Source organism: Chionomys nivalis, chromosome 7 (genome assembly GCF_950005125.1).
Source record: "Chionomys nivalis chromosome 7, mChiNiv1.1, whole genome shotgun sequence".
NCBI lineage: Eukaryota > Metazoa > Chordata > Mammalia > Rodentia > Cricetidae > Chionomys > Chionomys nivalis.
The window spans coordinates 59,121,709-59,251,859 of record NC_080092.1 but is presented as its reverse complement, the minus strand read 5'-3'; the positions used below and the strand labels follow the sequence as shown (position 1 = coordinate 59,251,859).

The window sequence follows — 130,151 nt, the reverse complement described above, 5'->3', positions numbered from 1 at the left end:
GCAGACAGGATTCTGCTTACCTTGCCAATGACCTCATAGGGAAATAATTGAATTCCCAGGAAACATCAAGACTTTTTGCTTTATTTTGTATTTCCCTTCAAGGGAGGGTCTCAGTGTAAAGCTCAAGCTGCCTGCAAACCCAGAATCCTCCTGCCTCAGCTTTCTGAGCCCTGGGATCATAGACATGCACCAACTTGCCAGCTTAGCATGTGCTTGTGTCCCTGGAGAAGCCTGTATCCACCCTGCACTGGCCTGAGAAGCAAACAGCCTGGCAGATCCTCTCCATTGCATGGCTAGTTCCTCTGACAGCATACCTTGGGTGTGGTAGGCGAGAGCTCTTCTTTGAGTGGCATCCCCAGTCCTCCAATCTTGCCTCTGACACTGTCAACTTCCTCCCTGCTTTTCAGAGACAGAGTGGAAACCCGGAAGGCTGACTTGACAGAGTAACGCTAGGCTTACTCGGACAAGCCTGCTCGATCCTGAAGCTCTGCTATTCCCTCGGCGATGAGTGCTGGACGAATGAGTAATGGAGTGAGGGACTGCGTGGAAGCATATAAAGCAGGGACAGAGTCAGGCTCAGACCCAGAGACGGAAAGGCGGCATCGGCAGTGTAAGTCCATCTGGCTCCATGGCCTTTTCATTGTAGTAAGCTTGGTGAAATTAGGTAAAGATTAGCCTCAAAGGCAAGTTGAAATGCTAAAACAGGTCTCAAAAGAGCGGGGCAGGTGCACCTAAGGAAACAATGAACAGAGGGAGAAGCCCCCTGCAGAAGTGAAGGAAACGCGAGATGTGCCCACGCACGCCTGTGATCCCGACACTCAGAAGGGGAGCAAGGCAGGAGGACTGAGAGTTGGGGCTAGCCTGGCCTCTACAGTAAGAACCTGTCAAAGGAAGGAAAAGAGAGGGGAAATCTAAGTCTGTGTCTGAGAAGAGGTCAATACCTCTATGTGAAGAACTACAGTTCAACACTAGCAACAGGAATCTCTATGGACTTCAGCAACATTTCTCCAAAGAAGATATGCAGAATGTCTGCACAGATATATGGAAGATTGCTCAACAATGCTACTAATTAGAGAAATTCGAAGATTCACAATGAAATATTTCTCCATACTGATTAGGAAGGATCCTTTAAAAAAAAAAAAAGTCAAATGGCGGGCTGGACAGGTTAAGAGGACTTGCTGCTTTTCCAGAAGACCCAAGTCAAGTCGTTCAGAACTGCCGGTAACTCTAGCTCCAGGGGATCCGAAACCCTCTTCTGACCCCATAGGCACCTAACACACAAGTGACACACACTCACATACACACAAATAAAATTGTTTAAATCTAAATCTAACAAAAATGTTTTAAAATCAAATAATGAGGATGCTGTGTTGGTGAGAACGTGGAGGTTTGGAACCCTTCTGTGCTGCTAAAGGGAGCATAAAGGGTCACAATCACTGTGAAAAACAGCACTGTGCATCTCCTAAAAGTAAACAAACAGCTGGGTGTGCTGGGCACACCTTTAATCCCAGCAATAGGGAGGCAGAGGCAGGAGGATCTCTGCGAGTTTGAGGCCAGCCTGGTCTACAGAGTGAACTCTAGGCCAGTCATGGATACAATGAGATCCTGTGTCAGGTAAATAAATATCTGGGATGCTGGCACATGCCTTTATTCATAGAACATAGTGGACAGAGGCAAGCGGATCTCTGTGAGTTCAAAGCCAGCCTGAACTACATAGTGAATTTGAGGCCAACCAAGGCTACATAAGCAGAACTTGTCTCAAAACAAAAATAAAAAATAAATAAAAGTAACAATGAGAGCTGGGTGTGGTGATGCTTGTAATTTCAGCATTTAGGAGACTGAGGCAGGAGGATTGCTGTGAGTTTAAGCCAGCCTGAACTACATAGTGAGTTCTAGGACAGCCAGGGCTACATAGGAAGACTCTCAACAGCAAAACAAAACATAGAAATAAAATTCCTGTGATATCCAACCGTAATACTGTGTGTATGTATTAGTTATTTTCTCATTGCTGTGGCCAAATACTTGATAAGAAGAGACTTAAGGGAAGACGGCTTGGTCCATTATGATGAGAAAGGCATGGAGCTGGTAGTGGCTGAAGCAGCCTGCTCACACTCAGAGGGACTGAAACCCAGCACTCAGACTGTTCCAACCCTCCAGGCACACATAGATAGTTCTATGTCTAGCAGCTAGACATATCCAAAAGGCCACCCAATCTCCCCAAACAGTCCTCTGGGCTAAAGATGGAACATTCAAGCGCATGAACCTGTAGGGGCATCCCACATTCAAACGACAGCCTTCTGCCGCTGGCCCCCACCGGCTTGTGGCCATTCCATTATGCAAAAGGTGTCCAGTCCCATTTCAAAAGTCCCCATAGTCTCACGGTCCCAACACTGTTCCAAAGTCTAAAGCTGAAAGTCTCCTCTAAGACTCCAGACAGTCTCTTAACTGTGAGCCCCTACAAAATCAAAATACAAATGACATGCTTTTAAATGGAAGATTTTCAGATAAGATACACCCAGGAGCTTTCAGTTTCTGTTACCCCAGGATCGACTACAAGGTTTCTCTTTAAGGGCACTAATCTTTTTAACATTTTAGCCCCTGTTCACATTCCCTGTCTGTAGGAGGAACAGTGTAAAGAAAACGCTGGAGGAATCAGGCTTGTTAAACAGTTGGGCCCATTTTCTTCAAAAAAAGGGGGGGGATGATTGGTGCCTGCCCCCCCGGAAGGCTAGAGTGAATGTTGTCTGGCAACCTGCTGATCTTTTTGCTCTTCTCTGGAGCCAGTCTTCTTGAATCCCCAATATCCTGAGCTTAGTCTCTCGGTGAACAGAAACTCATCTAATGAAAGTGGTCCCATGCACTTTGTATCCTCCATCAGTAGAATCTTACCCACAAACCTTCCTCCACAGGCCCTTATCCTCAGCCAATAGAACTCACTCTTTCTGTGAAGGAGCTCGGCCACTTTGCTAGAGAGTTTCTAGGTAGCGATGCCTACAGCTTTGCCGTGATAACTGTCACATGAAATCCCTTTCCCAAAGTTCTATGGGATCTAAATGTGTAAGAGAAACAAGCCCTGAGGTCAAACTCCGGAAGTCTTGTCTCTCACCTTGTGAATTTGGGTCGTTTTTCCTGTACGGTTTCCGGAGTCCATCACCTGTCTACAGCATTAGGCAGGTTAACCAGGTTCCGGTTCCTTTCCTTACCAAACTGCACCCTTTTCACACCTTTCTGTTTCTTTTTGTTTTGTTTTTTTCTTTTCTTTTTGAAGACAGGGTCTTACTATGTAGCCCTTTACCGTCCTGGAACTCACTTTGTAGACCAGGCTGGCCTCAAACTCACAGAGATCCACCTGCCTCTGCCTCCTGAGTGCTGGAATTAAAGGCTTGTTCTACTATATTTGGCCTCTTTCTGTTTCATTTCTCTCTCTCTCTCTCTCCTCTCTCTCTCTGTAAATCTGGCTAAACACAGTGAGTAATAACTATCCCACAGTCTGAATGCTATATCATCTTGAAATTTCTTCTGCTAGACAATTGAGTCTGGTACTTTTGGATTTAACCTCACTCAGATTTTTAGGATATGAGCAGAATGTAGACAGATTCTTTGCTGGTCTGGGTCCTTGTCAGGACCTAGCTAGAGTTCTTGTTACCCTTCTAAAACCCTGCGAGCTGACTCTTCACTGTCTACATGCTGTCGGTATCCTGCTCCTCTAAACTCCTACCAGAACTGCTCACTTACACCCTCCCTACAGAATCCCGGACTTCTCCAGACTCTTCCTTATTCCTCCCAAGGCTGAGAATCCACCAAGCAGGGCTTCTCACATCAGCAACCCCACTTCTTGGCACCGATTTTCTCTATCAGTTATCTTTCTCGGTATCGTTACTAATCACCCAGCAAGGAACAGATAGAGATAAAGGATTTATTTTGGCTCACGGATTGAGGGGATACAGTTCATGGTGAAGGCATGGCGGCAGGTGATTCTGTGGTGACAGGAGCACAAGACACCTTAGTCTTATCTTGGTGACCGATCAGGAACAGACAGTACATACAGAAAGTGGCCTGCTTGAGGTCCAGAGTAAATTCAAATCCAGTCTGGGCAACTTACTGAGACTCTGTCTCAAAAAATAAAAATAAAAAGGCTGGGGTGTCGCTGTTTTTCAGTGTGTGACAGCATGTACAAGGCCTAGGGATCATTCTCTAGCATGATAAACCCTCTGGCCTCACCCCTGCACCCTTACATTTGCCAGCTGGATCCCATGTCTAAAAGATCCTACAACAGTGCCACCCGCAGGAGACCAAGTGTTCAAACACCCGAGAATCTGCAGAGGACACTTTGCATTTAAATCCTGTCAGCACATAGCCTGACATGTTGAAAACAAACTCTTAGAGACGTCTGCACACTCACTGGGGCCGTCACACTGCTCACAATAGCCCGGAGGTGAAAACAGCTGAAGACTCATTGGCAGATAGACGGATTTGTAGACATGGTGCGGATCTACAACGGGGCATCATTTGACCTTCTGAGGGAAGGCATTCTGAGACCTAACACATTATAGATGGACCTGGAGTCGTCATGCTGAGGGCAATAAGCTGCTCAGCTAAAGAGAGCCCCTGTATGATTGCCTTTCTAGGAAGTGTCCAGAGCCATCAAACTCACAGAAACCAAAAGCAGAATGGCAGTTGCCTGGAAATGGGGGAAGAAGGCGTGGGAGTTGATTAATAAGTATAGAGTGTTGTGTTTGCAAAATGGAAAGGTTCTGAAGTCAGTTGCGCAACTGTGAGTGCACTGAACACCTCTGCCCTGTTGGCAGAGAAAGGTGCCTAAGATAATAGCTTATATTATGTTTATTTTATCAGAGGGTCAAGAACAGCCTGGCATGGCGGACCTGGTAGTACAGGACTCTCAGATCTTCAGGAGGCAGAGGCAGGACGATCAGAAGCTCAGCCCTACCTAGGCTACAGAGTGAGTCCAGACAAGCCTGAGCAACATAACGAGAACCTGACGGGATCAGATCTCAAACTAAAACAAAACAAAGAAGTGAAGACAGGGGAGGACGTAGGCGAGAGGCAGTGTCGCCTTGAGTGTGGAAGGCCCTGAGCTGGATCCCCAAAACTCGGCCCCGAAAAGAAAAAAAGAGCTGGGCGTTGAGGCTTAAATGAGAAGCAGCAGCTGAGAAGATGGCTCAGACAGCGAAATGCTTACTGTCCAAACATGAGGACTGGGTTCAGGGCCCCAGCACCCACACAAAAAGCTAAATGTGGAGACAAGCATTGTTCTCCAAGTGTCGGGGAGACAGAGACAGGAGGATCCCTGGGGTTTGCTGACCACCTAGTTTAACCAAATCAGAGTTCCAGGTTCAGTGAGAGACCCTGTCTCAAAAAATACTGAGGAGAGTAACTGAGGACGAGAACTGGCCTCTACCTCTGGCCTCTACACAAGACATGGAAAGATGATGACTTGAGGCTGGCTTCCTCGTGATGCAGGGAGGTGCTTCTCGGGCTGGTTGTAGGTAGATGAGCCTCAGGTCTCTGAGGAATGAACCCAGGATCACTGTCTTGCTTCTAGAAACTAATTCCTCACTCTCCATGGGGATTTTGACAGAGATAAAAATCTACTCACTTCTTTTCTCTGTTGTGTGACCAATGATTCCCACATCCCCTACCCAAGCTCCAGTATGTGCCAGAAAGAGGGCTGAGTCCTCCAGCTCCAACCTTAGGGATTATCTCATGGGAATACTATTTTCTCTAGCTATTATCTCCCCATGCGTTCAGTCAACTCCCAGCTGTTGGGAACCGACTTCTGGTGAAGCATGGCCTAGCAGAGGACCCTCACAGCACTCAAGAGAATGTGGGGTGCGGTGTGACACCTACCTTGAGAGAGCTGATCTGGAGCACTGAGCAGGGGCCTCACCTACCTGGGCTGACAGTACACAAAGCAGGTTCAGTGTTTATCTGAGACTTGAAAGATCAACAAGACCGAGCCAGTAAAGTAGGGAGGAGGAGACAGGGACAAGGGGCCTAAGCGACACAGAGCATGGGAACTTCCTGGAGACCTGAAAACACAGAGCCCAGCTAGGCATCTGAAAACAGAATCTGGTTTATGGAAGGAAAGGCAGGAATGAGGAGGACCAAGCCAAGGGGGAAAGCCAGCAATAGGTTCCATAGGGCTGTTTAATCACCTTCTGAGCACTTTGTCGGGTGTGGGATAGGGGTGGGTACACACACACACACACACACACACACACACATATTTAAGTTGCGTGGACCCAGTGGGAGAGGCAGAATAAGATGTGAAGATGGTCAAGGGTTCTCAGAGCTATAAGCTGGACACCCACTCCTCTCCTCTCTCGCTACCATCTCAGCTGGTCTGTGGGAAGATGCTTCTTTTGGTGAGGAAGTGGTTTTTTGACAACAGCCCCATGCATCTACCCAACCTCCCGAATCCATGGTCCATTCTTGGCCCTTGAGAACATCCTTGCCCTCTTCTTTCAAGATATGGCATCTTCATCTGGCCACCTCTGCTCTGGGCTGCACAGTTCCATGTCCGACAAATCATTCCAGATGCTGGCATATCTGCCTTCCCTGTCATTCTCGGGGTTGCACTGGGGCCTCTGAATGACCTCCCTTCACCTGTCCAGGTATGAACTTGCCAAGAGTCACCTTTGCCCCCTTAGCCCAGATCTACCTCCAGCTTATCAGCGATTTAAGGGCAAGCTGACTCTCGCAATCTGTGCACATGTTCCATCCGCTGAGACTTTCAGCTGTCTCTGAAGGCCCTCTCCAGGAAGGTCACTGGGCAAAGCACAAGGCAGGTGTCTTCTGATCTGGTTTTCCCCTAAGATAGGACACAGGGCCCCCAGGAAAGGTCCCCAGCAAAGACTGAAGAGGGCTGGTCTCCTACTTGTATTGCCCATAGCCCATCAGGAGTCATACAGAGCATTAACTGAAGAAAGACATGGTGTTAGGCCTTGCAGAGTGGGGCCCTGGCTTGGTTGCTAAGCAAGGAGAAAGTTCTTGTGTTGTGTGTAACAGCCGAAGACTTCTCAATACCCTCGGGACACTGACTTCGAGATAAATCAATCATCGGTCAAGGTGCCTACATGCTTCTGATTCAATCATTTCCAGGACTGAGCCTCAAAAGAGCATCAGAGGAGGGGGCTGGAGAGATGGCTCAGTAGGTAAGAGCACTGACTGCTCTTGCAGAGTGCTAAGGTTCACAACCATCCATAACTCCAGTTCTAGGAAACCTGATAATTCCCTTCGGAAGACCAGGCATGAACATGGTGCGCAGACACACATGCAATAAAACACTCACATGCCTGAAATAAATAAATCTGTCTTTAAAAGAACAGCAACAGTAAGGCTGGGGAGATGGCTTGGTCACTAAAGTGCTTGCCACACAACTATGAGGACCTGAGTTCATCCCAGGCACCCCTTTAAATAATAATAGTAACCCGGGTTACACACCTGTAACCCCAGTGCTGGAGTAGAGACAGAAGGATCTCACAGACTTACTGGCCAGTCAGACTAGCCTAGTCATGAGCTCCAGACCAGCGAGAGAGCCTGTCTCTGAAATCAAGGTTGAACGGCTGCTAAGGCATGACATCTTAGGTTGCTCTCGGGTTACACGTGTATCTATTCACACACTCACATGTCTATACACACACGCATGAATAACCTCCCCACGTGCATACACACACCAAAAGAAGAGGAGGAGGAAGAGGAGGAGAAGGAAGTAGATAAGCCAAAGCCTCCAAAGTCCATGGCATGGAAGAGGGTTATTGGGAGAAATCAAAAGCAGTAGCTGACTAATTTGGAAATACTGAGTTCTGTCCCAGTCCCATCAAAGTAGTCCAGAGCAATCGAGATAACTGAACCAAGGGCATGGGTGATATCGGAAAAATGAACCTGACTTCACTAACTCATGTGTTGTGTGACCCTAGACATTTGACCCCACTGCTCCGAGCCTACGCTGGTATGAAGGAGAATTAGGATACAGATTTTACAAGTTGTAAATGTTGTCCTTGGGAGAAGAGAGCCCAGCCTGGAGGTTGTGGTGGCTCCTCCAGAGCCCTGGGCCATGGGAGAGGCTTCCTTCTGGGGAACTAGAATGGGTTATTGTCCTGCGCATCTGAAAGTCTTTGTCTGACATCTTCCTGCCTCTTGCTCACCTGGTAGCTCTGCAGGAGTAGCCAGGGCTGGGAGTTGGCTGTTGTTTGTGTTATTGTAACTCCCATCCTGCCTGGCTCTGTAACCTGGGCCCATTCGTACCTCAGTACAGATGGTTGTGAGCCACCATGTGGTTGCTGGGAATTGAACTCAGGACCTTTGGAAGAGCAGGCAATGCTCTTAACCACTGAGCCATCTCTCCAGCGCCCTGGGGGTGTCTCTTGCACAGACCCCCACTGGGTACAGGGGTGCCTTAGTGGCCTAACAGCCTGAAAACATGTCTGACAGCTGACAATCCCACCCTCTGCGGTGCACCATGTGGTTTATCTACGCCCCCACCTAAAGCAGTCTTTCTAGCATCCTACCTTTTTAACCTGGTCACCTACAGGTCACCACACTGTGATATTATCAGAAACACCCATCAAACACCTATTGTGTGCAGTATGGGGCCAGGAGGGATAAGGGCACCCGAGAGATAGCGTTTCCAACTAGATTCCCGACACCACAGTATGTACCCCGCCTGACCCCCAGCACACCACAGTATGTACCCCGCCCGACCCCCAGCACACCCACTGGCCTTCTCCCTACCCTCTAAGTCCCACTTTGCCTTTCCGTGCTGTGTCCTATGCCCAACCTCCTCCTGCCTTGTGACTCCACTCTAGAGCCTGGACCCACACAGGTCCTCTTCCAGACATCCTTGTTGGGGTGTCTCCAGCGCTCACTCTTTCCCCAAGCTCCCACGGTGGGTTGGCACCTCCCCTGGGGCACTCACTGAACACATTTGAAATCTGCCTGGCTCTGTGTCTTCAGGCCTAGTATCCCCACTTATAAAACAGAACAGTAACACCCAGTGGTTTTGAAGCTGCTGAAACAGTTCATCGGCCAGCCTGAACTAACGCTGGGGACATCATGCCCTCGTGTGCAGCGTTTTAATCGCTGTATCCTTAGCAGCAAACAGTGCCCATGACTGGTGCCAAAGGCTTTGCTGAGTAACAGGCTGATGTGTAGAATGGCTGAATGTGTAAATAGAAGCAATATTTTCTGTTTTCCCCTAGCAGTCAGGGGGCGGGGACCAGGAAGATTCTGAAAGAAACTAATCTTTACTGTCTATCTATCACACATCAATGTTCAACATACACAAGGAAAGATTTCTGCAGAATGAGGAAGCGGCTCGTGGCTAGGATAAGCCAGCGGGCCAGTCTCCTGCAAAGGGGATGAAGACAGACTCCTAGGAGGAGGAAGCATGCTTGTTTGCTGGCTAGCCAGATGCCCCGGGCCTCCCAGTCCTGATCTTAGGCTTTGAAACTCCTGAGGAAGGGATGCCTGGGTAGGCAGGGTAGGGGCAACACCCAGCTCCAAGGGTCATGTGTCAATTGCTCAGCTGAGAACTTGGCTTGGGGGATTCAAAGGCTAGAGGTGGGCTGGGCTGGAAGGAGCGCTTGGCTCCTGCCCTGTACAGCCCTGACTGAGGGCTCTACCAGCCCAGTGCCCCAGCAGCTTCTGTGCCCAGCAGGAGTGAAGTCCGGGCTTTCCTTCAGTAACCTGAAGCTTTTCTTTCTCATCTTCGCCCTCCCTGGCCCCACTAAGTCTTCCTGGTTGTTACTCCTCCTGCGGTCCCTCCTCCTTACTCCCACCTCCTGATTCCAAAAACACTCTGATTGCCAGGGTGGGTCAATGGTTAACACTCAGCTGACTTTATATAAGCTGCTCTGGGCCACCTGCTGTGCACAGTCTCCTCGGTCCTTCAGGTCCTTCAGTTTCGTGGCTCCTGCAGGCGGCTGCTCTGACAGCCTCAGCCCCGGCTAGCTAGTCCTCACCATGGCCACCTGCTGGCAGGTCCTATGGGCCTATCGTTCCTACTTGATTGCGCTATGTCTGCCCATTTTCCTGTTGCCTCTGCCAATCATTGTCCGAACTAAGGTAAGGATTGTGGGTCTCCCTCAGCATAGATAACTCTAGGGGTGGCAAGGGAGAGATCACTGGGGCCAAAGGGGGGCATCTTTAATTTCCTCTTCACTTCCCCTCCCCTGAAAGTGAAGCCACCACTTCCTGTCTCCCTGGGAGCCAAGGGTGGTTTCATTCAGCACTCAATCCCTGTGCAAAGTGCTCAGGTACATTGGAGCCTGCGGTTTGAGGGACAGAAACAGTTGCATAAAGGAAACGCAGGAACAGGCAGATGAGTTTCTCTGTGAGATGACAGGCTGTGTGTCCACTCAGCCCTGAACTTAGTGCCAACCAGGGACAGAAGAGGCAAGTGCATAGCTAGTTTCTGAGAGGGAGGGCGGGAGAAAGCTGGCCTCAGGCAGTTGTACCAACCCAGGCAGAAACAGAATAAGTGCTGACCTATAGTCTCCAGGTGGGCCACTGAGGAAGAGCCCTTTCTGTGGCTCCTGCCTTCTTCCCTACTTCAGAAAGTCATGCATAATCCTGCTCTTATTCATTTGAACCCCACCACCTGTCTCCTGCCTATACTGTGTGCACCTAGGAGCCCTGTTCCCCATCCTATGAGACAGGTCCCCCTGTACCATCTACAAAAGGGGGAAAAGTGAGGGTAGAACTCAGTTCTGTGGAGTTTGGGTCATACGCCCTCTTGGGTTCCTCTATAAGAAAATGAACATTAAATAATAAATCTCAAATTAGTCTGGGAGCCTGGGGATATAGTTCAGTAGCAAGGCTCTTTCTTTCCTGCCACATGCAAGACCCCAGGGTTTGGCCCCTAGCAATACCAAAACTAACAAGAAATCCCTAAATTTTAGCGAAATTATCCTGGAGCTTTGGGAAGGAAGCCCCTAAGAGGGTCTCAAACCTTAACTTTGCAGTCTAGCTACTTGTGCAAATGGTATGACTTGAAAGAGACAGAGCTGAAGGTGTGGCCAGGTCCCTAAAGCTGATACTGAATCTTGGCCCTGGACCATCCCACACCCCCAGGACTGCCCAATGAGCCACTACTTGTTGCTACAGATAGGGAAATCAAGAAAGGCCTTTGGTTATGTTATCTCTGAGGGAGGAGGCCCAGAATATGGCCCCTAACACCTGCTTAGGAATAAAGCCTTACTGATTTTTGAGATGACCTTCTCGGGCCAAAACTGGTGGCGTCTCTATGCCGGGAATCTATCAGAGAGATTCCAAACAGGCTGGAACCTGTGTGACACCACCGCCACCATCCTGGGAGAAGCACACACAGTGCAGAAAGATTCCCTGTTTTGCCCCAGGGTAGGGAAAGCCTGAGTTGGTGCGGGAAGCTGTGCCTCTTGGTGGGAAGGAACTGTGTTAGGAACCATGGGCTTCATTCCATTGTATGTGGTCCTGCTACTTGCCTCTGGCACACAGCCTCTGCTTACCTTCTCCTGTCTCAACCAACTATCCTGAGAGGCCAGGCCGACCTCTGGACCTTGGGTTCCCACCCCACACAGGAATTCTAACCCTAAATATGATCAATTTCGTCTTCCCTGCTTGGCCGCGCCCATCAGTATATAAACAAGCTATTATGTGTCTCACGTCAAACAAACAAGCTTCCTTCAGCTCATATTCATTCCTTCTCTGAGATGCCCGCCCCCAAGAGCAAGCCTCAGAGTGTGCCTGCCTGCACACACACCCATATTCTTTCTCTCAGCACCTCGTACTCTGCTATCTAAATTCCCATCAGCTTCCAGGGTCCCAACCCAAGGCCCGTGCTCACCTTCCTCAGCCCCGCAGCAGGATTTGTCCCAGCTGGTCACATCCTCTTTGCTGTGTTGTCTTCACTTGACTTTGGCGACACCTAGTTTTGCCCCCCCCTCCCTTCCATGCCATTCCCAGACTCCTTCTTCATCAGACTCTGCAGGTTTCCCTGCAACCCTCCCGTGCCCCCACACCCCTCCCAACTTCTGGCCAAGTAATTGTATGTTGTCTTATGATCTGAAAAGCATCCTCTAGCCGGGTGTGGTAGTGCCCACCTCTAATCTCAGCATTCGGAAGGTTGAAGTAGCAGGATCATGAGCTCAGCACCAGCCTGGGCTGAGTTGTGAGAACTTGCCTCAAAATCAAAACAAGAACCCCACCCACCACCCCCAAGTGTCTCAATGCCCACAAATCCTCAGTCTGGGATCCGACTGTAAACCCCTACAGCTGTATGAGCCAGCTAACTTGGTCACGTGGCCCACAATATTTCTCTATATGAAACCTTTGCTTCTCCCCAACCAGCTTGAAGCTCAGACCACCATTGCAGAAAGCTCTTCCCACAGTCTTGCTGAGACACGTTTCAACTTACCATCTTTCAATGCTAGCCTTAACTTAGGTCGTTCTGGTTGGTTCAGCTTCCTCCACCTGCTCACACAACCAACAGCAGGACCTGTGTGCTCACTGTCCCCTCCACACGCTACACATGTTTCCGGTTTATGATCAGATCAAATGCCAGTAAATTCATTCTAAGTCAAGACTTTTACAAACGGAAAACACACTGAGTGTACCCACTAACACCCACCCACTAATCACAGCCTTGCAACGCAGCTTGGGGCAAGGCATGGTTTGTTCCTTTTCCTTACTCTGTCCAGGAGTTGTGGCTTGCTACCAACACCCCTTATCACCTCAGATGATCTTACCACAATTCTCCAGCCTGGGGAAAGATCAGTTTGTCACCTTTCCACCTTCCTAAAACCAGGAACTGTCAGAAGTTAGGGACATCTGTATTCTGAAAGACATCGTCTCCACCTGGGCAGTCTCTCTACCCTGTCTTGTTTCACCTGGCCCTGACTTCCTGCCATCACTTTCCACCCTACTGTCAGGGAATCCCCAAGACCTCCTGCCAACCCCATACAGCCTTCCCAGTACAGTTAGAAATCAATTTGAACTTAAGAAGCCCGAGGCCCCAAGACTCCACACGGGCAAGCCTTCTGCTCAGACTCCATTCCCACCATCTCACCTCTGCTCCCGGCGGCTTCTCTCTGCTCCTGTCTGGGCTCTTCTCCTCCCAGATCTGTCCTCCTCCCATTCCTCTTGCATGTATCTCAGAAGCCCTCTGTGCTACTAGTTGCTCTGGTGTTCTATTTGCAGAGAAGTCCCTGTTTAAGAGTGTGTCCAGGGCTGGGGTTACGGCTCCGTGGATAGAGAGTGCTTGCCTAACATACATGAAACCCTGGGTTTAGACCTCAGCGCTGAAGAAACTAAGCATGGTGGCACACTCCTGTAATCACAACAGCTGGGACGTGGAGGCAGAAGAATCAGAAGTTCAGAGCCATCCTTAGCTACACAGTGGGTTTGAAGCTAGCCTGAGATAGACAAGATTCTGTCTCAAAAAAAAAAGTGTATATTTGTTTACTTTCTTCCTAATTTTTGAAGCAAGGACTTTGCCATACTCTCTGCAGACTCCCATGGTCAGGTGTATCAGAGATGTTGGGTAAATAAATGAAGGAATATGGCAAAGGAGGAACATTTCCTGAATTCCTATTGAATCTGCTCTCTGTAATTAGCCCCCAAACGTAAAACTGAGCCTCCTAGCTCTGGCCCTTAGCACGAGAAGGAGAGCCCCCACTGAAGTTCAACCCTCTGTAATAAAATAGCTAACATTCATTGGATGTATTTTATGCACTCGGCATCGGGCCAAGCACCTCGAAGCCTTAGCTCACTTGTTTCCCACGGAAGCCTCTGCTCAGCTGTGGTGTTACTGGTGCTGTCTCCATTCCACAGTCATGTAAACTGAGGTCCAGAGGGATGAGGTAACTTGTTTTCAATGTCATCTGTAAGAAAAGAAAAATTGGAGGCAGTCATCTGGTCTTGGGGTCTCTGCCTGAAGCTGTCTGGAGAGGCAAAGAGGCTTCCATTCAGCCCCTCTCAGGCCTGCCTCGTTCACGGCCACCCAGCCAAGAGTTCCACATTCATTCCGTCACCAATGTGAGGGACAACCTCTCTTTTTCCCAGGGGTAATGGGACAAAAATACAGATATTTTGCCCCCAACCTTGTTAGGGTCCAAAGGAGGAGACACGTGTTTGTGCCACACAGACGGAGCGAGGGAGCCGATGAGCTTAGAGTAGGCAGTGACCTCTCCTAAGGAGTCCAAGTGTGCTGAGTAGCCACAAAGGGGCGGGTATAGCCACAGCAGCTAGAGGCCCTCTGAGGGCAGGAATGGGGGAGCATGGGACCAGAAGAGCCATTAAGTGAAAAGAACGACCACGAGCCTCTTGAACTGCTGTCACCTTTGACAGCTGACAGGGCCTGCAGTGTGGCATTTGCTCAGCCCTGCAAGCAGAAGCATCCCTGTCCAGAGACCTCCTCCCCACTCTTCTCTTCCCTTACGGGTAAACCTCGTACACAGTGCTGTGAGTGGCAGGCACCATTCATGTGTTCTGGAGAGAGGGTGTGGAGGAGCCGTCTTTCCTATAGGGTGACATGGGACACACACACACGCAAATATACTGCCCAAGCTGTGGAAGCAATATGGCAGGTATCGCCATATATGGCCCGGGGAGGAGCTGCCCTCAGTACAGGGCTCAAGTAGGGCCCCCCAGGGAGTGAACAGTTACCCTAAGACCAGAGTGGCAGTAAGAGCCAGATCAACCCAGCTCTGGGTGAAGAATTGTCCAGGCAGAACCTGTAGCAGGTGCAAAGGGCCAATGCAGGGGTGAGCTTGGCAAGCTGACTGGGCAAACAACAGTGCTGAGCTAGGGGCCTGCGCCATTACAATGTTGGGATGATCAAGTTTAGAAAGGAGAGGAGAAGGCAGCCTATGGCAGGCCTGTGAGGCTGGGGAAGAAGTGGGGACTTTGTTCTTCAGGCAATAAGGAGTAAATAGAATGCTCACATCTCTATAAATGTCAGTCAAAAATGCAAAAGCCTCTTGGAACCCAAAAAGATCATCTGCCAAAAACAGTAATGGCGAGGCAGGCGGATCTCTGTGAGTTCGAGACCAGCCTGGTCTACAAGAGCTAGTTCCAGGACAGGCTCCTAAACCACAGAGAAACCCTGTCTCGAAAAACCAAAAAAAAAAAAACAGTAATGGCACCATGTTGGTCAGAGATTGACTGAGACAAATATGTCTCTGCTAAGAACAGAAGAGGGCAGCGTCTTTAATCGTGGGCACAGAATGCACTTTAGAATTGGTAATAAGCATCCTCAGGACAAGCCGAGGCCCAACGGCAGAGGATATCTGTGCAAGGAATTTAGACCCTCTATCAAGCTCTGAGGAAGCAGGATGCAGAGAATAGAACACAACTTTTGGAGCCAGGTAGATAACCGAGGGCACTTGAGGCCGTGTGTGGAGTATATGCTATCGTTTATCCACAGATCAGAACACCACGGCTAGGAGGAGATGCTACAGCCAGCATCAATCAGGGTGTCCCATCTCCAGGGCTCTGGAAACTCCATGAACTTCCTGTCTGCTGCTCCTTCCTGGAGGCACAGAAGGCCTTGGGCCCTGTGTGGACGGCCCACTTTCCCACAGCTGCTCAGATGAGCTGTGGCTCCACCAGGGCCTCAGACCCTCCTGTCTGTGAAGCAGGGAGGCGTGTCTGTGAGCTGTGGTCCCCAGGAGCGGCAGAGAGTGGCCCCTGGGATGGATGGAGATAAGTTTTGCCTGGAAGATTGAAAAGAGGAGCCACCCCCTCCCCAAAGCCGGGAGGTCCCTGAAGTAAAGACAGAAAGTATTCTGACATAGACTTTACCCCCTGATAACTAAAACTTGACCTGGCTCATCAGCGTCCCTAGGAACATTGTGGGAAGGAAGGTAGAGTCTTCAATGGTAAAACCTGATCCAGTGTGGGTGGTGGCCCTGGGCTTCTGTGAGGACCATATTCGCTGAGGGCTGTGGGATTGCCAGTTCACTCAACTTGACTGAGTCCACTCAGACACAGCAAGCCTGGCTCCAGGCACAAACCGTGATGTCAGGAGTTGTCCCCAAAGCTTTGTTAAAAACCCTGTGACAGTTGGTTGTGGAAGACAGAAGCAGGAGGATGTTTGTGAGTTCAAGGTCAGCCTGGTCTACAGAGCGAGTTATGGGGTAGGCTCCAAAAGCTACACAGGGAAGCCCTGTCTCAAAAAAACAAAAACAAAAAGCCTGTGACATTGTGAGCCCACTGTTTCAATCTGATGTGCTGGAAGCCCCATCTACTTGGTAGAAGGAGGCAGTTATTTGAGTCTAGAAGTTCAAGGCCATCTTGAGCGATACAGTGAGACCTGGACAAGGAGAAAGGGAAAGAGAGAGGGGGGTGGGAAGCAGAGCTGACAAAGGCACAGCTGTCTTTAAGATTTTTCAAGTGATTGGCTAAAACTCTGTGACTGTGAAGAGTTGGAATGTGGCCGATCAAGAATTACAGAATTACCTTCAGTTCCCATAGTGACCATTCGCTACTCAGCTCAGTATCTACCCTAACATCGTCTCAATAGCGAGGTAAGGCTGATAGAATCCTTAGGATCCTAGGAGCCTCTGCTGAGCCTGGAGCTGAGAAAGCCGTCAGCTAGCATGTGAGTGAGACCCATAGAAGAGACCTTCCAGCTTGGCTGTGGCTTCTCGTTGCCTGTCAGGAAATGATTTGGTATCGGACTTTCTTCTGCTCTGCAATCAAAATTGTGCATGTACCCAGGTGTGGTGGTACTGCCAGGCGGTGGTGGTGCACACCTTTAATCCCAGCACTCGGGAGACAGAGGTGGGAGGATCTCTGTGAGTTCGAGGCCAGCCTAGTCTACTGATCAAGTTCCTGGACAGTCAGGGCTACGTACTGAAGCCCTGCCTCAAAAACATCAAGAAAAATATAAGTGCACATGACCTTTCCCAGACCTTTCAAGGATGTTCACACCTGCCAAGGATGTTCACGCCTGCCAAGGATGCTTACACTTGGACCAACAGACCCTTCTTTTTGAAAGAGCTTTGTTTTGGAAGTGGAAGGGTTGGAGAGAGAGAAGATGGATGCTGACTTTCTCTAGTTCCAGGAAGACAGAGTGAAGAAGCCAAGAGGAACAAAGTAAATGGCACACACCCCAACGAGAACAAAGCTGTAGCCGCCATCACTGTGCTTGGCAGAGCCTCAAAGGCAGGCAGGGGCACGGGAGGCTTTTGTGGGGATGGTGGCTTCCGGTGCCCCTCAGGGAGGCTGCTGGGGAAGGCCTAGAAGAGGGTCACACAGGGCCATTGCTTGGTGGGGTGATACTTGGCTGTTTCTGGCTAGCCTGGAGTTGGAATTGGGAGACAGGAAAAGGACACACTCCTGTTGAGAGTTAAAGATGCTGGATGTAAGGATAGGGCTCTGAGCCAGGTGCTTCAGAGACTTGGAGACTAATTCTCATAGCTGAACTGGCCACTGTCTCCTTTGTGATATTCATCTATTCGGTCATCAAAGGTATTCGGCATTTAACATCTGCCTGTTATTCCTGGGAAGGATCACACACATACACACACACACACTCACACACCCGAGTTCTCTCTTCATTTCAGTGTAGCTCATTTTCTTCAAAGTTCTGTGTTGTTTTACTTTGTAAATTTTAAAAGCTTAGTCTGAGGAAATGCAAGGCTCCTTCAGGTATGAAGGGGTCCTGGTTCCCTCCAGGGTAAGAAACCCTCCGAGGTCCCTCATGTGTGTACAAATGGTGGGCTCTCACATGCCCACCATAGCACCCATGCGGCCTTCCTCCTTTCTCTTCTCCTTTCCTTCATTATTCTTTTTCTTCTTGGGCTGAGACGGAGCCCAGAACCTCTCGTGCTAAGCAAAGTCTCTGCTGCCAAAGTTTTCCCAGCCTTTGTACAATCAGGTAATTAAAAGACCAGGCTGGCACCCTACTGTCCCTGCTTCAGCCCTTCAAAGGCCTCCCATTTCCATGATCCTGTCTTCTAGATAAAGTTCTCGATCTCTCTCAAGGCAGACAGAACTCTTTTCAAGTACATACATCTTCAGGATCCTGACCCAGGCCTATCTCAACCCCTGGAAGTCTTCTCCAATCTAGCAGTAGGGGCTCAGGAAAGGTCATTTCCCCTTGGACTCTCACTCTTCTGGTCTCTCCTTTGCAGCAGTGCCTGTCAGGTTACAGCCTAAATGCCCCAGCTTCCTCCAGGCCCTGGGAATGTCCCTGCACCCTACCAGTAGCATCCATGTTCTAGAGTCCAGGGACAGTGGAAATGCCCCGCTGTAAGCCACCCATCCCCACCCCAAGTTAACCTTCAATCCCCAGCAGGCACAAGCAGGGACACATTTGAGACTGTGGGCGTTTGCTCCCGCCTCGGAGCCATGTGCTGCATGCGCTGTGTCTGTGATAGGTAAAGGCCATGTCATCCACAGCCCTTCCCTTCCCTGCCTTTTCTATTCCCCAGGGTCCAGAGTCTGCCCTGGCTTCTCTGGCACCCTCATTTCCATGTGTGCCTCATATAGTCACCTGGTTCTCTAAAAGTTCAAAGCTACTCTCCAGTGAACCCTGCCCCCTGTGTCCTAGGTGCACCCCACCTCCACCCCTCCCTTCCTGCTCCCCACTTCCTCCCTATCCTATCCTATCCCCACCAGAAAAACTGTCCCTTCACTTCCTATAAAGGAGACACATGCATGTATGGCTGGAAACACTTCGTAGTGTTTTTTAGGAAAAAAAAAAAAAAAACTCCAGAGAGGTTAAGTGACTTGTTCAAAGATATACAACAATAAATCTGGGTCTGGGTTCTTAGGTTTGCTGAATAGATTTTTTTTTCACTGTGAAAGAAGCCTCCAACCTATACCTGGAGGATCCTCTAAGGAGCTAATCTTCCTGTCCACTACTGACTTTGCAGGCCAGCCCACAGAGACTCCCTGAAGACCAAACTGGTTATATCACGCCTTTTTTTTTTCCCGAGACAGGGTTCTGTGCAACAGCCCTAGCTGTCCTGGAACTCACTCTGTAGACCAGGCTGGCCTCGAACTCACAAACATCCCCCTGCCTCTGCCTCTGCCTCTTGAGTTCTGGGATTAAAGGTGTGCGCCACCACCACCTGTTTTCATTGCCTTTTAATGCTGTGCATTGGTTCACTCTTTCGGCAGAAACAGGATTGGACAGTTTATGGTCCAGTGACAAAAATTAATACCCATTTATTTCATAAAGCTAAATGCTGCCAAGCAAGGCAGCACACACATATGACCCCAGCATCTGGGAGGCAGAGACCAAGAGATCCCATCCATGACCCATAGAGTGAGCCTCGCTCTAAAAAAAGATGGGGAGGAATACCCAGCTAAGATCTAGGAATGAATTGATGTCAACGAGGCAAAATGGGAAGGAAAAGGAAGTCTAAAGAGAGGGACCTCTGCAAAGACCTCTGTGGCCAGACAGAGGACGGAGTGCTCGAGGAAATCGAGGGAGACCGATGTCTGCTGAACTGGAGCAGAGTAGGCAAGATCAGAGTGTTGTGAGTAAGGCACCCAAACCCAGCTGTGGGACTCAGTGGTAGAGCATACCCCTCAGCTCTGAGACCCCTAAACAACAAAAAATAGTTACTATGACAAGAATTAATTGCTTTAGTGTTACAGAGAGGACCAGAACTGGAAACAGCTCCCCTCCTGGGCCTAGGAAGCAGAAGGCAGAAAGGCTCAGTACAAAACTCTCTGCTGTTTACTGAGCCCTGGACCCGTGACACCCCTGGCACAGTCTCTGCCTTCGCTCCAAATGGGAGCCTGTGCCCCTGGGATCTGGACCACACAGTCGTCCTATGGTGCTAGGGGGCTGCCAGAGGCTAGACGTAAGCCACTGGGGCTTCGTGTCAGGGCTTCCAGTCCACAGGGCTGTACATCAGTGAGCCCCAGTGTGGCTTGGAATCCCTGGATTCCCCATTCCTAGAGCTGGGGATGCCAACCTGGAATCAGACATATTGTGGGACAGAGGAAAAAGTCCCACCAGTGCCTCTAGCAGTGCCCAAAGGGTGGCATCTAACCACAGAGCCTTGCAGAACGCTAGCAGCACACCAGCTCCAAGCTGGACCGTCCCACCTTCAACAAGTGCATCACTTCTATTTTTCCCAGAATATTACTTGCAAAGGAAAGCAGTTAGGAATCCTGGTTTCCAGGAAAACCCTGTTGCAGTTTTAAAATACACATTCCATTGTTGGTGCCTTAGAGAAAAATATGGTGTAGAAACTACTGCATTTCCAAACAGTGACAGTGTAAACAGCATGCTGACTAGATTGGGAGGTAGCTGCTGGAACTGATGTGGGCAGGCGTCCAGTGTCTGATAGCTACAATCCAATGTCTGTAACAGAGCCAGGCCTGGTGGCACATGCCTATAGTCCCAGCTACTTGGGAAGCTGAAGTCACTTGAGTCCCAGAGTTTGAGGCCAACATGGATAACTTAGTGAGACTCTGTCTCAGAAGCAAAATATCTGTAACAAAGTCCCCCAAAATAATGATGACAAGGAGCTGGGGAGACAGCTCAGTGCGTAAAGGGATCGTTGGGAAAAATGAGTCACAGATCCCCAGTGCCTGAGTTTAAAAACAAGTGCAGGGGCTGGAGAGATGGCTCAGAGGTTAAGAGCACTGACTATTCTTCCAGAGGTCCTGAGTTCAATTCCCAGCAACCACATGGTGGCTCACAGCCATCTGTAATGAGATCTGGTGCCCTGTGATCCCAACTGTGTGGTGCTGGAGACAGGAGAATCCCTGAGATCCTTAAGGCTTGCACATGAAACATGAAAACCATACAGATAAGCCTCAGCTTCATAATCCTGTTTTTCTTTTGTTGGTGTTGTTTTGTTTTGAAACAGAATTTCTCTGTAGCCCGAGCTGTACTGGACTCATTCTGTAGACCAGGCTGGCCTCGAACTCACAGAGATTCGCCTGCCTCTGCCTCCTGAGTTCTGGGATTAAAGGTGTGTGCCACCACCGCCCGGCCATGAACCTGTTTTAAGTTCAGATACTTCTAAGCTAAAGCAGACAACTGCCTTGCCCGCTCAGACATCCTCAGAACGCTTCACTTGTCTATGTGGGCAAACTCATCCAGCACAAACCTACATTTTTGTTTTTGGATTTTGAGTTATTTTATACATATATCTCTGTTTATATATTGTGTGTATGCACACATGTGTGTTGTACATGTATGTGGAGGTCAGAGAACAACTTGAGATTTGGCTCTCTCTTTCCACCATATGAATTCTAAGTTTTGAACTCAGGTTATAGGACTTGACAGCAAGTTTCTCTACACACTGGGCCATCTTTCTGGCCGTTTCTTTTTCTTTTTTTTCTTTTTTCTTTCTTTCTTTTTTTCTTTTTCTTTGAGTAAAGGTCTCATATAGCCCTGAGTATGGCCTTGAAATCCGACCCTTCTGCCTACCATGCCAATACTAGGCACCACCACACTGGCACAAGCACCGCCATGCTGGCACAAAGCCTACTTTATAATGAAGTGTTGAATGCCTCTTTTTATTTATTGAACACTGAATTCAAAGTTAAAGACAGAGTGGTCATACATTGAGAAGAAGGTATAGCAAGATATGGAAGGCTGTGGAAAGGTGTGTTGGTATGGGAAGGCGTGATAAGGCGTGGTAAGGCATGGTAAGTATGATAAGATGTGGCAAAGTATGGTAAGGTGTGGCAAAGTATGGTAAGGTGTGGTAAGGTATGGTATAGTATGGTAAAGCTTGGCAAAGTATGGTAAGGTACAATAAGGTATAGTAAGATGTGGTAATGGATGTACAGGGTTGGTAAAATATGGTAAGACATGTTAAAACATGGTAAAGTATGGTAAGGCATGGCAAAATATGGTGAGATGTGATAATGCATGGTATGAGATGGTAAGATGTGGCAAGGTATGGTGATGTCTGGAAAAGTATGGTAAGGTGTTCATGGTAAGGTAAGTCACTTCACGGTAAGGTGTAGCAAGGTATGGTTCCTAGCGAGTGCTTATCAGTTTGAACATTACGGTGTAGAAGACTCACAGTGGAGCCATGTGTGAGCCAGGACAATCTCTGCTGACTTTGTCAGCTATGCTCATAGTCTTCACAAGATGCTCCCAAAGAGAGAGCATAGTTCTTCCATAGAAGTTCATGGGTCCTCAGGATTCCATGTCCCAGCTGAGAATCCATAATCCAGGAAGAACAAGCTTTGGCAGTTTTTTGTTTTGTTTTGTTTTTTGCATTTATTTTGTTTTGGTTTTGGTTTTTGAGCCAGGGTCCCTGTGTAGCCCTGTCTGGGGACTCACTCTGAAGACCAGGTTGGCCTAGAACTCAGAGATCTGCCTATCTCTGCCTCCCGGGTGCTGGGATTAAGCACTACCACCCAACTGTGTCTTTCTCTTTTCATCTGTGAACTGGGGAGAGCATTTGGGACCTCAAGGAACAGCTGAAATGTTACTGAAAAGCATTTCAAACCCACTGGTCATGGGACTTGGCAGGGAGACGGCTTGGGATGCTCAGCAGGGCAGTTTTTCTGGAATCAGCAGTGTTGACCCCTAACCTCCTTCTGTCTCTGGTCAGACAGCACGAGGGTCCAGAGGTGATGGCCTGTCCTTAGTCTGAGGGGTGGGTAAGCAGTTGTCTGTCCAACCAGGGCAAGTACAGAGGAGCAAGGAAAAACTGGCATCAGCAGAAACCAGCTGGTCGAGGAAAGAGGTGGATCAAGGGTCATGGGGGCCCTACCCCTGAGCTAATGAGTTCAGGTTCAATGCTAGAAGGGGTAGAGGTTGAGTGTGTTCAATCAATTCCTGGCATCGCTAAACAAACGAGAGCTTGCCTAGAGACAGCCAAGAGCGTGGCACCCAGTGCAGCTCCAAGAGCGCCTTCCTATGTGTTTCTGAGGGTGTGTTCTCTGGAACCCTCGGCCTTACGCAATCCTGCCACTCAACCCGAGTGCCTGTTCTAATGCCTGTCCTAACTCAGCCACTCCTCAGCTGTCCTGAGACCTTGAGCAAGGCACTTGATCTCCAGACACCTCCATAAAGTGAGACCACCACACCCACCTTAATGGCGCTTATGTTTTTAACAGAAGTCCTAAAAGTTGCTCAATAACAGCTTCCTCTTCCCCCAGGCCTCTCCTCCTCACTCCCCGAGGGAGAAACTCTCCCCAGCATCAGAGTACTAAGGCTGCAAGGCTGCAGGTGCTGAGGGTGAGCCTAGTGGTAAAAGAAGGCAAACAATTGGATGGATAAGGGAGGAGAGTCCCAGTCCATAGCTTATAAACACCCCCTCACCCCACCACCAACCCTCCCTACACCCCCCCCCGACTCCACCCCTGCCCTGTTCCTTTCTCAGCCAACAGTCTGGGCCCGTGTCTCCCTCTGGCTAATCATTCTTTGGCCCTGGGAGAGGCTTTGACAAGGAGGCTGGACCCCTGATGTCTTGGGCCCATGTCTGGCCTCCATCTAGCCTAGGCTTAAGATCAGGATCTGTGGGCCTAAAGAAGGAAAGGGGGGATTTCTGGCAAAATCTATGCCTCGGAGTGACCCCAAATTCTTTGCATAATGCAAAGATGGGAGACGCTCTCACCTTGTCTGAAAAAGTGAACCGCGCCTTGGTTTCTGTGCTGAGCAACCCCAACAGGAGGCAGATGTTCAGCCTCCCAAAACTTCAGGAGATCCTTTCCCTTGGACAAGATTAGCTTCACTAGGACTCCCCTTTAATCCCAGCACTCGGGAGGCAGAGGCAGGCGGATCTCTGTGAGTTCGAGACCAGCCTGGTCTACAAGAGCTAGTTCCAGGACAGGCTCCAAAACCACAGAGAAACCCTGTCTCGAAAAAACAAAAAAAAAAAACAAAAACAACAACAAAAAAAAAAACTAGGGCTCCACGGATCCAGATGTCACCAAGCTGTCCTGGGGTAGAGCTCAGAGGCAGAAGGCTTGCCAGCATGCACAAGTTTGACTCCCACCAAGAATCACTTAGTAAAGAAACAAGCAGGAGTTGAAGAGGATCAAGGTCCTGGGCCATGCTTTCCACCCCCTCCTCTCGCTGCCTCCCCTGGAGGCTTCTTGAACTATGTGAGGCCTCTTATAATGCCCAGCCCCAAGGTCAAAGACAAGAGGAGGACACTGTTTTGTTTTGTTTGGGATGGGGTCTCATTGGTGGTATACACCTTTAATCCCAGCTCTTAGGAAGCAGAAGCAGGTGGATCTCTGTGAGCTTAAGACAAGCTTGGTCTACATAGTGAGCCTGGAGCTAGCCAGTGCTACACAGTGAGATTTTATTTCAAAACAAATACAACAACAAAATGAATGAACCCAAACCTGAGATAGTGTCTTATGTCTAATCCAGGCTGTCCCTAACCTTGCTATGTCGCCAAGGATAAGTTTGAACTCCTGAACGGCTCGCCTCTACCTCCTGAATGCTGAGGCTTACAGGTTATGTGGTGCTTGGGATTACACACAATGCACTATACATGCTAGAACATGCTACCAAGTGAGCCATGTTTCTAGCTCTTTCTTCTTTGTTTCTTTCCATTTTGAGATAAGAACCTTGAACTTGGGAATCAAGTATTCTCGGACTCTCCTCATGCTGGCACAAATGGCCTGGTTTCTCCTGAGGGCAGAAGGGAAGGTAGCTATACCTTCTAAGCCCTCTGTCTGCTTCTCTCCTCCTGCCCACAGGAAGCCTACTGCGGTTACACCATTATTCTCATGGCACTGATGTGGTGTACCGAGTCCCTGCCCCTGGCTGTCACTGGCCTGTTTCCCATCGTCCTCTTCCCCCTGATGGGTATAATGGATGCCTCTGAGGTAAGCAGGAAAGGCTACAGGGGAGGGGTGGGGGTCTTACCTAGAGCCTTGGAACCAAGGACACCACTTCACAAAGTTGTGGAAGAAGGCAGAGGGTGTGGGAGACAGCCAGCTAGGAGGCAGAGAGTATCCTAGAAGCACGCATGGCTGTTGTGCGAGTTCATTCACAAAAGGAGGAATGAGCTCTGCCGGAGACGTGCAAGGCCTGCAACTGGAGGGGGGCGATGAACGCCAACTGGAGGGGGGCGATGAACGCCAACTGAAGAACTCCCCCAGCAGCAGGTCCTGCTAGCACATTGCTGCAAGTCGGGCACTGAGAGGCCGACCATGAGGATCTTAAGTTCAAGACCAACCTGAACTACCCAGGTAGACCCTGCCAAAAACAAACAAAAAGATAAACTGTCACCTGTCTCTGTATCCACAGAGCCAAAGTGAGGATTTTTTGTTTGTTTGTTTGTTTTTCGTTTTGTTTTTCGAGACAGGGTTTCTCTGTGGTTTTGGAGCCTGTCCTGGAACTAGCTCTTGTAGACCAGGCTGGCCTCGAACTCCCAGAGATCTGCCGGCCTCTGCCTCCCGAGTGCTGGGATTAAAGGCGTGCGCTACCACCGCCCGACTCAAAGTGAGGATTTTTATATAAGACACCCTTTGGATGTCCCAGGATGCTCAATTCCCTTACTTAAGATGTGTAGTGTTTCCATAGAGACTCACACACCTTCCTTGTGATACCCGATATGAGTACATAGTTGCCATAATGTATTGTTTAGAACATAGGGCTGAGGAGATGGCTCAGCAGATAAAGGCACTTGCTGCCTAGCCTCACACAGTGATCCACTTAGTGGGAGAAGGGACCGACTTCTACAAGTTGTCTTCAGACCTCCACACTCTAGCCATGGAACATACACACACACAAACACACACACACACACAAGTAAATGTAAAACAAATTTTAAAGACAATCATGTAGAGGCAAGCATGTACCCCTTTGGCACAGATGCAGTTTCTGCCGAAGTATTTTCCGTATAGGGGTTGCCTCATCCATGAATGCAGACCCCACATACAAAGGCCTAAGAGAGGACTGGCTGTATACACTTTTTAAAAGGTGTATGTGCTAGATGTGTGTATTAAGTCTGTGTGGATGTATGTATATGCATCACATTTGTGCCTGGTACCCTCGGAGATCAGAAGAGGGCATTGGGTCCCCTGAAACTGGGGGTTAAAGATGGTTGTGAGCTGCCATGTGGGCACTGAGAACCGAACCCAGGTCCTCTGGAAGAGCAACAAGTGCTCTTAACTGCTGAGCCATCTCTCCAGCCCCCGACTCTATATTTCTAATATAATGGCTCTTCGGTTTGAACCGTACCAGAACCACCTGCACTGAGAAGCAGAACAGATAGACGGGCCTCCCTCTGACCTGATTCCGATGGAGCTAAAAAGGGGATCTCATCTCAACCTCATTTTCCTTCTCTTCATTCCTCTTCCCCCTTCATTTTAACACTGGGTCTTGCTGTTCAGCCCAGGCTGGACCAGTCACACTCTTCCTGCTCCTGGGGTTCAGCAGAGCTACCAGGCCTGGCTGAGCGTTTTGTTTGTAACAAGTCTCAGGTGATGGTGATGATACCGGTGGAGACCGCACGTACTCTTCAGAAAGAGCCAGGGAGTTATCTTCTGTGCTCTGCTTGAAGCACATCTGTCCAGGCTACAGTCTCTTAGTCTCTCAGAGAGAAGAAAAGCAGTGAGTGTGGCAGGAGCCTGGTTCCTGTAGAATGGCTGATTGCCCAAAGGCCATTTCCTTTTGGTTCTGAGGTCTCAGAGGAATACCAGTTTGCGAGGCTGTCATGACCGGTCCCCATAAGTATCAGGAGGAGACACCAGAGTCTCAGGTCCATCCCCACTCCCCAGGTCGGCATAGAGTACTTCAATGACACCAACATACTGTTCACCGGGGGGATGATGGTGGCCATGGCTGTGGAACACTGGAAACTGCACAAGCGCATTGCCCTCCGTGTGCTCCTCCTCATCGGAGTGCGGCCTGCCCTGTGAGTCTGTGTGGGATCCAGGGCGGGAGAAACATACGGGCATCCCATGTCTGGAAGGAAGCCGGAATGGCGGAGTGTCTGTCTGTTTGCCTGTAGGTTGCTTCTGGGCTTCATGTTGGTCACAGCCTTCCTCTCCATGTGGATTAGCAACACAGCCACCACAGCCATGATGGTGCCCATTGGGCATGCGGTCCTGGAGCAGCTTCAGGGCTCACGAAAGGACGTGGAGCAAGGCAGCGATAACCCTGCCTTTGAGCTCCAAGAAGCAAGTCCCCAGAAGGAGGCTACCAAACTCGGTAAGAGACCTGAAGCAGACTCTGTCCCTAGACCTAAAGCAGATCCTGCCCCCCAGAGATGGCTTCTATTCTGAAAGGCCCATGGAAAAAGAGACAGGTGAGTGACTGACCTGACCAGGTCTTCCTGAGGTTTTCCCGGATGTAAAATGCCAGTGGAGACTGCTGAGATAACAACTCAAGAGGTGAAGGTGCCTGCCACCAAGCCTAAAGACATGAGTTTGATCCCCAGGACCCACATAATAGAAAGAGAAAACTGACTCCTGCAAGGTGTCCTCTGACTTCCATATGTGCACTGTGGCATGTGTGCATGTACATGTTTGTATGTAAAAATAATAATGTCCCAAAAATATTAAATGCCAACATCCGAGGATGCTCGCCTGGCATGTGCAAGGCCCTGGGTCCATCAAAACAGCAACAACAACAATAATAAACACTGAGCACAAAGCTAAGCGGCCTGGGCTAGCACATCTTAGCAATCCAAGAGTTTGGTGAGAAGTGAGCTGCAGTCTGGGGAACAAGAAGTGCTCTGGGCTTCATCCCTCCTACTTGGTCTAGGTAACCCTTTTCACTTCTCTGTGACTGTTTCCGGAGAGAAGTTGAACCGGATTGTGTCTGAGAACATCCCAACCCAAAGCTCCAGAGAATGCTGGAACCTGGGCACAGTCTCTGTCCCCCCTGGAAACTCAAGTCCAGCTGTCCATCACCAAGGGGCCCTGGAGGCGCCAGAACCCAGCCAAGATTCCTGCAACTCATCTTGCACCTGTCCCCATGAGCTTTCTTTCCCTTGTTGACAGATAATGGACAGGCTGTCTCAGCCTCTTCAGAGCCCAGCACACAGAAGACTCAGGAGCATAGCCGCTTCCACAAGGGCCTGAGTCTGTGCATTTGCTACTCGGCCAGCATCGGGGGCATCGCCACTTTGACAGGCACTACCCCCAACCTGGTGCTCCAAGGCCAGATGAACTCGTGAGTGCCAGGGGAGAGGGGGGCATGATGAATGGGGATTTGCACTCTTGCTGTGGTGAAAATGGGACCAGGTAGTTTCAGGGACAATGTCACACAATCGCTCATGTCCCCTTCATCAGGCTCTTCCCCCAAAATGGCAACGTGATAAACTTTGCTTCCTGGTTTGGTTTTGCCTTCCCCACCATGATCATCTTGCTGATGTTGGCTTGGATATGGCTGCAGATCCTCTTCCTGGGTTTCAAGTAAGTGGTGCCATAGGTAAGAGAAACCCAGCTTCCTACCTGTACCCCAGGAGCCTCTGATTCATCCAAACAAGGTGGGAGACCATACCATGAGAAGCCCTCTTCTCCTCTAAGTGACTGGTCTCCCATGCGATGGAATGAGCAAGCTGAGTCTGGAGGAATGGTGAATCCTGGGATTGAAAGCCATATCTTGTGTGTGTGTGTATGTTCATATGTATGCGCAGGTGCACATGTTTATATAAATGTGTATGAAGACCAGAGTTTGACATTAGATATCTTCCTCAACCATTTTCCCCTTATTTTTTGAGACAGGGTCTCCCAGTGAACCCAGAACTCCAGGGAGCCTTTGGTCTCTGCATCCCTAGCTCCATCTTTTATGTACAAGTGCTGGGGCCAGAACTCAGATCTTGATGCTTACATGGCAAGCATCTTACTTAGTCAGTAACCATCTCTCCAGCCCTGAAAACCACATCTCCTGGTACTCTCACCCCATCCCCACCAGTCATACACCTTCCCATAATGCTCCATGGTCTTTGGATGAGCACTTGGGGATTCCACACGGAGCAGTAAGTTAGAGAAGCATTTGAGGTGGTCCTTCTGTTTGCCTGCCCATGTACTGAACACGAGGACTCTTGCACCTTAGGCAAAGTCTCTATCCTTGCCATTCTCCATCTGATGAGTGATGATATAGTGGGGACCACAAGAGAGGAGAGCATAGGGAGTGGGCATTCCAGAAAGTTCCTGGACATGAAATCTCAGTTGATTCCTGCAGGACTGATAGTTAGCCAGGGTTAGAAGTGGGGAAAGGTATTCAAGCAGGAGAGGCGAGAAGCACAGAGGCCAGGAAGCCCTGGGAGTGTCTGAAAACACTGCTTCCCAAGGGCTGAAGTGCATGAGGCTGTCAGAGAACAATCGCAGAGGACTTTGTGTGCCACATAGAGTTGGGACCTTGTCCTTGAGGCTAAGATGAGGAGGTAGATTTTATCTTCATGCAACGCTGAGTTACTCCTCCTTTCAGTTTAGAGACCTATGTTGAGAAGTATTGGGCATGGTGGTATACACTTGTCATCTCAATACCTGGGGAGCTGAGGCAGGAGGATCATGAGTTGAAGGCCAGCCTGGGTTACATGATATCCTGTCTTAAAAACCCAAAGTGAAGTAAAATAGTCAGAGACCCTGCTAAGACTCAGATGAACTCAAGTCTGCAATCAGTTAGTGATGTCAACGAGCACACTGACCAGAGTGGTGATCTGAGTATTACTGGGGTGTGAGCCATTATTCATCCATTCCTTCCAGGCAGAGAGGAACCACAACAAGTTGTTAAGCTGTACTTTGAACAAATCACTTAAGCAGCTGCAAGGAGGCAGGCTTAAGGCTGGGAGCTGGTGTGAGGCAAGGCAGTAGTTGATGAAGTCAGCATAGTGTTGGATACTGGAGGAGCCAGAGATGTGTGAGACATGGTCTTTGCCCTGAGAAACTCACAGACCAGCAGATGATAAGATTTACCCAAGTGTAAAGCGAAATGCCAGCACATGGTAAAGAGACAGCATAACGGGGCAGGCAAACCTTCTGAATGGCTAAGGACTATGAAGGTATTGCTGAGGCTGGCAGTGACAGCCGGGGTAGGCGTGAGGGAAGGGAGCAGTTCCTGGACCGTTAACAGAAAGGGGAGCTCAGAATCAGAACCAAAGGACACTCGGAATCTGGGTCACTCCTCCCTCTCACTCTGGGCGCCAAAGGCTCAGCACAAGAGACCCTCAGAGGAAGGGCGACAACGGGGAAGACAAAGACGATACAGCTTTCTTGTTGAAGAAAAACCACAATCCCAAGCCAGGCCTGGTGGTACACACCCATAACCCCAACACTCAGAAGGCGGAGGCAGGAGGATCAGGAGATCAACTTGAACTAAAAATGAAACAAGGGGTTAAAAACGTAAGACAGAAGAGAGTTTACCTAGCATCATGAAACCTGGGTTTGGTTCCCAATCCCACATATTCTGGGCATGATAACGTATGCCTAGAATTCAAGGTCAGTCTGGGTTATATAAGACCCTGTCTGAGGGGAAGGGGGGGACTATGCCAAGATGCCCCTCTGGGTCTTGGACTCTCTTCTAGCTGTGAAGCCAGGACCTAAGGGTTTTGCCCCATGCCTGGTACAGACCGTTCACACATTGCCCCTGCCTCTGCCTGCAGCTTCCGGAAGAACTTTGGCTTTGGGGAAGGGGAAGAAGAACAAAAGCAGGCAGCCTTCCAGGTCATCAAGAACCAGCACACGCTGCTTGGCCCCATGAATTTTGCAGAAAAGACTGTCACCGTCCTCTTTATTTTCCTGGTGGTACTCTGGTTCACCAGAGAGCCAGGCTTCTTCCCAGGCTGGGGTGACACGCTTTTTGCCAATGAAAATGGCCAAAGGTGAGACCTGCCAGAGGGGGGGAGACTGCGGGGGACTCTGAACTAGAAAGGAAGAAAGGCAGAGGGAGGGAAGGGAGTTGAGGCGGGGACAGGATGCCACCAGGCATGTTGATGGTGGGGTCCCTTCTCCGTCCCTTCCTCAGCCTTCCCCTCCTGCCCCTCCCACAGCTTTGCATCAGATGGAACAGTGGCCATCTTCATCGGCCTCATTATGTTCTTCATCCCCTCCAAGATCCCAGGACTGACCCAGAACCCAAGTAAGCACCTGGCCTGGGACTGGGAAGGGTCTCCAGAGGGCCCCGCCTGCAGGTGTATAGCCTACTGCCTTCTACCACATCCAGCAGCAGCTAACAAAGCTTAGAGGGGTTGGAGTGACCTGCCAAGGACACAGGGACTCAGGGACAGAGATGGGACACGACAGGGATGGAGACTGAGGGACTCCCTTCTACCTAGCTTACTAGGAACACACTTAATAGGAACCCACTCAGGAAGGCCTCAAGTGGAGGGGAGGGAAGGCCTATTGACTTTTGGTGACCATCCTTGTCTGCTTGGGGAGCAGACAAACCAGGGAAGCTGAAGGCTCCTCCTGCCATCCTCACCTGGAAGACAATGAACGATAAGATGCCTTGGAATATCCTGATCTTGCTGGGTGGGGGCTTTGCCCTGGCCAAAGGCAGTGAGGTGAGAGCCTGTTTGAGGGAAACCCTGGGATAGTCCCTCACCAGCCTTAGGTACCTCTCCCCAGTTGGGTTCTTGAAGCCCAAAGGAAAGTAGGCCTCTCTCAGCGATGCGCCCCACCCACACACAGCCAATGCAATAGGCCTGAGCACCCACAAAGCTAGTATCGGCTTGATGCCATACCAGATGAAGCCTCCAGGGGGCGACAGATAACAGTCTTCCAAGGACCAGAGCGTCTTTTTCTTGACCTTCCATCCAAAAGAGCAGAAAGATTCGGGATACTGCAGCCCTAGACCTGGGTCCTGGCTGATGTAGGAGATTCCTGGGTCTGTGGTTAGTATATCCACAGACTGTGCCAGACACTTTGCTTGATGTGGAGGAGACAGGAACTCAGCGCAGGGCATAGCATCAGGTCCCACAGCCTGGCATGACAATGGACGGGGACAGACCCTGGGAACTGTCCATTTTCCAAGTAGCCTCTTCCAGCCTCTTCAAGCTCCATCACCACCACCAAAAGCAAGATCCCTTCAGGCCTAACGCTTGTGTGTGGGGGGGTGCGGGGGGAACAGACTCAGATGATCTAGGAGCTTCAAGAGAGCCAGGAAAGCAAGGTACTCACACTCACAAATCGCAGGTTTCCCACTAGAACCTTCTCCCCTCATCCCACTGGTCCCAAGGAGCAGCAGGGAGCCCCCTTGGTCCTAACTGGGCACCAACTTCCTTCAGAGTTGTTTGACTTGAAGGCCATGGAGGTGTGGGCAGGGCCAGGGCCACCCAGAGTTCCAGCTGGGGACCCGGGAGCTTTTCTGTCTCCTGTCACCTCCTTCTGCCATCAGCAATCAGGTTTGTCTGCGTGGCTGGGAGAAAAGCTGACCCCGCTGGAGCACATGCCGCCAGCAGCCACGGCCTTCATCCTCTGCCTATTGATTGCCATCTTCACCGAGTGCACCAGTAATGTGGCTACCACTACGCTCTTCCTGCCCATCCTGGCCTCCATGGTGAGCTGACACAGCAGCCTCTTCCAGGCAGCCCTCCTGCCTGTTCTCTACCCCACAGCTACTCAGGGGGCTGGTCCAAACCCCCTCTTCTGCACGGAGAGAACCACCTCCCAGGCTTCCCCCAGCTCCAGATGCTGAACTTCTAGGTCCCAAGGTCGTCTGGCCCCTGAGTCACCTATCCCAAGTGACATCACTCTTTGAGTATCCCAGTGGGGCTGACTGGAGGCCTCACCCACCTCCCCACCCAATCCCTGTTCTGGTCATTCCAGAAGTGATGGGGGTAAAATTGCTCCCTGGAGCGTCCCCAGCCCCTTCCTCCTTAGGCGTGTTCCCACAGCCTTTGATGACACCTCTTGAGCCCCTTTGAGATCGGTTTTATGGGCCCCTCCCCTCACTACACCCCACAGGGCAGGGCAGCACATTCATCTCCTCCAAGAGGTCAAGGGGCCCTCTCCAGGTCACCCAGAGCACTCTGCCCAGGAATCGGGTTCATGACCAGAGGGGGGAGGGGCGGGGTGGCCTCCCCACTGAGCCAGGACCAGGACCAACTGTGCCCACTGCCATCCTCCAGGCACAGGCCATCTGCCTTCACCCCCTCTATGTCATGCTCCCCTGCACCCTGGCTTCCTCCTTGGCTTTCATGCTACCTGTGGCCACTCCGCCCAACGCCATTGCCTTCTCCTTCGGAGGCCTCAAAGTGTCGGATATGGTGAGTGGCTAGGAGATGGGAATGCCTCAGCCCGCACCTGCCCTGCCTCTCCTTCTCATGGCACCATAACGCAGCTGAGGGACACTGAGGTTCCCAGAGAAGAGCTGGCCCTGGGGCTGGGGGACGGCAGAAACTCTGGTATCTTTGTGCTCTACAGTCCCAGGTCGCAAATAAAGGGAGGGGACATTCGGAAGTTCCAGGGGTGGCGGCATCCCCACTTAACGAAATGGCCTAAGAGAAAACAAGGCTCAGAGCCCCAGAAGCTTATAAGGAACCCCCACCTTCCCTGTTAGGATGGGCAGTCAAATAAGTGACAAAGACATTGCCTAATACTGCAGTTTAGACCGAAGGCAGGATTTCCCAAGGGCTTTGCTGATGAAAGGGGTCCTAAGCACCCCTGAGAGCTGAGGAGTGTGTTTCTGATTCACATTGGCTTGCCTCACTCTAGGCCCGGGCCGGATTTCTGCTCAACATCATCGGGGTGCTGACTATCACACTGTCCATCAACAGCTGGAGTTTCCCCATCTTCAACCTAGACAAATTCCCATCCTGGGCCAACTCCAACACAAGTCAATGTTTTCCCAGCCTGCCCAATTCCACCGAACCAGGCCTTTAGACTAGAATACCACCTAGTTCTGATGGGGAAAGCCCACTGGTGCCACTCCTCACAGCCAGGAGAGGGCGCTCCAAACGCCAAGTCCAGGGCCAGTGTTGGAGAGTCGGCCGGCGCATGTGCAATCGTGTATTCCTGTGTCTGCAAAGTTCGTGTGTCTGCTGTTTCTCTGGGGTACAAAGGAAGATGCTCGTGTTTCCGTACACTGTGCGGGGACGCGCGTGTGTAGTATGGCCTAAGGGCACCTGGGTGGCTTTATGTAAGGTGAACAGCGCCCGCCCTCTGTCTTCCAGCTAGACCTCCAGACCTATTTGCACTGTATTTATTGAAACTCTGGGCTGGAGGCGCCTGGGAGCGGGAACTCCAAAGTTCATTAAAGATGTTTTCAATAGAGTCCGGGTCATTTTCCCTTCGCGCTCAGGGCCTGGAAGCAGAGGTCGCTCACCCTGCCAGGCCGTTTGGAGTGGGCGCAGCCACCCAGCAAAGCTGCAGTGACTTCACCAGCGGCTAATTGGGAGCTGCCAGTCTCTGCGTGCCTTTGGGAAAACCGGCCTCCCCGTTCCCAGAGCACTCCCTGGACATTTACATAAAACCCTCTGCCCCTGCCAATTCCTCACCGACCCTTCCTCCAGCTGGAAAAACCGGTCCCGCTAGACTGGAGGAGACAGGCTGACCCATGCCAGGGTGCTCAGAAAGATGGACCCTCATCCAAAATGGCAGCCCACAGGAAGATAGATAAGACACCTAGATAGGCACACAGGAACAGGCTCAAACCTGCTGTGGCCTTCAGAGTCCAGAGCCAGACAGTATACAGCAATCTGCCTCCTTACCCATCCCACACGACACTCTCATAGACCCCAGATACCAGCGTCTGGCAAGGTGGGAATGGATGGTACATCACCATCCATTCTAGCTTCAACACCTAACCCCGTTTGGAAGTCCATCGCTGCATCTGTGTGTCTGTCCTAAGTCTCTCAGTGTGGATGGTGCCCTGCAAGCCTGGGATTCATTTGTGGAGTTTCCTAAGTCTTATCCAATTCCCTTCTGCAGCAGAGGGAAAGAGAAAAAGATAATAACGGGGGGGGGGTACCAGCTGTGAAGACAAAAAAGAGTTCATCCTGTTCACCATCTTTACAGAGCTGGGGACCGGTAGGGAGAGCAGCCAGGAAAGAATATGGCTGTCTCCGGGGGACATGGATCCCGACAGAAGATGCCAAGTATCCAGGGGGAGTGAGGTGTATTAAGAAAGTAACTCTGCCCTTACCCCCATCTCCCCCCGCAAGCTGGCATTCCTCACACATGAAGTACAGTCACAAACCACGTGAGCCCACCCCCAAGGCCTCAGGGGACTGTCCCCCAACAATGCAGTGGGCTCCCAGGAGGGTGGCGAGAAGGGTCTTCTCTGCTGCTACGGGTACCTGAAGCCCAGCTCTGGCTGGGGACGGCTTCACAGGGCACAAGCAACTGCCTGCCCATTTGTTGTTCTGAGTTTTTGAGACATAGTTTCCTCCTGTAGCCCAGGCTGGCCTAGAACTCATGGTGTAGACTAAGCTGGCCTTGAAAGTAATCTTCCTTCCTCAGTTGAGTGCCGCCAAATCCAGCTGGTGCCCACTCAACTCTAGACCCTGTTAGGGGCAGGTGGGCTTCCTGGTCCTGCCCTTTTCAGGACCGATGGACACCAGCCAGGCTAAGGCCAGAGTTGGTGGGCCATGCAGGTACTGTCCAAGCCTCCCTCGACTGCTCAGACATTCCCCTCCTCAGCAAGCTGGATCCAGGAGGGCTAGGCTGCAGGCGGCCCTTCGGCCTAGTCCCCATCATTAGCTGAGCCATAAAGCACAAGGACTGGTCTGGCCTTTGCAGGAAAGGCCTGTCAGCCTGGGTCAGGGCCTCACAGCGGCCTAGATGCTCCAGGCTGCAGCAGGTAGATCAGGCCTGCTAGCCTAGAATCCCAGGGCACCCCGCTAGGCACACATGTCCCATCGCTGCTGCCTTCGGGGACAGGGTAGCAAGGAGGCTAGGGTGTCTCCTGGCCGGTGGGATTCAAGAACTCAAGACATGAGTTCCCCAATTCTGTGGAAAATCAAGAAGTCAAAATGCTTCACCACAGCCTGCCAGCTGGAGCCGTGTGCCCAGTTCCTTCCTGCGGCCTGGCACAGGGACTATCATATGAGCAGTGGGTGCCCAGGAGCCCAGCAGTACATACGCCTTCCCGTGGAGGCCAGCAGGACTCCCTGTCCTCAAAGCCCTTTCCAGTTGCCTTATGGGCCACACTTGACCTCTCAGGCCTAACCTCACTTTAGCCTCAGCAAAGAGGTCCAGATTTCTGGGCCAACTTTAGATGTTTCCCCATTGCTGTGTCCTGAGGCCCCGGGTGGAGGTGGTCCCCATTTCCTACTCTCCCCCTGCCAGCTAGCTTCAGTCTATATGGGCAGCCATAGCAATCATACCTCAGAGGCTGCTGCTACCACGGCTGTGAGAGAGAGACACCTACCAGACAGAAAAGAGCTTGTCAGGTAGATAGGAACAAGTCAGGTCACCCCCATTGTCATGTTCATCTTCGCCGGAGGTACTCTAGGGTTCAGCCCCTCCAATTAGGACCCCTTTGGGGGGGGTCTCTGCCTCCCAGTCTCTGAGGGAGGGAGGGGCTGGGCAGCTACCTAAAGCTGGCTGGAAACAGGAGGCCAAGGCAAAGCCAGTCTTAACCTGCAGCACAGATGTGTTGAAAGGAACAAGGGAAGGGGGTGTAAGACTGTGACAGAGTGGATGACCCTTTAAGGGTGGGTGACCCTGAGCCCAGAGCCCTGGAGGAACTCAGCACCATTCTCAAGCACATTCCTGTACCCTCACAACCCCTTCACACCCACAGTCACAGACACCCAGACACACACAGTGGCTCCATATCCCACCATAGCCATGGACAAGCCTGAGAGAGCGGGTACCCATGCACTGGGCAGCAGAAAAACTCACTGTTCTCACCTCCTCTGATCCCAGTGGGGAGGGATTATTAGGACCTGAGTTACAGCAGCCATCCTGCCTGAAGGACTGGGGGGGGGGCCCACTCCTCCCCCTTCAGACCCTCCCCACCAAGCTTGGAAACTCCCTGCGCTTCCCAAGGGTCAGCCAACCAGAACAAGGCGGACCTCTCTAGCCAGTTCCCCTGAGGCTCTGATCCAGTTGTTTCACCACCCAACCAAGGAGCCACCGCCCCCAGTATGCCCACCCTGTAACGAGATCCCTCTGCTGTGAAGCCTAGCCTGCAGTATTTCATGCCTGCAGTGACTGGGCTGGGGTCTGCAGGGGGCGGTGTGCTGGGGCCTCAAGTATACTAAGTGGGAGTTTAACCTGGAGGCTGGCTCCAGGACCCTTCTGCAGACATTCCTCTGGGTCTTCTACCGATGCAGGGAGAGGGAGAGTCTGGAAGGGCAGGCTCAACTCACTTTGAAAAGTAGAAGTCAGCCTACAAAAGCTGAGATGGACAGACATGCTCAGCATGGTGGACTCTGCCTATAACCCTGCTCAGGGGAAATGCTGCAAATTCAAGCTGACCTGGTCTACATAAAGAGATAGAGGCCAGCCAGGGCCACAGAATGACCTGTGTCTAAATTGAAGGAGAGAGAGGGAGAGAAAGAGAGAAGGGGACCAAGAGTGATAAGAAGGTTCAGAGGGTAAATTGCTCATCTCACGAGCACAAAGGCCTGAGGTCAAGTCTCAGAATCCTTATAAAAGCCCACAGCTTGGCACCGAACTCCAGTACAAGTGGGTCTCTGGAGCACCCCAGCCAGCCAGTGTAGCCAAAGAAACTCTAGATTCTGTAAGAAACTGTCTCAGAAAATAAGGTGAGGAGAGAGTGAGGAAGACGTCATACATTGACCTCTGGCCTCCACGCACCCAGACACACCCACACAAACACAAGCGTAAACCCCACCCCACCCAATCCCTCACACACATGCATAACTTGACACACGGTGGCCCGTTCTGATGGAAGGTGAGGATGGCCCTAGCCTAATCCACATCACAGGTGCTCCACACATGGAAATCGTTCCTCCTGCTTGGGTCTCCACAGTCTTTCTCTCAACTGGAATCTAGAGACCCCACACGGAGGATTTCCACCCTTGGCCAGCACTGGGCAGAGCTTGGTTAGCAGGTCACAGTTCTAACTTGGCTTCTCAGGCCTGTTCAAACACTACTGGGACCAATGTCAAGCTCAACTCTGTCTGCTGGAGGTTGGGAGTGTTATCTGAGCCAACACTGCAGATGCTAGAATTGAGGTGAATGCTGGGATAGGGCTTCTGGGCCAAGGAGAGAAGCTGAGGGCCTGGCTTGAAGAAAGGAGCCAACCGTCCTATCTAGCATCAGGAGAAAGATTCTTGATTCTAACTCTGCATTTTTTTTTTCAGTTTTTCAAGACAGAGTTTCTCTGTGTAGCTTTGACTGTCCTGGAACTCACTCTGTAGACCAAGCTGCCCTTGAACTCACAGAGATCCACCTACCTCTGCCTCCAGAGTACTGGGATTAAAGGTGTGTGTCACCACCACCTGGATTTATTGTCTATTTTCCTGAGAGACGGCTTTTTATTTATTTGGAGGAGTTCTTTATATTTTGAGTACTGATCCTTTATCCTATGTGGTACAACAGTTTCTTCTAGGCCTTACTTTTGTCTTTTAGCTGTTTATATTTTAATATAAATAAATTTTGAATTTTTAGATAGTAAAATCTGTCAATATAATCGTATATGGCTTTCTGATTTGATGTCAGGCATCAGGGTGTCTTTTCTATTTCATAATTTAATAAAATAATTTCTGTATTTTTTTATTGATTTGTATGATCTCCACTTTTTAGTCTTGTATGGGTTTTGGAAGGTATGCGGTTGGCCTGCTCATTTTGTTTGAATCTCACTGTAGCTCAGGCTGATATGGAACTCACTATGTAATTCAGTCTAGTCTGAGCTCCGGCAGTCTCCTGCCTCAGTCTCCCAAGTGCTAGGATTTGTTGGTTTGTTCTGTTTGAGACAGACGTTCCTGTAACCACAAGCACTTGCCCTTCCTGCCTCCAGACTCCGGCACTGTTAACATGAAGCAGGGCTTGACTGTCTTAACTGTTTCAAGTCCAGTAGCTCAGCCCCATTACTGTGCTTTTACATCCCCCCTGCTTGTGTGTCATCTTCTCATTACACGCCCAGTTCTCGGAAATCGTTGACTGTATCCTCGACTCTTTCCCATTAACTAATTCATTTGTTTATTTTGATGCCAAAATCACATTTAGGGTTTTTTTGAGAGAGGTAGATTTTTTTTTTTTGCATCATTTCTATGTCCTGTTGGGGGACCCACGTGTCCCATGGCACATTTGTGGAGCTCAGAAGACATTTATATGGAGTTGGTTTTATCTGTCTTCCTTCATGTGGGTCCTGGGGACCAAACTCAGATGGTAGGCACCTTTATCCCGTGAGTCACCTCACCAGGCTAGTATTGTTTTCATTTAGTTTTGAGTCAAAGTCTTGCTATGTAGCCCAGGATAGCCTCAAACTGAAGCTCCCCCTAAGTGCTCGGATTCTCCACCTGCAGCACCGTCCCTGATTCCACCATTCCCCTGAGGCCTCACTGGGAATCTAAAGATTATCAAGGCAAATTTCGAAAACTCTAAGCCATTTGCATGTACTGATTCTTCTCCTAGACCTTAGACTCTATCTGCCAAGTTCTAAGGGCCAAGGAAGTTAGGTTTTGAATTTGGCATTCTGTTTGGAGGTTATTTGGACAAGAACCGACTTCCGTAAGACGCCATGTTCATCTTTCTCGTTCCCTGACAAGACACGTATTTCCACTTCTGTGGTCCTTCTTTTTGTGTCAGCCAGTAAAAGCCTATCGTTTTCCTTGTGTGGATTCCTGATTGTTTTTGTTTGTTTGTGTGTTGTTTGTTTGTTTGTTTGAGACAGGGTTTCTCTGTGTATCTTTTGCTATCCTGGAACTCACTCTGTAGACCAGGCTGGCCTTGAACTCACAGAGATCCACCTGCCTCTGCTTCCTGAATGCTGAGATTAAAGGTGTGCGCCACCATGCCTGACTAGATTCCTGATTTTCACGGCCATTCTGCAATGTTGTTATTGTGGATGCATGGGTCTTCTGTGTCCGTGTCCAATCCTGATGTGAGGTGTGGCTGTGTAGCCCAGGCTGGTCTTGAATTCAGGTCTCAGGTTTTTAGACTGAGGCTACAGGTGTGCAGCGCCATGTGTGGATGCCGTTTTCCAGTTCATTTTCAGCGCACAGAAATGATTTTGACTCCTACAGACATAACTGCTATTCGGCTACCCAACAGAATTCACTCAACTCCTCTCATGGTCTTTCCTCTGACTCTCTTTAGTTTGTTAAAGAGCTCTATCATTTGTAGCTTTTTGAAAAATTTATATCCTCCATTTACGTATACCTTTTCCTCCCTTCCTCCTTCCCTTTCTTCCTTTTTCCCTCCTTCTCCTTTCCTCTCCCTTCCTTCTTTCCTCCCCATCCCTTCCTTCTTCCCTTCTCCTCCCTTTCCCTCTCTTCCTTTTCTCTCCTCCCTTTCTTCCTTTTTCTCTCCCCTCCCTTCCCCTCTCTTCCTTCTTCCCTCCCCCTTCCTTCTTTCCCTTTTTTTGTTAAAAAAATCTTTTATTACATTTAGTTATTTGTTTGGAGAAGGGAAGAGGACAATTTCAGAAGTCAGTCAGCTGTCTCCTTTCACAATGCAGGTGCCAGGGATTGAGCTCAGGTCTCGGGGTTTGTTTGGCTGCGGTGTCTTTGCTGGCTTTTGTCGGTGCCCCCCCCCCCCACTTCCCCTGCTTATCTTACTGCACTGGATGGCCATGGTGGTAGAGCTCCACCCACAACTTTCCTGGTTCTCTATTTCTAAAATATCTATACAGAAATACTTTGCGAGTCTAGAAAAGGCGATCAACCCTGAACACATCAGACAAAGCAAACAATTCCCAAACACACAAGACAGTCTCCTTCACCATTAGCTGTAAGGGAACAGGACTCCCCTTAAAATAGTTCCCTTTAAGGAGAAGGCACTCTTTTCCCTAGAGAAAGGTGAATTGACTCAACTCCTCCAGCCTAACCCCAGAAAGCAAATCGTCTTCCCAAGCTTGTGTGCAAGCATGCTCAGGGCTTAGCGTAGGGAAGGGAGATGCATATTTATTGGCCGTCAGCTCTCAACGTGGGTCGTCCTGGGAACTGAGAGCATACACCTTTGTAATCCTTCCAATCCTCGTGTTCACAGATGAGGAAAGTGAGACTTGAGGGCCAAGTGTGGAAGAACACACAGCTAAGCATCATGTACAAATGGGTCCATTGAGTGACAAAGTAGAGAATGCCTGTGATGCCACAGCTCAGGGAGCTGAGGTAGGAGAATTACAGAGAATTTTTAGGGTACAGTGTGAGACCATCTCAAAAAACCACCAGAAGGCCATGCAGTCAGCCACTGACAGCACCCTTCTACTGAGCTCTGCACGGCCTCCACTGAGACCAAGATATCTCCAGATGTGTTATCTGTTGGTGTGTCTGCGCGTGCGTGTGCGCACGCACATGCGTTTGTGTGTCTGTGCACATGTGTACACACACGCATGGGTGCACTCACCTGTGCATTTGTACGTGGAGGCCAGAGATTTATGTCACAGGTCTTTCTCACTCACTCTACCTCACTTTTTTTGAGACAGGGTCTCTCACTGAAATCGGAACTTCATGTTTTTGGCTAACCCGACTGGCCGGGGATCCTCTGTCTTCCCCGGGTTATGAATGTGTCCTGCCAGGCCTGGCTTTTACATGGGTTCTGGGGTTCCAAATTCAGTTCCTCCTGCCTCCAGTTCACTCTGGCCCAAGATATCTTCAAGTGTTTTCAGTCCATTCTTGCTTGTACCGCAAGACCTGAACCACCGTCCAGCCCCAATCCCACTGTGTCTTTAGAGGGAGATTCTGTGAATGAGGAGAAGGCCCGCTGCACCCTTGGGCCAGAAACGATGTTCCAGGCCCACAAAGTAATAGCCTTACCATTGCATACCAGCCCTTAGCTCCAGGAAGTGGTACAACTGGATGTAGAGGCTGGACAAGAGGAGGGGGAGGGAAGGAGAGAAAGGCTGGGGACATTAAACAGAAATAGGTCCAAAAAGGCTGTGGAGAAGCAAAGACAGGCCCCACATCTAAACTAGGTGGGATTCACTGTGGCCAGTTCCTAGACCCAGCAGGCACTGACTGCATCCTAACTGTGGACCCTGAGGGGCTGGGGACCAGCAGCCACTCAGGTATTTTCATCCTATAGATCATAAAGAGGAACGATGGGGGGTGATGACACACGGAACTAGGCACCTCCATCTCCACCCACACCCATACATGTGGCAGGATGACCCAGAGCAGAGACACATGACTATAAACTCAACATCGACACATAGCAGAGAGATACAGGCCTGGGTACGGGGATAAGAGTCTCAGATGCACAGACATCAGGGAAGACATAGGTATGAACAGATAATCCCTAGGAGGACCCATGGAGAAATGAGAGAGGAAGTTTAGAGACATGGAGAAGTCACACATGGACTTGGGGGCACACCCCCACACACATAAGGAGTCAGAGGCAATATGACGAGCAGATGAGACAACCTTGTAGACATATCCCAGAAAGCACTGGGTCCTTGAGGGGTCCCAATCACTGCTGGTCCACATTATGCCTCACAGGACTCAGTACTGCAACCATGCGCTACTTCCCAGAACCCCTCACCGGCTTCATGAACACACATGTGGTGGCTAGGATCTCCTGACACACAGGTGCATGTCCCAACAGGCCTGGGCCCCACCCATGGGGGCTGACATCTCTGTTCTGGGGTGCAGGTGGGGGCCATAGAGCCACCCCTCCCCCGCAAGCCACAGGCTGTGCCCGCTGGCAGAGACTGGGGGCCCTGGTTGGTGCAGGAGGGGAGGGCTGGGGGGCCGGGCGCGGCCAGGGCGGGCACAGGAGCCAGTACCTGTCAAACAAGAGCCAAGGAGCAAACTAGCTTCTTAGTCACCTTTCTCTTCTCCCCGTTTTTGGCAGCAACCCCTCGGGGCAAGGGGAAGCTGATATCATAATTATTGGCTCACCCAGCAGCTGCCTCCCCTCACCTGATGTCAGTGCAGACCCAGGACAACCGGGCTGACGGACTGACAGACAGTCGGAGCTCCTGGCCCCCTAGACCCAGGCCCCCACGCCGACCTGCTTCACTGAGCAGGTAAGAGGAGACCTGGCCCAAGTCAGCCGTGGAGGCCAGCAGGGGAGGGGGCTTGGCTTTTTAATGGGCCCCAGAAGGCACTGGGTGCTCCTCAGCGTCTCACTGTCTTTCAAGGGAGGCTCAAGATCAGGGTGAGTGCTTGGAGGCTGAGGGGGACCCCTCCTCCACACTCCTCTCTCTCTGTTTCCTGGCCCAGGTCTTCCAACTTTGATCCTTCTTGTTGTCGGGTAGGACTCTGTCCTGCTGTGCGTGGTAGCTTTGTGTAATGGCTCTGTGTGGTGGCTGTGTGGGGTGGCACGCACCCTGGGCTGGGAAGCAATAGTGACTCTAGCTGGGAAACTGGAGGTCAAAGCCAAGCAGGCATATCCCCAGTCAACAACTGAGTGGCTTTGGGTGGGAGATGAGACACTCAGCTCTGGAGACTTGTGCTAGCCATCTCTCCGGGATGCCTGGGCTGGGGTCTTATGTTCCGTATTCCGTGTGGACACTTGACTTGCAAAGAGGAGATGGTTGCACCTGGTGCAGAAGCAGACAGGTGGCAACAGGTGCTGCGGCTTGGAGTCGGTGATGCTGGGCTGGAGGCGCAGGTCTCTGAGGGCCGGAGACTTTTCTCTGCCTCAAGACCCCCTAGTAGAGAGGAGTAGTGAGCAGATCTGAGACAGGCAGAGAGTTCACAGATGCCCCTCCCAACCTAGAACTGGGGTGTCTAGAGAGTGAAGTCCCACGGGGAGCAGTCAGAAGCTCCCCCAGCAGCTGAGACTGCCCTCCGTCCTCTACCTGACCAAAGTCCCGGGATTTGCTGTGGAGCCCCCAGATCTCCTTCAGTATCCAAAGAAGCAGGTTGGGTGAAGGCTAGAGTAATAAGTGGGCGTGTTTGCCTCTTCACTCTGCACCTACAGGCTCCGGGGACATGCCTGGGTATGCGCAGTGCTGGGGCACAGCTGCTCAGGAAGAGAGAACCAGATGGAGAAGATGCCTCCCCTTGTGACAGCATCTCGCCTTTTCTGTCCCCTACCTCTGTGCTGGGCAGGTCCCACACCAGACTGAGCTCAGCCGTCTCTGCCTTCTAGTCCCTTCAGGGGGAGATTTGATAGTTTCCCCTCACAGTCTCTCTGAAGTCTCTACCGCTGCAGGGTCCATCCCCACCTTCCCCAGGTCCTTCTCTTTCTGTTACTGACGAAATCCTGTTCCTCTGAATTGATGGATGAGCCCTGGAAGTCGAGAGGGTGGCAGCGAACTCTAGTCCTATCCCACAGGGCTTGGATAGAGCCCCCTTTCCGTCCTGACTCACAGAATCTGACTGGGTGCCGTAGTCTAAGGGCAGCCCCGGGATGAGGAGGGGCAGCCTGTCTTGCCTGCCTCTTCTCTCTTGTGGCCCTGAGAAGGGCCAATGGTGAGCCCAGCTAGGACGACTGAGCTGGGTCCTGGGGAAGAATGGAGGGCCCAAGTGCTGCCCTGGGTTGAGGAGGATCCTCAGGGGTGAAGATGCCATGGGGAGGGGCACTTGCCCTCCCAGCTCTCCACCCGGCCCCGCCCGGGCAGCCTATGCCGAGCTCAGCTCCCGGCTGGGAGGCCTGCCGAGGCACGCTGCACCCCCAGGCCTCGTGTCTCACTCCGGGCCAGGAACCTGTTCTCCCGGGAATGCCAGGGAGTTCTCAGAGGACTTTAGTTCCCAGGGGTTTAGGGAACCCAGAAATCCTCTGGACTAGTGAATGAGCCAAGGAAAAGCAAGGAAATGGAAAGGTTAGGGCCATGAGGGACCATTGCTCTCTTTATCTGTCACATACATCCCCACACTTCCTCCAACTGACAGCTTTATTGCCCTTCATGAGAAATAAACCTTGGGACAGTTACAGACAAAAGAAAAAGCCCCTCGTGGCACACACTTTCTGTCACACGCCATCTTTTGCTCCAGGGAAACCCTTCCTTTGGCTCCCATGGAAAGTCCCTTCCGCCGCCTAAGAAAGCCACAGGGCATCCTTCTTGGACCTTCCAGCCCCAGTCAGGGAGCCTTTTCTGCTGTCTAACTCTCCCACCTCCTTCTAGCTTGAGTTGAACCTGGTCTCCAGGGACCAGCAAACCCCCCACTGCCTACCCTGAGTCTACACATAGCTAGCGCCTATTCCTCAGTCACGTAAAAAAGTCCTGGGAACTTCAATGCCTGCTGCCATTCTCTCCTGCGCCATAGTCTGATGAAACTAGGGCCACCGCTTTGTTTTTTGAGACAGGAGCTCCCTATCTAGCTCAGGCTAGCCTTGAACTCACAATGATCCTGCCGCCTCAGCCTTCTCAGTACTGGAGTTAAAGGTGTGCCTAGCTTATGGGCCACTTTTGGTTCCCCATACCGAACGATAGAGAGGGTGAGGACAGAGGCCACCATCCCTGCTGCAGCCTGCCAGGCTCCCACAATGGGAGATCATGAATTTGGGGACACGGTTCAGTATTTTAAATTGAACTATACCAGCCTATGTAACCCCAGCATGGTTTCCTGGGGAGGACAGGCCAGCATCAATCCGGGGTGAATGAAGTGGACTGGGACTGGCAGCAGGCTCAGAGCAGGGGAAAGATATGCTGGCCTCTGAGAGTGCATCCCAGAAGCACCCATCAGATGGTCCCTCAGTAGGTTGGGCCCCTATCCCTTCCAGCCTGCCTTGGTCCCTGCCTCCTTTATCATCCCAGCCCTAAACCTTTTATCAGCTCTCCTTACTGCAGGCTTGACTTGAGCTGGAGGTTCTGCTGTGTCAGTCTCCTGCGTGCTGGGGTTACAGGTGCAGCTGTGACACCTAGTCTCCTCTTATCTTCACGCGTAGCAGCCGCAGCTCAACCCATTCTTTTCCACCTTTTCTCACCATCCTCAACTTTGCCACAGTCTCTACAACCCCATCTCCATCCTACTCCCTCTCCTCCCCAGCTCCCCCTACTCTTCCTCCTAGCCCTGTGACCCCATAGCACCCCCACAGGTTGGGGTGCAGATCCCCACAGATCCCTGTGCAGAATCCCATCTAGAACTTCTCCCAGTACCCCCTACTTTATCTCTTAGGACTGAGGAGCCAAGAGCTGTGCCCCAGGGACATACGGATTGTATGGGGTCAGCTGGAGAAACTCTCAGCTTGCTGATCCCCTGTGGGCCTTCCAAAGCTGGATGCTAGCAGAGAGTAAAATGAAGCTCAGTCGGGGTTTATATAGTTTAGTGGGAAATCCTGTGCTTTATAAACTTGAGGTCGTGGGTGCCCACCTCAGCCCCCCAAACAAAAACAAAACCATCTAAGTGAGTTCAGACGAGCGAAGCCTGGATGCTGCAACCGTGTAGCAAACTGAGGGGGAAGGCCGGAGGCATGACTGATCCGGTCAGGTATGGCCAGGCCAAGGCAGGAAGGTGGACAGAAGCTGAAGCAAGGCCGGCTGGATGGTTTAAGAATGACTGCCACTGTCATGAGTATCCCCCAGTCTCTACCCCGCCTGTGGCTCTTGCTTAGTCAGCTCAGATGAATGGAACTGAGAAAGAATTAGCTGAATCGTGATCTCTCCTGGGGAATGAGAGCCTGCTGTGAGTCACTTGGGAAGGGAACCTGAGCTTTCAGGGATATTCTGGAAGCTCCCTGGGTGTGTGGGGGGAGGTGGTTTACTCCTCAAGACACTTCCTCTCTGAGATGCTACCCAGAACCCGCTAGGAGGCACAGCCTTGACCCGCCACCCCACGCTTGCAGAACAATTTGTGATCAGCCTGCTACCAACCCTGCCCTCACAAACACTCTATGGGGCCTTCAGCACCCACCCACTTTCAGCCTGAAACCACGACTTCTGACAAACTGCAGCCAGCCTAGGCACCAACACATAGTCAGTTTCTGTGGCACCAACACACACTCGGTCGGTACACTCTTAGACACCCAGAACAGGGCGTGTCCCCGGAGCCGGATCGCCTGCAGACAGATGGAAGTCCCACCTGCACTTGTAAATTCCACAGCCATGTCCCAGACTGCACCAGCCTATCAGGTTCAGAGGCATAGGATGTGAACAAGGATGAACACACACACGCGCACGCGCATGCACTCACACATGAGCACACACACGCACACACCACTATCATGTAAAGACCCAGTTATCACATTTGTCGACCCTCCCCAGCACACAGCCAAAAGAACTACAAAATTTAGTCAATGGGAGCCTGTACCCTGACCCTCTCTAGAAGGGGTACCCTGGGCACCTACAGAACAAGTGACTTAGAAAGGCATCTCTTGAAATCCCAGCAATGGGCAGGCTGAGGCAGGAGGATTGCTATGAGTCTGAAGCTAGTGTGGGTAGTCCAGACGACATAATGAGTTTGAAGTCAACCTGGAATCCACTGTGAGACCCTGACTAAAAGAAAAAAAGGAACACAAAAGCAAATGAGAAAAAGGGGAAAAAGGAGGGAGAGAGAATCGGAACTTGGGGGGATCTTTCTATGCCTATATGCAAGATTCCTAGAGTGGAGGGAGGGGGAGAGAGGAAATTTGAGTAGGGGGGGATAGGAATTCGGGAAGGATGTAGAGAGTGAGTCTCAAGGGAGAAAGGTGCAAGCTGGAGCCAAGCAGCCCCAGCAGCTCAGAAAGCGCTTCTGAACCTGTAGCTTCCCCAAGGAATAATGGGATCTCAGAGCCAGTCAGACAACATGGTGCAGGCACTCAGAGGAAGAAGTGGTATGTACAAAACACCTACCCAGAAAATAATCCCTAGTCTTGACATGGCAGGGCAGGCCTCCAGTCCCAGCTACTCTGGAGGCTGAGGCTGGGGGATGGCATGTTCAAGGCCTGCCTGGGCTACATAGTGAGTTCAAAGCCAGCTTAGGCAATTTAGTGACTAAGAAATGAGCTGTGTCTGAGGCTCACTGGTGAAGCACTTGCCGAGCATGGGTAAGACTGACCTTCAGTCCTCGGCACCACAAAGCCATCCATCCTTCTTGGCGGGACTTCAGTTTTCCTATTTGTCACACAGAAAGAGCCTTGGATGGGAGCATCTTCCAATGGGCCTCTCCCTCCATCGTTCAGGCTTTGGAGCCCATCCTGTCCGCCTTTGGCTTGGACAGGAAGTATACCAGCATGCGGTCATCTGGTGCTGAATCGGTGTTATTAGCAGTGGTGGCAGGATTAATACCCCTAATAATAGATCCGTGATAATGAGCAGTGCTGGTAATAATATGTACAGAGAGGGGGCCCTGGCCGAGGGACGTGCAATCCTGGGCTTCCCGAGGCCCCTACTAAGTTAAGCAGCTGACATATCAGCACTCCTGTAGGGAGCATCTCAGTGAGGAGCAAAGCTCTCATAGAGCACCATGGTTCTCTGGGATCCCAGGCAAAGAGGCAAGAATGTCGAGTATTTCTTCGCGGTTCTCATCTGGTCCTAGGAACAGTGGGGGAAGAATGCAAGGCCAAATGAAGTTACTATGTCACAAAGGAGGAAGTAAGGTTCATGCCAGTCCCTAGCCCGTGCAGATGACAGCCAGGAGAAGGCCTTCCCACAGTCCTTGCTCAGGAAGACTCCCTGTGAGGGAAAAGGAGGGCTCTATAGGAAGCTGGGAGAGTCCAAGCTTGGTGAAGCCTTCAGGAAAGACTCGCAGGTTAGAGGAGGAGATGACATAAGGTCCCCTCACCCCTGACAGATTTACAGATCAAACCCTCAGCTGCCAGTTACTGACATAGCCAATTGGCTCTGCACCCAATTTTGTAGGGGGGAAGGAGGGGAATGGCTCAGTTCCAAATGATGTCATTGTGGGGCGGGGTTTCCTGGCCTCAGAGACTCAGAGCTAATGGGCACTAAGAGGCCAGCAGCATGCTTCTGTCCTTCAGCTGTCTCCCACTCTTCGACAGATGTGGCTTGTCACAGGAAGGACGAAGGTGAAAAACCTACTGGCTCTTCAGTCCTTCCCACATGTATTTTTCCCAGCCTTGACCCCTTTCCTGGCAAGGACAGACTGAGGTCTTGAAGGACCCTCAGGGTCTAAGGTCCCAGGCCCAGCTCTCTGCAAGGTGCATCCAGAAGATTAAGCAGGTGCCCCCACCCCAGCTCTCCATTTAGATCCTAATATTTCTTTCTAATTTATTATTATTTTATTATTTTGGTTTTTCAAGACAGGGTTTCTCTGTGTAATAGCTTTGACTGTCCTGGAATTTACTCTGTAGACCAGGCTGGCCTCGCACTCACAGAGATATGCCTGTCTCTGCCTCCCCAGTGCTGGAATTAAAGGCGTGCACCACCACCACCTGGTCTATTATTATTCTGATACAGGGCTCACAATGCAACCCAGGCTGATCTTAAATTTGCAATCCTCCTTTCTCTGTCTCCTAAGTACAAAGACTACTTGCCACCAGCCCAACAAGGACAATAGTTCTGTGTCCAAATCCTTTGTCAGGCCTGCCCCCACCACTGCTAGCTTCAAAAATCCCCTGAAAAGGTGGAGCTGGGGCTTTTCCCTATCTGGCTATCCAAGGGTGTCATGTTCTTGAATATGAGAATGCTTGCTAACCTTGGAAGGGAAGCCACCTTGCTCCTGGAAACAAGATCTGGGAGTAGGTTCCTAGTCTCAGAACAGGTAGGCAGGAGGGGGAAAAAAGGTAGGTCATAGCCGGGCGGTGGTGGTGCACACCTTTAATCCCAGCATTCGGGAGGCAGACAGAGACAGGCGGATCTCTATGAGTTCGAGACCAGCCTGGTCTACAAGAGCTAGTTCCAAGACAGGAACCAAAAAGCTACGGAGAAACCCTGTCTTGAAAATCCAAAAAAAAAGCCGGGCGGTGGTGGCGCACGCCTTTAATCCCAGCACTCGGGAGGCAGAGGCAGGCAGATCTCTGGGAGTTCGAGGCCAGCCTGGTCTACAAGAGCTAGTTCCAGGACAGGCTCCAAAGCCACAGAGAAACCGTGTCTCGAAAAACCAAAAAAAAAAAAAAAAAAAAAAAAGAAAATCCAAAAAAAAAGGTAGGTCATAAGTGGCCCCCATGAATAAGTTCCTGTGAGTGAGGGCAGTCAGGTGGACATGGGAGGTCTCTAGAAAGAGGTCTCTAATGTGGGATAGTCCAGACAGACCAATCTCTTAAACTAGGTGGCCATAGCAAGGAGGAAGGGAGACCCTACATCAAGTCTAGAAGGATTGGATGGCAACTTTGATGGATCCCTTTCTTGTTTCTTTAAAAAAAAATTTCCTGGACTGGAGAGGTGGCTCAGCGGTTAAGAGAACTGACTGTTCTTCCCGAGGACCCGAGTTCACTTCCCAGCACCCACATGGCAGCTCACAACTGTCTGAAGATCCAGTTCCAGGGGATCTGACACCTTCACACCAATGCACATAAAATAAAAGTTAAATAAACAATAAAAAAATTAAAAAAAAATTTCCTGACAGACATCATTAAGTATGTCCATCTGTCCATCCATCTATCCATCCATCCATTCATCCACCAGCCTATCCATGGCTCACCTATCGCTTTTCACCCATCCTTCTGTCTGTCCATCCATATATCCACCCATCTATCCATCCACCTGTCTTGAGAGGTCAGGGCTACTGGGAAGGGCCTGTGGTCCTGTGGCATTTATGGGGCGTATGACCTGCCTGCCTGGCCTGGGGAGGCAGTCCCACCCCCTGGCCTGGGGCAGGGGGCCGGTCTTGGCATGTGGGAGTATTTATACCTGGATGGAGGCTCCCCTGGCTGTAGGCTGGATGACTCCCCAAAGCCAGGATGGTGTCCATGGCCCAGAGCCCACTGTGAGTGTTTAGATTTGGCTTCTTTGGGGATCAAGACTGGGTGGAATAGGATGGGGAAGGGCTGGAGAGTGGGGAGGCTGCCCGAGGTGGCCAAGGACTATGGAAAGAAAGCATGCTAGGCAGAGGTTTGCTGGTGGACGGGAGGCTCTCAGCATCAGACGTTCTCAGCAAAGCTGCCACCTTCCCTGGAGAAGGGATGAACCTATTTCTCTTAGCTAGAAGGGAAGAACCTATGCTCCCTTAGGAAGAGGCCCTTGGTATATATAAGACAAGTGGACAAGATTATAAGAATTAAGACCAGCCAGGATGTGGTGGCTCATGCCTTTAATCCCAGCACTTGGGAGGCAGAGGAGGTAAATCTCTGAGCTCCAGGCCAGCCTGGTCTAAGAGTGAGTTTCAGGACAGTAGGACTATACAGAGAAACCTTTAAAAAAAATCTAGAACTTCCAGATCTGCCTAGGGCAGAGAGCAGAGAAGGTAGCTCAAGAACCTTTTCAGGACAAGTGTAGTGAAGTAAAGGATGCTTGCTGTCCAGCCTGGGGGATGACTGATACAGGTTTAAGGAAGACCTGACTTGGGAATGACTTAGCCGCATGTCTCAGTGGCTCACAGAACATTGCAAGGGGGATATGGTTGTTTTTCTTATTAGGTTTTGTGGTGTGTGTGTGTGTGTGTGTGTTCATGTGCATGCCTGCCACAGAAAGAGTGTGGAGGCCAAAGAACAACTCGTGGCTGGTTCTCTCCGGCCACCATGTGGGCCCTAGGGATTAGACTTAAGTTGTCAGGGTTGAAAGCTGGTACCTTTATCCTGCTAAGCCATCTTGCCTATCTGTGGCTTTGCCTCCATCACCCTTCATCAGCCTAGGCAGGATCCAGAGCCAGAGAGAGAGTCAGGAGGGCAGCCTTCAGGACATTGGGAGGAAAGCTGCTAGAAACCCCTTCTTGACACCCCTAGACTCCCAGAATCCTGAGATGTGCAAGCCTCAGGCACAGTCCCCAGGTCCTCTCCTGCCACCCCCCCACACAACAAGGTAATTAGGGACCTGCTCCAGGGAACCCCTCCCAGCAGCCAGGCAGGTGGAGCCCCGGGTGGGGCTGCAGGCGAACACTGGGCACAACCCCACCCCTCATAAAACATGCTGCCGCAGCCAGCAACAGAAACCATTAAGGTGGAACCGAGCCGGCTCCGCCTGCTCATAAAGGGCAGGAAGGAGGGCGCCGACAGGTGGGAGGGGGGATGCAGAACCCCCTGTGAGAGCCGTTGGCCAGGCAGGAGTGACTCAGCTGCCAGCAGGGGCTCCAGGGACAGACCCTCCCAGGGAAACTTCCACCTTGCTGAGGCGGGGCTGTGTGGTATAGTGGTTAAGGAGATTAGCTTTGAAGACTGGGTCTGGATTCTAGGGAGCACAATTTACTAGCTGGGGACTTGGGCGAGTCAGGTTAACCTCTCTGAGCCTCAGTTCCCTAATCCATAAAAGGGGGTGACAGTGCAGTTCCTCCCTCCTGGGACATAACCAGAATTCCTGGTACGAGCCTGGCAGACCACTCTACATATGTGTATACTCTCTCTATACATTTACATACACTCTATATATACATAGATATACACTATATACATCCACAGGACCAACATCAGCATCTTAAGATTCAAATGATCCCCGGGCTTCATTTTGCCTCCTACTGAAGAACTGAAATGCAGATGAGAAAATAACTTGTCTAAGACCACGAAACCAGAAAAGTGGGTGTCCCCCAGGCCCCACCCTTAAATGACCCTTTCTGCCGAGAAGACAGAGTTTGGGAAGCAGAGGTACCAATGACTAGAGACAGTGCAGATCTGACTGTTTAAGGGAAGGGTTCGAGGTGGGGATAGCAGGCACTGGGGGATACAGAGCAGTCCTGCAGCAATGATGCCACTGATTCAGTGCCCCTCCAGCTAGCAGTGTTGGGAGGGGCTTCCTCCCATCCTCCCCACTCAAGGTCAGAGAGCCATTTCTCTCTTCTTTTGATTCTAGGGCCCACCGGGTCTACATTTTCTGTCCCCCCCACCAATGTTTCTTTCCCGTCTCCAAGAATCACAGGAAGAGCTCAGAGGGCAGAGGGTGGCAAGGATGGCCAGACCATGAGAGGGTCTTCAACATGTCTTGCTATTGTCGCACTGGATTAGTGTGTCTGGGGCTCTTGAGGCACCAGAGACAGGGTTTTCCATTTTCTCTGTGTGGCCCTAGGCATATTTCTTCTCTCTTGACCTCGGGTTTTTGTTTTGTGCTTTTGCTTTTGTTTCCTTGAAAAAAACGAAGTTAATGCCCTCGTTTTACCTGCAGAGTGCTGGTAAATTTTCAGCAAATACCAGCTTTCAAAAAGGGGAAGGGGGAATTCTGGTTTGGTTTTCATTTTGGCTGTGTTTGACTTTGGATTTTTTGAGACAGGGTCTCACTATGCAGCTCTGACTGTCCTGGAACTCACTATGTAGACCAGGCTGGCCTCTAACTCAAATAGATCCACCTGTCTCTGCCTTCCCGGTGCTGGGATTAAAGGCACATATCGGCACACCCGCCAGGATTCTGGTCTGTGGTGTTTGAAAATTTGCGTGGGCAGCTATGGGCCATGGCCACTTTGCCCTTATTTTGCTAAATGTAAAATTGAAAGCGATGGATTCAATTTGTTCCCCAAAGCCCTGGCTCTAGCATTCTATGCTCACTGACCTTGGGGACAGAGGGAGGAAGAGGTGAAGTCATGATAAAAACAAGCAACAGGAACTTCTGATGCTCCAAAGTTGTGGGTCTAGAATGATTATGGTCTTACAGTAGAAGGAAATGCAGCTCACAGCTTACTCTATGCCCATGAAGTCTCCAGCCCATGAAGGAGACGTAGCGGGAAGAAGCTGGTTCTAAGTGGTGAGCCATAAGTGCTCTGGACCAGCTCCAGGGATTCTGGGCTTGGGAGAGCGGGGAGAAGGGAAAGGAGAGAAGAGAAATCAGTTTGCTGATATTGGTACACATTCCATTGTGTTTTCAGAAATCAGAAGAGATAGGATCAAGGTTTGACAGCAATGAAAAAAATTCCTTCCAAGTTCATAGGCCAGTATCAGGACACTGGGGCCACCACAGATGCCTCCTGAGGGATCCAAATCAGTAGGGACACTCTATCCCCTCCATTCTAGTCATTGAAGTTTCTGTAGCCACTGACTCTACTGCAGGGGGATGAACAAAATGGCTTCGGAGACCAGAGTCAAGAGGAAGTACAGACTCTGTCAGTGGGGGAAGATGATATTAGGGAGATGATGGTGGGGGACGGGAAAGGGCAAGAAGAGGGAGTTCCCTCTCCCACACCAGAGCTCATGCCTTAAATTAACTCTGTCCCACTGCTAATTATTAATAATAGCTATCATTTATTGAGTATGTACTGTGTGTTAAGCTATTTACAAGCAATATTTCATCCGATCCTCCAAAGAGGTATGTATTATTAGCTCTATTTTACAGAGGAGGAAACTGAGGCCCAGGCAAGGAAGTTAAGCAACGTGTCCAACCAAATTCTCATCCTGATTCGGGCTCAGACCCAGACCTGATTCCAGCTCCAGGAAAGGACTTCTAGGACTCTGTCCCCTCTCTGTGCTGAAAGGACCTTCCCCAAATACCAGCTGAGGGCCCTTTGTCCAATCGCTGAAGCACGTTACCCCTGTAGGATGAAGTTGTTTAAAGGCTCATCTTTGCCTAGCTGTATGGCTTTAGAACAGTCAGTTCATTCCCTTAAGGGGTTCCTAGAACAGGGCTTCAGCTCTTGGGAACCAAGGATGCACCATGAAGTCAGTACTTCTGGAACCCGCCTAGAAGAGAGCCTGGGCGAGGACCACTCTGGGACATCTGCATCCTCAATTCATATTAAGGGGCAGGCCTCTGAACTCCACGAGATAAGCTCAAATCCCAGAAAAGCAGTGGAGGTTTGCAGAGCCAGAGAGTGATAGTGCTGGCTAGGAACGGAGGCAGGGGAATCTCTGCCAGGGTTTTTACAGCTAGCTCCAGCAGGGGAAGAAGGACGAGGTAGGGGTATTTCTAAGCAAGAAGGAGCTTCAAGGAGGGGAAGGCCTAGTGGAGCTTAGGCGCCCTGCTCCAGATTCAAGTCTGTGAGGCAGCAAGGCCAGTGTCTGAGTCTTGTGAGGTCAGAATAAATGAAGACCAAGCAGACAGGGAAGGCCAGTGAGGGCAGCAGCCACCTATGGACAGCATCATCAGCTCCTCTTCCTTGAACTACCAGGCCTGAAACAGTAGAGCCATCAAAGAAACTATAGATCCTGGGGCTAGAGGCCCTCGGTTTCAGCTACATCTGGCCAACTGAGGCCGGAGGTGTGACGTGTCTCCCTGATCATTTTCTAGGGATCCAGACCTTATGCACACACCACACTTGATCTTCAAGAAGCCCCAGTGAGATAAGTCCACACCCCCACTTCTCTGAGGAAAGTAGAGGCTTACACGATGTGTTCGGAATTGCATCGCCAGAACGTGACAGGGCTTGGAACTGAAAGGCAGCTCCTCCTCAAGTTTAACCACTAGTGTTCACCCCTCCCCAGACTTCAGAGCCTGAGATCTGGAGGGAGAAGCCCCTGGTCTCACACCTGGAGGGGGCTGGGATTGTATTTGAAAAACATCATGTCCTCCGCGGAAGGCAGCTCTGACCCGAGCTGTCCAGAGTGCATGGGCCAGGGTGAGCAGTCATGCAAAGCCAGAGATGGGGTGTCCTCACCACTGCCTGCTCCCTTGAAGTGTCCAGTTACAGCCAGTTCCACGCTTCCTGGTCACGCCACATTTAGCATTGCTGAGAGTGAGCTTGCGCGGGGATATAGAGAAGGGGTGGGGAGACTCTTAGAGGGGTGGGAGAGAACCTCTCCACCCTCAGACCTATCCACCTTCCAGCTACCACCCCCTTCCTAGTCTAATCCTATGTGAGACTCTGGGCAGGTCCCTTCCCTCTTTGTCACCATTAGCCGCTCTGGAGATGGCTAATTCATCAAAGATATGTCAACCGTTGACTGGGCCAAGCTCAAGCCCTGAGGCCCACCCTCCCTTGCAGACTTCCCAGAACTGCACAGCTACTCCACTGTGGCTTGAGGGGTCTCGCGTAGATGGAACAAGTGCAAAACTCTGGCTATTCTTGCTGCTTGGCTCCCAGAACATCCCACTCAGCGTTGACTCCCATCAAATACAGAAGTGAGGAGGGAAGCCTGCCAAAGCTTACAAAGCTGACTTAGTTCAAGTTCTGATTTTGTCAAGAATTGATTGTGAGTTTGGGAAAGTCACGGAATCCCCTGGGCCTCAGTGCCCTCATCGGAAGATGGGATTTATAATGTGCCATCCTTGCAGGCTTGTCCCAGTAGAGCAGTGAGCTTGGGCATGATGCCTCATGCTTCAAAGGCCAACCCTTGGGAGGCTGAGGTCAGAGGCCAATAGCTCAGGGTCAGCCTGGCCGACACAGTGAGTTTAGGGGCCAGCATGGACTATATGGTGAGACCCTGTATTAATAAATAGCTGGGGTGCCCGGCAATGGTGGCACTTGCCTTTAATCCCAATACTCAGGAGGCAGGGGCAAGCAGATCTGTGAGTTCGAGGCCAGCCTGGTCTACAGAGTGAGTTCCAGAACAGCCAGGGCTACACAGAGAAATTCTGTCTTGCAACGGGGGCTACAGATATCTCAGAAAAGGAATTGCCTATCATGCAGGAAACCTAGGTTTTAGGAGTACTACACAGCAGAAAAAAAAATAATGACATCTTGAATTTTGCAGGAAAAGGGATGGAGCTAGAAAACATTATTTTGAGTGAGGTAACCCATACACAGAAAGACAATTATCACATGTACTCACTCATAGGTGGTTTTTAAACATAAAGCAAAGAAAACCAGCCTACAAACCACAATCCCAGAGAACTTAGACAACAATGAGGACACTAAGAGAGACTTACATAGAGTTAATCTACATGGGAAGTATAAAAAGACAAGATCTTCTGAGTAAATTGGGACATGGGGACCTGAGGGAGGATTGAAAGGGGGAGAGGAGAGGCAGGGAGGGGAGCAGAGAAAAATGTAGAGCTCAATAAAAGTCAATAAAAAAAAAAAAGAAAACCCTAGGTTTGAACACAAAACTGGGCACGAAGGTGCACGTCTGTAATCAGCATTGGGGTGGTGGAGAAAGGAGGAGCCTAAGTTCATCTTCAGTGTATGAAAAAACATCCAAAGTGCGGCATAGTGGCCAGCACAAAACTGTCCCTCAGCAAATAATGCCTGCTGCCAGAGATAAACTCAGGGGAGTGAGGTCAAAGGTTGTTGCCCTTTGCAGAGATGGAGGAAGGCAAAGAGTCAGGCTGATAATGTAAGAGCCCAAGTGATAACACTGCTAATAGCAAGAGCTGCCGTGGATCAAGGCCTGGGTTCTGCTTGCACTGTGTCCCATGCTTTCTGCACGTGATGAGGTTCTGTCGCTCGCCTTGCTTGTCGATGCTGCTGTGGACGTGCTGGGAGCTTTGCTGACACAGCCTAGGATGAAAGACCTCCCCTGGCGCTGAGCTTCTGGGGTCAGAGTTATTGAACAGTTCAGAAAGGGTCAACCCTTAGGTCTAAAGTCTGAGCCTCAGCTTTTCCTGAGCATGCAGAAGAGTTCAGAAAGAGGGCGGTGATGGGGGCTGGGGAGCAGCTGGGAGGCACTAGGTTCAATCCACACAGAACAGGAGGGGAGAGGAGAAGAGTGGGAATAAGGAAAATAAAAATAAAGGACAGAAGTTGGCAAAAGTCACAGATAAAACAGTTTAAAGGATGGAGACAAACACACCTTTAATCCCAGCACTTAGGAGGCAGAGGCAGGCAGAAATCTGTGAGTTCAAGGCCAACCTGGTCTGCAAACAAAGCAAGTTCCAGGACAACCAGGACTGTTTCATAGAGAAACTCTGTCTTGAAAAACCAAAGGGAGGCCAGGCAGTGGTGACGCACGCCTTTAATCCCAGCACTTGGGAGGCAGAGGCAGGCGGATCTCTGTGAGTTCGAGACCAGCCTGGTCTACAAGAGCTAGTTCCAGGACAGGCTCCAAAACCACAGAGAAACCCTGTCTCAAAAAAAAAAAAAAAAAGAAAGAAAGAAAAAGAAAAAGAAAGAAAAAAAGAAAAACCAAAGGGGGGAAAAATAAAACACTGACCAGATATCCCATGAGCTCTACTAGCAAGGCCTCTAGGTCACCCAACGGGGTCAGCCTCTGTATCACCAGAATTACTGTCACATGAAGTCTAGGCATGAGACACCCCCTAAATCCCCCTTATTCAGGGCCTATCCAGTCACTGATAAGTCACCTGTCGTAGACATAGGAGATCTAGCACCCAGGGCTCCCTGGGAACCAGGCGCTTGCTGACTCATTTGAACCAGCAAAGTTTGAGAATAGACAGGACCCCCCTCGTCTGAATATCCTATCTGGCTCATTTCTCTCTCATGATCCTCCTGTCTCATCTGGCATTTGCCTATATCTATCCATCCATCCTTCTGCCAATCTCTTTCCTTCTCTCCCTATCTCCCTATCCAGATGGCTAGCTGCAAACAGGGTCCCAGCCTAGGGAAAGGGTGAGAATGGAGGTGGCAGGCCTGGGGCTGGCCAACCCTAGACGTTGGTCCTCATTCTCATTGTAGCCGGCTTTCTTCGAGGCCAGGACTGGGTGATGGTGTCGCTACTCCCTCCGCAGTCTGACGTCACACTGCCAGGCTCCACCCGACTGGAGGGAGAACCCCAAGGGGACCTCATGCAGGCTCCGGGCCTCCCAGGCTCCCCTGCCCCACAGAGCGTAAGTACCTGGTGTCCAGGCCTGACATTAGGACAAGCCTGGTAGCTGAGCAGAGAGTAGATAGTCACTGCCCCACACAAGGGCCTCCAGGGTCTACCTTGCCCCTTTCACCAACAAAGATGTTGACACTAGACTCGGAGGGACTCTGAACCCACATGGATCTCTGTTCGTCCCTTGGTGTTTCCCAGGGCAAGGTCTGGAGCCCCATCAGCCTTGGGGTGCCCCAGGTTTAGGAGAAGTATGCTTGTATCAGGTTGGGATCCCAAGAGCAGTGTATGTCCTTCCCATCATTTTGGGGTTCCCATGGGCTCAGTCAGAGACTCTATGATCTCGACACAGAATAGGGTCCTGGCAGGTCTCCTGGTCCAACCTCCATTTACAGGTTCTTTCTACTCTGTCTACCCAGCAGCATGCCAACTTCAGCTGCTCATCATTTGTGCCTGATGGCCCCTCAGAGAGAGCACCCTCACTGCCCCCCCACAGCCCAAGCATTGCCTCTCCAGGCCCAGAGCAAATCCCGGGCCACTGCACAGCTGGACCTGGCCCAGGTTCCTTCTGCCCCTCTCCCTCAGACAAGTATCCTGGCTTTGGCTTTGAGGAGGGCCCAGCAGGCAGCCCAGGGCGCTTCCTCAAGAGCAACCACATGCCTTTCCACCCCTACAAGAGGCACTTCCATGAGGACATCTTCCCTGAGGCACAGACGACCATGGCCCTTGATGGACACTCCTTTAAGACTCCAGGGGCACTGGAAGCCTTCGAGGAGATTCCTGTGGATGTGGGGGATGCCGAGGCCTTCCTGCCTGGCTTCCCGGCAGAGGCTTGGTGCAATGGACTCCCTTACCCCAGTCAGGAGCACAGCCAAGTTCTGGTGAGTACCAGTGGTCAAGTGCCTCTTGCCTCCTTTCTCTTGGCCTAAAAAGAATTCTTAAAGCCAGTCATGGTGGCACATGCCTGTAACCCTAGTACTCGGGAAGCTGAGGCAAGAAGATTGCCTGAAACGGAAGGCCAAGCAATCATATATGGAGACCCTGTCTCAAAACTGGAGCTCCTCCAGCCTGGTCTACAAGAGCTAGTTCCAGGACAGGCTCCAAAACCACAGAGAAACCCTGTCTCGAAAAAACAAAAAAACAAAAAACAAAACAAAAAAAAAACTGGAGCTCCACTGAAGCAGCAAGCCCAGAGGGTAGGGGCCTCCTGGCTCTATGCTGGTTCCCTGGGCAGGGGGATGCTAGACTAGCAGGCATGGAGGAAACCAGGTTGAGGAACACAGCAGGGGATAGAAGCTGGCAACTTCCCAGAGGGTGCTGAGTCAGGATTCCAGAGGGCAATTTCTCTGTTTATTTAAGTGTCCAGAAAGCCTAGCCAGACCAACACTCCCCTATGCAAACGTGAGGAGAAAAAAGACATTCCAGAGAGAAAAAGTGCCTACTAGAGCGTCAGACCACAAACCCACCAAACCAGGGTGGGCTCAGGGATGTCACTAGAGTCTCCAGGACCCTTCCAGACCCTACTTTGATTTTTTTTTTTCGGCTTGAGACAGAAAGTAGCTCCATTGCCCGAGGCTGGCCATGAACTAGAGAGTCCCCTGCCCAGGGTCACTGGTGCTGGAATTGCCGGTGGGTTCCTGCAGCTACGCTTTGGCCAGAGCAGGCTCTGTGTATTCACATAAGTGCCTCGGAAACACTTCAGAAGGTTGGCAAGCAATTCCACAGCCAGATCTGCAAGCCCTGTGACCTCGGGCAAGTCGTTTAATCTCTCTGAGCCTCGTGGGAAAAGGAATGTTAAGGGTACCTGTCTCATAGGAGTGTGGCTTTGGGAAGCAAAAGGGGGCTTGCTTCCTGCCCCCTATCTCTGATCCCAAGGCAATAACTGAGTGGGGTCTGCCTGGGCTCTGCCTCCTCCAGGGGTCCACCAGCTTTCTTCACCTCCTGCTTCCATTCTAGTCCTTAGCCACTCCCAACAGGAAGGAAGATGGGGAAACAGCCGAACACCCATCAGGCATGGCCTAGACAGGATCTTATTCTGTTTCTGGAACAGTGACAACTTTTTCTCAAGCCTTTAGAACGTGGCAGCAGGCTGAACAAGGCACCCTACAAACCTGCGATTGTCCTCCACTGTCCACTCAATGAAGCTCTTGGTCACTCAGCCTTGTGCTTTCTTCCCAGGGCCCCATTTAATCTTCCCAACAATGCTCTAGAGAGTCCCCACTATCTCCATCTCGTGAATCAGGACCTAGGGCTCTATGGTTGAGGCCTCATGCCTTGCCGGGATACCCCCTGGCACCGTGGAGACAAGTTGTACCCAGGGGCCCACGGCTGCCTGGTCCACTCTCTGGGTGACTGTTGCCACACAGCTTCCCCTCTCTGGGATCAGCCCCACTATCTCTCAAATGAAGGGGTTGGAGACGATACCTGTGGCCCTTCCAGGCCCAAGATCCTGTGATTAGGGCAATCTCTGCATCAGCATCCCTGGGGCACACCCAGAAAGTGGTCACGGTTAGCTTTCGCCCCTCTGGGCCCAAATGCTGGCTTCCCAAAGGCCCCTGAGAATCCTGCTAAGAGCAGTCTGATCCTGGCTTGTCTATCTGTCAGGACCAAGCTGCACCCTTGCTGTCTCTACTCCAGGCTCCGCTCTGAGGACTTAGTGTTAGGCCTCTCAGAGGCCTCTGGTCCCACTCAAGTCTTGTGACCACTGACCAGTCTCCACCTTTTCTCTGGCAGCCTAGCCTATGGCCGACACCTGCAGTGAGGTGGGATGTGGGGGACACTGTCCATCCCAGCCTAGCCCCACCACTGACTTGCTGGTTTCCCTCAGGAAAACTCCTATCCATCTCTGTTCTCTGATCCTTCCCCCAAGAGTCAGCTTTCAGAGACTCAGAGGAAGGATTCCTTTAGTGTGAGGTTCAAGACAAGAGAAAGGAGGGGGAAATAATCTTTCTTTTCCAGCAGAGGCCGGAAGTTAAGGTCAAGCCCCCAGCTCTGGACAGCGGGCCTGGCATGTACTGCTACCAGCCTCCTCTGCAGCATATGTATTGCTCTTCCCAGCCTGCCTTCCATCAGGTAGGTATGGGGCAGTGGGTACCCTTCCTGGAGACCTCGGGAGGTTGTGTGGGTGCTGCTGTGTGGGGGAGTGTTCCTGTGTGTGATGTGTATGTATATGTACGTGTGTATATGTGTGTGGGCAGGTGAGGATATCAGGGTCTTGAACCTCGGGCAGGGCTACCCCAGGTGAAGAATGGTGGCTTGTGGGAAGGAAAACAATTGCCCTTTTGTGGGGGCAGAGCGGGGGAGTTCAAGATAGGGTTTCTCTGTGCAGCCCTGGCTGTCCTGGAACTCGCTCTGTAGACCAGGCTGGCCTTGAACTCACAGAGATCCACCTGCCTGTGCCTCCCAAGAGCTGGGATTAAAGGCATGCACCACCACTGCCCAGCATGGTTGCCCTTTTCTAGGGGCATTCAGGATTCTCTGACCCCCTTGTGGAGGCTGGTGAGTCTCAAACAGAAAGTATAGCCAAGACTGGGGCAGTCATGATGTGAACCACAGAGGGAGGGAGAACCATCCCAGACAGACAGGAGCAAAGAAGAAGAAAGAGGTGTGTGGGGTGACACACAGGCTGGGCAGGGAAGGGAACACACCTTGCTGTGTGACCTTGTCCTGAAAATTCCCCTTTGACCTAGTGTGGGTGGGCATATGTATGGGGCTGGGGTCCTCATTATCGTCTTTATCATCCTTGCCCTTCCCCACCCCAGCGTCCAGTTTAGCCTCTCCAGAATGAACGAGATGCTAAATAATTGCCCCACACTGGCAAGGGATGGAGGATTTTTGAAAAGAGACAGAAAAGAGTCCCAGAGCAGCCAGGCAGCTCCCTTGGAGTCACCGGGCAAGACAGAGCAAGTGGCTGCCCAGCGCCCAGCTCCATCCACCTGCAGCCTGGCACTCAGACAGGCCTTGCCTGTGGAGCAGGTTCTACTCCAGCGCTGGCATTGGCCCCGATCCTAGCCAAGCCAGGAGGCAGGCTGAGAAGGTGGGGTGGGGGTCAGGCTGTCTGCTGTACGGAAAGTGACAGAGAAGGACAAAGAGACACATAGCATGAGGGGACATCCTCCCTTCTAGGAAGGGCCTAACCGCAGAAGCCTAAGCTTTTCTGAGGCTCCTGATCTGAGTCAGAGTGAAGGATGTTCCTAAGGCAGCCACATCAGGGACCAAGTCACCACAGGACGAAGGTGACCAGCAGACCCTAAGTGGCCTTACCATGCCCAGCCTTGCTTTGAAGCTCTCTGCCGTCTTCAACATCCTTGAACAAGATGGCCGCACCCAGGGCTTTATGGTGCCCAGAGAGAGGGTGACTCAGGCGCTAAGTGTCTCTCGGTGACCTGGAAAGAGCACTTCAGCCTGGAGCAGCTGGGGGAGTCAGAGTCTCCAACCCCCAGCCCCCATAAAACACCATTCCTGGCACCGCAGCCACTCCCTTCGCCGTAAAACTACCTCCCACCCCCACCTGCCCACCATCATGACCGGCTCTTTCAAAGGGCCACTGAAACTCGTAAAGGTAGCCATGCCTAGAACACACCCAGGCCGGACATCCCACTTCCGGCCCGGTGCTCCAAAAAAGTCACAGAAGACAGGACTATGGGCTGCTCCCCATCCCATTACCATGGCAACCAGGGTACCTCAAGGACCTCGAGGAAAGAGTTGGAAGGACATAGCTTTTGAGGTCTTTTGAGATGCTAAGTTCTGGAGTGTGGATCTCTATCCAAACCCAAAATGTCCACCCCACCGCTCATTTCTCAGCCTTCCATTGGATAAGGAGTAGAGTTCATGACCAATGGGAGGAGAATCCAGCCTCAGCTCCCTCTCTGGATATGTGTGTGAACGGAGGAGTGGTACTCTACTTAGGAAAGCTTGGTAGCATGGTAATCACTCTGTCCCCTTTGACTTCTACAGTACTCCACGGGAGGAGGCAGCTACCCTGTGCCTTACCTGGGCTCGGCTCACTATCCCTATCAGAGGATCACACCCCAGGCCAGCGCCGACGGGCACCAGCCACTCTTCCCCAAGCCCATCTACTCCTACAGGTACCTGTCCTAGCACACCTGAGACAGAGCTAAGAGCATGGAGGACTCTTGGGGAAACTAAGGCATAGGATCCTAAAGATGTAAGGGTCATTGAAGAGGATAGAAATCATATCTAGTAATCTCCAAGGATGCTGAAAAAATGATTCCCGCAGGTGGGTAGGTTTGTTGGCTGTTTGTTTGTCTGACCCTGTGAAGTCTTAACTCTGGTTATACTAGCAGATGCGCTGGTGATTTGGGTGGGTGGGCCTGTGAGGTCCTATCTTGGGGCCTAGCGCCTAGTCCAAGAGTTTAGGTGGGGGATCAAGGGTGCTTGTTGCCTTCCAACATTTAAAAAACAATAAACAAACAGTCCTGCTACTTGCTAGCTGTGAAACTGCTTGGTTGTCTGGAAGGGAAAGGGAGAGACAATTCAGGAGGGTAGAAGTTTTATGGAAGAGAATGTGGGGAGGACAGCGCTTGGCATAAGGCAGAAAGCCTTGGTCCCTTGCTACTGTCCAGCACATACACGATGAGCTGAGGACTGAGGGGGCAGGGCCACATCCCCTGCGATGGTGTGTTTTAAACTTTCATTCCCGCAGCTCGGAGGAAGCTGGCGGCTGTATTTCTTTTCTTTTTTCATTTAAAAAACCGAGGCTCAGGAAGTTTCAGATGAGCTCACACATCTAATTTCTGTGTCAGATAGCAATCTAGTTTTTCAGATTTCACAAAATGCTCCCATAGCTCAGTTGCAGCCTCACAGAGCCTGTTGGCTGAGGGAGAACTGAAGGAGGGCCAGACTCTCAGGAGATCTCTTTTGCAGCATCCTTATCTTCATGGCTCTAAAGAACAGCAAGACCGGAAGCCTTCCTGTCAGCGAAATCTACAATTTCATGACAGAGCACTTCCCTTATTTCAAGGTGAGTCCAAAAGTCGACCCAGCTGGAAAGCAGGAGAGGCTTGACCCCAACATGCTCCCGTATGTCCCAGGTGAAGTGTAAAGCTTCGGGGTGGGGGGAGCGGTGGTTTCAGGGCCACACATGGCTCAGACAGAGAGCATCGCCTCACATGTACCAGGCCCCCAGCTCGGTCCTCAGTAGCAAAGAGGGGAGGACTCTGTGAACAGAACACAAGCTGCTTGCTCCAGGTTGCACAGCAGCTGAGAGAAGTGGGTGATGCCAGTACTGATAGGTTTCGGGAATCAGCTACCTATCCCCAAATTGAGAGAGGAAGACAGGTAATGGGAGTGTCTCCAGCCTTGGCCAAGGTGCTGTGGGCTGGAGGATTTCCAAGTTGGAGCTGGTCGCTAAGGAGACAGGAGTAAGATTAGCATCTGCCTACGGGCAGCACCCTGAGCTTTACTTGTACTTAGGGTACCCTGACCGTGTGCAACATTAGTTCCTAATTCCCACAGAAGAGACTTTAGGCAACTTCCAGCACCTTTGGGACAGGAGGAGGACTGAGAGGGACCCTGGGGAAACTGAGGCATGGGATTCCTCAGTATTTAACAGTTACGGCAGCATGGGGAGGAGGGCACACTCAGTGGATTTTCAAATGTTCCTGGACAAGATTCCTACACAGGGTGGGGATGGGTGGGGGTCATGTCTGTCTTTGGGTTGACTTGGCAAAGCTGGTGCCTTGGATGGGCGGGCTGAGGTCCAGTCTCCTGGGGACCTGGCAGGTACCCTTCTCTCCAGGTGAGCAAACTTAATCAGAGATGGTGATCCATCCTTCCGAGATCACACAACAAAAGGCTCAGTTGTTAAGTCAAGCTCTCTGGCTTCACGCATAGCCCTTTAGCCTTGACACATGTACCCAAGCACCTCTTGCACAAACACACTCTCTTAAGGTAGGTGCAGGAGAAGCAAGACTTTCTGTTGGGGAGTACAGTCCCCAGGAAGGATGCTATCTCATCCATGACCCAGGCAGGACAGGAGCTGAGGCCCAGGTCATCACGAGTCAGCTCCATAGGTGATAGGAGATTCCTGCCCCCACTCTCTGCGCCATGGCCCTGCTGGCTGGTGTGCAGACAACTTGGCATCTGCTATGCTCCCACCAAAGGGGGATGGGCAACAAAGTCCTTTAGCGTGGCTTTGGCTGGAGTGGAGAAGAATATTGACTTGAGGTTCCAGAATCTCCTGGAAGGAACAGACACTTGCCTACACTTAAAGCTGTGGCAAAGTCCTCCAAGAACTAGTTGGAGAAAAGGAGGCGAGGCCCCTCCCTTCTCCTCTGGGCCTTCTTCCCTGCCCACTCCTGGCCGTGCCCCCAGCCCCTCCCTGTATCTCATCTTCCTGGCTTAATTATTTTTCCTGGGAGCCGTGTAATCCCTGTTTTATGGGGCTGAAGAATGAAGAAGTCTGACAGCTTTTTTTGGTTTGGTTGTTTTTCTTAGCTGGTTGCATCACTCCTTCATGCCTGAGTTTACATCTGACTTCAGAGAGAATGTGTGAGGATAGGACTGGCTCCATTGGCAAGGCCCATGGGATGACCTGGGCAGGGCCCTTTGCTGAGGAACAGAGCTGGAGTCCAGGCCCGGTTACTGTTTCCTTGTGTGATCCAAGGACAACTCTTTCCTCTCTGGGCCTCAGTTTCCCCCTCCGTAACATGTCTGTTTGGACCAATTCATACATAGATTCCTCCCAAGCTGACAGGTTCCTTCTGATCCTCCCTAAAGAAAGAGTTCAAAGACTCTCCTCCTCTCACCCCTCACTGGAAGGTCCTTGTTCAGGGCGAGGACAGAGTGGACTCTCAGGTAGACAGCACTCATACCCAAAGCAGCTGTTGTGGGTGTCCCACAGTCCCGTGAGTCAGGGATGTGGGACTGAGGAAGTGTCCGGCCACTGTGTATAATTGTTGGTGCTGACCATTCTGCTTCCAAACAGGAAGTGGCTGGGGTGGGGGCTGCCCTGGCATCCCAAAGTCACAGGTTTATGGGACCATAAAAGTTCCCAGTGCCCATTAAGTCTGCCCATGGGCCGACAGAGCTTTGACTCTCAGTAGAGACAGCTGTGGGAGTCAAACGGAGGTCCAGTAGCTCAAGAGCCTCCCTGGGAACCCTTGATGAACCTTGGGGGACATTGGAACCAGCTCCATGACAGGCTAGTTGTCCCCAAGAAAGGCTCCAGCAGCTACTGCCAGCAACTCATAGTGACGCTGGCATCAGGGCCCGGTTCTGCTGGGCGTGATTCAGCTTGGCTGCTCCCTGGGGGCAAGTGAGCTAGGGAGGAGGGCGTGGCCATCTCTCATTAACCAGAAATGAGGGGCTAGAAGGGAGAGGAGCCAGAGACGGAGGGCTGGAGGGAGTTCCATCAGCTAGAGCTGTGGTTCTACCCACAGTCAGCCTCCCGCTAGACTCAGGACGGTCACATAGCCTTCAACTGAGCCAGAAGTAGGGGGCAGGAGGCCCATGCTCCCCCACACACACACCGCCTCTCACCCAACTGAGTCAGCTTAATGGTTTTTACAACCCTCCTTGGGCACAATTACTGCACTGGTGGCATGACCAGGCCTCCTAATGGGTGTTTATTCTGTTGGCACGAGCACCCCCTGCCTGAGGGCTGGCCTCCCCACCAGGGCACACCTCCGGGGCACACTCATGCGAACTCACACCCACACACTCAATCATGGATACACACGTACTCTTAGGCACTTTCTCACACAGAGCCATCCTCACTCCGGAGTTCAGAGACCTGTAGAAGGGGATGCCGTTCACACTGTTCACACCATTCACGCTGTGAGGCACACTCAGTGCGCATTTGCCTACATACTACTACCCCTGTCTCACTAACACCACATCTGCAATCAAACATGTAGGCAACAGGTGCTCTAACTACCACCCAATCACCACCCCTCTTCGGACAGACCTGCCCCGGAGGATTGAAGTAGATTCAGAAGAGGGGCATTCTGCTGTTCCCCCCTTGAGAGCTGGCCCCAAGACTTTAAAATAGTGATCTTCCCCTTTCTACCAAGGGGGTACACAGACCAGAAGGCCAAGCGAGCACATCCTGCTTCGATGGGGACATAGACCAGAGGTCTAGGCGGCATTTACCAATGTCCCTTAAAGAGGAATCACAAGTTGAACATAGCAGCTGATGCCTGTGATCTCAGCACTCAAGAGGCGTGGAGGCAGGATCACTGTGAGCTTGAGGCCAGCCTGGGATACAGAGAGAGAGCCCATCTCAAAATGGGGGTTGGGTGGTGGAGAGCATTGGAGAGATGGCTCAGTGGTTAAGAGTACTGGCTGCTCTCGCAGAGGACCAGGGTTCTGTTCCCAGCAACCATATGGTGGCTCACAACCATCTGTACCTGCAGTTCCAGGGATTTGGTGTCCTCTCTTGACCTCCACTGGCTGCTGTATGCATGTGGTGCATAAACATACACACAGGCGGCACCCAGTGCACACATAAAATAAGTATATAAAGGTTCACAGTCCTCTGAAGAGTCTGGGCTAAGAAGTAGGTAGGATGAAAGCAGGCTTTAGATTTTAGTCAAGAGGTTTTTTTTCTTGTTTGTTTGTTTGTTTTTTTTTTTTTGGTTTTTCGAGACAGGGTTTCTCTGTGGTTTTGGACCCTGTCCTGGAACTAGCTCTTGTAGACCAGGCTGTTCTCGAACTCACAGAGATCCGCATGCCTCTGCCTCCCAAGTGCTGGGATTAAAGGCGTGCGCCACCACCACCCCAGGCTTTAGATTTTAGCTGAGAAACAAACCTGCAGTGAAATTTCCTGCCCAGTCCTCTCCCCTCAATTAAGGGTTCTAAGCATGTTTTTGGTACTGAAGACATCAAACCACAGAGTGTGTAGAAATTCTGTGTCCTGAGTTGATGAAGGAATGTTCTAGAACCCAGACTTGAAGCCACTTCTTGCTCCTGAGTCCAACCTGAATTCATGCTCTGCTCTGGCAGACTGCACCTGACGGCTGGAAGAACTCTGTTCGCCATAACCTGTCTCTCAACAAGTGCTTCGAGAAGGTGGAGAATAAATCGGGAAGTTCTTCTCGCAAGGGCTGTCTGTGGGCCCTCAATCCTTCCAAGATTGACAAGATGCAGGAGGAGCTGCAGAAGTGGAAGAGAAAAGACCCCATTGCTGTGCGCAAAAGCATGGCCAAACCGGGTAAGCTGCAGGGCTGTGCTGAGAAAGATCAGGGGACCCCGGCATAAGACAGAGCCTGCATGAGCACCCTAGGCTAGGAGGCTGTAAAAGAGGGAGGCCTCACGATGTTTCCTTTTGGGTCTTTGCAGAAGAGCTGGACAGCCTCATTGGAGACAAAAGGGAGAAACTGGGCTCTCCGCTGCTGGGCTGTCCACCCCCTGGGCTGGCAGGCCCAGGTTCCATCCGGCCCCTGGCACCGTCAGCTGGTCTCTCCCAGCCTCTGCACCCAATGCACCCAGCTCCAGGGCCCATGCCTGGCAAGAACCCCTTGCAGGACCTACTGGGTGGTCACGCACCCTCCTGCTATGGGCAGACTTACCCACACCTTTCTCCCAGCCTGGCCCCTTCTGGACACCCGCAGCCATTGTTCTCACAGCCAGATGGGCATCTTGAGCTGCAGGCCCAGCCGGCCACCCTCCAGGACTCACCTCTGCCTGCCCACACACCACCCAGCCACAGTGCCAAGATGCTGGCTGAGCCTTCCCCAGCCAGGACCGTGCATGATACCCTACTGCCGGATGGAGACCTTGGTACTGACCTGGACGCCATCAATCCCTCTCTCACCGACTTTGACTTCCAGGGTGAGCTGGGAGGTGGTGAAGGAAGGGTGGGTGGGATGGGAATGAAAAGGTGCTCTTGGCCGTGTGGCCTGGCCTCTTCATGTCTCCAGGCTGCCACCTGCTGGCTCCGGAGCTTCTGGTCACCTGAGGCAGATGAGGAGGAAGTGTTGAAGCTACCTGTTCACTCCCCGCCATTCAGAAATGGGCTAAGCTTTCCTTGTCCCCATCTTCCTCCTCCTGGTACCCTGAACATGTCCCAGATGATCCTGTCATCAAAACTCTCATCTCTGACAAAGCTGGGAAAGGCTAGAAGTCCGATGGCATACTTGGCTGTGAGGGACCGGGTGGGTGGCTGAACATCTCAAATGCAGCTGCATTTTCTCATAACTCACCCTTGGCTGCAGGAGACAGACCCTCTAAAGAATGTGAGACTTCAGAGTGAGCTGGGCCCTGGTGGTGCACGCCTTTAATCCCAGAATTTGGGAGACAGAGCTTCGAGTTTGAGGCCAGCTTGGACTACAGAGCAAGTTCCAGGACAGTTAGGGCTATACAGAAAGAGAAAGAAAGAAAGAAAGAAAGAAAGAAAGAAAGAAAGAAAGAAAGAAAGAAAGAAAGAAAGAAAGAAAGAAAGAAAGAAAGAAAGAAAGAAAGAAGAAAGAAGGAAGGAAGGAAGGAAGGAAGGAAGGAAGGAAGGAAGGAAGGAAGGAAGGCATCTTCCAGACGGTTTTACATGTGTTCTTCCGGTCTGGACCTGTGAAACAGGAAGAGATTTGACATGCAGAGATCATGCAAACTCACCAGAAAGAAGGGGTTAGGGTTGGAACCCCGGTGGCCAAGAGCAGTCAGAGTCGCCAGGTCTCTCCACCCTGCAGTGCTGATATTCCAGGTCTCATGACCCAGAGGGCAGTCCGTGGTAGCACTGTTTGTTCTCAGAGTCAAGCATCCTTTCTATCTCGTACACTGGGTCCTGTGAAAGAGGAGGCCTAGGGAGCCAGGCCTGTACCTCATCAGGTCCAGTGGGGCCCTGTGGGAAGATCTTAGGCTACAGATCCATCTTCTTTGGAGACCTAGATAGAAGCTTGAGTGAAGAGTTTCGGGGGCCCCATACGCTGCCCCCAAGTATAGCCTTTGCAGCAGCCCTTCAGATGAGCAAATCCCTAATCTTCTCCAGTGTCCTCACCTCACCAAAAAGGCAGAGAGGTCACCTGCATCTACGACAGCAGTTCTCAACCTGTGGGTCACCACCCTGACAGGAATCGCATTGCAGATATTCTGCATTTAAAATATTTACATTACAATTTATAACAGTAGCAAAAATACAGTTACAAAATAGCAGCAAGATTTTTGTGTTTGGGGGCACCACGACATGAGGAACTGTAGTAAAGGGTCCAGGAAAAGGAAGGTTGAGAACCACTGGTCTGTGACTGTCACACTGTGCTACCTCAGAGCTGGACTCTGAGGCTCAGAAAAAAAAAATCAGTGATTGCTTGGGGTCCCAGAGCGGGTGCCAGGGAACTGCCCATCAGCCTTACCGAAACCGGTTCTCCAAGGCTCCAGAGAAGCTCTGGTGGGAGTCAGACTGGGTTTAGCTCTGTGCTGACTTCCAGTGATGACGTTTCTCTCTGCCCCAACTAGGAAATCTGTGGGAGCAGCTGAAGGATGACAGCTTGGCCCTGGATCCCCTGGTACTGGTGACCTCGTCCCCAACGTCATCCTCCATGTTGCCGCCCCCACCACCAGCCCATTGCTTTCCCCCAGGGCCCTGCCTGTCAGAAACAGGCAATGGGGCAAGTGAACTGGCGCCTCCAGGCAACGGGGGCTCCGGGGCCCTGGGAGACCTGCAACTCAGTACCCTCTACTCGGCCTTTGTGGAACTGGAACCTACGCCCTCCTCAGCTGCTCCGGGCCCTGCTGTGTACCTCAGTCCCGGCTCCAAACCAGTGGCGCTGGCTTGAGCTGTGCCCGACATCAGCTCCAGCCTTTTCCTGAACTGAAGTCCCAGCTAGCTGCCCGTATCGGGCTCACCTTAAAGGTCAAGGAAGGAAAACACAACCTGTCTCCTATGCCACTCAGCCAACTCGCTAACCGGCAGCTGGAGGGACCCACTCAGGATGATGCCAGGTGGACCCGCTCCTCACACAGGCCCCAGCAGGGCAAGTGTCCGGAAAGAAGCAACAGCGCGCCCCCTAGCGCCAGCTCACTCGAACTTCACCTCTCAAGCGCGCACTCAAGCTCAACACAGCCGCTCATGTGCCTTACACTCAGAAGTAGCCGTAGAACATTGCAGAGACTGGCTTGATTTCTGGGGCAGCTGAGAGCCAAAAGCTTTGGTTAGCAAAGCTCAGAGCCAGAGTAACAGGTCTAAGATCCCCCCCAAGCCACATCTAATTCCCGTGTACTCTGCAGACCTGGCCCACTCCAGTCATGGTCTCCCCCAGAAGTCTGTATTTATTCTCCCATCTTCACCCCTACAGCCCACAAGGGCTCCTTCTATGTGACCTGTGAAACCCTTAGGGAGACTGCTGCTTCCTAGACAGGCTTTACCAATCCATCCTCAATATATACTCTTGATCCCAGCGTCTACCCTGGGACCAAACTGAGCCCAAATCCAACACAAAGTGCTTGGAAACACCCTTGTCCTCCGAAACTTGAACTTGTCCTCCTCACACAGCCTCAGCCACACAAAGGTCCCCTCCAGGCTGCCAGAGTCTCACTCTTTCTCAAAGAGACGTTCACATGGGGGCCCAGTTTACTAGTCACTGTCAACTGTCTCAATGTCTGGGTAACAAGAGATTGCAACCTGCTACAAGATGGGTGTATGTGTGTGTGATACCCCCCCACACACACACACCTGCATAGCACACTTGGGATACCCAGAGAGCAGGCAGGATGTTTGTGAAGCTGGGGCTGTTACTCAGATGTCCACCATGACCCACCAAGTGGAATCCCCAGCCTTCTCTGGCCCTGAGGGCAACAAGTACCTCCGAAGGTTGTCCCCAAGCTCACACAAGGGTAAACTGATCCCTCAGTAGCCTACCATTGTCCCCTGTCCCGGAAGAATAAATTTAGTCCTGATGTCGCAGCGTCTGAGCCTTCGTTTCTGGATCTTCACCCCCCAAGCAGGAGGACCGGACCACTAGGCACCTAGAAGGACTTGTAAAATATTTTTAAAATTTATGTGATGTGTGTGTGTGTGCGTGCGTGTGTGCGTGCATGTGTGTGTGTTGGCAAATGTGTCCTCTGGATGGCTGTGTGCATGTGCTGGTCCAAAAGAAGATCTCAGATCTCCTGGAGCTGGAGTGGCAGCGGTTGTGAGCCTCCTGATGTGGATGCTGGGAACCACGTTTGGGTTTTCTCGCAGAGAAGACCTCAGATCTAGGGCTGGAGTTGCAGCATTTGTGAGCCTCCTGATTGGATACTGGGAATCCCATTTGGGTTTTCTAGTGGAGCAACAAGCACTCGTAACTTCTGAGTGACAGCTCCTAGGAGGTTTTCTAGACCAAGCTGAGTGAGCAGCCAGGCAAGACCTCTGCCTAGAGGAACTTGAACAATGTGAGTCTGGGGTTGCCTGTCCTCTTACTGACACCTGTCCCCTGCTTCCCCTAATCACATAAGAAAGAGTCACTGTTGGGGCTGGAGAGATGACTCGGTGGCTAAAAGCACTTGCTGCTCTTCCAGAGGACCCAAGTTCGGTTCCCAGCACCCATATCAAGTAGATACCCTATAACCTCTGTAACTCCAGGACCAGGGGATCTGATGCCCCTGCAAGCACTGCATTGACATGCATACATATCTGCAGATATATTGGTTTTCTGAGACAGTATTTCTCTGTGTAGTTTTCAAACTTCTCCTGGAACTAGCTCTGTAGAACACAGGCTGGCCTTGAACTTAAAGAAATCCACTTGCCTCTACCTGCCAAGTGCTGGAATTAAGGCGTGCAGATTCACTACCCTGTCTAGACCATGTTTTCCTGTCACCATCACTTGGAGAGATGCCAAGTCTGTTTGGGACATCTAGTCACTGGTTCCACCAATGACAAGACAGAGCATAATCTGGGCACACAGTTGGCCGTGGAAGATGAACTCTGGGGGTTAGGAGCTCACTCAGTCACATTGTACCCCATCCTGTAGGCTGGTCGGTGAGGGGCAGCTCTCCAGCTTCTCTTCAGGAAGGAACTGCTGGACTCAGGAGCCAAACGCACGCACGTGAGTGTCAGCATGCAGAGATCTTTGCCTTCAGTTATTCTAGGGCTCAGGCCTGGAGGTCAGTCAACACCTGAAGAGTTCTACAAAGAATCCCACAGTAGAGCTCTCCTCTCTCCTAAGTCTCTAGGAAGGAGCTGGGGTGGGGGTAGGATATGGGAGAGGCACGGCCAGCTGGCATACCTGAGAAAAAGAACTCCTTGCCCCAGTGGAAGAGGGTTACAGCTGTCTGCCAAGTCTGGGGGATGTGCCCAGCTCTAATTCTGGAGGGGGGTGCCCAGCTCTGCCCAGCTCTGGTCTGTATCCTGTATCAAACACAGGATAAGTGTTTCCTAGAATTGTTTTGGGACCTGCTTCCTTTGGTCTTGACACTTGGAACCTGGGGGTAAGGACAAGCCTCCGGCATCCTTAATATACCTTAATCTAGGATACAACAAGGTATCTTGCACTGGGCCTCCAGTAGGATCTGTCCCTGTGGGTCCATTCAGCTCGTCTGTGTGTGAGCTGGATGCCAGAGCAAGGACAGCAGGTGACAAGGAGACAGGATTTTAGGTGAAGTTGTTTGCGTTCTTTGTCACCAGACTCTCAGATTTTAAAACTGAGCCCAACGCCATCTTGACAGTGAAGCCCACACTCTTGCTCCTGTGCTGCCCCCTGCTGGTCACCCTCTGTTAAGGTAGGAATATGCAGCTGAGGTGTCTGTAAACCCCTTGTTTCTGTGGAATCAATCCTTTTGTTGAGGGAAAATTCTCCACCTACCAGGACATAGTGGTGCACATCTGTCATTTGGGCTTCTGGAGTGTGGAGGCAAGAGAATCTGGAGCAGAAAGTCAAGCTTCAGCTACACAGCCAGATCAAGCCCAATGCTGGCTACAAACCCTGTCTCAAAATAAACTGATTAATTAAAACTAAAAAGAAAGTAATTTGGAACTGGAGAGATGGTTCAGTGCTTAAGAGTACTGGCTGCCTTCCAGAGGATCCAGCTTCAATCCCCATCACCCATACCTGTCTGTAACTAGGGGTAAGGAAAAGCCCCTGCATTCCCCCATATACCTTAATCTGGGATACAACAAGGTATTTTGTAGGGGGGCCTCCAATCAGTTCTGACCCTGCAGGCCCATTCAGCACATCTGTGCGTGAGCCATCTGCCAAAGCAAGGGAAGGGAACTGACACCCTCACACCAATGCACATGCAATAAATTTAAATAATTTATTTTAAAAAAAAAAAGAAAGAAAATAATTAAACAGGCAGTGGAGGCTCACGCTTTTTAATCCCAACACTTTGGAGGTAGAGGAAGGTGGATCTCTGAGTTCAAGGCCAGCCTGGTCTATGGAGCGCGTTCCAGGACAGCCAAGTCTACACAGAGAAACTCTGCCTCGAAAAAAAAAACTGAAAGGAAAAGAGAAAGAGAGATGGGGGGAGGGAGGGAGGGAGGGAGGGAGGGAGGGAGGGAGGGAGGGAGGGAGGGAGGGAGGGGGAGGAGGAAGGAAAGAAGGAAGGAAGGAAGGAAGGAAGGAAGGAAGGAAGGAAGGAAGGAAGGAAGGAAGGAAATAATTCGAAGGCCCATAAACTTGAAGAAAAAAATACATCATCAAAGACTGGAAAGATGACCCAGTGGGTAAGAGCATTCGCTGTGTAAGGATGAAGCCCTGAGTTCAGATCTCAGAACCCCTATAAAAGCCACATGTTCCTGTCACTCTAGGATTGGGGGTTGAGAAGCACAGACCAGAGGATCACTGGGGCTTGCAGGCCACCAGCCCTGTGCCAAGTTCATTCTCAAAGGAATGAGGCATGTACAATCGAGCAGGACCCTCTGGCCTATGCACAGGTACAGCCACCCACCCACACATATGCAATTACACACACACACACGCACCACATTCACACACGTACAGAGACACAAAATTACAGCCTCATCTTCATCTTTACCTGTAATTTAGCAATGCCGACAACAAATCACAACCTTCCACAGTGCCTAAGATTTCATGAGAAACCATGCCATGTGTGCAGCTGCAGGCTCACTCCAACTCTCAGGAGGCTAAAGGGGAAAGAGCGCTTGAACTGAGCTCAGGTGTTCAAAGCCAGTCTGGTCACCATAATGAAATGTTGTCTACTAAAACCGAGAAAAAAGGAACCACAGGTATTGGTCTGAGGATGAGCTCGAAGGCAATGGTTGAATTTTTGTCTTGTATGTGTGAGGACCAAGGTTCCATGCCCCAGTGCTACAAAAAATAAAAACAATTAAAAAAAAAAACTCTTTGTAGTATCCTATAAGCATTACAACACGCACACAGTCATTTTTTAAAAACACAAACATTTATAGGATTGTAACATATTGTATGTTAGTGAAAACCTCAGAAGGTCCAGAGGTTTAACAGACTGATAGCAAAGGGGTCCACAGTACATTCAAAAACAGAGATGGCTCAGCAGTTAGGAGAATTTCTTGCTCTTGCAGAGGACTTGGGTTTGGATTCCAGTATCTACATGGTAACTGTCCATGTAACAGGTACAACTGTCAGTAACTCCAGTTCCAGGGATCTGATGTCCTCTTCAGACACCAGGCATGCACATGGTGCCCTTACATACAGGCAAACACTCATATCCATAAAATAAAAATATATAATTATTTTAAATAAACAAAGCATTGGGGTGTATGCCCCCAGCCCTTGGGAGTCAGAGGCAGAAGGTTCTCTGTGAGTTTGAGGCTAGCCTGGTCTACAGAGTGAGTGTTAGGACAGTCAGAGCTATGTAGAAAGATCCTGTCTCAAAAAAAAAAAATCTTTTAAATAAAGTATAAGTGGTTTTAGGTGTACAGGGTGGAGGTGTGGAGGGAGACACTCAGGGGGGAGGCTGGGCTAGGGAAAGCACAGGGAGCCTTGGGCAGCTGCTCTTTACCAACTGGATAAGTTGTCTCCAGGTTCTAACTCCTGGGCTGGCAAACCCAGCATGAACCTTGAAGGCCGTCCCAGGAGAGAGCCCACTGTGAGGTTCCCTGCAATGTCTGGGTTTCCTGCTCTATCCACGGTAGAATCCTCATGACACCCCGAAAGATTCAAAGCTAAAAAGACTGGTCCACTTCAGAGAGATTATCTGAGGCCTGGCAAGACAACGAGATTTGTCCCCTCAGGATGAAAAGCTCAGCCGGGCGGTGGTGGCGCACACCTTTAATCCCAGCACTTGGGAGGCAGAGACAGTAGGATCCCCCAAGTTTGAGGCCAGCCTGGTCTACAGAGAAAGTTCCAGGACAGCAGAAAAAAACCCTATATTGAAAAGACAAAAACAAAACAACAACAACAACAAAAGGTGTGTGCCACCATGCCCAGACTCATCACAGATTCTTACCACATGCCGTCACCACTTTTGTGGCCACTAAAGATTCCTGAGACCTAGATTCCAAGTACAGCACTTCCTTCTGGGGCTGTAGCTCAGTGATGGGCCACTTGCCTAGCAACCAAGGGCCCTGGGTCGCCTAGCAACCAAGGGCCCCTGGGTTCAAGTCAAAACAGTCTCCTCCTCTCTCCTACCCTGCCCTCAAATTCTGGCCTTCCCAGTGTCCTGGTTAGCATGTTAACGCTGTGATGAAACACCATGACCAAAGCAACTCGGGGAGGAAGTTTATTTGACTCTTACACCTCCATATTCACCATTGAAGAGAGCCAGAACAGGAACTCAAACAAGGCAGGAACTGAGAGGCAAAAGCTGATGCAGAGGCCACAACAGAATAATGCTGCTGCTTACTGGCTTGCTCACCATGGCTTCTCAGCCTACTTTCTTTTTTTTTTTTTTTTTTTTTTTTTTTTTTTGGATTTTTCGAGACAGGGTTTCTCCATAGCTTTTGGTTCCTGTCCTGGAACTAGCTCTTATAGACCAGGCTGGCCTCGAACTCACAGAGATACGCCTGCCTCTGCCTCCCGAGTGCTGGGATTAAAGGCGTGTGCCGCCACCGCCCGGCTCACAATGCTTTATTAACTTTAAATTTTTAAATGCTAATAAAAAGGGAACAACAGCTGCAAAAAGACATTGGATACTAGAAAAAAAAAACTACTGAACTAAATAAGTCTGTATATTTTAAAGATGCATTGACCTCACAATGGAAACCAGGGTATGTGTTACACTGAGGAAGAGGTTTTGCTTTTGTTTCCACAGAAGAAGAAAAGCTATGGATACCATCAAAATTGATAAAGATTTGATTTGAACATGAGAGACCCTGTGATGAGGAGAGGCAATAGTTCATCAAACAGCATGCCAATTCAACCTGGCAACAAGGAAAAGTTCTCAAAGTTAAGCGGGGCAGGGTTTTATTTTGTCTGAAGACCTTTGGACAAATGAAGTATCTGAAGAAGAAGGGAGAATCATCCAGAAAAAAAAATGTTCCAGAAAAGGAGTAAGTTGACCTAACCGGATAACCACTTCTAGCAGTTTACAATTTTATAAATCTTTCAAAATGTTTGTTTCTGCTGTGCTCTACAGACATGTTAGGCGGATGATCTTTATATAGTTCCAATGCGATTAAAAACTAGAGCTGGCTTTGGGGTTGGAATGCAGCTCTCTCCTCTAAACCCAAGCATGTTTGTTAGAAGAAAATCCAAAGTCTTTGTGTCGTGTCAGAAAAGCCACCTGGTAGGGGCCAAAAGAAAACCAAAATCTAGGGACTACTATATTGTCACTAATCTCATATCCCTTGGATTTATTTTGATTCTATTTAATACTGTTCTTAAGGTATAAATAGTATCTCAAAATTTATTTTATATATATATATATATATGTATATACTTTCTATTGTGATATTAATGGTCGTATAGAGTACTGACTTATTCTAGCTTTAGGCTTCATGTAGCTTCCTGTATATGATTTCAGGCTTGAGTCTGAAGCAGGTATTTAGGAATTAAGCCTATGTATTCTGGCTGCATTTAATAGATTATGGTCATTTAACCTCTCTGAGATTTGCTACATGTGACATTTAAAATGTTTCGGTTTTCCACAGTGAAATATGAACATCTCTAACAATGACCTTTGAAGTCTCCAAAAGATGATGGGGACCCACAGTGATGATTCTACTTGGATTGTGGTAATGCCACTGAGCTGACAAACACCATCTAAAGATCGGCTTTGGACTACAAACTGCGTAGGACAACTTCAAGGAAGGTAACAAAGACAGCCCAGCCTCACGGATTACTCCATCCAGGAGTTCAGATAGCCTTGCATTGCTCCATCACACCAAGTCTAGACAACAGGTAGATTTCCTCGGGACTTGACCATTATCTCAGTATTTTCAGGGTCCCCTAAAGACGCCAGTGCCCCATGTCAGGAGGAAACAGTCTAGAAAACACAATATCCACATTCCCAAGATGTAGGGTGGATGGTTTCTGATCACTCAGTGGAGTGTGGATGTTTGTCATTGTTTGGGGCGGGGGGCGGGGTGGACTGCAAGTTGTTACTGTTCATGGTCAAAATACTATTCAAAGGAGGTTAGATTCAGGCATCTCTTTCTAAAAAGAAAAAAAGGAGTATAGGTATGAGAGAGGAAAAGGGTAGGTTATTGAATCTACTTTAATCCCAAAAGCAACTATTAATCCCCCAAAATTTAACATTGTATATTGATACAAATTTAAGGTTGCTTTTGTTATACTGAACACATTTCTTTTTTTGTTGTTGTTTTGCTTTTTTGTTTTTAGGGGGGGGTTGTTTTGTTTTTTGTTTGTTTTTCAATACATGGTTTTCCAGTAGCTATGGAACCAGTCCTGGAACATGCTCTATGACCAGGCTGGCCTAAACTCACATTCACCTGCCTCTGCCTCCCGAGTGCTGGGATTAAAGGCGTGTGCCACCACCACACAGCCTATTTTTGTCTAAGATAGTGTACCTATACAGCTTTTTAAAATATGTAATGTATTGGTCATGGTCAAGAAAACACTATTCAAAGGAGGTTAGACTCAGGGATCTCTTTCTAAAAAGAAAAAGGGGGTAGAGGAATGATAGGGGAAAAGGGTAGATTATTGAATCTACTTTAATACCAAAAACAACTATTAATCTCAAAAAATTTTACATTGGTATGGAGTTTTGTATATTGATACAAATTTAGTTATTTTTGCCATATTACATATATGCTGAAAGTCCTTGAAAGTTATTTAGGATAATAAAGAGACACAGGTTAACAGTCACCCAGGCCAGGCAATGGTGGCATATGCCTTTAATCCCAGCACTCAGGAGGCAGAGGCAGGCAAATCTCTGTGAGTTCAAGGCCAGCCTGGTCATAGAGCTAGTTCCAGGACAGCCAGAATTGTTACACAGAGAAACCCTGTCTTGAAAAACAAAACAAAACAAAACAAAAATAGTCACCCATAACTATCAAACTTATAGTCGTGTTAGGTATGTTTTTAAGGTCACACAGAGATATATTTTAGATAGATAGGTGATCTTCAATCACTTAAAAAGCCTACAGAATATGGCATTTAAGATGTTTAATATCCTAAGACTTTTTTTGACTTGAGACATATCTGCTCTTGGAGGTACTGATCTACTTCGAAAAAGGATCATGGGCATTGAAGAACCTCCATATGGAGTTTGCTTTCTTTGTGGCACAAGAAACTGCCCTTGCCTGACTGCTGACAGTATGCTGTTCAAACTGACAAATGGGACACAAGGTAAAGCCACTGCCAAACTTTGCCAAGACAGGGTAGGACAGATTTTTTTTTTTTTATTTCCTGCTTCACAGAAATGTCTAGGCCTGTAGGCCAAAATTGGATTCCCCAACATCACCGAGGAACCTAGAGTGACTGTTCAGGCAGCCAGATGTTTCTGTCATTTCTCTTAATTTTGGAAGTTACTTGCTCTGCATTTCCTGCTTATTAGGTTATTTGATGGGGTTGAAGACTAGATAGTTACAGTTCTCCTTAATCATAGTTGAAAGTAAATTACGTATGAACCTTTGCACTCTTGGAGAGGACAGCTGATGGAGCATTTTCTCTAATTTGCTAAATACAAATAGAGTGGACAGCCGGGCGGTGGTGGCGCACGCCTTTAATCCCAGCACTCGGGAGGCAGAGACAGGCGGATCTTTGTGAGTTCGAGGCCAGCCTGGTCTACAAGAGCTAGTTCCAGGACAGGCTCCGTAGCTACAGAGAAACCCTGTCTCGAAAACCAAAAAAAAAAAAAAAAAAAAAGAAATAGAGTGGACATTGTAAATGTATTTCTTAGTTGATAATTGTTCTTGTATATAGTTTCATTTTGTTAAGGTTAATACCTTTCCTTTCTATTTGTACAATACCTGACAATTATTCTTATTGTATATAGTTTTACTATGTTAGAATTAGAACCTTTCCTTTTTAATTAGACAAAAGGGGGAAAATATTATTGGGATTTTGTCTATGTTGTGGTCTGACATCCAATGGAAAAGAGCTCACACTCAACTGACTGTGGTGGATCATGGGGTTCCCTGGCAGACTCAAGACAAGAGAAAGATGAGGCCCTGGGAAAAGGATGAGGTGGGTCTGACGGGTTGTGTGACCCTTTTGTGCTGGGAAGTGGACAGTGGTGGTGTGTGTTGTGGCTGCTTTGATTATCTCAGATTCAAGTTTTATTTTATAATAAACAGTAAAAGAAATCACTACAATAACATGTCCAGGTCATTTCTGCTCAGTCTTCCTCAGGATACTTCATCTTCCTCAGAAGCAGCTGTAACTCCTGAGCTTAATGAACTGATCTGCCTTTCACATCACAGCCACTATTTCTCCAACGTCCCTGATACAGCTTGTCCCTGAGTCTTTGCTGGGGCCGTTCACTCTGTCCTAATGCTCTTTCCCTCTCCCTCTCCTCTGTCTCTGTCTCTCTGCATATCTTCCTATCAGAGGCATCCTGACTTTACATGCACTGATCCAAAGATGCTTCCTTCAGTAACTCTCCTGAGAAATCTCCAATTCTCCTGCTCCCTGCATGCCCCACAGCATGTCATGTTCAACATGTATCTACTCATACAGACAACAGTATCTACTCAGGTAAGAAGTCCCAAAGTTCTGGGCTGGTGAGATGGCTTTGGTCTGTAAGAGCACTTGCACCTAAGCATGGGAACCTGAGTTCAGACACCCAAAACTTTCACAAAATGTCGAGGATGGTAGTGTAGCGCGTGTCTGTGATCCCAGAGCAATGAGACTGGGGCGGAAACAGGCAGATCCCTAGAGCTCGCCCGGTGGCCTAGCCAAATATTGACCTGCAGGTTTGATGAGAGGTCCGATCTAGACAAATAAGGTGACAAGTGGCTGAGGAAGTGCTAACTTCTGCCCTCTACAGACATGCACGCCTCCTACACATGAACATATATACATATACATATAGAATTTCTAGGGTTCGGTAGAGAGCCTGGCTATCAGAGCCCACAGAGCCAGCAGGAGCCAGGCATTCTGGCCTCCCAGGGCTGGGGTTCCTCAGCCAGGAGGGCGGGCTGGCGTTCTATGTAGAAAAGAGGACCTGAAACATCAGGGCATGAATCCCAAGCCAGGCCCCGCCTTCTTTAGTTTTTTCAATTTTCTCCACTAGAAGAGGGGTCAAAGGCTAAAGTATTACGCACAGGACCGGCCAGGCTAAGGGTGTTGCCAGGCAGATGAGGGCAGGGACATGGCCCTAGGCCTGCTCAAAGTCCTACCCTTCTCTGATGTAGGCTGAAAGCACACTTAAGAGTGGCCTCTGGAGGTCAGGGGAAGTGGGAAACAAAGCCACCTCCCTGTCTTTTCCTTCCCCATCCTGAGTTGATGGTCGTTCCTCTAGCCTCCACTCGACCAAGTCATTACCTTTATGCCAAAGCTTCCCAGAGCTTGGGTCTCCATCATAGGAGGAATCCTAGCTTGTGCCATGTCCTAAATGCTGACTTAGATGTTGAGACTCTGAGGCCAGGAAAAACCACTGGTCAGAGGGCACTGGGAAGTGGAAAGTTTATCCTCTTGATATGAAGAGAGGGTTGGTTATGAAGCATTCCCCGAGGGCTCATGTCAAAACCTTAGTCCCCAGTTAGTGGCAATATTGAGATGATCACGAGGGTCTGGATCATGAGGGGAGACGGAGCCAATCTTTGCAAGGTGTATCTTGTTCTTAGCACCTTCCTCTCGCTCGCTTGCTCTCTGCTTCTGTCACCAGGTGAACAGTTCTGTCCCAGGACCCATTCTCTATCATGATGCTCTGCCTCACCACGGGCCCATAGTGATGGAGCCATGTGACTATGAACTGAAAGCTCAGAATTGAAGTAAATCTTGCCTTTTTAAAGTTGATTTGCTATGTACTTTTGTCATGATAAAGAGTGACTAACATCAATGCCCCCCATCCTTGCCTTTCCCTACAAACACACAAGCTGACCATACCCAAGAACAGAAAAGGAGGTTTATTGAAAACTATATACAGTTTGCCCAGGTCCTACCACAGGCTGAAATCAGGACCCGTCCCTCTCACACCTGGGGCATTGTCTTGGCCACTGCTGTGGAGGCCAGGGCTGAGACCAGGGTACCCACTGTGGGTCTTCGTCAGTGAACTGACAACTATAAGTAGCCTAGAGGTGGTGGGCAGGGGACAGGGAATGGTTCCCTAGCCTGATCTAGTCACAGCCTCGAGAAGGGAACTCAGGCCCAGTGGACCAAGTGAGGTGTCCAGAAGTCCTCTGCTTCCAGGAGGCCTTCCTGAACACAGGGGCCAACAGCCTCCCTGTCTGCCCTGTGTGACAGGCCCCATGAGCTTCAGAGGCTTGGCCTAAAGGTGCTGGGCACTCTTCCTCTCAAAACTGACTCGGGGTCCAGAGCCGCGGGAGCCATCCCCAGTTGAGATGATGTTGGAGAGCTCCCAGCACGAGGTCTAGGCCAGAGCCTCACCGGCAGGGGCAGCGTGGGGTCAGGGTGTCCCACTGTAGGAGTAGTCTGCCTTATTGTGCATCACCAGCCGGTCATCCACGAAGTAGAAGCTGTCAGACTGGGTCTCATATGGGTGACGAATCATTTCGCTGACTGCAAGAGAGGCCCAGCCAGGGCAGAAGGTCAGGAACCTGCACCATGCTACTATGAGGACTTCAGGACTGGGACGGGGGAAGGCAGGGACAGATGAACCACTTCAGAGGGTTTCTCATCTCTCTGAGCCCGTTTCCCTCCTGGTGATGTGGGAGTGGTACCCAGGAGGGCTGAGAGGGGGGTCAGCGTTACAGGTACCACCCTCCCATCCCCCCCCCCACTCACTTAGCTCCTCGGAGAGAGGTGGAAAGTCATAAATGTGTTCACAGGTATTCTTGCTGCTGGGGATGCAGAAGCCGAAGTGGAAGTCAAAGCTTTTGAGAAGCTGGTTGCGGAAGTAGTGCCTTTCAATCATGCGGAAGTTGTTGACCGGCTTGTCTCCCACCGTGAACTCCACCCTGAGTTAAGAGAAGGGGGCAGGGCCGGGCGGTGGTGCATGCCTTTAATCCCAGCACTTGGGAGGGAGGCAGAGGCAGGCGGATCTCTGTGAGTTCGAGACCAGCCTGGTCTACAAGAGCTAGTTCCAGGACAGGCTCCAAAACCACAAAGAAACCCTGTCTCGAAAAAACAAAAAAACAAAAAAGAGAAGGGGGCAGGGATGAGAGCGGCCTCCATGCCAGCCAGCCAGTCAAGGGACCTGGCTCCAGGCAGACCACCAGTGAAGAGGCTCTGGAAGGGCTGTTCCCACCCTCGCGCTCGCCCCCCAGCCCTCATCCCAGCCCAGTGACTCACGTGGCTCCCACCTGCCTTAGGCGGAGGAAGGCGGGTGTGAACTGGTAGCGAACAAAGCGCCCTGCATTGGGGTCCAGGTCCCGCCGGTTGATGGGCAACCGTTCTGCAATGTACCCCAGCTGGGCTCAGTGGGCTTCAGGCTGAGGCCCTTGCCTCCTCCACCCTCCCCTCACCAATTTTCAGAGACTCCCAGAGTCACAGAATGTGCATAGGATTATGGGAGGTCTTTGGGACGGCAATTTCCAGGGATGCCAGCAGGGGGCAGGGCAGCCTGTATGAACCGGGACTGTGCTCCCAAGATGTCCACCCTCAGACAGTGGCAAAAAAAGAAGATGCCTATCTGCCTACAGACACCTGAGTATGCTGGCCTCTAAGCCTGGATTCTGCTCTGACCCTCTTGTGGCTTAAGGAACCTAGGGAGCCCACTCCACTGTTTGCCCACCTCTTCCTGCCAATGACCCACCTAGGTCACTAACCTGAGACAGGGGGCTTCTTGATTTCAAAGAGGACTGTGCCTGAGTCCATGTCTCGGATCTTGAACCTGACGAAGTCAATCTTGTAGATATTTTCCTCAGGGGAGCACAGGTAGTCTAGGGGAGACAGGCAGCTGAGCAAACAGGGACCCCAAACATCCACTGTCAATTCAGTTTCTGTGGGACCCTAAGGCCCTGCAGGGGACAGAATTCTGTCATGGACAAAGCCAGGGATTAACAGCCCCATCCTAGTGACCTCACAGGATCAGGCAAGGGAGGTCACCTCCACCCCATGGTCCCTCCCATCCTCTATTTGGGGGACCCTTATTCCAACCTCCACTCTGCCAAACTGACATGCATCCTTTGGACAACTAGGCCTTCTGTCTAGTGGAAGCTTCCAGCATGAGGGGGGCACCTCACTCCAAAGGGAGCACGCAGCTCTGCTCTTCAGAGAAGGCTGTCACAGCTCTTCCTTGAAGTGCGCCCCACCCCCACGACACACCCTGTGGCATGACATATAGATGTATCAGGCAAGGCTGATCTTGAGGGGATTTCCCCTTGCATGGGTTGTTTTGGGGGCAAATTGGTACCCCTTCCCTGTTCTCCTGCCCAGGCCCCTCCTCCCTCTGTAAGCAGCTTATAGGAGCCCAGGTCCCTTAAGCAGCTTATGGGAGCTCTGCTGATTCAGGCTGGAGCTCAGGCTACTGGGGGAGAAGAGGCCGACTTTGCTCAACAGATCCTCTGCTGATCTCCCAATAGGAGGAAGTCTTAGCAAGCAGAGGGAACCCTTAGAGGTCATCTTTCCAGTCTTGGGCCCAAGCCACCTCAGGGATAAAGTGCTCGCTCTCTGGTTCTCAGATGAGCACGGGCCAAGCCAGAGAAGAGTACGGTGTGGCAGGGTATGGAAGAGGCAAGGAGTCCTGGGCTCAGGGGGAACCAGGAGAGCTAAGCATCGCCTAGGGAGTTCACGGTCTGACCCTAACTACTGTTTTGTTGTTGCTGATTTTATGGCAGGGTCTCACATAGTCTAGGCTAACCTCAAACCTATTATGTGGCAGATGCTGGCCGTGAACTCCTGCTCTTCCTACTTCATGCAACTTACTGTTCTCACAGCAGCAACTGCAAGTCCTAAAGGAGGTCCTGGCAAGAAATAAGAAGGGGCAGAAAAAGACCAGGGGGGCTCTGGGTGCTGCCAACCTTCAAAGTACCACATCCTCCCCACTGACCCACAGAGACCCGGAAGTCACCCTCCAGGCCCCTGGGCCACCTCCTATTCCTCTGTGGTTAGAAGAGGAAGTGAATATGAAGTCGTTCTCTCTTCCCTAGTTCTTCTCCTCCCCAAGCCTGGGGGAGCCCCCTCCAGGAAGCCCTCCTAACAGCCCTCTAGCAACTTGGAGCCTGGCAGAAACAATATAAAATTTTAGAGGGTCCTGAGCCCTGCCTGACCTGTCTACCCTAGCTCAGTAAGGTCTTACACAAAGTTATAGAAAGACACTGCAGGGCAAAGAGATGAGGGGGCAGACTGGAAGCTGCCCAAGTCCCAAGAAAAGCCTCCCTTCTTACCCTGTGCCCACCTCGGGAGCCTCTCCTCTCACTGGGAACAGCTCATACCCAGACCTCAGTCTCTTACATTGCAAACTCAATCAGTTAGTTCCTCTGCCCTTTCAGAGAGTGAGGGTCAGTGGCTGCCTAGGGCTCAGGACGCCACAGCCACTCCTTCCCCTCTGCTAATAATGAAGCCTAGGACCCAAGGTCGGGCCAGAGTAATGGCTCAGAACCCAATTGCTCTCTTGCTGTGACCACAAATAGCTTCCTAAGCCGGATTCAGGGCCTGATAATCCAGGAAGAACAAACTCCAGACCTCTGTGATTAGGGTCAGCAGACAGCAGGGAAGGTGGAGAGGCCTGGAACCATGTTTCCAAGTCCCAGAAAGAAAAGGGCTTTCACAAGGCCCCTGCCCTTTCTCACCCTCTACAGGCTATGACTTCTCTCCAGACTAGGAGGCGCGTGCTGTGACTTCACCTAGAGGCTTCCTTAGCTGCAAAATGAGCCTTCAGTTATCCAGGAGTGAGGCAGGTGATCCTGCCCTCCACCCAGAGGGCTATGGGTGTACCAGCAGCTGTTACAAAATGCAGCCCACTGGCTTCAACACCAGCCTGGTCCAGGCCCCTCCCTCTACTGATGCCTGCTTGGCCAAGGGAGCAAAGCTCTGGAGGTCTAGCCAAGAATGCTGTTGCCTAGCTCTGAACAGAGAAGGGAGGTCCCTTGGGACCCAGATGCTCAAGCTCAGGCCTGCCATCCTGGTCCCCTCCACAGCTGTCTGGGAAACCTCAGCTCTGCTGCTCCTGCAGCTCCAGGGTTCAGGTCTGCTCTAGCACCCAGTCCATCCCATCACAAAGGGAGTCAGGGCAGGTTGCTGGTGACCCACCCATTGCAAGGCAGTGTGCAGTTCTCTCCAAGGCTCAGCCAGCCTTCTGCCAGAAGATTCTCTAGTCCTTGTTCACTATCTGTAGTGACGCCTGCCTCTGCCCCAATGCTCCCTTGCCTGTCTGCAGGCAGCTGCTCTGAACCTGTGTGGCCTCCAGTACTGCTGATAAAAGAGCCTTATTGATATAGCATTCATAGCATTCAAGTATTGTCCAACATCACAAAAACCTTGAAGGAGGTAACATTGTTCCCATTTTACAGATGAAAAAACACGCTCCTGGAAGTGAAATTATATTCCCAAGGTCACACAACCAATTAGGAGGCAAAACTGGGACTCTAATCCAGGCAGCACAGCCTGGAAACAGCTCCAGGAGAAACTAGACTTCCCTTGATGAGAGAACCCTGCTTAATAAAACAAAAAACAAGCACCAGCCACTACAGGCTTCGGGCTCACACACTTGCTTCCATGACACAACCCACAGTCAACATACTGAGACACCCTGATCAGTAGCGTTCCTGGAAAGAGTATTGCCCTAGCCTTAATCGGAGAAGCAGGGTGAGGGTAATAATAGCCAGGGAGCCAGAGGGTCTTCCTCGCTTCCACCTAGCACGGTGGGTGCTGAAGACCGACTGCAAGTCAGGCACACGCCTCTGTGTGACCAGCCTCAAAGGGTCCCGAAGACTCCATAGGGGAAAGGGTTACAGATGCAGCTGCTGCCCCACCTCCACCATGGGAAAAGGGGTGGGCCCCTTGAATAGGAAAGAGTGAGGAGGGGCGCAGCAAGAGACCAAGGAATAGAACATAGAAATCTCAGGCTTGGAGGCAATGGGAGAGTAAGGGGACACAGAGGAGGGGCACTGCGTGGGGGAGGGGTGAGGCCAGACTGTGAGCCTCGTGGGTCCCCTACCGCGCTCTCCCTCCAGCCCGCGGGTGGCGCTCCCTTGCTCACCTCCTGTAATCCGCTGCAGCCCCAGCACGTCGTCCGGCCCGATGGTCTGTTTGCCCTGCAGCGGCCCCAGCCTGGGCCCCGGGCCTGGCTCTGGCTCCGACTCGGACCCGGATTCGGATTCCACCCGAGGCTCCCGCGTAGGTTCCACACTCCGGTTCGAAGCTCCAGGAGCGGGCTCCGCCCCCGGCCCGGTCCCGCCACCGCCCTTCTTCACCTTCATGGCCTCGCGGGGCCTCGCGGATCCTCGCCTGCTGCCACCGCCGCCGCTGCCTGCGCTGGCTGGAGCCAGGGGAAGGGGGAGCGTCCGCCGCCCCACCCCCGGCCGGGCCCCAGGTGCCGTCCCGCCTTGGCCACGCCCATAGTGGGCGCGTCACACATGCCCCGCCCACCGCAGGGCATCTGCAGCGGTAAGAGCCAGGATCCTCTTGAACTTCACGGTTCTTTTGGACAATGTAAGGTATATTGAATACCTATCCTCCTTTTCTCTGGGTTCTAGCCTCAAGGTCTTTCCCCGATAGCTTTGTCCTCATTCCAGGTCAAGTCTCAACCTCCCACACCCACCCAGTTCTAAAGTACTTACTTCCTCTCAATTTCCAGCAAACCACCTTGTTTTTTTTTTCTTTTAATGCATTAGGCAAAATTATTTGTTCCTCAAAGGTCAGCTCTATGAAAGCAGTGATACTCCATATATATATACTCTGTTCTCTATAACACCCCAGCGCTAGCACAGTGCTCCACGGGAGCCAGTACCCAGTATTCTCCTTTGTTGAACTGATAATATCCCAGGCTGTCATTAGTTCAGGCTATTCCCCGCTAGAATTCACAGGTTTGAGCACCTTACAACATGCAGACACCACAGCCCAGACGTCTAGCCATTCCCAGATTCTACATGGGGACAATAAGGCAAGAAGGGCAGATACATGGCCAGGTGTGACATGGAGGACCTCTGAGATCAGGGCAGATCAGACTGCTTCTCACACATAAGTGAAAGTTATGATACATTGTATCAACTCATATGCAACCAATGTTTATTAACTGCCTAATACATATTTTTAAAGAGCCCAATATACAGAACACTTTTACAAGCTTATCACATCTAATCCAACGCCCTTCTAAGAGTGACGTCATCAGGGCTTTCCGACAGATAAAAACCTGAGGTTCAATGAGAAGAGCAGCTTATCCAAGGCTCTCCAGTCCATAAGTGCAGCAGGGGTCTGGTTCAGGCCTGCTGGATTCCAAGTCGTGTCTCCTCATGTACCACACTGCCTCTCTTAAAGGGTAGAGGGAAACCTTAGCCACAAGGCAGAACCAGATCCTAAGCCGCGCCTCCTAGACCAGGCTAGGCTGCACCCAGTGGGTGACACCGTGAGTCAGGAAGGAGTGGAAGGAGGGAGAAGGTCTCAGAAGTACAGAGGAGGGCTATATTCGACCCAAGGATTTCCCCCAAATCCACCTCTCAGTGTGGAACTATGCTGTGCTAACAGGTTGGAAGGATGGGCAGGCAGGCGAAGGCCATTAGGTTCACGCCAGATATGGAGATCCAGAGAATGTGTCCTCCGAGGCTCCTAGGTAAGATGGAGGGCCAGAGCCAGCAGAACAGGAAGGAAGGGAAGGGGAGTCCACCGTGGAGGGTCATCCTTTGGTTGGTGGAGAGCCATCAGAAGAATGCAGACAAACCATCAGCCCTCGCTTTGGCCTCTCGGCCCAACACGCCCAGCTTGGCCAGACAGAGGGCTTCCTCTGTCACATGACCAGGTCAATCTTTCTTCTCAGACTTTTTCCAGGACTTGTGAGTTTCCAGAAAGATCTTGACCAGAGACAGGAGGATGGGGACAGCCATAGGCAGGAAAAGTGGGATATAGATAGCAAATTTCTGGTCATCAGGGAAATACAAGAGGTGGAGGAGCGAGGGATCAAAAAAGGCACGCTCAGAAGATGTCACAGCCTCCTGGCTGGCCACGAAAGCAGACGACAGGTGCCCAAGGGCTAGCTCCTCCGCAGCCTTCTGGACTGCAGCCACAGCCCTGTATACCTGGGAAGGTGAGAGGCTAGAGTTACCAATACGTCCTAGGTATACACGGGGCAGGGGAAGGGTTGTTGGCCTTTCAGTACCTGTCTCCCAGGGAAGTCTCCTGGAGTCCACCCAAGCGATATCAAAGTTAGTTAAAAAAGGCTGTTGTTTCTTTTCTGAGGGTCAGCTTGAGACGCTCATTTGTTCCCACCTAGACTCCCACTACGCAGCATAGCTTCTAGAGGAAACCTGAGGTATTTATTTATGGATCGCATGCTCACAGGCGCCCTGGTCCATTTACCTCAGATGCCACATCATCCTTGATGACAATGTTGCTGATCTTGCCCAGAAGTTGGGCCAGGGAGGTGAGGGTGGTGGTGGCTGTGGCCAAGTTCTCCACTGACCGAGCCCAGAGCAATTGGTCCAGTTCCCAGGTCATGAGTCCTTCACTCTTTGGTCTTGAAAGCAGGCATTTTGGAGGCACCTGGGGCTGAGCAATCCCAAAGAGAAGCCTGTGGAAAAGGCACCAGGAGACCAAAGTTCCTGTGGGTAGGGGTGCCAATGCTAAGATTCTCAGAGTCTCTGCCCTAAGCCACATGGTCCATGGGCACAGCCCCAAAGGGATCATGCAGGGCCTTACCTCAACTGAGCCAGGAACACCTCCATCACTTGTACCATGTTCACCTCAACTCTCACTGGCAGATCCGAGGCATTATAGATTTTGGGATCAACATTGTATATCTGAAAATGGGAATTGCAATTATCTTAATAGCACACAGGAACACGCACGTTTCTGCTCAGTGTTCAGAGGCCATGAAAGAAAGATATGGCTTCTCGTATCTGCAGGCTATAAGTCCCAGGGGCACAACAATCTCCCTACTCCTTTTTTAAATTCTGAGTATACATTACTCTAATGGACCCCTTGAAAGTCCTATGAAATTAAAAAGTTATCTGTTTTAGCATTCCTACCCATGGACCAGAGGATAAAGGAGAGGAGGGTCCCACCATTGCAAGACACCCCCAGGGAAGCCAATAGCTAGGACGGACGCAGACGAGTCTCCAGTGCAAACTGGTAAGTACAAAGGGTCACAGTACAAAGAGCACTGACAAAAGTAAGAACCAGCTGGGCCAGAAAAGAAGGGGCACAAGCACAGCCCTGTCAGCTCCTCGGGGCACGCTCCTCCCCACAGGGACTAGAAAGGCCCACCCACTCCCCCAGAGACAAGCTGATGGACGTTTCTTGGAAATAAATGTGGGCTCTGGGGCCTGAATTACCATAATGCCACCCCAGCGTGGACTGTGGAAGGCATTGGTGGCCACTGGAGCCCCGTCCTTGTCCTGAATGTACAGAGGGGAGTGGGCGAGCTCAGGCACATAGAGTAGAAAGTTGAGCACAGGGTACAGGGAGGCAGCGCTGGATCCTGTGGTACAAACAGAGGAGTTAGGACACCAAAACACGTGCCCTGGATCATAGTTCCAGGTTCAGCCTCTTCTTGGCTGGTAGGACTCAGTTCCCCCAAATGACACTCACGAGGATACCCTCTACTCTACACGGATGGGACAGAGTCCTCAACCCCCTAATGTCCCTGGTCTTCTGCCCTTTGAGAGCCCACCGTCCACTGTCCATGGTTAGCCCTCTTGGACACTGCAAAGAGGCTTCAGCTCTGTAACTGGTGTTAGGCTGGCCCCATCAGGTCAGCTCTCTCTGCTGTCCCTCCAAGACCTTCACAGCAGCTAAGCTCACACTGCTCACCACAGCGTTTGATGGTCTGGTGCCTGCCGGCCAGGCGTACCAGCCTCCTCTCTGGTCACCCACTCACATCTCAGCTCCCTCACCTACTCCACGCTCCCTCAGTTTCTACGCTCTCACTCTTCTTTGTCTAGGCCCGCTCCCTTTGCCATACAGCCTTTCTGTCTCTGCTCATGCGGTCAGAGCCTCCTCTGGCTAATGTTGCGGGATGGACGAAGCAGTGAAGGAAAGGGGAGTTTGCAGAGGACACATGTGCCACCTCTCTTGAAATCCTTGGTCCGTCCCTAACAATATACTGAACTCTGATCTGCCTGTATTACAGTTCTTCACCCCTCCCCAGGCTCCTTCCCGCAAGACCAAAGATTTTAATCCCAGCTTCAAGGTTCCCTAATTCAACGAGTAAAACTGTCCATTCAAATTCTGGTTTGGGCTGATGAGATGGCTCACTGGGTAGAAGTGCTTACCACCATACTTAATGACCTGAATCTAAACCCCGTGACCTACATAATAGAAAGAGAAGATGAACTCTCACAAGTGGTACTCTGACCTCCACATGCATATCACAACAGTTCCCCCAACATCCACAAAACACATAAATAAACGGTAAGAGAAAAATCAAGGGGCTGGAGTGGTGCTCAGTGGTTAAGAGCACTGGATGCTCTTCCAGAAGATCTGGGTTCAATTTTCCAGTACCCACATGGCAGCTCACAACTGTTTGTAACTCCAGTTCCAGGGGATGCAATACCTTCATACACACATACATGCAGGCAAAACACCAATGCACATGAAATAAAAATAAATAAATCATTAAAAGAAAAACCGAATTCTGCTTTCAAAGACTGGAGTTGTAGCTTGGTGGTAGAGTACATATGTGCCTGGTATGCACAAGACCCAGAGCTCAATCCCCAGAAGCGAGGGAAGAAAAATTACAGTGGTTTTTTTGTTTGTTTGTTTGTTTTTAAGCTGGCTACAGTGGCAAAAGCCTATGATCTTAGTACATAGGGAGTTAGAAGCAGAAGGATCAGGAGTTCAAGGCTTTCTTGACTACACAGTAAGCATGAAGCCAGCCTGGGATACATTAGACCCTGTCTCAACAAAAAACAAAGACGTCAATCTCTCTGAGGTACATGAAACTCTGCCTCAAACAAACCAAGGGAAAGATGTGAGAGGATGAGAGAGAGAGAGAGAGAGAGAGAGAGAGAGAGAGAGAGAGAGAGAGAGAGAGAGAGAAAGAGAGAGAGAGTTAATCTTCCCAGTCCAAAAACACCAACTCAACTCAGAAACCATCAAAACATACGACCCACCTCCAGCCCCACACTGTGCCTACAGTGTTCCTCCTGGCCTGGCAGAAGGCCTCCTCAAGGACTCACCCAGCCGGGACTCCACTGGGTTGATGACATGGGGGAGGCTGTGCATGGCCAAGTAGTAGCTCGATGAGGCTGGGTCAAAGCGGGGGTTCACTCCCAACATGGCATAGTAAAGGATCTGTGGAGCAAAAAGAGTAAATGCTCTTTCTGTTCCCCTCACACGGACTTAGAGTCTGCCTTTCCTATGGAAAGGGCTGAGGTACCTTGTAAAGATAAATTCAGGACAAGAGAAAACATACAAGACCAAGTCAGGGCGCAGAAAATAGGTGTACGGAAGAAAACAATAAAATCAGGGCAAAGTTGACAAGCTGAACTCATACTTGGAAAGCCACATATTTTACCAAACACCCAAAAGGGAAACAAAGAAAAAGCATAACTGAGTGTCCACAAGGGCCAATCAAGCCTGCTTTTCAGAGACAGCCACTCCCCGAGCAGGACCTGATAAACAGTCGCCCACGTTTTCCCTACAAGGACAGGACGTGATACAGAAAGCAAGCAGCATTCTTTATGGCTTTATTGTTACAGTGTTCACATATTTTGCAAGTTTTTTTAAAATAAATTCCTTAAGGGTGGCTGATAGCTTTAATATTTAGGTGTGACTGCTGAAATAGTTCCAGAGGGAGCCCTACGGAAGTTGTTTTGTTAAGCTGCTCTGATGAACTCCTTGAGCTGGACACCAAGGAAGAAGGACACTGGAACCTGCCTTCAAGGGATCAATGGACGGTAGAGATAAACAGGGGCAAACACGCACTCCCCACAAGCGACACACTTGTACCTGCTCACATGACACCACCCTGCACATAGCTATGCAAGCAAACTAAAGAGACGGAGGAGCAGAAGCCCCCGTAAGCACTAGATCTGTAGAGGCTTTGAAAACATTCCTTACCTGAGAGTCCACAGAGAAATTGCCAGCAGCACTGAGGGCATTCAGGAAAGGCTGCACATAGCGCTGGATGGCCCCCTCGATGTCCCAGTGGACGTCATGGGACTTGGGGTCTGGGTTGAGTAAACTAAAAGTGATCTCATAGCCTACAGAAAGAGGAGTCACGGAATTCAGAGAAACATCAAGGAAAAAGAGAGGCAGCCTCTACCCCCTCTACCCCATCTAACCTGGACGGAGAAGGGTGCCAGGAGGAACCAGAGAGGATAGACATAAGATAAAGGAACACTACTGAATGTTTTAAGAAAAAAAAAAAAGAAGCCGGGCGGTGGTGGCGCACGCGTTTAATCCCAGCACTTGGGAGGCAGAGGCAGGCGGATCTCTGTGAGTTCGAGACCAGCTTGGTCTACAAGAGCTAGTTCCAGGACAGGCTCCAAAACCACAGAGAAACCCTGTCTCGACAAACCAAAAAAAAAAAAAAAAAAGGGTTGGGTGATGGTAGCACACACCTTTAATCCCAGCACTCAAGAGGCAGAGGCAGGAGGATCTCTGTGAGTTTGAGGCCAGTCTGGTCTACAGAGGGAGTTTCAGGATAGTCAAGGCTATACAGAGAAACCCTGTTCCAGGGGGAAAAGAAAGAGAAAAAGAAAAAGAAAAAAATGGAGAAGCCAAACATGGTGGCTCCTGCCTTTAATCATAGCACCCAAAGGCAGATGCAGAGGCAGGAGGATTTCGTTGAGTCAGAGGCCAGCCTACTCTACAGAAAGTTTCAGGATAGCTAGAGCTATCAAAGAAAGACAGAAGACAGGAAGGAAGGAGAGAGGAAGAGGAAGAGGGAGGGAGGGAGGGAGGGAGAGGGAGAGAGAGAGAGAGAGAGAGAGAGAGAGAGAGAGAGAGAGAGAGAGAGAGAGAGAGAGAGAGAGAGAGAGACTGAGAAACTGGGCAAACGGTTCAGAGCTTTAAAGCACCGCTGCCCTTGCAGCGGACCAAAGTTCAATTCCTAGTGTCTATACAATAGCTCACAACCATCTTCTTAATTCCAGTTCCAGAGGATCCATTGCCCTCTTCTGATCTCCAAGCATCCACACGATAACACATAAATACATGCATACATACAAAACACTCATATACATAAAATAAATAAATCTAAATTTTTTAAATGGAGACCAGAAAAGAAAGGAAAAAGCAGCTTGCATAGATTTCCCCACTGTTCCACCTGACTTATTTCTTCTCCCTTTCTATAACGAAGTCCAGAGTACTACCCAGGCTGGACTTGAGAGGCCTCCTCTTATCAGAGCTCCACTTGTCCTCGGGGAGGTGGTCGGCCAGAGCAGCAGCAAGCACATCCTCCGTCAGAGACATGGCCTGGGCTACTTGGATGATGCGACGGCCAATGATGTTGAAGGCTTCCCGGTGCATTAGCCCCCGTACGACTGCTGTCCTCTCAGGTCCAATATAGCTCATCATGTCCTGTGCAGGGTACAGAGGGACAGAAGACCGTGGGTGGCCCAGTAAAGAAAGCACAAAAGTACTTTCTCCTGCACCCCCCCCGCCCCTTTTTGGAAAAAGTCTCTTGTTATACATAACCCAGGCTGGCCTGCAATTTGAAAGTCTCCTGCCTCAGCTTTCCAAATGACGGAGTCACAAAGCATGGCCCACTGTGCCAGCTCTGGCCCCGCCTTGGGCACTGGCCTAGTGCTGCCAGTCAAAAGGCCGCACCGCTCGCGACCTGTAGAGGACAGTTTTTTCTTTCTTTTTTGCTAGTTTTGCTGTTTTTTTTTTTTTTGGTTTTTCGAGACAGGGTTTCTCTGTGGCTTTGGAGCCTGTCCTGGAACTAGCTCTGTAGACCAGGCTGGTCTCGAACTCACAGAGATCCGCCTGCCTCTGCCTCCCGAGTGCTGGGATTAAAGGCGTGCGCCACCATCGCCCGGCTGTTTTGCTGTTTTTTTAAAAATACAGTTTGGGCTGAAGATGTGGCTCAACAGTTAAGAGCACTGGCTGCCCTTCCAGAGAGCCCAGTTCCATTCCTAGCAACCACATGGTAGTTGGCTCACATCCATGTGTAACTCCAGCTCCAGGGAGTTACATGATGCCTCCACCTGCACAGACATACACATGGGCAAAACAACCACGCACATAGTGTAGAATAAAATTTAAAAAACAATGGTTTATTTCTTTTTATTTCATATGTTATGAGTGTTTGCATATGTATGTGTACCATGTGCCTGGTGATATGGAGTCCCCTGGGATTGGAATTAAGACAATGAAGAGCCACCATGTGTGTGCTGGGAACTGAACCCAGGTCCTCTGTGAGAGCAGCCAGTACTCCTAACACTGTGCCATTTCTCCAGCTCCTTATTTTTGTCAGTGTTTTAAGAAAGGATCTCATGGGCTGGAGAGATGGCTCAGAGGTTAAGAGCACTGGCTGCTCTTCCAGAGGTCCTGAGTTCAATTCCCAGCGACCACATGGTGGCTCACAACCATCTGTGCTGAGATCTGGCGCCCTCCTCTGGCGTGCGGGCATACATCGAGGCAGAATGTTGTATACATAAATAAATAAATAAATCTTTAAAAAAAAAAAGAAAGGATCTCATGTAACCCAGGCTGGCCTCGAGCTATGCAACTGATGATGAACTTGAACTCCTGGCCCTCCTGCCTCCCCCCCTCTCCAGTTATAGGCATGGACTATCATGCCTTTTTTTTTTCATGTTCTCTTCATTAACCTGGCATTCCTGAGCATTGGGCTTATATGTGTAATCCCATATAGTTCCATTCCTTTTTCCAGTAGACACAGGTTCAGTCAACATTTAAATGTTGGTAAGACAGTGAAGTAGAAACCAAGAGATGATATGCTAAGCAAGAACAGCAGATTCAACAAACAAACTGAAGTGTGGTCTCGGAAAAAGGCACATGGCCAGAGGCAAGTCTGCATGCAGCATTACACGAAGAGGTATGAGCTGGAAGTAACACCAGAAGCTGGAAGTAACACCGATGTCCACCAGCGATAAGACAGACATTAGATTTGTTTATACAGTGAAATACAGATTCAGCTACACATGCCATTACAAACGGTCCTCTAAAATACTGAACAAAATCAAAGCAGCAAAATTCAGAATGTATAGTATCATATATCTATGGGGTTTTGTTTTTGGTTTTTTGGTTGAGACAGGATTTCTCTGTAGCTTTGGAGCCTGTCCTGGAACTAGCTCTTGTAGACCAGGCTGGTCTTGAACTAACAAAGATCCGCTTGCCTCAGTCTCCCAAGTTCTGGGATTAAAGGTGGGCACCACTACCGCCCGGCCATATATCTATGTTTTAAAATATGTAAAATTGGCTAGGGGTGGGTGGTGCTCAGCTTCAATCCTAGAACTTGGGAGGCAGAAGCAAGTGAAGATCTGTGAGTTTAGGCCAGCCTGGTCTACATAGCAAGTTCCAGGACAGCCAGAGCTGCACCATAGAGAGACCCTAAAGCTGCACCATAGAGAGACCCTAAAACAGGAAGGAAGGAGGGAGGGAGGGAGGGAGGGAGGGAGGGAGGGAGGGAAGGAGGGAGGGAGGGAGGAAGGAAGGAAGGAAGGAAGGAAGGAAGGAAAATAAATAATAAATGGAAAATTGGACTGAAGGTATCAGGAAGCCCTGGGTTCAAGCCGCCTTGGAACTACATACACAGGTATAGTGATCCATGCCTGTAATTCTAGAATTTGGGAGTTAGATGGAGGAAAACAGGAAGTTCAATGGCAACCTTGGCTACAAACTGAGACCAGCCCTGGTTACATTAGACTCTGTCGATAAAAAAACCAAATGATCACTAGCGCTTTAACCACACACCTGTCCCAGGTTTTAAAAAAACCCAAATCGATGTGAGTAATCGCACTGTGTGCTTATTGTAAAATGTGGAGCTTTTTGTAGCACGTGCAGGGTATATGCAGCACCCCTACAGGAAGTGCCCTGGGAGAGAATGAGCTGGCAGAACTGCCACCAGCCGGTCTCACCTGGGGAAGAAGGGAGGAGTGTTCGGAGATTACGTACACAGTCAGGGAGCCCTCTGCTTCCTTCTCCAGCTCAGCTAACATGGCTTCTGCCTCTGCGGATAACAGTTGGGATAACATTATTACAGCTTCCCCAGGACCCCAGGGTGCTTGAGTCACCCCACCACTCACCCGCTCACACTCAACAAACGCCACAGTCAGGCCTGAGCAGGCCACTCCTGCTTTCAGCCCAAGGCATCTTAATCCCAGCTTTCTCAGAGAAGCTATGGAAGTTAAGACACAGTACGGAAGTCACACTTGGGAGATGTCCTGGTTAGGGTCACTATTGCTGTGACCAAACGCCATGACCAAAGCAACGTGGGAGGAAAGGGTTTATTTCAGCTCCTGTTTCCAGGTCACATCACTGAGGGAAGTCAGGGCAGACCTCATATGGGACATGAACCTGGAGACAGGGGCTGACGGACAGACTGTGGAGGAACGCTGCTTACTGGCTTGCTCATCATGGCTGACTCATCCTGGTTAACTCAGGATCACTACCCCAGAGCTGGCATCACCCACAATGGGCTGTGCCCTCCCCATCAATCACTAAGTAAGAAAATGTCTAACAGTTGTCCTTCTCTCTCTCTCTTTTTTTGGGGGGTGGGGGTAGGGTTCAGGACAGGGTTTCTCTGTGTAGCTTTGGAGCCTGTATGAAAACTCATTTTGTAGATTGGCTGGCCTCGGACTCACAGAGATCCTCCTGCCTCTGCCTCCCAAGTGCTGGGATTAAAGGTGTGCGCCACCACTGCCCGATTAGAGTTGTAGCTGGTGGAGGCATTTTCTCAATTGAGGCTCCCTCGTTTCAGATAACTCTATCTTGTGTCAAGTTGACATAAAATGGGCCAGCCCAGGAGAGCAGAAGAAAAAAAGAGCGACTCATCAAAACTGTTATACCATGTACACTGCCCAGTGACAAGGCCTCCTCCTCATGGTCCAAAGCTCTCCGGTAGGCCTTCTGGAAGCGGCACTTGATTTTCATTTTGTCTGGAAGGAAGAACATATGAAGGACATTAGACCTCACGTACCTGCCCAGCTGGGCACGTCCAGCATTAAGGACACCAGGATGGCTCCTCAGAGAAAGAACATGCACCAAAGAGTGACAGTCACTCCCATCATTTCTGCAAAGATGACAGTAGACACCTGACACTCACTTCACCCTCTTGTTCCAGTTCTTGTCTCTGCCTGTGCGCTCACTGGTCCTCCAGCCAGAAATCTCCAAACTGGGGAGTTTAGTTCAATGAAACCATGTGGTAACTAGTCAATCAACTTTAATGAAAACCAAAGCACTAAGTACAACTCAGTAAGTTAGTAATAAAACAGGGAAGCCTGCTGTCTCCTCTGCCATTCAGGGTTACTCAGCATTCCTTTGTGAAGGTCCTGACCAATGTGGTAAGAAAGGAAAATAAAACCTAGAACATTCAGAAGACTGGGGCTGGAGACGGCTAGTGGTTAAGAGCACATGCTGTTCTATCAGAGGACCCAAGTTCAATTCCCAGCACCCACATGGCAGCTTATAATCGCCTGTAACACCAGTTCCAGGAGACCTGACACCCTCACACAAACATATATGCAGGCAAAACACTAGTGCACATAAAATAAAAATAAATTTTAAAAAATTCAGAAGAGGGGTGCAGAGATGATTCAGTGGATAAAGAGTGTGCTACAGAGTGTCTGCACAGGCATAAAGAGTGTGCTACACAAGCATAAAGAACTGAGCTCACACCCCCAGTTTCACATAAAAGCCGGGTGTGGAGCACACGTCTATAACCTCAGTACTGGTGAACGAGACAAGCAGATCTTGGGGACTCCCTGGCCAGCCAATCAGGCCGAAATGGGGCTTAACAGAGATATACTATCTCAAGACACAAACAGAGATAAAGTGAACTAGAAGAAAGAAAAGGATAAACTGGTAAAAGCATCTGGTCTGGCAATGTGGAGAGGTTAGTTGAGAAATACCTGGATATTTAGGAATTCTAAGATAATTCAAGGTTTAGTGAGCAACTTCCTCAAAAACCAAGGTGGAAACATAGAGGAAGATGTCTGACATTGGCTTTAAGTTTCCAGATTTGTACATACATGAGAGTACATCCATGCTCACACAAGCATGTACATGCCAAACACACATACACACACACACACACATTAAAAGAAGTAAAATAGCTATTTTTGAAGTACTATAATTATTTTTCATACACACAAAAAAAGAGAACCAGGGTTCAGTTCCCAGCACCCACACAGTATATACTCTAGTTGCATAAGACGAGTCCTTCTGCTAGTGTTAGGAACAGTTCAGCAAGATGACCACACACAAAGTGATCCAAGAACCCTCATCTGCACCAAGCAATGGCATCTGCGGTCACTCAATATGAGATGGGAACTAAAGTCACAGCAGCACATATTTCGTTGTTGGTGGTGGCTTTTTTGTTTGGTTGGTTGGTTGGTTTTCTCGAGACATAGTTTCTCTGTAACAACCCTGGCTGTCCTGTATCTCACTTTGTAGACCAGGTTGGCCTTGAACTCACAGAGATTGGCCTGCCTCGACCTCCCAAGTGCTGGGATTAAAGGTATGCGCCACTACGCCTGGCTCAGCAGCACATATTTGTAACCCCTGCATTCAAGAGGCTGAGGCTAAGAATAGCCACAAGTCTGGGGGCATACTGTTTCAATAAACAAAAAAACTGAACTGGAAGGAAAAAAATTAAATTATAAATAACTTTTGTAAAGGCACTGGATATAGAAATGTGGATAGGACTATGTGAATGAAGCCTGGAGATTTAATGAATGCTAAGGTAATTTATATGTCTTTAATATTTCCTTTCATTTTATTTTATGTTGAGACAGGTTTTCATTATGAGCCCTGGCTAGCCTGGAATTTGCAATGTAGACCAGTTTGGGCCTGGAAGTCAGAGATCCACCTGCCTCTGCCTCCTGAGATCTGACACACACCTGTAATCTCAGTATTTGAGAGATGGAAACAAAAGGAGGGTCACCGGGCCATGGTGGCACACGCCTTTAATCCCAGCACTTGGAAGGCAGAGGCAGGCAGATCTCTGTGAGTTCGAGGCCAGCCTGATCTATAAGAGCTAGTTCCAGAACAGGCACCAAAAGCTACAGAGAAACCCTGTCTCGAAAAACCAAAAAAAAAAAAAAAAAGAGCTAGTTCCAGGACAGGAACCAAAAGCTACAGAGAAACCCTGTCTCAAAAAATCAAAAAAAAAAAAAAAGAAAGAAATATGTCTCTGCAGGTAGAGGCACCTGCTTCAGAGCCTGACAACCCCAGTTTAGGCCCAGGGTCCCCCAAGATGAAAGATAAGAACTGATAATGTAGGCTGTCTTCTGACCTAAACCATGCGGGTTCAGGGGATCAAACTCAGATCACTGGACTTGGCCAGAACCTTTTCCCACTGAGCCATCTTGTAGGCTCCTGTAAAGAAGTCCACCTAGGCCAGGTGGTGGAGGCCTTTAATCCTAGTACTCGGGAGCCAGAGGCAGGTGGATCTCTGTGAGTTCGAGGTCAGCCTGGTCTACAAGAACTAGTTCCAGGAACTACAGAGAAACCCTGTCTCAAAAAAACAAAACAGTAACAACAACAAAAAAAGAATTCCAGGGCTGGAGAGATGGCTCAGAGGGTAAGAGCACTGGCTGCTCTTCCAGAGGTCCTGAGTTCAATTCCCAGCAACCACATGGTGGTTCACAACCATCTGTAATGAGACCTGGTGCCTTCCTTGCCAGCAGTACATCATTGTATGCTTAATAAATAAATAAATCTAAAAAAAAAAAAAAAAAAAGAATTCCATCTAGGTGGTGGTGCATACCTTTAATCCCAGCACTTGGGAGACAGAGGCAGGCAGATCTCAGTGAGTTTGAGACCATCCTGGTCTACAAAGTGAGTTCCAGGACTGCCAGGGCTATACAGAGAAACCCTGTCTTGGAAGAAAAAAAAAAAAAAAACAGAATTCTGCCTAACAAATGAACCTGCAGCTGCACATAGTGGTGCGTGCGCTTAGTATTTCAAGGTCTATATTCAGCCTGTACTTCCAGCCACTCCTGTTGTTTTACCTGGAATTGCAGAAGGCAAAACTGTCCAGATTACCCAACTCAACCACTCACACCTCCGTGAGACATATAGGAAGAGTGTCATTAGTAGACCTGGATCTAATCCCAGCTCATGTTTACTAGTTTTGTGATTTGGAGCAAGATAAATCCTATAAACCTTGATTTCTTTCTTTCTTTCTTTCTTTCTTTCTTTCTTTCTTTCTTTTTTTTTTTGGTTTTTCGAGACAGGGTTTCTCTGTAGCTTTGGAGCCTGTGCTGGAACTTCCTTTGTAGCCCAGGCTGGCCTCGAACTCCCAGAGATCCGCCTGCCTCTGCCTCCCGAGTGCTGGGATTAAAGGCGTGCGCCACCACCACCCGGCGATTTCTTTATTTATAGAGAGTCATTCGGCTAGAATTACACGAGACAACTGTGTACAGCTGTCTGCCTGGCTTCTGGCAGGCAGAGTAACTGACACCAGCTACCTTCCTAGTTGGTCACAGTCTTCCTTCTGTCTGGAAGGCTTTCCACTCTTCCCCTTAATCTGACCCTTGTGTGTACAGTTCCTAAAAATCCAACTTCAGGGGGCTGGAAAGATGGCTCAGTGGTTAAGAGCATTGCCTGCTCTTCCAAAGGTCCTGAATTCAATTCCCAGCAACCACATGGTGGTTCACAACCATCTGTAATGAGGTCTGGTCTGGTGCCCTCTTCTGGCCTGCAAGACATACACACAGACAGAATATTGTATGCATAATAAATAAATAAATATTTTTTTAAAAAAATCCAACTTCAAAAATCACATCTTCAAAAAAAATAAAAAAATAAAAATCCAAAAAAAAAAAAAAACAAGAAAAAAAAAATCACATCTTCAGCTAGGCGGTGGTTGCACATGCCTTCAATCCCAACACTCAGGAGGCAGAGGAAGGAGGATTTCTGTGAGTTCAAGGCCAGCCTGGTCTACAAGGCAAGTTCCAGGACAGCCGGGCCACGGGGTGGGGTGGGGGGGAAATGGGATCCATCAAACCTCTCTTCACCTTTCTTTTCTCTCCAGCAGGTGAGGATGGAATCCAGGATCTGCTGTGCCCCTACCACTAAACCAAACCTTCAGCCTTACGGCATTTTGCCTGTTTCTTTCCCCTGATGTGACTATAAACATCTTGAAAACATTATCAATTTATTATTTATCCTCAAGTTCTTGGTTCCTAACAAAGTGCCTAACAATAAATGACAGCTTAGAATGACAAGGGTCTGAATACATATCCGGTGTGACTTCAGACTCAATATGTGACTTCAGACTCACGTGTCCTTTCAGGTACATCCTGCTTTCTCTATACACTGAGGGGTATTGACTGCTTCTGATAAGGTAGCATAATTTACCTTATGAATTACCTTACCATAACAACACGGAACTTAAGTCTAGCTCCCCCTTCCCAAATAAACACACTGTTCATTCCAAAAGGATCTTTTTCGGAGGGAAAGGGACAGGTAGCACTTGTTACCCCAAGCCTGATGACCTGAGTTGGATTCCTCGAGCCCATGTAGTGGAAGGAGAAATGACTCGCACAAGCTGTCCCCTGCACAGTTGGGCACACACACAATAAATGTAATAAAACATTTTAAAGTAAGTTATGACACGCCCACGCTCCTCCTATGGAATCCAACCTCTGGATTTCAGGCCTGGCTCAGATGGAAAAAGCAGCCCTGACTTCCTCTCTCAAGGGAACTCACATTTCAGAGGGATCTCTCTCTCATGCACAACGGTGAACGGGAGCTTCTCCTGGTCGTCCAGGGGCACAGAGTCCCGAGTAAACACAACTGTGACTGGCACCATGAGCCGGAGCTGCGCGGAGGGGAATCGGGACCTTTAGCGACGTCTGCACTCTGCGGTGGGCTGTCGCCGCTCCACTCCCCCACCCCCGTCCTCCTCATTCAAGTCTCACCTGCAAGGCATTCAGCCCACTGATCTGGGAGTAGGGCAACGGTGCCCGGTAGGTCTCCGTGGTCTTCCACCAGAGTGGCAGTCCCAGCAGGATGGCCACCGCCGCGAAAAACAACGCGGCGCGCTTGCCCCGGACCACCTCTGAGGACACAGGAGGTCGACTGAGGCTCGGGAACCAGGATGCGGTGCCCGCCACACGGTGATCGCAGACAAGTGGGGGCTGCCGGGATTCCCGTGAAAGCCGCTCCCGCGTGGCACGCCCCCGAACCCATGCTGCAAGGACCTGTCTGCCTTCTCGCGCCCCATCCACACATTCCGCCCGCCAGACCTCCCCGCCTCGCCTTCCACCCGAAACCCACCGCACCTAGGTCCGTAGCCGCTGCCCCCGCGGCCGCCATGCTCGCTTCCGGCTGCCCAGGTCGCCGAGGGGCGGGGCCTCGTGAGCTTCCTCCAATAGGAAGCCCCAACATGAAGGGGCGGGACCACGGCGCTCGACCGCTGCCAATTGCGAGCGACACTGTAGACGCACACTAGTGCGCAGGCGGAGCCTACGAGCGGGTATCCGCTGGGCTGAACCCGCGATCTGAACCTCGTTTTCACCCGCCACTGCCTAGCTCCACAGCCCCAGCTCAGCGATACTGGCCCTCGGACTCTGGGCGAGCCACCTGCCTCAGCTTCTCCAGTGCAGGGGATTACAGGCATATACCACGCCCCTCCCAGCGGAAGAATATTTATTTCAGTGAAGCCAAGCTTATCAAGAGCCTGAAAAAGCTTTCTAATGTCATCCCTAGGATAGGGCTTCTCTTCGGGACACCGGCTCTTCAAAGCTTAGAGACAGAACTCCCAAAACGGTAAATTTTTAGCATGATTGGCTACTCTGGGGTTAATTTTGAGACAGATTTCCCTACATGACCCAGAAGAACCCAGTGCCTCAAACTGTCACAGGTCACCACATCTAGAATGTAGAATTTCAAAATCGGTTCCAATTTGGAAAAGTCAGGATGCTTAGTTGAAAATTCCTGAGCACAGACTCCATATCCTAATGACCCCAGTTCAAATCCTGGTTTTACTTATTGCCTGAACGGCAGCTCTCTGAACCTGTTTCCTCCTATGAAGACTATAGTAGCTTCTTTACAGAGTCGTGTTAATACATATAATAGTGGCATGAAGAACACTGCCTGGCAGGCAGAAGCACACAGAAACTGCTGAGCTAGCTGCTCTTTTGTTAACAGATCAGGCCACCAGCGCAGAGCAGCAGTGATTTCTCCAGCTCATGGGACACAGCCAGTCTAGTGTCTCCCTACCTCACACTCCAGCCCAGCGGTCAACATTCAACACAAAGCCCAATCAGTTCTCACATTGCCCAGACTCTCAAATGGATCTCTTCTCTGCCTGGAAGTGGCTTTAGCCCTTGACAAGCTCCTAGATACCTTCCTCAGCTCTGGCAGCCCAGAGTCTTTGGAAGTTTTCCTATTGGAAAGGGGCTAAGAGCACATTCCCCCTAAATGTGTCAGGCCCCAGCAGGAATCAACAATGCTGCAATGGAGAACTGCCCACTCTCATCCCTGCTCGTCCTGTTGACTCCCTCCCCGCTTTGAGCCCTGCACAGACTCTGTTTCAGGAGCTGCTCATCGTCCTGACACCATCGTCTGTTGTCTTTGATGTGGCAGTCCCTGGAGGACTTGTAGTCCCCATTACACCTGCTTACAGCTCCACTCCAGCTTTGGAGATCAGCAGGTAGAAGAAGCCTGAACGGGGGATGGTAGCCCAGGTAGGTGAACCTTTCCTCCATAAACCTGAAGCCCAGTGAAGCTCAGATCTCAGCTCTTCACTGCATAGTCAGAGGGCTCTGACATAGGACGAGCCAGCAGGATCACACACAGGGAGAGAGGACTTTGACGTGTGCAATAGACAGTAGTGTGTTTTGCTCCTATTTATTTGCTGTGTACTCAGGGCATGAGTCAGGGCTAGTGCACGTCCCCCGATCCCAAGGACAAGCTACATCATCATGGGAAAGCTGTAAGGGTTGACAGTGCCAGGGGAAAGGCTCCCTGCCCTCAGACTTGGGGGGGACTTTGCCTCCCATCCAGGGTTTCGGGTACAGCAACGTGAGACAGAGAAGGAGGAGAGAATAAGATGAGTTGGTGCTGGGTGAAGACAGTGCTGTGACTACAGGCTGCATGTTACTAGGCCAAGGGCTGCGGGCTGAGGAGGCACGCCTCAGTAGGCATGGTTGGCGACATAGAGCGACTGTGCTGCTGCTCCACCATCTCCACTGCCTTCATACCTGCCCTGGGCTGCAAGCCCGTTCATCTGCAAAAGAGAATGGGGACAGGTAAGCAGGCTGAGCCAGACCACAGGCATGGAACCCTGCCCAGTTTGGGATCTCTGGGTGGGACACACAATCTCTCCCCAGCCATCATCTCTAGCTCCCTACCTCTGCCCGCTTGATAAACTCCTCAGTAGCAGCCCCAGCGTTGTCCCTTTGTCCTCTCCAGGCATTGAGGGCAGATGCCTGCAGGGCACGTCCATAGGAGAAGGTGAGGGCCCAGGGCCGGGGAAGTGGGCAGCGATTGATGGCATTGAGGTTGAGGGATGCCTCCTCTTCGCTCTGACCCCCGGACAGGAACGTCACTCCTGGAGAAGACAAACTGACTGGTCACTCTCTTTTCTTCAGGGCAAAGGATCCCTGTGCCACAGAAAAACCTGAAATCAGACCTGGAATGATAGGAGCAATTCTGTACCTGGGATGGCTGGGGGCACAGTACGGCGCAGGGCAGTGACAGTAGCCATGGCGATCTCTTCCGGGCTATACTTGATGGGACAGGCATGGCCAGGGGTTACCATGTTGGGCTTGAGCAGAGTCCCCTCCAGGTATACATGATGATCACTCAGGGCCTTGTACACAGCAGCAAGGACCTGAAGATCAGACGTTTATGTTGATGGGAGACTACAGGATGTGAGAGTCTCGTATAGGCTTATTCTCTGAAGCCCTAAGTGAGAGAGAGTGTGCCTGGATCTAAGATGCAGGAATGGGGTCCAGGCGCCCCTGATGGCTGTCCCTGGTGTGTCTGAGCTCAGCTGAGCATTACCTTCTCTGTAACATACTGGCAACGTTTGAGGTCATGGTCTCCGTCAGGCAGGATCTCAGGCTCCACAATAGGCACGATACCATTCTGCAAGCAAGAGCGGAGTAAACTGGGAGAAGCAGAAGATGGGAATCGGGGAAAGCTATGCAAGCGTGCCTCCACCCACCCAAACTCCAGCACACACCTGCTGGCAGATACTGGCATAGCGGGCCAGCACATTGGCATTCTCCAGAATGGCCAGTGCTGAGGGTGTGCGATCACTGATCTTCAGTACACAGCGCCACTTGGCAAAATCAGCACCATCTTTCTTATACTGAGCACAGCGTTCCAAGAGTCCATCCAGCCCTGAAAACACAGTACCAGCTTCATCACCCTGCCCCGTCTTGCCAACATTAACTTCACACCCACCCACCACACACCTTGAGTGGTAGTTTCGCCATCAGTCCCGGCAAGAGGCACTACACCCTTGTCAACCTGCAAGAAAAAGTAAGTTGAGGGCCAGCCTTGCCACCCCTCCTACAGACACCAGTTTTCGCACCCAGCTCCCACGCAGGGCCAGAGGCTATATACCTTGATGCCTACAAGAATGCCCTTATCCTGGATGGTCCGGACAAAGGGGACACCATTGTCATCTTTCTGGTAGAGTGTCTCATGGAAGAAGATAACGCCACCAATACACTTTTTCACACGGTCATCAGCGCTGAACAGGACCTGGCGGTACAGCCGGCGATTCTCTTCGGTGTTCTCTACCCCAATTTGGCTCAGCCTTTTAGCCATGCTTCCTAAAAGCAAGCAAAGGGAGACAGCCTTGTTCTTTGGCTGGAAAACCTTGGCAACCATTCCTCAACTCTGCCCACAGGCTCTCACTTACCTACGGACTCATCTGCAGCCAAAATGCCTTTTCCTGGGGCCACAATCCGTAAGGCAATATCGGACAACTCCTTCTTCTGCTCAACAGAAAGGGCTGGGTACGAGTGGGGCATGGTGACAGCTGTCCGGAATGGAAACAAGATAGAAAAGCTAGATCCCAACTACTAATTCCTCTGCTTCCCCTCATGACTAAACAGGCCAAATGTCCTGCTCAGCACGGGGCTGGGAGCTGAACAGCAGTCCTTGGCTTGAGTCCTGGGCACCAAAGTGGCACCAATCTCTTTGACAGCTGACAGGGTTAGGGCCCTAGTTCCCACATCTCCTTTTGTCCCTGGTGGGCACCCTTCCCAGCTCCAGGAGAGATGCAGGATGGGGGATGGGGGGTGGCAAGCCTGAAGCTATAGGTCTTCCTGGAAACTGCTGCCCAGATGAGAATGCCAACCCTCCTTTCACGGCCCCTGGCCCCTTCTTGAGGGACACATAAGACCTGCCTTTCCTGCTTTCCCTTTCTTTTCTTCAAAAGGGCCCCTAAGGAAAAAAAAAAAAAAAAAAAAAAAAACATTTTCTCAAGATTTGTGAGTAAGACATTTAATCCACATGATCCTCACATCTAGAGGAAGGCAGGAGACAGGGTGAAGAGAAGCGGTGGTCCAGATACCAGCCCAGCCTCCCATGACCTCTTCTGTTACATACTGCAAACCTGACTGCCTACTCCGCATACCTATGGTGGAGATCGGGCCTAGAGCGCTGCAAGATGGCAGGATGGGGCCAACAGGCTAGCTAGATTTACATGAGAGGACAAGAAAGAGACACCATCAGGTCATCTCCAGCACCCAAGAGCATTCCCAGTGTGCAAGGAGGTACAGGAAATAGGGAGGCCTGGCTCAGCTCAGACTCCTAGGGGATCCAGAGGCAAAGGATTAAGGTTGAGCGAGTGGAGGGGGAAAAAGAGAGCCTTGGGGTAAGGTGGGATGGGTGATGGTGATGCAGACTAACCAGTCCTGATGCTCTTCCTGGGCCTATAGCCTACACCTGGGGACTAGCCGAGAAGGAGCAGAAATGGCCTGAGATTAAAATGCCCTGGATGGGCTGGGTGGAGGTGGCACATGTCTTTAATCCCAGCACTTGGGAGGCAGAGGCAGGCAGATCTCTGTGAGTTTGAGGCCAGCCTGGTCTACAGAGCTAGTTCCAGGACAGTCAGGGCTGTTACACTGAGAAACCCTGTCTTGAAAAATCAAAAAAAGAAAGAAGAAAGCCTTGGATGAGAGAGGCTAACCTAGTGAAAAAGTCCTGGAGGCTGAGTAAGAACGACTTGGAACTGGAAAAGCTGAGTTCTAGTTAGGAGAGCTAGGAAAAAGGGGGTTAGCAGGGTTTTCCTGAGCCACAGGGTTTCAAGCATACAGAAAGCAGAGATGTGAGGCTAGACGGAGTTGAAAAGGTGGACCAGGGCCCCAGGGAGCAAAGCAAGGACAGCAGCGAAGAGTCAAGGAGAAGAAACAGGGATGCTGAGCATCTCTGCCTCGCCTGGGACCTTACCTGTACCAGTCAGCGGCAGGAGACACAGGTACAGCTCACTTCGGGTCTGGTTAGCAACAGACTGTAGCTCAGTCCGAATTGGAGTAAATAAGGCAGCGGATGCCGCAGAGCTACGTGACTCCGTGGGGGCGGGACAAACACCTCCCGCACTGGCCCCGCCCTCTCCCCAGGACTGGTCTGGGGTAAGGCCACGCCTTCAGAGGTGGAGCAGTGAGGTGGAGTGACTCCTCCGCAGGGTCCCCAAGGTTGTTAAAGACGATGCCCCTCCTACATCACGGGGCCCCCTGCCGCCAGAACCGCAGAGGAATGAGATGGACCTTGTGTTTGTCTGCTGCGAATCCGTGTTTTGCTGTACTATGTTGAATGTTGGGGATTAAGCCCCGTCTAGAGAAGAGTCGTGGAAGCAATCAGCAGGTGGGAGGTGGCACAGATGCCCATCTACCAGGGTGCCCCAGTTCAAGGCATGGAATAATGAAATTGAGTTCCTGTTCTCTGGCCCACATTTACCAGTGCCTACCCCCTGGGGGTTGGGGAAAGCAAGTGAATGGAGTCTTTTCTGTTCCCCCTAGGCAGGAATCCAGGGAACAGGCAGTCCATTGCCCATTATTTGTGGAAGCAAGAGACTCAAGCAAAGAAAAGCAGACAGCCCTGGCTTTAGCCTCAAGAGGAGGTGGTGAGGGTGTGAAGGGTACCCAGGCTGGAGGGCTGAGCTGCCTCCCTGACTTCATCTGCCCACTCCTACCTCAAAAATAAGATACAGTGGACTTAAGGAGTACATTAAATATACTTTATTTAAATAGCATAAAACATTATTGGCTCTATCCCAGTTGGTCCTATTCCTGGGGGTAAGGGACCCTGAAGGAAAAGGGAACGAAGTGGAGTCCAGCTTTCGGTTTCTTTGACAGGTTGTTGGCACTAGTCTCAAACTCCTGAGAGTAAACAATCCTCCTGCCTCGGCCTCTGGAGCAGCTGGAAGTACAGGTGCACTGCACTAGCCCACTCTTTCCGTTAGTTAGCTCAGAAACTCCAGCAATCCTTGCAGCTCCTTGCAGCTCTTCACTACTTCGGGGACAGACAGCAGAGTCTGGGAAGAGGCAAAGAAAGCAGCTGTGAATCACAGTGCTGAGGCCAAAGCTCTGGCCTGTGAGATGGAGGAGAGAAACCCACTGGAAGAGCTGTGCTCCTCAGTAGTCCTGAGGCCAGGGCCTGGTACCTCCCTCATTTTTACCTCATAGATATGCTGAATGGTGTCATCGAGTTTCTTTAACTCAGTGTCAGAGCGCCGAAGGTTCTCCTCAAGGATGTTCCTCTAAAATGCAAACAGGCTTCATAAACCCTACACGTAAAGACCACAGCTAGAGAAGACACAGGCAGTATTGCAGGACACTTGCTTGTGGTGGAAGGAAACAATTCCTTACATGGCTCTGGTACTTGACCATCAGTTTTGCTTTCTCATTTTTCATCTCGAGGAACATGACCCTCAGCTTGTCCACCTATAAATATGTCCAGATTAATAGGGGCACAGCCTGATGCCCCCATTAGGTGCCCAGATCCTTTGTTAACCCCAAATTACTTCCTGTGAGAGAGACACTTTCTCCTGGATCCAGTTAGTAGCTATCAGCTGACAGCTGGGATCTAGCTGGCCCTCCAGGGCTTCCTGGAGCACTTTATTCTCTGTCTCTGCATGCCGCAGTGAATGCATGAGCTCGGTCACCTCCTTCCTGAGACTCTGGGAACAAGAGCAGAGGTAACCCAACAGCACCCAGGGCCTTTCTCTCCCTATCCCATCAGGCGGGAGAAGCACAGGCCCCACACAATGTCACGAGACACATACTATGAGCTCACTACTCTTGTCTATCTGCCCGAGGATCTTCTCACTCTGCTTCTGTATCAATTCCTGGAGCTCCTTTTCATTCTATTTAGAAAAAGAGAGGAGAGAAAACACTGAGGAAAGGCTACCTTCTTTTACAGTCCTTGCCAGACGGCAGGACAGCATCCCTGAGCTGTGCTCAGCCCTGGGGACTAGTTCATCAGTCCACTTTTTCTTCAGGGCCAAGAAGCAAGGCAGGCACATCTTGTTTCCAGTTCTGCTTCAGTTCCAGGCTTCCCTGCTGGGTCTGCTTGAACGTGACAGGTCAGCCAAAGTCTCAGATATCAAATGTCTGGCCCCAAAAGGGCAAAACTAGGGCAGTAGCTGGAAAAGCCCTACTACCTAGATTCCTAGAGAGTGGCTCCCAGTGAGCCAGTGGAGCCGCCCCAGTTCTTCGTCGCCCCACTTTAAGGTCCCTCCGTCACCTTGTAGCACAAGCACAAGGTCTGGTTCAGCTTCTCTATGTCTGCTTCCTTTGCCTTCTGGGCTTCCTGGTGCTCTTCTTCTTGGTCCTGCAGTCTGGTCTGTAGTTCACAGCTACGGAAGGGAAGTGGGCATCATTCCTGCACCCCCCCATCAGCATGAGGGCTGTCTCATCGCCCCATCATTAACACCACTCACATTTTTCTCTGCAGGGCCCCAACGGCTTCTTCTCTAGACTCCTGCAGCAGAGAACACAGGCTCTGAAGCTCCAGTAATGTAGTACTCATCTCTGCCAGGCTCTTCTCCAGGTCTGGGGTCTCTGAAACAGAAAGTCCTAGATAGAGGTGCAGCCCTTCTGCCTAGGACGGGGTACACAACCACTGTTTCCACAACTTCATGTTCCTACCCACAGGGTTTCAGTATCCGGGACATTACAGATCCCAAAAGACAGAAATAAAACAAGCCCAAGTAGAATCGAGGTTTTTAGAGCAAAGCACTCCTCTCTGCTTTCGTCTCTGCTCATCACTACCACACTTGGAGAAAGGAGGCATGGTCCCTGGAGCCCGTCCTAACCTGTAGGCTGGGGGGACATGGCCGATGCTACTCGGGTGAAAGCACTCTTATCACTTCCAAGCAATGGCACGGGAACCGGTTCTGGCTCTAAAGTAAAAATAAAGCAGGAATGTTCAGCAACCTAGAAATTCAAGGCCACCCTGAGCTACATGAGACCCTGTCTCTAAAAAGCAAATAAAACAACAAAAAATATGGAGCATCAGAGAGGGTCTCTCTGGTGACCCAACCAGGGGACTGCAGCAGTGGTCATGGTCAGACAAGTCTAGTGGCGTGCATCTGTGCCAGATGAATCCCAAGGTCTTCACCTTCATCTGCCACTGCTGTCAGGGTGTTGTCTGAAATGGTACTGTCATTGGGTAGAGGGTGTTCCTGGGCTGGAGCACAGCCTGTGCTGGGTAGAATGACCTCTGATTCAGCCTAAGGACAAAGGAGAAAAACAAAATCAGCTGTTGAGTTGTATCTAGGGTGATTTCCTGAGCTCTGAGAGGCTCCTACTCTTCCAGAGCGAGCTTCCACTCCACCTTCCAAAGCTCCTACCTCCAGCTTCTCACAGTGCCTTTCCCCCGAACATGCTAAAGCAACATTTATTTATTTATCTATCTATTTATTTATTTTGGTTTTTCAAGACAGGGTTTCTCTGTGGTTTTGGAGACTGTCCGGGAACTAGCTCTTGTAGACCAGGCTGGTCTCGAACTCACAGAGATCCACCTGCTAAAGCAACATTTAGAATGAAAATCAAAACCTTACATCTTTTAGCCCCGACTGTCCCTTCACTTATATATGTGGGAGGAAGGCCAGCCTTTCATCCTTACCTGTGATTCTCACTACCTATGATTTGGCAGCCAACACTGTCCTTAGTTCACCATTGGTATCCTTACTCTCTTTTTTCAACATTCTCTTTTAAAAATATTTTTATTGTTATTTATGTATGTATATGTGTATCTGTCTGTATGAGTGAGGACAGATGGATGTCAGATCCCCTGGAGCTGGAGTTATAGGCAGTTGTGAGCTGCCAGGTGTGGGTGCTGGGAATTGAATTCAGGTCCTATGAGGTCTTAACCATCTCTCCAGGCCTGGCATCATTTACTTTCAAATACAGCAGGTACTTCCCAGATCTACTTACCGGGCCTGTTTGATACTGATGATCAGGCACTTAGGAAACTTTTTCTCCTGGATCATGACCTTGGATTATGACCTTCCTTCACAGATAGGCCTTTCTTAACTCAGTCTTTCCTTAACTCTTGGCCCTTTTTTGACTCTGTTTCCACCCCAAGTGCTTTACTTGTAGAACTCTACAAACCCCCCACTTCAGACCGTCATTTCCACACAGATGACTCTTCAATCCCTTTCACTTAACTGGATTTTTCCCCAGGATCTGTGCCCAGAGAAAACCACTGATGATCTACCAGAATGTCCCACACTGAAAACTAGCGTGTATAAAGCTAAGTTCACTATTTTCTCTATTTCACTCTCATCACTGTTCTAGATCCTAACAGGCAGCAGACTGTAGCCTGTCAACTGCTCTCAGTGCTTCAGGACACACGCTTTCCCTCAGTACTGTCAGTGGCTACTCCTGAGCTACAAGGCAAAGCTGAATAATTGAGAGAGAGCCAGATGGCCCATAAGGCTAGACACTTGTGATATAGGATATGGTCCCTGGATGGGAAAAGTACGCCAGGTCCAGTTCTAGACACCAGGGTCACTTTCTGATGATTTTATGATCACTGGTCACTATTCTGCTTCTACATCCGCCACCAAGTTCAGTTATTTACAAATCCTATATTTTTCATTTTCCCTCTTTTGATGTGTGTATGTGTGGTGTGCATGCATGCATGTATGTATGTGTATCTCTTCACATGTATGTGTAGACCTAAAGTTGATGTCAGGAATATTTTTGTTTTGTTTTGTTTTGTTTTCAAAGTGTTTTTCTGTGTAACAGCTATGGCTGCCCTGGAACTCTTTGTAAACCAGCTGGCTTCGAATTCAGAGATCTGCCTGCCTCTGCCTCCTGAGTGCTAGAATTAAAAGCTTACGCCACCAATGACCAATGATTTTTATGTATGTATTTTTTTAATATTTATTTATTTATTATGTATACAATATTCTGTCTGTGTGTATGCCTGCAGGCCAGAAGAGGGCACCAGATCTCATTACAGATGGTTGTGAGCCACCATGTGGTTGCTGGGAATTGAACTCAGGACCTTTGGAAGAGCAGGCAATGCTCTTAACCTCTGAGCCATCTCTCCAGCCCCTGTATGTATTTATTTATTGTGATTTTGAGGCAGGGGTTCTCTACATAGCCCTGGATCACTGGACTAAAGGTGCGTGCCACCACCACCCAGCTGTGTTTAACTTTCTATATATAGGGTTTTTTGTTTTGGTTTGTTTTTTTGTTTTTCGAGACAGGGTTTCTCTGTAGCTTTGGAGCCTGTCCTAAAACTAGCTCTTGCAGGCCAGGCTGGCCTCGAACTCACAGAGTTCCATCTCCCTCTGCTTCCCAAGTGCTGCGATTAGAGGCGTGCGCCACCACTGCCCAGCTTCTTACATATACTTTTCATGTTTCCTCTGGCTGATGGGCTTTCCTGTATGCCTACCCTTCCCTATAAACTTCTAAACATTGACAGCCAAGGTTAGTAACTTGCTTTGAGAAGACATCCTAACTCTCAAAGGTAAAAATGACCAATCATGTCAGATCATAATCTTAAGTCACAATGGCAACTTTATATCTGTCTGTCTTCCCTGCAATTCACTGCAGAACTTGTAACATTTTATGTGTTCAGCACCCAGTTGGAGAAGAGGATCTTGGTTGTACCTCTAACTGTTGAATAAACTAATTAATGCTAAATGTTAAATAATATCAACCACTTCTCCACATATAGTGGAGAAGCCAAAAAAGGAAGGCTAAATTTCTTTTTTTCCTTTCTCTCTTTTTTTGTTTTTTTCAAGATAAGGTTTCTCAGTTTGGCAGTGGTGGTGCACACCTTTAATCCCTGCACTCATGAGACAGAGTTTCTCTGTGAGTTCGAGGTCAGCCTGGTCTATAAAGCAAGTTCCAAGATAGTCTCCAAAGCTACACAGAGAATAAAATAATAATAATAATACAAAAAAAAAAAAAAAAAAAACAACCAGAGTTTCTCTGTGTAGCCCTGGCTGTTCTGGAACTCACTTTGTAGACCAGGCTGGCCTTGAACTCAGAGATCCACCTGGCTGTCTCCCAGGAGACACCACTGCCTAACTAAATTTCTTTCTTTAAACACTAATAAGCAAAGAAAATTGCCGGGCGATGGTGGTGCACGCCTTTAATCCCAGCACTTGGAAGGCAGAGGTAGGCGGATCTCTGTGAGTTCGAGACCAGCCTGGTCTACAGAGCTAGTTCCAGGACAGGCTCCAAAGCTACAGAGAAACCCTGTCTCGAAAAGCCAAAAAAAAAAAAAAACCAAGAAAATTAATACAAGTGCCTAAGGACAGCAAGTGTGTCAGGAACACAGGAAGACACCATGGGGGGTTTTCATAGAAAAGAAGAAAGCATTTCAAACTGAAAACAGAAGAGAGTAGACATGGGTATGGGACTATCTGGAGCGAGGCGTGAATGGAAATGAGATGTGTGGTGTACGAGCAGCCTACCTGGACCAAAAGGCTTGGAAACTGAAAGGCAGGAGAAGGTGTAAGTGACAGGCTACAGAGGTCCTGAAGATGACTTAAAATCATTGATGGTCACAGAATGAAACAAGACTGGGGTTTTCAAGAAGTCTGCTATATAGGTGGGAGAGGTGGTTCAGAATGCTTTCTGAAGCTGGGTGGCACTCGGAGGCAGAAGCAGGTGGATCTCTGTGAGTTTGAGGCCACCCTAGTCTACAGAATGAGTTCCAGGACAGTATCCAAAGCTACAGAAAAACCCTAGCTCGAAAAACAAAACAAAAAAGAATGCTGAGCTGGGCAGTGGTGGTGCACGCCTTTAATCCCAGTACTCGGAAGGCAGAGGCAGGCTGATCTCTGTGAGTTCAGGGCTAGCCTGGTCTATAGAGCGGGTTCCAGGACAGTCATGGATACATAGAGAAACCCTGTCTCTAAAATAACAAACCAAAAGAACACTTCCTGCTCCCATTGAGGACCCTATCAGTTCCCTGCACCCACATGGGCATTTCACCATAGCTGGTAACTCCAGTTCCTGGAAATCCAACACCCTCTATGGTCTCCACAGCACCTGCACACATGTAGCATATACTAGTGTACACACATAATCATAAGTAAAAACATAAGAGAATCTTTTTTTAAAAGGTCTATTCTACATAAGAAAGATGTAACTGGTGGACTGGGGAATAGGAAGAAGCTCAGTGTAGAGCATTTGATAGCGCTCAGTAGTAGAGTGCTGTCTGATGTGTGCGGCCCCAAGGCCAATTCTTAGAACTAAAAATGAAAAAGAAAAGAGAAAAAGATACAATGGCAGGGAAGAAAACCCACTGTCTTGCCTTGTTCTCCTTTAGCTTTGTCTGTAAGAAGAGGCTGAGACTCTGTAGCTGCTCGGTCAGTAACCTCAGCTCTTGAGAATGCTGGGATGTCTTCTCCAGGGCCTGTTTCTCATGCCTTGCTGTAGTGCTGGCCAGCTCAGCCCTGAAATTCAGGACCCCAAAGGTGAGCAAAGACCAGACATTAACTCTGAGTGCTTCTCCCAGATCCTCTTTTTCTAGGAGAGAGGGACTTAACACTCCCATGGTTCTCTTCAGGGAGACTTTGGCTTCTGGAAGCATGGGTGGGAACACAAAAAGGCAGCAGGTTCTTACTTCAGGTTCTGCACAGTGTCCCTGAGGGTCTCGCATTGCAGGCTGCGCTCCCGCAGCACTTCTAGTGTGCCTCTCAGCTGACACTCGATCTGGCCCAGCTCCAGGTGAGCAACTTGACTCTCTTGGTCTGCAAACTGGACAGAAGGGAGAAGAAAGGGGAGGAAGGGATAGGAGGAAGAAAAGACGGAGAAAAGGAGGGAAGGAGGAAAGGAAGAAAGAAAAAGAGAAGGATAAAAAGAAGAAAGGGAGGAAGAAGAGGGAAGGATGGAGGAATGGAGGGAAGGAGATAGAAAAGGAGAGAGGAAACTTTAGAGCATGGACAGAGAGGCTCTCTCCAGTCCAGTCTTTAACTTCACTTCAACCCCAGCAGGCAAGAGTCACACTCCTGAGGTTTACTCACCCCTTCTCCAAGCTGAACTGCTTACCTCCAGGGTCTCCTTCAGATCCTGCACCTCCTTGGCCAGCACCGCCCGCTGATGCTGCAGCTGCGCTTGTGTGTGTTGTAGTTCCATTTCTTTCTTTTGCCATCTGCCAACAGACCATCTATTAGATCCATTCAGGCCTTCATGCTGGGCCTCTTGCCACAGTAACCTGATAGGACTCACTGAGCAGTCTGCTCCTTGTTGCTCTGGGTAAGCTGACACAGCAGCTCATCCTTCGTGGCCAGGTCCTGGACACAGTGGGTATGCTGACTCTGCAGGTCTTTCAGCTGGCTCTCTGTGCTAGTCAGACTCTGCAGCTGAGCCTGGAGCTCTAGATCAAAAGTATCCTGATGATACTATGGGATCCTAAGTCAGGACCCTACCACCACCACCACACAGTTTTGTCCCAAATCATGTGCTCCATCAAAACCTCCCTACTCTTCTGCCACACGACAAGCAGGCCAACTGTTTACACGCACCTGCACACACAAGTGCACACACACACTCACTCACGCACCTGTGGTAAGGTGACTGTTTTCCAACTTCAGCTGTTCTATTTGGCCTTTACAATCCTCTAGATGGGCAGAGACTTGTTCAAGTTCCTTTGAAGCCTAGAAAAGACAATTTCCTTCCTGCAGTTCCTCCTGAGGCAAGAACTCCAGGACTCAGTGCAGCTTTTCCTTACAGATAACAGTGCAAACTTCCAGAAGAGCAACACTGCAGAAAATGAAGCTGATCCCCGGGAACAAGTAGAGACAAGAAAATTACAGAAGTGAAGGTGCTGGGATCAAAGGAAACAACTGAGCTTCTGATGTCTTAAAGCCAAACAAAGTGAAACAGAACCTAAGCAGCCCCACCCCAAGTTACCTGCTTCTTTTCCTTGACTGCAGCATCACGCTCCTGAAGGGCCTGCCGGCTCTTGATTGTGAGCTTCTCTGTGAGTCCTCGAGCCCGACTCAGCAAAGCTGCCCATGTCCCATACTACCAAAGTAATTAGATCAGTAGAGCAATCCCGAGGATGGAAAACTGCCTCTGAAGAAGTGGTTGTGATGGCCCCAAATACTCACATCCAGTTTGACTGATGTCCAGTCCTGCTGCAAGGCAGAAGTCAGACTCACTGTCTGCTGAGCCAGCTCCTCCTGCTCTGTGTGAAGCTCTGTCTGGAAAGCAACGATTATGGAGGCAGCTAAGTGGGAGTATGGGACCATTTTGTCGGTGTCATCAAGAGCCCCAAGAACAGAAGATGCTCTAAGATTACCAGTTGAGTTGGGAGTAGTGGTACACACCTTTAATCCCAGCACTCAGGAGGCAGAGATAGGCAGACCTCTGTCGGTTCAATGCCAGCCTGGTCTACATAGCAATTTCTCAACTATACAGTGAGAGCCTATCTCAGAAAAAAGGAAAAGACAATTACCAGTTGGGTCTGGGCCTCCTGTAGAAGGCCTCTGAATGTCCACATTGATGTCAAATCCTGTTCCAGTTGGCTGATGCGGTGGCTGGCATGTGCACGGAAAGCCTCCAGCACTGCCTCTGCCTGTTTAGGGCAAAGGTTGCAAGGACTCAGTGTGTAAAAAGAAAACAGCACAGAAGGCCATAAACATAGATACCCCAGCAGCTCTTTTTTTGTTGTTTTTTGTTTGTTTTTCGAGACAGGGTTTCTCTGTAACTTTGGAGTCTGTCCTGGAACTTGCTTTTGTAGACCAGGCTGGCCTCGAACTCACAGAGATCTGCCTGCCTCTGCCTCCCAAGTGCTGGGATTAAAGGCATGCGCCACCACCGCCCAGCACCCCAGCAGCTCTTAACTCCCCAGATCAGGCAGTTCTATCACTCCCACAAAACCCTGAAGTGGAGTCCTGCATCCAAGACCGGTCTCCAGCCACCTTACCGCATCCTTGCCTTTCAGGGCCATTTCCTCTCTGTGCCTCGCCTCCTCCCTTTCTGTTCTGAGGCTCTGGAGCTTTGCCCTCAGCTTCTTCAGGACATGAGAGCAAGAGGAAATCAGGGTGTCTGCACGCTGAGACTACAGAAGAAGAACGAGATACTATGTCTTGTGCCTTCTTCTTGACTTAAGGTCGACTTCATGATGCTTACCTCCTGACTCACTGTCATCCTGTCTTCTGTCATGTGTGTCAGGGACAGGTGAAGCAAGGATATCAGCTCTCTAGAGACTATCAGCCATGAATGCTGTGGAAAAGAAGACAGCAAGGCTATATCAAATGTAGTCATTAAGCAAGAAGGGACATTGTAGGAAAAAAGCCATTGACTGTCCCCAGTTCTAAATTCCAAATAGTGAGACATCCCTGACAAAGGTCTGGGCTGTTCCCTTCACTGCCACAGCTATATATCACCATCTGCTAACCACCCAGGACCCACCATTTATCTTCACAAGGGCCCCCAGTGGCATAAGCTCAACCAACACTTACCATGACATTCCTGGCTTGCAGTAGGGCCTGTCTAATCTCTTTGCTGTCCTGAAGAAGTTTAGGTGTCTTAGTGACCTAGCCACAGAAATAATGGCACTTTTTAGATGGATAACATACACCAGCAGCCTCTGATGCTCCCTCATGCCAGTGACTTTCATATGAGATGAGAAATCAGACTCACAATCAGATGAAGAAAAACCTAGAGGGGGCTGGAGATAATGGCAAGGTGCTTGTCTTGCAAATAGAAGGGCCTAAGTTTGACTACTTGGAGTCCAAGTAAAAGGCTGAGTGTGCGGCTAGAGAAATGGCTCAGTGGTTGAGAGCACTTGCTATCCTCTTCTTATGTTCTACCCTTCTTCCAGAAGACACACGTTCAGTCCTTAGGACCAGCACTGAAATCAGGTGGCTCAAAACTGCCTGTAACTCCAGACCCAGGTGAACAGATCTCTGGCCTACAAGTGTCTGGCCGCTGCACATACTTGTAGACATATGGTGTACCGTACATACACTCAAGCACACACATACACATAAATGATAAGTAAAACTTTTTTTTTAAAACTAGATGCAAGGCAGGCGGTAGTGATGTCCCCTTTTAAATCTTTCCGCTGTGTTGTGTAAATGAGGCAAGTGTGCTCTACCACTAAGTTACGTATCTCCAGTCTGAAAGCAGGCAGCTTTTTAGTGGAAAAAAGGTTATGGAAGGTGGGTCGAAGGGTACAGGGATGTAGGGATAAGCCCCACCCATTAGGAGGCGTGTTCACCTTGGGCTAATGTTTACTGATAAATCTGCCGGGCGTGATCCCAGCAGCCCCCTTTTTTCTGCTTTCCTGTTCTCCGCGGGAACCTGTGGTTCTGTAAGTCTATTTCCGCATTAAACTGTATATATTTTTATAATCTGTCTGCATTCATTTACGCCGTTACGCAGGGAAGGAGGGAGACAGGGAGAAAGGTTAGGAAAGATCAATCAACAAAAACATTGTTTGAAAATGTTATAATGAAGAAGGAAGCCAAGTGATGGCGGCACATACCTTTAATTCCAGCACTCAGGAGGCAGAGGTAGGCAGAGCTCTGTGAATTTAAGGCCAAACTAGTATACAGAGCAAGTTCCAGGACAGCCAGGGCTACACAGAGAAGAAACTCTGTCTCTTAAAAAAAAAAAAAAGCCATAATAAAACCAATGTATCTTAACTAAAATATAAAATAAACCAGAGGCCAGAAAGATGGCTAGACAATTAAGAAGATAGGGAGGGGTTCAGTCTCTAACACCCACTTAGAGCTTACAATCATCCATCTGGGCATCTGGCACCCTCTTTTGGCCCCCATGGGCACCAGATGCACATGTGGTACATACATGCAGGCAAAACATACACATAAAATATTTTTTTTCCTTAATTAAAAAAGGCAGCTAGAGAAATGGCTCAGCAGTTACACATTCTGGCTGCTTCTCTAGAGGATCCAAGTTTCATTTCCAGCACCCACATTGCAACTCATAATTGTCTATAACTGTAGTTCCAGAGGATCAAATGCCCTCTTCTGGCCTCTTCAGGCACCAGGCACACAAAGGCAAAACCCACACATTAAAAATCATTACACCATTACAAGTCTACGCGCGCCACCATGCCAGATTTTTAACCCGTCTCCTGGGGATGGAGGGCAAGTCTTCAGGTATGCTCCCATGTACTTCACCAACTGACCACTTTCTAACTTCCTCCTTGCAGGGCTAGAAAATGAACTTAGGCCTCATCTATGGTAGGCACCTGCTCTACGACAGGGCTATATCCCAGCCCTATTTAAATTATTTCTATTTTCTTAATTTTTGATTACATGTACATGTGTGTGTACCTGTGTGTGTCTGTGCACATGGGTGCAGATACCCAGAGGTCAGAGATATCAGATTTCCCTGGAGCTAGAATTACAGGTGGTTGTGAGCTGCCAGATGTAAATTCTGAAAGAGCAGAATATGCCCTCAACCACCAAGTCATCTCCAACCCCTATGTTCTTACTTTAGTTGTCTACTTTCTTATGGCAGAAAAAAATCTTAGCAAAAAGCTAGACTTGGTAGCAAACAGACTGTAATCCTAGCCCTAGGGAGGAGGAGGCAGGATGGTCATGAGTTTGCTGCCACTTGGGTTACAAGGCAATACCGTGTTCAAAAAAGAGTGGGAAGGCTCCAAAGCCACAGAGAAACCCTGTCTCGAAAAACCAAAAAAAAAAAAAAAAAAAAGAGTGGGAGTTTTCGTTAGCACCCAAAGGAAGACATTATAAGGGCACCGCAGAAGCAGCAGCGCTGAGTCACTGAGCACTGCAGCCTGGCTCTCAGCAGGCGGTCACATTACCCTTGGGTCTCTGCAGTTTACAGCCCCCCTTCCCAGCAAAGCCTTCTATCTATGGCATTGTGCAGAAAGGCACAGAGTAACCCCCAAGTCCTGGGCAGGACCACACACACTGCTCTGAGCTGGGCAGTCAGGCAGGTGATGAGATTAATGTGAAGAGGCAGCCAAGCGGCAAGGACATGCATGGTGATGGCAAATGGCTGAAGGGATGCCATTTCCTTTCTCTGGTTCTGCTTCAGTGGCCTCCCAAAGGACCTGGCAGCTTCAGAGGAAAAGGATAGAAGGCAGATCTGAGGACATGAAATGAGGCCAAGGACAAGGAAAAAGATACAAAGAAATTTCAAGAAAGAAATTGGTCAGCTAGAGAAACAAGGAACCCATGGTTTCCCGGTCTGGGGGGAAAGGTAAAGTTAGTTTAACAGTACTTGCACGTGAAGGGGGGCTTTGTGGGCACCATCTCTTCCAAGCATCAATCACTGTAGTTACTACAGCCACATCCTGACATCTTCCACTCTTTCCCCAACACTATTCTCTTTCTTCCTAAGTGTGATGTCATAGCTAGCATCCTCTAGAACAGTGCTCTTTATCACTATTTTACAGCAACAACAAAACCAAAACAAAAGACAGGGTCTTGCATAGCTCAGACTGGCCCTTAGCTCAAGGGCAGCTGAGGCAGACCTTCAACTCCCTATCCTCCTAGTCTTCCTAGTTCCACTTCCCAAGTGCTGGACTTACAGGTACACACAATCATGTCCTGCTAGAACAGAGGTCTTTAAATTACTTTCCTCTTATTCCCAGGAACCACATCAGCACATCAGACAGCTCACAACCACCTGTAACTCCAGCTCCAAGAGAATCTCTAGCCTCCAAGGGTACCTGCACATGAAAAATAAACCTTAAGGGGAATATATATATCTTAAGAGGAATAATTTCCTCTCATACCTAAATACCTCCTGTTTTGTTGTTGTTGCTTTTCTGGCTACAATTTTTTCAGTACCTTTACTTATGTGTGTGTGCACATGCGCAGGTCAGAGGATAACTGGCAGCAGCTGGTTCTGTCTGCCACATGGATCCTGGGGATCAAACTCAAGTCATCAGGCTTGTTGCAAGCACCTTTACCCATCATGCCATCTCAACAGTCCTTTTCTGGCTTTTTTTTTTTTTTTGGTTTTTCGAGACAGGGTTTCTCTGTGGCTTTGGAGTTTTTTTTGTTTTGTTTTGTTTTTTTTTTTTTTTTAAGAAAAAGCCATCTCTCCAGACCCCTTCTCTCAACTCTTTGTGTGTGTGGTTTTTCAAGACATGGTTTCTCTGTGTAACAGCCTTGGCTGTCCAGGAACTCTCTCTGTAGCCCAGGCTCTCGAACTCAAGAGATCTAAGTGCCTCTATGGATCTGGGTGCTAGAATTAAAGATTGAAGATATGTACCACCATGCCCGGCCACCTCTCAATTTCTGAGAGTGTCTCACCCTGAGGTCCAGCCTGGCCTGGAACTCATTAAACAGATTAGGCTGCTCTCAAACTTGTGTCAAACCTGGCTCTGCCTCCTGAGTGCTTGGCTGTTCATCGCCAGCCAGGTCCCTGTGCAGTCCATATAAGCTCCCTCGTATGATTCATGACCACTATCCATTCCAGCAACACCAAAGTCTTTCTGCTAAATAATAGGCCTAACTAAGGCATGTCACCCAAGACTAAGAACTCCTTTGGGGACATATGCCAAAATCTTAGTGAGCTTTCACCAGAAATGTTTAATAAGGGGCTGGCAAGATGGCCACGCAATCCTGTCAACTCGAGTCCTATCCTCAGAACAAAAACAATGAAGAGAATAAATTCCCAAAAGATAGCCTCTGGCCTCCAGGTGCTGTGTCTTGTACCTGTCTGTCCATCCGTCTGTCTATCTGTCTCATTCTCTCTCTCTCTCTCTCTCTCTCTCTCTCTCTCTCTCTCTCTCTCTCTCTCTCTCTCACACACACACACACACACACACAAGCTTAATTAGCTGGGCATGATGACACAAGCTTGACCATATCCCATCACCTAGGAAACTAGATCACCATGGGTTCTATAGGACAGTCTGGGTTACAGTGCCACCTTGCCTCAAAAACACCAAAAGAAAAAGTTGGTTGAGCTTGGTGGTACATGCTTTTAATTCCAGCACTCAGGAGCAGAGGAAAGCAGATCTCTGTGAGTTCTAGGCCAGCCAGGGCAAATGATAGATACTGTTTAAAACTTTTCTTGCTTTGGGCTAAAGATACTGCTCTGGACTTTCCCAGGACACAGAGGTCCTGGGTTCAATTCCTAGCACCATAGAAATAAGTAACTCTGGCTGGGCAGCAGTGGTGCACACCTTTAATCCCAGCACTCGGGAGGCAGAGGCAGGTAGATCTCTGTGAGTCCAGGTCAACAAAGCTAGTTCCAGGACAGGCTCCAAAGCTACAGACACACTGTCTCAAAAAAAAAGGAAAGAAATAAGTAACTCTGTTTACTTGTCCTGCCTTGGGAAAGTCTGGATGCACCGAGTACAGTAAGTACCAAAAGCATATAGGTATGTCAGACTTTTTTGTTTTTGTTTTTTGTCTTTTGAGACTGGGTTTCTCTGTAGCTTTGGAGCCTGTTCTGGAACTAGCTCTTGTAGACCAGGCTGGCCTCAAACTCACAGAGATCCACCTGCCTCTACCTCCTGAGTGCTGGGATTAAAGATGTGCGCCACCACTGCCCGGCTTTTTTTTTTTTAAAGTATGTCCAGATCTTCTTCTTCTTCTGTATATAGCCCTGGCTAACCTGGAACTTGCTCTGTGGACCATGCTGGCTTCAAACTCAGAGATCAGCTGACTGTTGGAATTAAAGGCATGTGCCACCACCATCTGACAATCTTCAACTTTTTTTTTTTTTTTTTTTTTTTTTTTGGTTTTTCGAGACAGGGTTTCTCTGTGGTTTTGGAGCCTGTCCTGGAACTAGCTCTTGTAGACCAGGCTGGTCTCGAACTCACAGAGATCCGCCTGCCTCTGCCTCCCAAGTGCTGGGATTAAAGGCGTGCGCCACCACCGCCCGGCCAACTTTTTTTTTTTTAATGTTTTTTTTCAAGATAAGTTTTCTCTGTGTAACCTTGGCTGTTCTGAAACTCACTCTGTAGACCAACCTGGACTCAGACTCATGGAGATTCATCTGCCTCTGCTTCCCAAGTGCTAGAATTAAAGATGTGGACCACCACTGTCCAGTCTTCAACTTAAAAAATAAATAAATAAAATAAAAAGGCTAGCACCAAACTCTGTAGCCCAGGCTGGCCTTGAATTTTAGGTCATTTTTAGGTCATCTTACCTTAGCCTCCCAAAACTTGGTATTATATGCATGTGCCACCATGCCTGGCTCAAGTTCTCAGTTTTGCACATAGTCTAAGGCATCCTTTTTCCCTCTGGCAGTTTTCTCAGCTTACTTTCTAAGGCAGAGGGTCCTCTGGGATCCTCCGAGCTCTCAGTCAGAAGCTCGTACCTCACTTGGAGAGCTGTCAGTCTGTGTGCTACCATCTTGAGAGTCCCGGTGAGGGAGAGGGAGTTGCCTCTTCCAGGCTTGTAGCTGGTGGGAAAGAACTTCCAGCATAACAAGGGAGTTCAACAGGTTCTCTTCCAGGTCGTGTCGGGACAAGGCAGTCAGATCCAGAGGACCGCAGCTACCCCAGGAAAGCAGAAAAGAGGACAGGAAGGAGAGAGATGTGAGTGGCAGGTCTAGGGATCAGTGCTCCAGAGGCACAGGTCTGGAGGGAACACTTACCCCAAGAGGAGGTGCTCTGTCTCTGAAGCACTGTGCTTGTTGTCTGCTTCTGCTGGTCCTGGAGGAGTAAGAGAAGTTCCCACAGAACAGGTGGAGAGGGGTGTATTGCCGACGGCTGCATCCTGAAGCACAGCGGGAAAGGATAACCTCTGGCGGAGATTCTGTAGCATGACTGACGTATTCACACCATTTTCTAGCCAGGCCAGTGGGGACATCCAAGTCTCTGAATCTAAGCCAGGAATCCTACTAGCATCTTCTCTAGTTGGGCCTGGAACTTCCTGGGGTCCTATTTCTACTAGACTTGACGTCAGAGATACAGAAGGGATGTCTTCTGTATTTGCAGCCAGTGCTTGATGTCCCGATTCAACCTCCTCAGGGAATGTGGGAAAGCTTGTCTCCTGTATAACTCTGTACTCAACAGTTTCCTCCCCTGGATCTATGTGATCAACAGGTAAATCTTCAGTCAAGGCCACAGAGAAAGTCAAGACATTTTCAGAAGGTACTAAGTGCTCAGGTGCAGCTTCAGTGTTAACGCCTTGTAGGTTTTCTTCAGAGCAGTGGAACTGTTCAGAACAGGGTTTTGGTGGATATTCCGGGAGGTGAGATGGAGGGTCCTGAGATGCAGGCTGCTCAGGCCTAACAGAAACAACTTCTGTAAAGCTGTCTTCCATACAGGGCGCCACCTCCTTCTCTACCAGATCCTTCAGCCCCGAAGACTCCTTTAGAGAGCTGCTGTTTATCTCTGCTCTGGTATCTAAGGGGGCCTCAAGCATCAGGTCTGGCTGCTGCCCTAGCGGGAAGGGTAGAAGAACCATGGTCTCAATTAGACTTTCATCCATTGATTCTACTACGAAGTCATCCATTGTGTCTGCTGCTTTCTCTGATGTACCAAGAGGAAAGGTGCTCTCGGGAGGTGGGTCAGATTCACGCTGACAAGCTTCTGTGGACTTTGAAGGACGACTGACCTGTTCTGAAAGGCAGTTGTTCTCAGGACTGATAAAATCCACTGGAGATAAGTTGCTGTTCCTTTCCTGCCAAAACAAAAACAGTTGTCTAAGACAGTCAATTTAGTCTTCAACATATGACCGTGGGCACATCATCATATCCAAACTCAGAAAAAGCAAAGAGTCCTCTTGTTATCTCTTCTGAGATAAGAAGCTAGCCAAACCTGGCCGGTTACTATGCAGGAAAGAAAACTAAGAAGCCACTTGGACCCTTAATGCATCTCACATATAAATGAGGATCCAGCTGCTAGCATAAACAGACCTAGCATATCTGTTCATATCAGCGGGAGATTTTAGCTCGAATATGACTTTGCCATATCTTTTTCTAATTCCAACCTACATCTAAGAGCTACGGTAGGAGAGCTAGTACAGGGGTGCACTATGCTTCAAGTGCTGTCAGAATCTAGTTACTATACACAGAATAGATAAAGCCTTTTTAAAAAATATTTACTTATTATGTGTACAGTATTCTGCCTGCAGCACCAGAAGAGGGCCCCAGATCTCACTACAAATGGTTGGGAGTCCCCATGTGGTTGCTGGGAATTGAACTCAGGACCTTTGGAAGAGCAGTCAGTGCTCTTAACCTCTGAGCCATCTCTCCAGCCCTAGATAAAGCTTTTTTGTTTTTGTTTTCTTGTTGTTGTTGTTTTATTGAGATGGGTTTCTCTGTAACTTTGCTGCCTGTCCTAGAACTTGCTCTCTAGAACAGGCTGGCCTCGAACTCAGAGATCCACCTGCCTCTGCCTACCAAGGTCTGTGATTAAAGGCGTGCACCACTACTGCCTGTCTTAGAATAGATAAAGTTTTTTTGTTTTTTCAAGACAAGGTTTCTCTATAGCTTTGGAGCCTGTCCCGGAACTAGTTCTTATAGACCAGGCTGATGACTTTGAACTCACAGAGATCCGCCTGCCTCTACCTCCACCGCCCAGCAAGATAAAGTTAATGAAATAGGGTTGGAGGTACACAGTTCATTAATAGTGTTGGCCTAGCAAGCACAAGGACCGAGGTTCAATACCCAGCACCACGAAATAAAATAACAAAGTCATGGTCCAAGAGGTGAGGGTGGAGAGTAAACTTTCATATTTCAAAAGAATAAGAAGCTTTATGGTTCCCATTAAGAGAAAGACAAATGGCCGGGCGGTGGTGGCGCACGCCTTTAATCCCAGCACTCGGGAGGCAGAGGCAGGTGGATCTCTGTGAGTTCGAGACCAGCCTGGTCTACAAGAGCTAGTTCCAGGACAGGCTCCAAAACCACAGAGAAACCCTGTCTCGAAAAACCCAAAAAAAAAAAAAAAAAAAAAGAGAAAGACAAATGGATAGCAATTCTTCAGGACAATTTCCCCAGGCAAGTAAGTTCTTCAAAATGCCTTTAGAGAACCCTAGGGGTGCCAGGCAGTGGTGGCGCTGGTCTTTAACCCCAGCACTTGGGAGGCAGAGGCAGGCGGATCTCTGAATCCCAGGACAAGTTAATCTACTGAGGTGAGTATCAGGACTACACAGAGAAATTCTGTCTCAAACACCAGCAACAACAATAATAGAAAAGACTTGACAAAAATACAGCTTAGTAAAGGTAATCATGCAAGGTAATACTTAAAGTATTGGACCCAGGAAAATTCTGACTACTTCATAGGATACTTTCTCACTCTCCATAAATGAGCTTCATAAATGAGCCAGTGTAAGTATTTCTCGGGAATTTGGTAAAGGTCAAACCAACAGCTAAATAGAGATGCGGGTACTCAGTGGATTCGTTTTAACTACCCCGGGGCACCTCTCTGTTGGCCTGAATAGCTGTAAATGGATGTCACGGAAGTAGAAGGCTTCATTATCGCTATTAATTACGTTCCAGCCCTGGCCCTCTGTTCCTCTGAGCACTCGGCCTGGGCAAACAGCCCAGTTGAGAAGCTACCTGGGCGAATCTCACCTTCAGCTCCAGCTTGCGCAGGTATGGGGTCAACGAGGAGAACATCGGCGGCCTTTTCTCTGAATTGGTGAGGGCCCCGGGCTGCAGTTTCAGCTCTCGGAGAGGAGTTCTCATAGCTGGTTTTCCCTGAGAGAGAAAGCGAGTGTGAGGAAACCTGGCTCAGGCAAGCGCGCCCCTCCTCTCTCCGGGAAATGTCCTCCCCCTTACCCCCCCCTCCCCGCAACCGCCGGGCCGCGGGGCCAACAAAGCATCCCGCTGTCCCGCTCCGAGGGACTTCACCGGCGCCACGCCCTGGTACTGCCCTCTCCGCGGGCGTTCTCTCCTTACCGGTTGGGGCGAAGGCGACAAGCCGAGATTCAGTGTCTTAACCCTCCACATCTTCAATTTGATCACTTTTCTAAGTCGATTTAGTCACATTGACCCGCCGACTCAATTTGAACCCGATACGCGCTTCCGGATTGGCTGTGGAGCCGCAGTACGTCGCGGGGGGCGGGACCTGCGTCCGCCACGCCCCCAAGTCTCTATGCACTTTACCGGCAGCAGGGTTGCGTGCCCTCCGGTCAGGTACACCGTGGGCGGCTGGAAAGTCAAGGAATCCTGTTTCAGTAGCTCTTTTCTCTCAGTTACCGAGTGAACGGCACTTCACGCAGGGTTGGGCTGTCCAGGTGTAGATGCCAGATCCATAGGTGCCCCACTTCGGCTTTCAGGTAAATGCCTCTTAGGAATTTTTGGGCCTTATATCTAACCTTAGAGCCTGCAACAAGATTACTAGAATAACAGCAGACATGTACTGTACACTTATGATGACCGTGGCACTGTTTTAAAGTGCTTGCTATATTATTAACTCATTCATTATATATATATAATATATATATTATATATATATTATCATATATATATGATAATATAATTTGCACAACATCCTACGAACACAGGCTTCTGTCTACTGAATCCCTCTGTAGTTAAACAGGGTCTCACTATGCAGCCTTGGCTGGTGTGGAGCTCAAACTCAGAGATGTGCCTGCCTCTGCTTCCTGAGTGCTAGAATTAAAAGTAGGTGACATTGGGCCAGGCCACCTACAAGATAAACAAAAATTTGATTTGGAGGCAGAAGCAAATTTGAGGC

The 130,151-nt window shown here is 49.9% G+C and overlaps 6 protein-coding genes across 9 annotated transcripts; 2 read left to right on the top strand and 4 right to left on the bottom strand.

Annotated features, from left to right (window-relative positions):
* Window positions 1–9,984: 9,984 nt before the first annotated feature.
* Slc13a2 (solute carrier family 13 member 2) lies at window positions 9,985–33,985 on the top strand. The gene is made up of 12 exons (XM_057775964.1): window positions 9,985–10,086; window positions 24,649–24,777; window positions 26,677–26,813; window positions 26,910–27,109; window positions 27,904–28,075; window positions 28,195–28,317; window positions 30,510–30,728; window positions 30,897–30,985; window positions 31,288–31,409; window positions 32,243–32,404; window positions 32,976–33,113; window positions 33,562–33,985. Exons 1-12 carry the CDS (start codon window positions 9,985–9,987, stop codon window positions 33,727–33,729), a joined length of 1,761 nt encoding a protein of 586 aa, XP_057631947.1. The 3' UTR covers window positions 33,730–33,985.
* A 24,375-nt stretch (window positions 33,986–58,360) lies between these two features.
* On the top strand, window positions 58,361–71,231 carry Foxn1 (forkhead box N1). Of its 3 annotated transcripts, none has more exons than XM_057776611.1 (8): window positions 58,361–58,483; window positions 58,893–59,351; window positions 61,429–61,542; window positions 63,427–63,557; window positions 64,357–64,453; window positions 68,437–68,644; window positions 68,773–69,264; window positions 70,879–71,231. In XM_057776611.1, exons 1-8 carry the CDS (start codon window positions 58,361–58,363, stop codon window positions 71,196–71,198), a joined length of 1,944 nt encoding a protein of 647 aa, XP_057632594.1. In that variant the 3' UTR covers window positions 71,199–71,231. The 3 variants fall into 3 exon arrangements, with proteins under 3 accessions (XP_057632594.1, XP_057632593.1, XP_057632591.1); XM_057776610.1 differs by having other exon boundaries at window positions 58,890–59,351; window positions 61,432–61,542; XM_057776608.1 differs by having other exon boundaries at window positions 58,890–59,351.
* An 11,582-nt stretch (window positions 71,232–82,813) lies between these two features.
* Unc119 (unc-119 lipid binding chaperone) lies at window positions 82,814–88,327 on the bottom strand. Of its 2 annotated transcripts, none has more exons than XM_057775218.1 (5): window positions 88,009–88,327; window positions 84,635–84,765; window positions 84,159–84,261; window positions 83,652–83,824; window positions 82,814–83,426 (listed from the first exon to the last, which is right to left on the bottom strand). In XM_057775218.1, the coding sequence occupies exons 2-5, from the start codon at window positions 84,681–84,683 to the stop codon at window positions 83,314–83,316; spliced, it is 438 nt and encodes a 145-aa protein (XP_057631201.1). In that variant the 5' UTR covers window positions 84,684–84,765; window positions 88,009–88,327; the 3' UTR covers window positions 82,814–83,313. The 2 variants fall into 2 exon arrangements, with proteins under 2 accessions (XP_057631201.1, XP_057631200.1); XM_057775217.1 differs by having other exon boundaries at window positions 84,635–84,748.
* Window positions 88,328–89,020: 693 nt separating this feature from the next.
* Pigs (phosphatidylinositol glycan anchor biosynthesis class S) lies at window positions 89,021–104,450 on the bottom strand. The gene is made up of 12 exons (XM_057774824.1): window positions 104,381–104,450; window positions 104,018–104,157; window positions 103,806–103,917; window positions 98,939–99,028; window positions 98,009–98,100; window positions 95,279–95,486; window positions 94,023–94,165; window positions 93,140–93,254; window positions 91,295–91,440; window positions 90,660–90,760; window positions 90,321–90,531; window positions 89,021–90,040 (listed from the first exon to the last, which is right to left on the bottom strand). The coding sequence occupies exons 1-12, from the start codon at window positions 104,412–104,414 to the stop codon at window positions 89,765–89,767; spliced, it is 1,668 nt and encodes a 555-aa protein (XP_057630807.1). The 5' UTR covers window positions 104,415–104,450; the 3' UTR covers window positions 89,021–89,764.
* A 1,484-nt stretch (window positions 104,451–105,934) lies between these two features.
* Window positions 105,935–109,669, bottom strand: Aldoc (aldolase, fructose-bisphosphate C). The gene is made up of 9 exons (XM_057774825.1): window positions 109,512–109,669; window positions 107,977–108,096; window positions 107,676–107,887; window positions 107,525–107,579; window positions 107,290–107,450; window positions 107,109–107,192; window positions 106,761–106,935; window positions 106,454–106,653; window positions 105,935–106,329 (listed from the first exon to the last, which is right to left on the bottom strand). Exons 2-9 carry the CDS (start codon window positions 108,086–108,088, stop codon window positions 106,237–106,239), a joined length of 1,092 nt encoding a protein of 363 aa, XP_057630808.1. The 5' UTR covers window positions 108,089–108,096; window positions 109,512–109,669; the 3' UTR covers window positions 105,935–106,236.
* Window positions 109,670–110,330: 661 nt separating this feature from the next.
* Window positions 110,331–129,475, bottom strand: Spag5 (sperm associated antigen 5). Its single transcript, XM_057774981.1, has 24 exons — window positions 129,353–129,475; window positions 129,026–129,151; window positions 126,101–127,131; window positions 125,822–125,999; window positions 120,004–120,078; window positions 119,672–119,764; window positions 119,466–119,600; window positions 118,995–119,114; window positions 118,648–118,740; window positions 118,448–118,561; window positions 118,098–118,191; window positions 117,764–117,911; window positions 117,584–117,686; window positions 117,159–117,292; window positions 116,847–116,988; window positions 112,683–112,794; window positions 112,378–112,464; window positions 112,003–112,123; window positions 111,807–111,918; window positions 111,346–111,426; window positions 111,085–111,240; window positions 110,930–111,004; window positions 110,740–110,820; window positions 110,331–110,595 (listed from the first exon to the last, which is right to left on the bottom strand). Exons 1-24 carry the CDS (start codon window positions 129,401–129,403, stop codon window positions 110,524–110,526), a joined length of 3,534 nt encoding a protein of 1,177 aa, XP_057630964.1. The 5' UTR covers window positions 129,404–129,475; the 3' UTR covers window positions 110,331–110,523.
* Between the last annotated feature and the right edge of the window lie 676 nt (window positions 129,476–130,151).

Coding starts and splice junctions, on each gene's coding strand:
- Slc13a2 (XM_057775964.1), top strand. CDS start 9,985: ATGGCCACCTGCTGGCAGGTCCTATGGGCCTATCGTTCCTACTTGATT. Junction 30,729..30,896: donor GCCAATGAAAATGGCCAAAG/GTGAGACCTGCC, acceptor CCCCTCCCACAG/CTTTGCATCAGATGGAACAG. Junction 32,405..32,975: donor TGCCCATCCTGGCCTCCATG/GTGAGCTGACAC, acceptor GCCATCCTCCAG/GCACAGGCCATCTGCCTTCA.
- Foxn1 (XM_057776608.1), top strand. CDS start 58,361: ATGGTGTCGCTACTCCCTCCGCAGTCTGACGTCACACTGCCAGGCTCC. Junction 58,484..58,889: donor GCTCCCCTGCCCCACAGAGC/GTAAGTACCTGG, acceptor CTGTCTACCCAG/CAGCATGCCAACTTCAGCTG. Junction 59,352..61,428: donor AGGAGCACAGCCAAGTTCTG/GTGAGTACCAGT, acceptor TTTCTTTTCCAG/CAGAGGCCGGAAGTTAAGGT.
- Unc119 (XM_057775217.1), bottom strand. CDS start 88,228: ATGAAGGTGAAGAAGGGCGGTGGCGGGACCGGGCCGGGGGCGGAGCCC. Junction 84,749..88,008: donor GCTGCAGCGGATTACAGGAG/GTGAGCAAGGGA, acceptor TGTCTCCCCTAG/ACTACCTGTGCTCCCCTGAG. Junction 83,825..84,158: donor CTAAGGCAGGTGGGAGCCAC/GTGAGTCACTGG, acceptor CTCTTAACTCAG/GGTGGAGTTCACGGTGGGAG.
- Pigs (XM_057774824.1), bottom strand. CDS start 104,414: ATGGCGGCCGCGGGGGCAGCGGCTACGGACCTAG. Junction 103,918..104,017: donor GTGGGCTGAATGCCTTGCAG/GTGAGACTTGAA, acceptor CCCTCCGCGCAG/CTCCGGCTCATGGTGCCAGT. Junction 90,041..90,320: donor AGGATGATGTGGCATCTGAG/GTAAATGGACCA, acceptor TCACCTTCCCAG/GTATACAGGGCTGTGGCTGC.
- Aldoc (XM_057774825.1), bottom strand. CDS start 108,088: ATGCCCCACTCGTACCCAGCCCTTTCTGTTGAGCAGAAGAAGGAGTTG. Junction 107,888..107,976: donor GGCTGCAGATGAGTCCGTAG/GTAAGTGAGAGC, acceptor GCTTGCTTTTAG/GAAGCATGGCTAAAAGGCTG. Junction 107,193..107,289: donor ATGCCAGTATCTGCCAGCAG/GTGTGTGCTGGA, acceptor TCTTGCTTGCAG/AATGGTATCGTGCCTATTGT.
- Spag5 (XM_057774981.1), bottom strand. CDS start 129,403: ATGTGGAGGGTTAAGACACTGAATCTCGGCTTGTCGCCTTCGCCCCAA. Junction 112,465..112,682: donor GACAGCAGTGGCAGATGAAG/GTGAAGACCTTG, acceptor TTTTTACTTTAG/AGCCAGAACCGGTTCCCGTG. Junction 111,427..111,806: donor CCTTGTGCTTGTGCTACAAG/GTGACGGAGGGA, acceptor TTTTCTAAATAG/AATGAAAAGGAGCTCCAGGA.